Raw genomic sequence first — 123,666 nt, 5'->3', positions numbered from 1 at the left:
ACATGAGGACCCATTCCAAATGTGAATCAGAGGTAATTTGCATTCAGCATTTCAGCAACTACATTTAGTCCCCGTAAGCTCAATTAAGGCAGACAGCAGCTCATCTCCAATCATGGCCAGTGCATCACCAGGCTCTCATGACACACTGTGTAAGCTGGCAGAACGGCTTTAGAGGGAGCTATGGGATGTGATGAGCCTGCCCGGGCCCAGCTGTGCTCTCCCGGCGCCACATGTCTGTGTGCCCGGCCTCTGGGAGGGCTCCGGAGGGCTCCTTCTGACCTGTGACTTAGAAACTGAGGGTGCAGCATCACTCTCCTTGCTACAGGATCCCAGAGCAGCCTTGGGGACCCTCTGCTGTCATCACCCCCACCCCCCAACCCTCACTTTCCATTGAGGAAGATACTGAGTCCAGAGATGAAGAATGACTCATTCAAGGTCAGAGGGCCACAGAGAGCCACGCCGAGCCACTACTCACAACACAGCCGGCTTCTGCTAGACAGACACTCTGCATGAAGCCTCTCCCCGAAGCCAGGCGGGTTCTGGGCTCCAGTCACCCACCAGCCCCAGCATGACTGTGCGCCTGCCTTGGCTTCCTCAACCACACAGTCAGCATCCAGGGCACACAGTCCTTTATTTATTAATTTTTTTATCTTTTTTTTTGAGACGGAGTTTTGCTCTGTCACCCAGGATGGAGTGCAGTGGCACAATCTTGGCTCACTGCAACCTCTGCCTCCTGGGTTCAAGTGATTCTCCTGCCTCAGCCTCCCAAGTAGCTGGGATTACAGGTGTGCATCACCACACCCAGCTAATTTTTGTATTTTCAGTAGAAATGGGGTTTCTCACCATGTTGGTCAGGCCGGTCTCAAACTCCTGACCTTGTGATCCACCCACCTCAGCCTCCCAAAGTGCCGGGATTACAGGCATGAGCCACTGCGCCCGGCTTCAGTCCTTTATTTTAAGCCTTGAAGGAGGAGGCCCATGAGGCAGCATCCTTATGATCACTGTCATATCCCACAAATCACAGGAGCCCTCAGAAGGAAGGAACCAAGTTCCTTCATGAGGATATCAGCTTGGCTTTGTCATGCCTGCTGGGACAGGCATTTCAGAGCGCCGCAGGGCAGGAGGAAAGTCCGGCCGGGGCAGAGGGAAGTGAGGGGGGAGCAGTGAGGAGGCTCAGCCCCAGGTGTCTGGGTCCCATGTGATCCTTATGGTCACAGAAGCTACAGCAGATGTCACGACTCCAGTCAGGGGGCCCCAAGGCAGCTTCTCCCTGGATGGTTCCTTTGCTTCCTTATGCAGCAAAGGGGTCCTTGGGACTCCTTAGGAAGGGACAGTCCCCAACTTCAGGCACACCCACCACTGAGTTTGCTGGGGGGGCCCTGAAGGCAGGCCTCTGTGTTCCTCCCGTCTGTTGGTAATGGGGTGCTGGGGTGCCCCTTTTCCAGGAGGCTGCTCATTACTAGCCCAGAGGTAGGAAGGGCCCGCACCCCTCTTTACTTCCCCATGAGTGGGCTTCAGCGGCAGAGTGAAGACACCCAGACGCTCAGGGGCTGTTCCCAGGGCCACCTGGAAGGAGTGTCTTAGTGTGTCTGTGTTGCTATAAAAGAACACCTGAGGCTGAGTGACTTAGAGAGAAAAGAGGCTTATGTGGCTCACGGTTCCGCAGGCTGTACCCAAAGCATGGAGCCAGCATCGGCTTCTGGTGAGGCCTCAGGCTGCTCGCTCTCATGGAGAAAGGCGAAAGGAGGCTAGTGTGTGCAGAGCTCACAGGGCGACAGTGAGAGCGAGGGAGTGGGGAGGTGGGGCTGGAGAGGGAGCGAGGGAGCCGGGAGGTGGTGCGGGCTCCTTTTCACAGTCAGTTCTCACGGGAGCTAAGAGTGAGCATACACTCACTCCCTTGCAAAGGGCACTGAGCCACCCAGGAGGGATCCGCCCCCACCGTCCAGACACCTCCCACCAGACTCCACCTCCAACCCTGGGGATCACATTCCAACAGGAGATTTGGAGGGGACAAATATCCAAACAGTGTCACCGCCTCCCACCCGGATGAAGCTGTGCTCTAGACGGTACCTGAAACCTGCCATATTCTAAAACACAGAAAAGCAAATCATGGTTGATCTAGACAAAGACACTGCAGATGTAGCGTGCTGTCTTCAGGCGGATCAATGCACGCCCTCCACCTCAGCAAGTCCGATGTGCATGCACAGGGCGTCTCTCCTGCCGCCTCCAGCTCAGTTGTCTAATCGTGTTTCTCACCCTTGTTTGAATGACTCTATTATATCTGTGCCTTGCATTGTATGTGATCTCACATATTTTTCTTCTAAGTAGGAGAGATACAAATCATACATTTTATTTATAACTGTGCAGTTAAGATCAGAATCAGACAGTTCAAAATGGCCGAGGATTCTAGAGAAAAAACATTGCTGGTGAAGCAGGCTGATGTGTTCACCTTGCTTTTGCCCTCGTCTGGGTTTTGATAGTCTCATCACTCACACAAAGACAGATGCTCATTATGTAGTTCATTATTCAGCCGAGAGGCATTTATCGACTGTAATCTCCATGTGGCCAGCACATAAGTGGCATGTTTTTTTGGAGGACACAAATAGAAAATACTGGTCCCAAATGCTCACAGAGGGGAGAACACGGCTCCTTTCCGTCAAACACAAACACTCCGGCCCTAACTCATTAGTCCTTATAGCTGTAATCCCAGCACTTTGAGAGGCCAAAGCAGGCAGATCTCTTGAGCCCAGGAATTTGAGACCAGCCTGGAGAACATAGTGAGACCCTGTCTCTGAAAAAATAGTAACAACAAAAAATCCACCTCTGATCTTTAATGCATTTTTGGTGGCAGGTGTTGTCGCTACTTCACAGACGAAGAAATGGAGACTCAGGGAGATGAAACAGCATGCTGGAGATCCCACAGCAGTAAAAGGCAGCGCCGAGACCTCAGCGCTCTGTGGACCCCAAAGCAGCTGCCCAGGAGGGGAGCCGCAGGGGAGCCAGGCAGAGTCGTCCCACTTTAGATGACTAATCCCAAGCCTAAGTGGCCCCTAGGTTGCCCAGGACACAGTAGACTCTCCAGGACCCGCTCTCCCAGATGGCCATCTTGCTGCCTGAAAAAGGAATCCTGATCCAGACCGCAAGAAAGGGATCCTGGGTCTTGGGCAGGAAAGAATTCAAGGTGAGAATTCAGCGTGCGGTGAGAAGAGAGAATTTATTGAAAGCTGCTCAGATACAGAGTAAGGGGTCCTCAGAAAGCACAAGGAGGAATGTGCCATCTTGGTTTAAAATTCTTCTTACACAGGGGTCTTATCTATGAAAAAGCTAAGTTATGTCCATGTGCGGGTGGGCGGACAGCGTGAAAAAGTTTATTACTTTGTTGATTTAGATAAAGTTATCCTTGGCATTTTAGCGCATAAGTCCATCAAAGCATGACTATAACTATCTCAAAAACATATATTGTTGGTCTGGGCGTGGTGGCTTATGCCCAGCACTTTGGGAGGGCGAGGCAGGCAGATCACTTGAGGCCAAGAGTTCGAGACCAGCCTGGCCAACATGGCGAAATCTCGTCTCTACTAAAATACAAAAATTAGCCAGGTGTGATGGCGGGCACCTGCAATCCCAGGTACTCAGGAGGCTGAGGCATGAGAATCGCTTGAACCCGGGAGGCGGAGCTTGCAGTGAGCTGAGATCGTACAACTGCACTCTAGCCTGGGCGACAGAGCGAGACTCCATCTCAGGGGAAAAAAAAAAAGCATGTATTGTTATGTTTTATCTGTGCATGTGGGCATTTTGTTGTGACAGGAGTCTGTCCTTGCAGGCATTATTAAGCTGCTTCCTTAACCATAAACACTTCACAACCACGGGTCATGACTGACAAGGAATATGCCTTACCAGTTTTAAGATGCAGTTGATTTGTGGAGTGATGTCATCCTGGCTCTCAGATGCTCCTGTTTCCCTAACAACCTCCAACTCCTCCCTTCCCTCACGGCCAGCTGGTAACCTTTGGTCCTATGTCTCTGACAAAAGGGACAACCAGAAGGGACCGTTCTCCAGGCCCCATGGCATATGTCCCCTGCCAAGCAGCAACACGTACAGGCTCTGCTTCTCTCCCACTGACAGAGGCAAACCATCCAAGCTCCCTTTGAAAGACCCCCTTTTCTTTTCACTGGACGCCACCCCCTCTCCCCCATTCATGAAATTGTTCCTGTGCTTGCCTGCTCCACCCATCCTTTTTTTCCCTAAGGACACTGGTTCTTCATCTTGGCTACATGTCACAGCCATGGCAGGTTGTGTCAGGGGAGCTTTTAACAATACAGATGGAGGCCCTGTCTACAAAGATGCTCACTTCATTAGCCTGGAGTTCACCCAGGCTTTGGGAGACTTCAGACTTCCCAGGTGGTTCTGGTGGGCAGCCCCAGGCGGGAGGACCCCTCCTAGATCCTTCTCAGCAGCCGTGATGCCCTACATGCTTTCCTCTCTCACCCCCCAAAATTCCGTCCTGGCCCCCATCCCCCTCCAGGTACTGCCCCCTTTCTCTGTTCCCTTTACAACAACACTCTTACAAAGTGCTCTCTAGCCTTACAGTCTCTTGGGGGTTTTTTTCCTGATTTTTTTTTTAATGGAGTCTTGCTCTGTCACCCAGGTAGTAGTGCAGTGGCACAATCTCAGCTCACTGCAACCTCCACTGCCTGGGTTCAAGTGATTCTCCTGCCTCAGCCTCCAGAGTAGCTGGGATTACAGGTGCCCACCACCATGCCTGGCTAATTTTTTTTGTATTTTTAGGAGAGACAGGGTTTCATCATGTTGGCCAGTCTGCCAGGCTGGTCTCGAACTAATGGCCTCAAGTGAGCTGCCTGCTGTGGCCTCTCTGGTATTACAGGCGTGAGCCACCACGCCCAGCCTCCTGATTTTTCTCTAGCCCTCCTCCAATAGGACTTTCTTATCAATGCTCCATTGGAAGGCTCTGACCATCTTATCACTAAATCTGCTGGCTGGTCCTTGACCCTCATCCTACACGCCTCCCAGCACCTCCCAGCAGTGCCAGTGGTGTAGTCTCTCCCTCTTCCCTGAAGCCCTTTCTGCCCTCACTTCCTGATGCCGCGCTGTGCTTTTCCTTCTCCATCCCTGGCTCACCTGCTTGTTCCTCCTGACAGACCAGTGATGGTGGCTCCAGGGTCCATCCTGGGACCTCGTGTCACTCGCTTGGTGCACTCATCCCATCTTGTGGTTTCATAGATCACCTTGTCAGTGATGACTCCCAAGAGGTCCATGGACTAGATCCCTCCATGAACTCCAGACCCGAATCTCCAAATACCTCCTTGACCTCTCCCCTTGGGTGACTCATAAATCCGGACTGGAAGCCGGGTCTCCCACCACACCCCCAGCTGGTCCTACCCTCCACTTCCCCTCTCTCATGACCTTGCCAGCCTTTCGGGGACTCAGGCTGTGGCGGAGTTGCCCCGGTACATTCTTTCCTCATACCCACTTCATTCCTTCTTCATGCCCACTTCCAATCCATCACCAAACAGGTGGTCCTACCATCAAAGCACAGCCAGAGGCCACTTGTCACCACCCCACCTGTGCCAGCCTGGTCCAAACTGGATCATCTGTCAGGTGGCAACAGGTTTCTACTTCCACCCCCGCCCCTGCTGTGATCTATTCTCAAAGCAACAGAGTGATCTTCTGTCAGAAACCCTCTGAAGGCTTCTTGCTCACGTAAAAGCCGGTGTCCCCGCCATGCCCCACAAGGCCTTAAGGATCTGCCCTCCTCTCCTCTCTCAGCTTGTCTCCCCCAACTCAGCCCCTCCTTCCCTCCACTCCAGAAGCTGTCACTCCAACATGCCAGGCTCCCTCCTACCTCGGGGACTTTGCGCCGGATGGCCTCTCTGCCTGGAACGTCCTTTTTTCTAGACACTCAGATGACTCACCTTCTCCTTCCCTGCAGTTCTCCACTCACAGGTCTCTTCTCTGTGAACCCTTCCTGGACCCCTCTTTAAAATGGAAATCTCAGTGCTCCCTGTGGCCGCACATACACTACAATTGGAACAATACGGAGATGAGCACAGCCTCTGTGCAAGGATGACACACGGATTCGTGGTGTTCAAAAAATAGATGCGTAAATAACGGAAACCCCCTTTCCTGACACTCCCTACCTAGCCTTTGCTTATATTTCTCCTTGGCATGTGTCACCTTCTAACGCACTACCTACCTTACCTATATACCATGTCTACCGTCTGCTCCACACAAGGTTTTAAGCCCCATGAGGACAGAGACGTTTGTCTGTTTTGTTCAGGCTCCAGAACCCAGTACAGTTGCCTGGCACTTAGTGGGTGGTCAATCGATGTTGAGTGAGTGAATGAATGAATGAATGAATGAATGAATATGGCGCAGGCCAAGAGCTGTGGGGCATCATGGAGGAAGCCGGAAGGCATGTATTCCCCATTGAGAGTGCTTCACCAAGGAGGCTTGAGCTGAGCCTTGAAGGACGGGTAAGGTTCAGTGAAATCATAATAACGGTTGGGATAACTACTAGGGTGAGACTTGTGAAATCTTAGGCACTGCTTCCTCAGGTCTCCTCTCTCAGGGAGAGGAAGGGGCAAGCCCTGGAGAAGCCAAGTGCAAGGTGGGGTCAGGAAGTCGGCAGGTGAAACAGGACTCTTGGTGCACTAGGGTTTGAAATGGAGCTCCGGGGATGTCCAGGGAATACCGCAAATCATTAGGTGCTGTCATAAGCTGCCTTTAGCAACAAAATATCTTCCCTTGGCCCCAGTCAAGAAAAGAAAGTGATTCACATTGAGCGATAGGAATCATGTCGGCCTGAAGTGCCTTCTCGTGGCTATGCCTGTCTTCCAGGGAAATCTCTTGCAGGGGAAGAAAGGAAAAGTGTGCGGACCAATCGTCAATGATTGGGCAGTGACTCTCAATTCCAGTCAAGCCCTGGGAATTAGGCATTGCCATGACAACTGCTGCACTCCAGACGAAGCTGCTTTTAACTCCATCAGAGGCAGACGCACTCTGTGCACTTTTCAACCTCAGTCTGAAATGCTGAAACCACAAGCTTCGGTCTCAGGATCCCACGTAGAAAGCCAGAACTCCACCTTCAGGAAAGGGAGGGCTCGGGGGCACATTCCCACCCTGCTCAAAAACCCTCTCCAGAACACTGCTTCCGTGACTCCCGCGCTCCCACCCTCCTGCCTGCCATCGGTTCCCTCGCGCCCACACCCACCTCGCTTTTGCCAAATGTATGTGCTCATCCCTTTCTGAATGCACTGGGAAGGAGAGCAGTAGATAGACAAACTGAGGAACGAAACAGCACAGAATGTTCTGGAAATCGCAGCAAATCTGGCTTGGGTTGGAGCACATGGGGACGTCAGGGCACGTGCTGAAGAGGAAGGACATTGGGGTCCTGGGTTGACTCCAGCCCTCCCACTGGCCAGTGACGTGTGAAGCAAGTTCCTCAGCCACCTAAGCTCGAGTTCCTCACCTGTAAAATAGAGAAGATAATACCTCCTTGCAAATACGTGGCCAGAACTAAATGAGGCCAAGTGTGAGAAAGCGTCTAGCACAGAAGGAGACAGGAGGGGCTCTGGATGCTTCAGGGGGGTGAGGAGGGAAGTCCTGTCACTCCTCATCGAAGATCTGGGTTTTGTCAGGTGAGTGGTGGGGAGTCAGGGAAAGAGTTAAAGCTGGGGAATGGCTGTTGTTATTATTAATCCCATTTTACAGATGACAACACTGAGGCACAGAGAGGTTAAGTAACTTGCTCGTGGGTGGCAGAGCTGGATTTCACCCCAGCTCCTAACCACCATCATGGTTATTCTTCCTTCAGCTGAACAGAGAGGAAGAGGAAGGACTTGAAGACTAAAGAAATGTCAGGCATTGAGGTAGAAGAACTGATTGATATCCAGAGGAAAAAACTGAACTTGGCCGTGGTTCCAACCTAGTGGTTAAGCTGCCGGAAAAACAAGAAGAATTTACATAATCTGCATATTCATCAATGGAGCATCTTGAACCAAGATAGATCCGTGGAGCCAGTGGCAGATCAACCCCTGGCCAGACATTTCACACATGGGCCTATCTAAGCTCTGCTTATTCCCTAGGCCAACCACGAGGGCTTGTTGAGCTTGGAGAAGAATCTGAGTCAGCTGCCGTCGCCCGTCCTCCAGCATAGCAGACTCTGGAAGGAAGATGTCCCGGTGTCAGGATTCAGAAATGCTCACCTGCACGTATACAACAAAGAAATGTGTGCCAAGAAAAGGAAAGCCAGAGATTCGCGACAGGGGAGCTGCCACCATCACTGGTTACATAATCGGTGGGGCCCCTGCAAAACGAACATGCAGCGTCCCTTTGAAAATTATTAACAGTCGAAGACGACAGCAGAGCCTGGAACCAAGAGCAGGGCCTTTGACGATGTTCAGGGGTGATGACGCCCTCCCTTCCTCCCCCACTGTGCCTCTGACCCTGTATTTTTTGTTTTATTTTGAAACAACGTCAAGCTTATAGAAACGTTTCAAGTATTATGCAAATAACACTTTTTTCTTACTGAATTGTTTGATAGTAGATTCGAGGCTGAGACATCTGACTTTCCAGGAAACCTCAGTAATTTAGGGGGACAATAGGAGAGTCTGTCTGATGCGGAGGTTTTTTTTTCATTACATCTTAACAGCTGGGGCACAACTGTGATGTGTCGCATTTCTGATGTTCACATTGATGACGTGATGAGAGTGGTATCCAGACTTCACTCTTCCGTCCTTTGTAGTTAGTTTCCTTATCCCTATTCTGTAGAAGAGGCAATAAAGGCCTTTTGCATTTGTATTGGTGCCCAGATCATTAAGATTATTTGGAGAAAGATATTTATCCATACATGTGTATACGCATATGCATATTTACAAATAGATGTATAGGTCTATGTATGTTTGTATACATACACTTATATTCTATTATGTTATCTGGTTTCTAAAACAGATTTGCATCAGTTTAAGAAAAAATAACAGGACGGTTAAAAAATTGTGCAGTCATTTAAATACTTTTATTTTCTGCTGATGGGAGTGCCAATTAGTATAATGTTTCTGAAATTCATCTTATTATATCAAGAGTCTTAAAATGTTTAAATATTGGCCGGGCATGGGGCTCACACTCACTCTCACCCCACACACACTCACACACACACACATTCACACACACACACCCCCTCCCACACACACATCCCCTCCCACGCACACATATGGGATTGTCAGCTGAAGAACTTAGAATGCCTAGAAAAATAAAAAGAGATCAAACAGAAAAGAGAGCTTAGAGACAGAGCGGGTAGAATGAGCACTGCGGTAGGAGTTCCGGAGAGGAGACTGCCCTTTTCCTCACTTGTGCTGCTTGGAGTGTGTAGCCAAAAGCTGTATGCCCGAGATCTTCTCCAGAGTCATGTGCTCAGCCTGCGAGAGCTGCCCTGCTGAGAAATTATACTCCTCCACCTAGGGCACGGCTGGTGGACACAGGGATACACAAGCCCAGTCCTCGGTGGCTCACGCCTGTAATCCCAGCACTTTGGGAGGCCGAGGTGGGCGGATCACCAAAGGTCAGGAGTTCAAGACCAGCCAGGCCAATATGGTGAAACCCCGTCTCTACTAAAAATACAGAAACTACGCCGGCATGGTGGCACACACCTGTAATCCCAGCTACTTGGGAGGCTGAGGCAGGAGAATCACTTGAACCCAGGAGGTGGAGGTTGCAGTGAGCCGAGATCGTGCCATTGCACTCCAGCCTGGGCGACAGAGTGAGACTTGTCTCAAAATAAAATAAAATAAATAAATAAATAAATAAAAAATATTGCTTCAATGATGCCAGTTAGAGCAGAAATTCAGAGCACTTCAAGACGAATGCATTGGGTAGGCAGATGACAGATGATTACGAAGTCAAATGACCTAGTGATCAGGAGCAGAGTATTATTTCGTCAAACACACACATGCAAAAGGTCAATTGGAACTCCAGAATAAAAATCTATGAGAAACTTGTGATCTAATGAGAAGCAAACTTAAATGTAGAATGATTTGGAGCAATTAAAGGCATAAGAAGAGAGAATCCACTGGCGTCAGCTCTGGGCATAGCAGCAGCAGGCGTGTCTGTTCTCTCGCTGGTGGGTCCAGTGGTGCACCCTGGCTTTATTGCAGATACCTGGCATGGGGGATGGGATGGATGGAATGGCCCTCAGTGGGGGTCCACTGTCTTCTTACTGCGTCTCCCAGTTTTGCAGAGACTAAAAAGCAAAACCTACAGTTTCAGACTCCCTCCCAGTGGAGTTGCATTTGTGATTTATGTTTGGCCACCAGATGCGCTTCATGGAAGGCAGAAGTGGGGTGAATGTGTGCTTGTCTGCTCTCTTTTTGTCTGCTCCTTTTGCTAACAAGTGTGGTCACCAAGGTACTGGGTTGTCTGCTGTTTTTTCTGTGGCAGGGTTAACAGCACCATGATGCCTAGAGACAGGGCATCAGGCTTCTGTTTTCTTTCTGAGGTGGACGTTGCTCTTGCAGCATGGTTCAGGAGCCTATAGAAGCATGAGGGGCAGCTTCTTGACTCTTGTGTCACACTTGAACTGGCTTCCTGGAACCCAGAGCATGCCTCACTTCCCCACTTTCCTGTTGGGGCAGAGATGGTAGCTGCCCTGGCTGGACACTGTGGGAGTTGTTCCCTAAAGTCCTATCTAGAGCCTTTCCTGCCAGCCCTTTGAAAACATTTTAAAGCATCTAGTTCCTTCTAGTAAATCTCTTTTGGTTTAAAATAGCCACCATGGCTCCTATTAACTGCAACTGACCAGTAAAATTAGTTTTCAATATTTTAGAATTAAACTGTATAAAAATATTTTAAAGTTATAGAACAGGATATAGAAGCTATAAATCTTAACTGTAAGAGAATTAGTGAGGCTGAGGGACTCAGGAAGGTGAGCAGAGGTAGAGAGAAGTGGGAAGTGCTCAGTCCTGCAACTTAACTATCTAGTTCATGGATGAAGAATAGATGTTTTGGTTTCTTTTATATTTTTTAAATTATAGATGCAATTAATGGATGAGCCAAAAGCAAAAATATAATTTAAAAAACTTGGCAGAGGATGAGAAAGAGGAGGGAAGATAGATGAAACCTCATTTCTGGCAATAATACTGTCTAAAGTTAATTAATAGAAAAACAGGGTTAGCACACACTTATAGTTAGAATGTAACCACTGGTTTGTTGAAGATTTGCTGGTTTTAAGTGTGTGGTCTTATTTCTGGGTTCTCTGTTCTGTTCCATTGGTCTATGTGTCTGTTCTTGTGCCAGTACCATGCTGTTTTGGTTACTGTAGCCTTGTAATATAGTTTGAAGTTGGGTAGTATGATGCCTCCAGCTTTGTTCTTTTTGCTTAGAATTATCTTGGCTATTTGGGCTCTTTTTTGGTTCCATATGAATTTTAAAATAGTTTTTTTCTAATTCTGTGAAGAATGACAATTGTGGTTTAATGGGAACAGCATTGAATCTATAAATTGCTTTGGGCAGTATGGCCATTTTCACAATATAAATTCTTCTTATCCATGAGCATGGAATGTTTTTCCATTTGTTTGTGTCATCTCTGATTTCTTTCAGCAGTGGCTTGTAATTTCTTTTGAAGAGATCCTTCACTTTCCTTGTTAGCTGTATTCCTAGGTGTTTTATTCTATTTGTGGTAATTGTGGATGGGAGTTCATTCACGATTTGGCTCTCTGTTTGCCTGTTGTTGGTGTATAGAAATGCTAACAAACCCAGCAATCCCATTACTGGGTGTATGTTCAAAGGAATATAAGTCATTCTGTTATAAAGATACATGCATATGTATGTGCATTGCAGCACTATTTACAATAGCAAAGGCATGGAACCAACCTGAATGCCCTTCAGTGATAGACTGGATAAAGAAAATGTGGTACATATACACCATGGAGTACTATGCAGCCATAAAAAGGAATGAGATCATGTCCTTTGCAGGGACATGGATGGAGCTAGAAGCCATTATCCTGAGCAACCTAACACAGGAAGAGAAAACCAAATATCACATGTTCTTACCTGTAAGTGGGAGCTGAATGAAGAGAACACACGGACACACGGTGGAGGGGGAATGACACACACTGGGGCCTGTTGGAGGGCGGGGGCTGAGAGGAAGAAGATCATCGAGAAGAATAGCTAATGAATGTTGGGCTGAATACCTAGGTGACAGGATGGTTTGTGCAGCAAACCACCATGGCACACTTTTACCCATGTAACAAACCCGCGCAGCCTACATGTATACCCGTGAACTTAAAATACAAGTAGGAAAAATAAATGAAAGAAAGAAAAAAAAATTTTTTTAAGTAATCACTGGAAGAAGAGAAACAAAAGTTGTTAAAATGGGCTAACTCGGAGAGAGGGAGACTATCAATGTATTATAGGGAGAAAGATTTTTACTTTTCATTTTATACTTTACGTACAGTCAAAACTTCTATTACATGCACATAATTACTTATATAAAATACATTAAAATTATATAAATGTTCAGTTATAAACACAGTGATACCTGGAGATTTTGGCAGAGCACTTTTCCAGAGTAGATATTTATGAGTCCTCGTCGATCTGAGAGTGTCTTTCGGCTGCACTTGCAACTGAGTAACTTGGTTGGACGTAGATTACGGAAATCACAATCTGTTGACCTAAAATTCTGTAGCTGTTGCTCCACTTGGCATTTCATGTTGTAGAAAAGTCTAACGTATATCTAACTTTTTCCCTTTGTAGACAAGTTTTTTTTCATTATACATGTATTTTGTTTCCTTTATCCTTAACATTAAAAACTTTCACCAGGATAAGTCTAGATGAGATATCCTTTACTTTTTTTTTTTAAATCAGCACTTAGTGGTTCCTTTCTAGTTGAAGATAAAGTCTTCCTCCAGTTTAGGAAATATTCCTTCTATTTCTTTCTCTCATCTGGTGTCTCTTCCTTCTCCTCTGTTGCTTTTTTTTTTTTTTTTTTTGAGACGGAATCTGACTCTGTCACCCAGGCTGGACCTTGGCTCACTGCAACCTCCACCTCCCAGGTTCAAGCAATTCTCTTGCCTCAGCCTCCCAAGTAGCTGCGACTACAGGTGTCCATCATCATGCCCAGCCAATTTTTGTAGTTTTAGTAGAGACAATATTTCGCCATGATGGCCAGGCTGGTCTTGAACTCCTAACCTCAGGTGATCCACCCGCTTCAGCCTCCCAAAGTGCTGGGATTACAGGTGTGAGCTACCAAGCCCAGCCTTTTTTTCCTTAGAATTCTTATTGTGTAGCTGTCTATTAACTTCTCCTCTGAGACTCCACTTGCCTGGTTTCTCCATCTCTGATCTCAGCCTCCAGGCCCCTCACACAAGGATATCAGATTTGTCTTCCTAAGGCACAGCATTCCATGTTCTGCATGCTTGGTGCAACCTGGCTTCATACAGAGCCTTCATCCGAACCAAACCAGCATCCTTCCCTGAATTAAGCAAATCCATGGTAAAATAGTAATCAAATGTTATTTCCATAACATGATCAAAAACATACCCAACAGAGTCATTGAAGCAAGAGAGATATTCTCATTAATTTCTGGATAAATCAATAATCATAAGTATTAAAAAGGCGTCAAGATTTTCTATTTGGTAATATAATCACCTACCCGGTAAACAAATTAAAATCTACTGAAAAACTCTTATAACCAGTAAGGTAATTCTATACAGTGACTGGCTGGAAAATAAATACACAAAACTTTTGCTTTTTAAAACTGTAATAACAATAATCAGCCAGAAAGTTAAAGGGAAGAAATACGTGATTCACGAAATCAAGGCATAAGTGAGCAACATGCAGCTCCTAGATGTGGAAAATAACAAAAACTTCAGCTTGAGACTCGAAGAAAACTGGAATAAATGGAGGGGCAGTCACATTCTCGGGCGAGGAGACTTAAGGGTGTAAAGTCTCCATTCTTCCCAAAGTACTGTCTAAAGTGAACAGAAGTGAACCATATCACTCCCAGAGGACTCCTAAACTTTTGAATGTGTACCTTTAAAGTTTCTCCAGAAGGCTAAATATAAGAGAAAAGGCATTATGGCTTGGAGGAAGAGTGTGTAAGGAGAGGAGACTTTCTTTAGCAGGGCAACCAAATTACACAGTGGGGCCACGAAAAGATGTGAAGTGGGGAGTGGGAAGCATTGGGCCAAGAAAACCCTAAAGAACTGTGCAGCCGCGGCTTCACTGTGACATTTGAAATCATGACGATGTTCTGTATAATTTATAGAACTATCTAATAGTGTCCTTACAATTTAAAATTAGATGTATAATTTAGGCCAGGCATGTTGGCTTATGCCTGTAATCCTTGTACCTTGGGAGGCCGAGGCAGGCAAATTACTTGAGGTCAGGAGTTTGAGACCAGCCTGGCCACCATGGCAAAACCCTGTCTCTACTAAAAATACAAAAATTAGCCGGGCATGGTGGCACATGTCTGTAATCCCAACTACTTGGGAGACTGAGTCAAGAGAATCGCTTGAACCCGGGAGGTGGAGGCTGCAGTGAGCTGAGACTGTGCCACTGCACTCCAGCCTGGGTGTCAGAGTGAGACCCTTTCTCTAAATAAATAAATAAATAAATAAATAGTACTATATATATATATAAAATACTGTGGCTGAGAAGGTAACACTGGCTGCTGTCATTAAACAGCTTTCATAGGCTAACACTGTGTCCCCAATCCCTTCCAAAGTGGGACTGGGAGGGAAGGAGAGACTAGGAAATCTTGGGGGCCCAAAGAGATGAAATGGACTTCCTGGCAGGAATTCAGGCTCTTCTCTTCCATTAAAATGGATCTGCAGAAAGGATCCTGGGGGGTCATTATCAGCTCTGCGGGAACCACCATACTCCCTCCTAGAAGGGTTTGACTTTTCATAAGTCTTAACCTTCAAGGTGAAGAATTGGTGTCAAAGGAATAAAAGACACCTTTGGGGTGGGCCCTTTGCCCTGTGCTCCATGCTGTCCTTTTTGCTCAGCAGTAGTAGTTCAAAGACTGTCTTATGGGGGTATTCTCATGCCAAACACTACAAATGCTCCAACAGAGAGTATTTTAAGTCTGCAAAAGGCAACATTTTAAGAAATAATTTAAAATACACTTTTCTGGCCAGGTGCAGTGGCTCACACCTGTAATCCCAGCACTTTGAGAGGCCAAGGTAGGCAGATCACCTGAGGTCAGGGGTTTGAGACCAGCCTGGCCAACATAGAGAAACCCTTTCTGTACTTAAAAACACAAAAAATTTAGCCAGGTGTGGTGGTACACACCTGTAATCCCAGTTACTCAGGAGGCTGAGGCACAAGAATTGCTTGAACTTGGGAGACGGAGGTTGCAGTGAGCGGAGATCATGCCATTGCACTCCAGCCTGGGTGACAGAGGAAGACTCTGTCTCAAAAATAAAATAAAATAAAATACACATTTCCTGGACATTGACTCTAGTATTTCAGCTCTGCCCTTCAAACCTGCTGCTGTGGTTTGTCTATGGTTTGTCCCTGCCTAAAATTCATGTAGTTGCTGGTATTGACAGCTAGTAGGACCTTTAAGAGGGCATGTTCGTCATGAATAGATTAATGCTGTGTCTAGTGTCTTTGTGGAGTGAATTCTTGCTCTCACAGGACTGGATGAGTTACTCTGGGCATGGGATTTTTATGAAGTGAGGCTTGTCCTCATGTTTCATTGCTTTTGCACACATCCATTTGCCTTTCTGCTTTTCTGCCATGAGGTGGAGCAGTACCAGAAGCTGAGCAGACAGCAGCAGCATGCGTCTTGGACTTCCCAGCCTCCAGAATCGTGGGCCAAATAAATCTCTTCTTAAAAATAAATTACCTAACCTCAGGTATTCTGTTACAGCAACAGAAAATGAACAAATATTCCTGCCATGACAACTCTGAGTAATGAACTGCCATCATCTGGATATTTGTTGAGTACCTTGCCAATAGGAGATTTCTTGGCTCAATATTTAGAACTTTCAAAACTATGGCACTGGGTTCTTTTCTCTTTCAAAAATCATCGAATATCAAGCATTGGAAATTGGATTAGTAATAAAATGTAGAGCCACTTAACCTTGAAAAGCCCACAGAGATATGTGATATGGAGGTATATATCTAAATAACCCATTTGAAAAATGTTTTTAAAGTAGTTGCTCTTAGAAGGCGTTAGGAGCAAACAGCTTTTTGTTTATTTGTCTTAATAAGAAGTCTCTGTCCAATGTTCGTCTCTTCAATTTGACTTTTCAACCAACTTGACTATTTTGTGCAATTATGATAAAAAATAAAAACTAGGCCAGGCACAGTGGCTCATGCCTATAATCCCAACACTTTGGGAGGCCAAGGCAGGTGGATCCTTTGAGGTCAGGAGTTCAAGACCAGCCTGGCCAACATGGTGAAACCCTGTATCTCCTAAACATACAAAAATTAGCTGTGCAATAGTGGCATGCACCAGTAATCCCAGCTACTCGGGAGGCTGAGGCAGGAGAATCGCTTATCCCTGGGAGGCAGAGGTTGCAGTGAGCTGAGATTGTGTCACTGCACTCCAGTCTGGGTGACAGAGTGACACCCTGTCTCAAAATAAATAAATAAATAAATTAGTTAATTAACTAAATAAAACAAAAAACCCACAGTGCATCATTTTCCCACTTCTGGCCTTCTACCTCCCAGTTTTCAGTTGCCTTGTGGTCACACTCACCAACAGACAGCAGTTCCTGGCCCTTTGCTCTGCTGTCCTGAATTGCCTTCTAATCACAGTGTTGTAGGGACTGCAGGTTGAAGGAAGAGCACCAGGCTGTTTAGCCCAGGATGGAAGACTGTGTGTTGGCTATTCTGAGGTCAGAAAGGAAACTGTATTTCCTTACTAAAATGATGAGTAAAACTGTTAAAAAGAATCAAACCTTTGAAGAATTCTAAGCTGGAGTTAGGCACTAGCCACATAAGTAGGTGAGGATGTTGTTGTTCTTTTTAAAGCTAGGTATTCTCCAAGTTCTTAAAAATTAATCACATAGGCAGTTAGGGCCCTATCCCTCAACCTAGACATTGTATGCAAGGATTGGGCTACTGGAAACCTCCACTCTCTTATTTTCTTGTCTCAAATTCAGCCAGTAAGAGTCACATGGGCATGAAGACTGACATCAGCAAATCGATGTCAAAACCTAAACTCCGATGCAGAAAAATTCAAGTTTAACCTTATACTGGGCCAACTAATCCCCATAATATTTGGAAAGTCATCACAAGGCAGGGTGAAACCCAGCACTGATTGTGCTTTATAGATGCCTTTACCCACCCCTCTAAGTTAATAGAATAAAGTGGAATTAATTAGGTTAATAAAAATCAGTATGCCTGTATCCATCAGGGTTCTCTTGAGAGACAGACCCAATAGGACCTAGAGATAGATAGATAGATAGATAGATAGATAGATAGATAGATAGATAGATGTGATATCTATCTACTCAATCTGTATATCTCGAGTTAATAGAAGATTTTTATTTTCAGATTGAGAAAAAACAAAGTTTTTACTTAATCATTTCTATATTCCACTTGTATCTTCTTTCCCCCACACTGAGAATCCTACTTCTCAAAGATATGTGGGATAATAGAATTAAAATATCCCATAATTATACATTTGCTTTATGCCACATACTGTATTCTCAGAACAATACTAATACTACCACATTATCATTATTAAAACACTTAAAATGTTGTTTATATATGTTATCTCCATTCTTTGTCATAATTATCAGATTATACAGGTATCACATTTTACAATCTCTTCTTTTAAATCCTCACTCATGTTGGTTTTACAAGTAACTACATACTTCTCATCACCAGTCCTTCTATTGATATTTGCAGAAATTTAGTTGTCTGAAACTTATTCTTTAGTAGATTCCTTCAAAAGAAGTCAAAGGAACAATATTTTCTGAGTTCTTCCATGCTGATAATGATACTTAAAAAGGTTTTGGCTTGATATAAAATCTTAGGTTCTGTATTAGTCCATTTACTCAGTCTTGGGTGTGTTTTTATAGCAGCGTGAAAACTCCTATAAATTAATAAAGAAAAGAGGTTTAATTAACTCACAGTTCCACATGGCTGAAAGGCCTCAGGAAACTTACAATCCTGGTGGAAGGGAAAGAGGCACATCTTATATGGTGGCAGGTGAGAGAGAGTAAGCAAGAGCAGGGAAAACTGCCTTATAAAACCCTCAGATCTCGTGAGAACTCACTCACTATCACGAGAACAGCATGGGGGAAACTGCCCCCATGATCCAATCACCTCCCACCTGGTTCCTCCCTCATCACATGAGGATTATGGGGATTACAACTCAAGATGAGATTTGGGTGGGGACACAGAGCCAAACTATATCAGGTTCCCATCTTCTTTCTTTGAATAACTCAAATTTGTTACTTTTGCAGCATAAAGTATTGCTGTTGAAAAGCCTTACGGTAGGTAACCTGGTATTCTTTGGAAGTCCGTTTCTCTCTTTGATCTAGATACTCAAAGTTTATTTTTTCTTTTTCTTTAAAGTCCTGTAATTTTCCTAGAATATATTTTGGTGTTGATTTGTGTGGGTCAATATTTTCAGGTGTTCTCTTTCAATATACAGTTTTCAATCTTTGTTATTTCAGAAATGCTTTCTTTAGTTTTCTTTAGTTTTTTGAATTACAGTTTTTAGTATTTGTTCAGACCTCTCGGTTTGGTTTTCTTCTTCAGGGACTCTTGTTATTCATGAGTTGGGTCTTCTTTGTCTATCTTCACTATTTGTCACACTCTTGAATCTTCTTACTATTTGTCCTTTTTGGATTTTTAAATTTCCCTTCTATTGTCCTTATTATTGGTTGCATTTTTCTTGTGTTTCTCCTAGTTTAATCTTCATTTCTAAGATGGTTCTTTCTAGTTCTTTTTTGTATGTGTCAACTCACTTTCTAATTGTAATTTATGTTGTTCTTTTGCATCTATGTCATTTTCTTAATGCTTTTAGCCTTTTTCAGTACATTCTAATAAGCCCCCACCTGTGTACATGCCATGCATAATTCCTTTCCCTTGAGCATGGGCAGGACCTATTGACTATGAAGGGGTATTACTGTCAGAATTAGGTTACATTATATGGCAAACATGAGGGGACTTTGCAGATGTAATTAAGACTTTTAATCAGCTGTCTTTAAGTTAATCAAGATAGTCAGAGGGAGCCTGACCTAATCATATGACTCCTTTTAATGAGAGCCTATCGGTCAGAGACAGAGAAGTCAGAGAGATTCAAAGCAGCAGAGATACTCTCCTGTTGGCCTTGAAGAAGTAAACTGCCGGGCCATGAAGGGGCTATGTGGCAGGGACTAGTGGGCAGCCTCCAGAAGCTAAAAGTCTTAGTTCTATAATCACAACAAACTGAATCCTTCCAATAACCAGTGAGCTTGGAAAACGCCCTGAGCCCCAGTGAAATTGCAGCCTCAGCCTTGTGAGACCCTGAGCAGAGGACCCAGCTAAACTGTGCCTGGGCTCCTGACCCACAGAAACTGCACAATAATAAATGTGTGTTTTAAATTTGTGGCAATTTGTTATGCAGCAGTGGAGATGCAGCATTACACCTTTGATCGGCCCAGTGAGCATGTCACTCCAGTGCACCCTCACGGTTTGTAAGGATGTTATTCTACTCTTGTTCTTTTTCTAAATAGTACCTTTATATGGGATTTAATCTTGATATTTTTCTGCTGCTACTTTTTATATGAAGTTGGTTTTCCTGACTTTTATAAGAAGGCTTGGTTCGAATAGCTTCTTCTTTCTTTTTAACTTAACAGAGATCCTTCTGTGGTTTTCATGTAGCAGCTTGCTTGCCTGGGTTTACTGGCGTGGTTTCCCTGCTTTTATCTGGACGTTCTCTTTTCTTCACTTCTGTTCTCCCTCTTCCGCTCAATCTTGATTTTACTCCAAGACATTTCTCCTTAGTGTGGGGCCCTATCCAGGCAGGGGCCCTTGTGGGACAGTTTCAAGAGTTTAGAAGGTTGGACCGATCCTGCCCTCGAAGGTTTTGCAGCAGAACCCTCATATTCTCTATTGGAATAGACAAAGCACCTCCCAGTTTCAGTCACCCTCCTAAGTCTTCAAACCAACCAGCCCAGCTCAGCCAGGTGCTGCCTATTGTTCGGTTAGATGCCCCATTCCTCCCCTGCATTCTCCCACGCAGGTGCTAACGTTGTTCAGGTCTTATGGCTTTAGTGATTGGTCCCACCCGCATGTATTTGGGGGTTGATGAGGACACTTGACATCTAATTATTTTGTAAATGCCGTGCATGGGTGTTTGCTTTTTCCTATTTAGTTGTTCTGTATGTTTTTAATTGGAGATTTGAGTAAAACCAAAGACTCTGCTGCTACCACCTCTGTGCATCTCCCAGAATTCCCCCCGGCGTCTCTTTTTAGGCCTTGAGAAAGCTTAATTCCCAGAGAGGTGAACTAATGTCAGTCACACAGCTAGTGAGTGGGGAAATCAGCATTTGGACCTGGTTCTAATTTCAGAGCCCTTGGTTTTGTTTTGTTGTTGTTTTTTTTTTAACTACATTTTGTTAAATAACTGCATTTGCTCTAGCAATTCCAAGCTTTAAAACTTAAATCAGTTTCCCATGAATAAAACCAATCAATCATTTTAAAGATCTTCGGCATTCAACACTTCACGCTGCCTGTCGAGCCTCATTTCTGCTACTCCCTCAAACATACCCCTGCTGTGGTCCCGAAAAGCCATCCTCATTTATTCCCTGATGGCCTGTACTCATGTTTTACCTCTTCTTCAAAGTTGGAATCAGCTGGTCCAATGGTGTTATTGGAACTTGTTAACATTAGTGTCACTAAAATTGGTATATAGCCCCCCCACTGCTAAATTTGGCCTTAAAAAACAAAGCCCAAATCTACTGTCTCTCTGCTAACCAACTAACTAGTAACTTCAGTAATTTTTGGTTTTTTCTTCATGATTTGTGGAGTGAGGGGAAATATTTTGAGGCATAATCTGTGCTTTTCAATACCTGTCTACATTAGTTTCCCTGCAGGGCCGTGCTCCCTCTGAAGCCTGCAGGAAATTCTTCCTGGCTCCTGGTGGTTGCTGCAACCCCTGGTGTTCCTCAGCCTTAGATGCATCGCTCCAATCCTCCATCTTCACATGGGGATCCCCCGTGTGTCTGATCACGGCTCACTGCAGCCTCAATCTCCAGGGCTTAAGGGATCCTGCCTCAGCCTCCCCAGTAGCTGGGACTACAGGTGTGCGCCACCATGCCCAGCCAATTTTTTGTTTTCAGTAGAGATGAGTCTGATGATGTTGTTCAGGCTGGTCTCAAACTCCTAAAAGAAAGAGATCTTCCTGCCTCGGCCTCTCAAAGCACTGGGATTGCAGGCGTGAGTCACTGTGCTCAGCCAGGCCATCTTCTTATAAGGACACTGGTCCCAATGCATCAGGGGCTCACCTACTCCAGGTTGACCTCATCTTAACTAATTGCACCTGCAATGGTCCTGCTTCCAAATAAGGTCACATTCTGAGGTCCTGGGGATTCAGACTGCAGTATATTAGTATCTTTTGGGGAGGACCCACAGCACTTGTTCCCACTTTCCTTTCTCCCACTTAAGCAGGAAATCTCTTTTTTTTTTTTTTTTTTTTTTTTTTTTTTTGAGATGGAGTCTCACTTTGTCACCAGGCTAGAGTGCAGGGGTACAATCTCAGCTCACCGCAACCTCCGACTCCCTGCCTCAGCCTCCCAAGTAGCTGGGATTACAGGCACGTGCCACCATGCCCAGCTAATTTTTGTATTTTTAGTAGAGATGGGGTTTCACCATGTTGGCCAGGCTGGTCTCAATCTCCTGACCTTGTGATCCGCCCGCCTCAGCCTCCCAAAGTGCTGGGATTACAGGCTTGAGCCACCGCACCTGGCCAATCTCTCTTTTCACTTTTTGCTTCGGGGAGGGATGGGAGAGCCAGTAAGCCCCTGTGGCTTTTGTGTTTTTTAGAAACCTAAGGACAATTGGGACGGGGACTAGCGCCTTGGCCAGAAGCAGAGAACACATAGGGGCTTCCCTCCAGATTTGAAAAATCCCCCACAGCGTGGCTAGGGTGGGTTGCAAGATCCTGACAGTCCCGAAGGCCTATTTTTCTGCCGCAAGGCTTTGAGGAATACCCAGGTAAGCCCTGGACTTACCAGGGGACAAGGGCCCCCCCAGGGCTGAAGGCCCATTATGGTTGCTTTAGCTTCCTCTTCTCACAGTGGATTTAGTGAAACAGATATCTTAGGTGACAATGCACTGGGGAATAAAGTCCACCCTATTATTCCACGTGTCTGAGACATTTCACCAACATCTCGTTTAGTTTTGCAACATCTCTGTGTAGTAAAGCAAGGGCAAGTTTCACTCTACAGGCATCAAGAAGTCAGATGACCTTTAGAAAAATCCCCTAAGTCAGCAGCAAACCTGGGAATAAATCCAGGGTTTTCTGATTCAACTTTTGTATCTGCGTGTGAATGTTTGCTCTAGACCTTGCTACCTTAGTAAAATAGAACAAAGTACTGTGTAAACAGCCAGCACCTTGTAAATTCTAGATAATGACCCTGCTCAGCCTAGAAGAGATGGTCTGTTCACAACGGAAGTATTCTTTTGGGGTTCTACACCCATTCCCAGTGCTGGTGGAGAAGGTGTGGCTGGACTGCTTGGGCACAGCTAGCCCCAGGCATGGCAGGAACGCCCTTGGCTGTGCACAGCTGCTGGGGTTTTATTGCATTTGTTTGGGAGACTCTTAGACAAAGCACTACTTCTTGAAGTCAAGTTCCGGGGAAAGCGCAGTGTAAGGAAATAGTTTTTGTCCTTTTCCTCAAATGGAACTGCATATTCAAGGGGTAAACCCAGATCCACAGCCTCTGTTCACAACAGGCTCTGAGGCTTGTTCACTGGTGAATAAATAAATAATTGAGGACCTTCTGTCTAACAGAGCCCAGGCCCTGGACTAGCGGGTGCACATGCTGCAGGGAACACAGCTGAGCCTCTGTCTTCAAGAAGCATTCCAGAAGCAGGAGTGAGACTCACTTAAGCAAACACACGCAGAGCCCGTCAGACAGGGATAGGGCTACAGAGGTGATGTGTGGAAGCGTGGAGCAGAGGGGCTGCTCTAGCTGTGGCCGACTGGAAGAGCCTCTCAGAAAAGACCGGAGAGACAAGAACAGAGCCAGCAACCGCCTGGGGAAGCATTGGAAGCAGAACAAACACCCACAGGGCCTCCTGTGAAAACATGAAATGAGACGTCTGATGTGCCGGCATGGCAAGGGTTTAGTGAACCACAGCTGCCTTCGGCTCTTCCCGCCCTCTGAGCCTCAGTTTCCTAATCTGTCCAATGGAGATAACAGAGTCATACCATAAAATGCTGCTTGTGGGTTCAAAAGAAAACAATAGATGTGAAAATAACCTGTAAATTGTAAAGTACGATAAAGCTGGGCATAGCCGCGTGCACCTACGGTCCCAGCTACTCAGGAAGCTGAGGAAGGAGGATTACTTGACCCCAAAGGTTGAGGCTGCATTGAGCTATGCTGGGGCCACTCAGCCTGGGTGACAGAGCGAGATGCTGTCTCTAAAATTAAAAAATAAATAAATAAAAGTGTGAAGAGAATAGCGGTTACTGTCCAAAGAGGTGCTGGATGAATGTTCGCCACCGGGACGCATTGGCAGCACTTCTTCAGGACCTTTTTTTTTTTTTTTTGAGACAGAGCCTTGCTCTGTCACCCAGGCTGGAGTACAGTGGCATGATCTCGGCTCACCGCAAGCTCTGCCTCCTGGATTCAAGCGATTCTCCTGCCTTAGCCTCCAAAGTAGCTGAAATTATAGGCACGCACCACCATGGCTGGCTAATTTTTGTATTTTTAGTAGAGATGAGGTTTCACTATGTTGACCATGCTGGTCTTGAACTCCTGACCTCAGGCAATCTGTCTGCCTCAGCCTCCCAAAGTGCTGGGATTACAGGCATGAGCCACAGCGCCCGGCCTCAGAAGTTTATTTAAATAGGAGAGCTGCACTTTGTCTCTCATCCCGCAATGGGACAGGAGTGTGGTCTCCCACACGGGCCCTCAGAACCAGCTTAACCCCGGGCAAGAGTCAGCGGGAAGGCCAGGCTGGTAGTGGGGAGAGCAGGAAGTAGCAGCACAGGGCCGCTGCCCTTTGGCAAGTACCTTTCACCTCTGGGTCAGGAGAGGCACACTCCAATTTCCTCCACAGAACAGCCACCCCAGCAGCTGCATGCGGGACGCCCTGTATGTGAGGAGTCCAAGCAGAAGCTGGGACACAGGAAGTTGTCCAGGTGAGAGACGATGGTCCAGGCCAGGGCTGATGGGGACCCGCACTGAGGTTCTAAGTGGCTGGGCACGGTGACTCACCCCTGTAATCCCAGCACTTTGGGAGGCCAAGGCAAGTGAACCATTCAAGTCCAGGAGTTCAAGACCAGCCTGGACAACATGTTGAAACCCCGTCACTACAAAAAACAACTAAATTAGCTGGCGGTGATGGCATGCATCTGTAGTTCCAGCTACTTGAAAGGCTGGGGGGAAGGATCCCTTGAGCCTGGGAGGTCAAGACTTCAGTGAGCTGTGATTGGGGGACTATACTCCAGCCTGGGCGACACAGCTAGACCCTATCTCAAAGAACGAAAGAAAAGAAAAAAAGAAAAGAAAGATGATAGAGGTAAAGTACAAGAGAACATGATGAGTTTTGCCTGAGAAATTGCATAGGTTTTATTTACTGAGCAGGGAGAAGGCTTGCAGGGGGCAGATTTAGGGGCATTCAGGAGTTCTCCTTGGGCCACGGTAAGTTTGAGGCACCTTTTGATATCCAAAGGATGATGCTGAGCAAATGGTTTGTAGTCCTGTCTGGAACTCAGATACAAGGAAAGCGGTGAAGTTATGTATTTTCAGTATCATCAGTGCAGAGATGGTAGAAGTCAAAGGATTACTGTGTTGGTTTCTTGTGACTGTCATAACAGAGTGCACAAACTGGGGGATGCACAAACTGCTTATGCTGTCAAAATCCTGGAGGCTGGAAGTCCAGGATTGGGTCTCAGCAGGCGCACGTCCTCTCCAAAAGCTCTAGAAGAGAATCTTTCCCGGCCTCTTCCAACTTCTGGTCCATCTTTTACATCATTGGAAGTTCTCAGCCTGCAGTTGCGTCCCTCCTCTCTGCCTCTGTCATCAGATGGCCTTTTCCCCTGTATGTATGTCCAAATCTCCCTCCTGTATAAAGACACCAGTCACTGGATGAGGGTCCACCCAGCTCCAGAATGACCTCATCTTAACCTGCTTACATGTGCAAAGACCCTATTTTCAAATCAGGTTCTGGTGGACAGGAATGCTGGAAGGACACTCTTCATTTCTGAACAGTTAGCTAGGGATGGGGTATAGACAGAGATGAAACCCAAGTACAGGACACTGAGGTCCCAATGTGTAGACAGAGATGAAACCCAAGTACAGGACGTTGAGGTCCCAATGTGCAGAGGACAGAGAGAGAAGGAGCTCCCTGGTGACATAGGCAGGATGTCGGTGGGACTGAGGTCCAGAAGATGGCAAGCCCTTTTTTTTTTTTTGAGATGGAGTCTGGCTTTGTTACCCAGGCTGGAGTGCAGTGGCGCAATCTCCGCTCACTGAAGCCTCCGCCACCCAGGTTCAAGCAATTCTGCTGCCTCAGTCTGCCAAGCAGCTGGGACTACTGATGCAAGCCACCACACCCAGCTAATTTTTGTATGTTTTGTAGAGATGGGGTTTCACCATGTTGGCCAGGCTGGTCTTGAACTCTGACCTCCAGTGACCCGCCCCCCTCAGCCTCCCAAAGTGTTGAGACTACAGATGTGAGCCACTGCGCCCAGCCTGATAGCACATATTTTATCTGTCAGCTTTGGTGAGGTCATCAACTGAGAGCTGGGAAGTGCAGCTGGGTCAAGCACCCATTCGAAACTGATTTGGAAGTTTCTCCAGCCACGTCCAGCAACTAATGTAGCGTGAGAAATGGCTGGGCTTGATCATCATTGAGGCTATATGTCAGGGGGAGAAACGAGCAAGGGAGGTTAGGGGATTCGTGAAGCAGCAGTCAGAGTGAAACTGGGGCTTGACGAGGCAGGAGGTGATAGCGGGAATGCTGAGGAGTGGGAAGACATGGGCTGGGGAGGGGAGCCTCATCTGGGTTGGGGGGATGGTTGACGTGGGAGTGCAGAGCCAGTGAGTTGGGAGGACAGAAGGCGATGGCAGCGGATGCTGGGAATTGAGGTTTCAGAGGTGGTACAGGGCTTGGTTGTGACAAAATCTAGTGTCAGCGGTGTGAACAGGTGGCTGAGGCTGGTGGAACTGAAGAATAGGAATCGTAAGGCTGAGGCGGCACACAGAACTCCGGGGGGAAACTGCTCTCCTGCAAGAAAACATGTGGCTTACTTGACTTCCACCCCCAGCTCCAAATGGGAGGAAATAAAAGGCAAAGGAAAGAAAGTCAACTTTCATTGCCAGGACTTCAGGGCCAAGATCCCTGAGGCAAGGGAAGCTGGCCTGTTGTCTGTCCACCGTCCAGGCCCCCAGGCATTGGCTAAGTCCTTCCTGCACACAATGGTGAGAGGCCAAGAAACCAAGAAGAGGGAAGCTGCAAAGAGGCCACACAGAGCTTCCGGCAGCCTCGTAGAGCCAGGAGGACCAGAGCCTGGAATTCTGGACCTGCCCGGGAGGAGGCGCCCAGGAAACACCTAAACTTACTTTCAGGAAGGGCCGACTGGAAATAGACCATCCCTCAGAGAGTCTGAAATTCAACTTGAAATGGGAATGAAGGAGCTAGACACTAACAGAAAGAAAAGTTTAACAGAAATAGGGACTGAGTCCGGGAGGTCAAGGCTGCAGTGAGCCGAGATTGCGCCACTGCACTCTAGTCTGGGCAACTGGAGTGACGCCCTGTCTCCAAAAATAAAAAATAAATAAAAATAAAAGAAACAGAGGTTCCAATAATTTACTAATTGTTATCACAGAAGCAGTGAAAATTGGTGAGGCCCCGCCAACTCTTCCTCTTAAGCAGTTTCACTTGTTTTATTATGATTATTCAGCTTGAAATAGAAAATCCTGTCACTGGATAAGATTTCCTCAGGTGCATCAAGACTTCTCCAAGAATTTGTTAAATATTGAACAATCAAAAATCTGTAGGAATTCGGCCAGGCGCAGTGGCTCACACCTGTAATGTAATCCCTGTAATCCCAACAATTTGGGAGGCAGAGGTGGGCAGATCATGAGGTCAGGAATGCGAGATCAGCCTGGCCAACATGGTGAAACCTTGTTTCTAATAAAAATACAAAACTTAGCCGGGTGTGGTGGCAGGTGCCTATAGTCCCAGCTACTCAAAAGGCTGAGGCCGGAGAATCGCTTGAACCAAGGAGGCGGAGGCTGCAGTGAGCAGAGATCATGCCACTGCACTCCAGCCTGGGCAACAATGCAAGACTCTGTCTCAGAAAAAAAAAAAAAAAAAAAAAGAATCTGCAGGAATTCGAGGTGAATCTGACACGTGCATTTGTCTTGGTTCTGGAAGTCTTTGGTCACAGTTCCAGCTCCCTGTCTCCTGCTGGTGCCTCTGCCCTTTGGTCTCTCTCCATTGTAATCTTGCACTTTTCTTAATAGAGCACTTAGCTTGACCTTCTTTTCTGGTATTTTTCCCTTTTCTATCTCAACACAATTGCCCAACATATTCTTGGGTAATAATGCTACTGAAAAAGGGAAGAGAATAATAGCGACAGAGCTGTGAGGATTAGAAACACGGGGCTAAACCTGTAAGAACCCGTGCCCCTGTTATGCAAAGAGGGAACTGAGATATTAGGGAACATGCTCTGAAAACCTGGGAAGTATAGGAGCAAAGCCCGACCTCTTTCCCTTGCAGCCTGTTGCCTCAACACCAAGCTGGGGTGGCACATTCTGGCACTTTCATTGGCACCCTGGGGTGTACATCAAAGATGAGAGAAATTCACACCCCTGGGCCAGGATCCAGCCTTCACCTGCTGTCTTGTTATTCGTTCATTTTCTTATGTTCCGCAAATATTTCTTAAGTGCCTATTCTGTGCCAGGCATTGTTAGGAGCTGGGCTACAGAGACAAAGGAACTCAAGGGCAAGACAGTCTAGAAGGAGGCAGACAGACAGCAGACAATTACAATGCCAAGTGGCAAGTCTGTGGGGAAAGGGAGGACGTGGTGTTCTACAGCAGACCATTACCAAACCTGAAGACGTCAGGGTGAAACTTGGAAATGACCCAACTGCTAAATAAGAGAACGGCTCATTGTCATGACCCCATGGAAGAATGTTAATCAGCCATTTAATTTCTGGAGACATGAAAAAGGTGTTCCCAATATGATGCTCTGTGAACATGGCTGGCTGGGAAACAGAATCTAAATCTGAGACCCCTTAGGTTTTTTATAAACCAAAATTCTGCTGAAGGTCGTTAGATGTGCTAAATACCTTCTGTCTGCAGATGCATGAGCTGCCTCAACGGGCACCTTGACCTCTGGGTTCTGGTGGGCTTGGATGGGTGGACGGCACCCCTGGGCCACTGACCCGAGGGAGGAGGAAGATGGAAGTTGGGAATGTGTTCTCCCCGTTCCCTCCCTGCGGTGGCCTCAGTGCTGCTGGGTCCCCTGGCCACTGCTGGCGGGTCCTACAGGCTCTGGGAGCTGCTCCCTTCACCTCTTCAGGCCGGGGGAGACGAAGTGCCTTGCTGTCACCAGCTCCAGGACTCTGCACCATCCTCTGGGGCTCCCTACACTCATAAACAATCCCTTTATTAATCTCTCCTCAAATTACTAAATTATGGGTGCCAACTATTTCCTCCTGGACCCCTGGTGAACAGACACCTGGTTTGTGCGATTGTGGGTAATTTTTGTTGTTCCCTCATGTGTGTGGCCAGCTTTGTATAACGGTCACCTTTTGGGGGTATGTGGCCAACTCATGACCCCTCATCTTCTCTGAGAACTGTCCCCCAAATCACAAGGGTGGGCCCAGCACGCATGTTTGCACCAACTGCCTATAACCGATTGGGCTGGAGTAGAGATCAAAGGTCAACGAGGCCAGCCAGCTGCCCTCTCCTAGGGGCCCGGTCAAGACTGGAGAAAGCCCAGCCAGTCTCGGTGGATGGACGTCCTGTGAACAAAGAAAGAGGAAAAGCCGGTCTGCAGAGGGATTAAAGGGATGGCCTTGGACTTTTGGACCGTTGTTTTGTGAGAGGCACATTTACAAGTTTTTCTAATCCAAATTAAGATAATAGCATACATATTGTTCTGCCATCAATTTTACAACTTGTTATAGTGAGAACAGTCTTATCATGAAATAGGCTTTTTCAACGTGATTTTTAATGACTGCGAGATTTTTGTTGTATGGTTATTATCATGATTTATATCTAGAAACTTGTCCAGGATTAAAATCAATTGTATTGGTCTATATTTTGTTGAAACACCTGCCTCTTTTGGAGCTCAGGACCACAGTTGCTTGTCTTTAGTTTTCCTGCACTTTTGCTGTTTTCCAGCATTCTTTATTTTATTTTATTTTATTTTATTTTATTTTATTTTGAGACAGAGTCTTGCTCTGTTGCCCAGGCTGGAAGCGCAGTGGCACAATCTTGGCTCAACACAACCTCCGCCTACCTCCAGGGTTCAAGCAGTTCTCATGCCTCAGCCTCCCAAGTAGCTGGGACTATAAGGTGTGCACCACCATGCTCAGCTAATTATTGTATTTTCAGTAGAGACAGGTTTCACCATGTTGGCCAGGCTAGTCTCAAACTCCTGACTTCAAGTGATCCACCTGCCTTGGCCTCCCAAAGTGCTGGGATTACAGGCATGAGCCACCACACCCAGCCTCCTGCATTCTTTAAAGCACATCATACATCCATCAATGTCTTCTGTATATATTACTTCCTTCACCCTCTGAAATCAAATTTGTTCAAATCAGATGGTCACATGACCTCCTCAATAAAAATGAACATTGGTTGAGTGTAGCTCTGTGCTGGGTCTGAGCTATCTCATTAACTGTCACAACATCGTCTTGTTTAACCTTCAGATGGCCTGTGTGCTTGTTTTTATTTTCTCCTGTTAGCCCCGGAAACCATCTTGGAGGACGAGTGTGGGCTTCCTGCATTAAAGCAGCTGGCCAGGCAGAGCTGAGCAAACCCCAGGACTTCTGACTCAGAGTCTATGCATAACACAGCCTCCCTCGGACTGATGTTTGCTCTGCCCTTCATGGTTTGAAGATAATGATCCTTGATAGAATAGAAGCCAAATAAGAGTTCGGCAGCTCTGTTTTTTCATCTGTTAAATTTCACCATCTGTCCCAAGCAGGGAGCCTCTTCTTTCTTGTTCCTGTTTTTCTGAGCATAACTAAAATCTATTTTAAATGTTGACTCAGCGTGACTCGCAAGCCCTGGTTCAGGATGGCTCTTAGCTTTTGTGACGCGGTTTAGCCTCTGCCCCTCTTTTCTGTGTGTCCTGGGTTATGATCAGTTTAGCAGCAGGGAACAATCTGGGTTTGAAGTTTGGCTGACCTGAATTTGAATCGTGAATCTTGGCAATAGACCAGTCAGCAGCTACGTGAACTCAAGTGACTCCATCTTCCTGAGCCTCTGCCTCCTTGGGTCACCACCACCCCTGCTGTGCTCCACATCCCTGTGCGGCTCCTCCCACTCTGCAGCTGGGCTGGCCCTGTGCCTCACTTTGCCAACACAAAGTGGCAGAATGATGCTGTGCCACTCCCAGTCTAGGCCATAAGAAAACCTGGTGGCCTCTATTTTTGTACTTTGGGAAGCTCTGCACCATTGAGGAAGAAGCCTGTCTGCCCTGCTTCTCCACCTCCAGGTAAAAACGCTACATGGAGAGGTGTGTAGAAGAGGGAGAGGCCCAGCCATCCCCAAATCCCAGCACAGCCTGGCCTTCCACCTGTCCCTGCCAGGGCCCCAGACCCAAGTGAGCAGTGCAGGACAGTCCCCAGGTGGCCGCAGCCTCAGTGGACACCACGTGGGACAGAAGAATGTCCCACTGAATCTAGTCAACCTTCAGAATCCTGGGGCGAACTGAATGGCTCTTTTCAGCCACTGAGATTTGGGACGGTGTGTACACAGCAATAGGTACCCAAACACTGTTAAATGGGAGGATAAACCAAGACTTACAGTGCTCAGCGTGGTGCCTGGCACACGACAAGATGGGAGTTACTCTTATTTGACTTTGTCAAAACTGTGCTGGGTTGAATGCTCCTTTGAGACTAATTCCTTGAACACGTACTTTGTTTTTTGAGTTGTTTTGTTTTGTTTTGTTTTGGTTTTGGTTTGGTTTGGTTTTTTTTGAGATGGTGGCTCACTCTGTCACCCAGGCTGGAGTGCAGTGGCGCAATCTTGACTCACTGCAACCTCCACCTCCCCGGTTCAAGCGATTCTCCTGCCTCAGCCTCCCAAGTAGCTGAGTAGCTGGGATTACAGGTACCTGTCACAGCGCCTGGTTAATTTTTATATTTTTAGTAGAGATGAGATGGGGTTTCACCATGTTGGCCAGGCTGGCCTTGAACCCTCGACCTCATGTGATCCGCCCGCCTTGGCCTCCCAAAATGCTGGGATTACAGGCGAGAGCCACCGTGCCTGGCCCTTGAACACACACTTTGAACAGGAAAGTCTTGAGTAATCTCAGAATCATCACTGTATCTCCGCTTGGCACCATGGCCAGAGGGGAATTGCTCTCCATTCATTCTCCACTTTAAGATATTACACTGGCAGTCAGGGAGGTACAAGGTAGATCAAGGCCTGAACCCACTGACCTAACAGTGTCTTTCTTTTGACATCTCTGTTGCTTTCTAAATCAGTGCTAGGGTTTCCACAGCTCCATGACCTATAACAGGGAGTTTCTTGTCAGCTGTGAGCCCCTAGGAAGATGACCCTCTTTGGTGAGACCAGCTTCCTTCCCCACTACTTGCCTTGCCCGTGCAAGAAGGAATGACACAGAGGGTCTACAGGCTCCACCTGCCCCTTTGCTTCACAGAGCACTTCCACCTGTATTCGTGAAGTCCACTGCTCCATCACCTAAGGTCTGCATAAGGAGAAGCTGGAGCTGGGACCCCAGTCTGGTTTGGCCAGGGCTCCTCCAGAAGTAGTGGCAGGCACAGAGGCTCACCCAGGAAGGTGCTGGGGCACTGCTGTCCATCCAGTGACACTGGATAAGATTTGATTCTGAGCCCGTGGAACTGTCCCCTGACATGCATGAGTCACGATAAACCATACTGTAGTCATGTTAAATTATTTGATAATTATAAAGATAAAACTCTTCTTTTGCAGTCATAGTTTGCAATTCACAGCTATTTTCATAGTTAAAATCACTTTCTTAAATGATTAACACATGCTGAGACTTTGACGCACTGTGTTGGACTGACGGTCTGTTTTACCTTTCACGAGCTAATGAGAGAAGAGCAGCGTAACGTGTACATAAAGGTTTGCAGCAAGTAAAGTCCAATGATATTAACGTCACTGAGCAAACGCAGGTTTCCCAGCAGTTTGGATACTTTAATGTGAAGACAAAGTGAAAACGACAGTAAGAAAGCCCAAGTTATGGTCAGACCATGCTTGGAATTGAACAAATGCATCATTTCCAGCGTTCGTTGCTTTCCTTCCACAGCCTATGCTGAACTGAGACTTTTTTTTTCTTTCTGCCAGGATTAATAACCAATTTTAATTTCTATTCCTGAGCCTGGCAGTATTAAACTAGATATTTTTTAGTGTAGACAACAACATCACCCTATTGCTAACTTTATGTGAGCAATGGTTTTACAGTGTGTAATGATATCTCACTTAAATTGACATTTCAGGTTGCCTGGTAGCAGAATCTGGTTAAATGCAAGGGGTGATGAATCTAAACCAGCTAACAAAGCCCTTACGTTAATCATGACATTTTGCACAATATACTGATATGAAAAGACATTATCTATATTATTACTAAAGCTAAAAATACTAAAGCAGATTAAATATTAAACCAGACCTATGACTGCATTATTTTTTCCCTATTAAAACAAACTTTAGAGATTGTGTTTCAGCCAAAGAGGATCATCCCCCACATTAAATTATTCCGCTCTACAGGATTTGAGGTTTTGTTTGTACATATGTTTCCCTGGTTAACTACAAGGAGTTCAACCTTTCACATACTTAAAGTACTTTGCATTTGCGTATTTAAAGTACTATTGCCATAAAAATAAGTAAATCTACACCAGAGGTGCATTTCTGAGCTGGGGCAATGTGGTCATCTATAGGAGGGGTGGGGCGTGGAGGGAAATAGCAGAGGGGAGGGATGATATCGCCACCTGCCACCTGCCACCCCACACCTCCTTGCAGCTCCCAGGAAGCTTCAAGGACTGCCAGGGAGAGCGTTTGTGCTACCCGGGGGCCCCATCAGGTGGAGGGAGGTGTTTGGACGCTGGGATCTCAGGGATCTTCTGGACAGGGACTAAAACACAAGGAACAGTGCTTAGTTTTTGTTTTTGTTTTTTAAGACGGAGTCTCACTCTGTCACCCAGGCTGGAGTGCAGTGGTACCATCTCGGCTCACTGCAACTTCCGCCTCCTGGGTTCAAGCGATTCTCCCGCCTCAGCCTCCAGAGTAGTTGGGATCACAGGCTCGAACCACCACAGCTGGTTGATTTTTGTATTTTTAGCGGAGGCGGGGTTTCACCGTGTTGGCCAGGCTGATCTCAAACTCCTGACCTCAAGTGATCCGCCTACCTCAGTCTCCCAAAGTGCAGGGATTACAGGCAGGAGCCACCACACTCAGCCAGGACTGGTGTTTTTATCCCTGTCATCATCACCCACACTTCCCGGAGTGACCTTCCTTGGGCTGGCCCTGGAGGTTGGGGCGAGGGTGTTGGACGAGGGGATTCAAATGAGGAAACGCCACTGGCCCTAGGCCCAAAACAGTTCTTCCTCCCGAAGATCTAATACGGGACTAGACAACGGGAACCGTGTCATCCCTTCTACTTCCCGTCTTTCCGAACTACCAGGAATATCGCACACATGGAATACTCAAATACAAAGGCACTGTTTTCTCAGGTTCTGGTGAAAATACCCGCCCTGTTCTCATTCATTCACTCAGCAACATTTGTCGTTGTTGTTTTGTTTTTTGTTTTTTGAGATGGAGTCTTGCTCTGTCACCCAGGCTGGAGGGCAGTGGCGCGATCTCGGCTCACTGCAACCTCCGCCTCCCAGGTTCAAGTGATTCTCCTGCCTCAGCCTCCCAACTAGCTGGAATGATAGGCGTGTGCCACCACGCCTGGCTAATGTTTGTGTTTTTAGTATAGACGGGGTTTCACCATCTTGGCCAGGCTGATCTCGAACTCCTGACCTCATGATCTGCCTGCCTTGGCCTCCCAAAGTGCTGGGATTACAGGCATGAGCCAATGCGCCCAACCTCAGCAACATTTTGTTTTAGGAGTACGCTGTCAGCCCCATGTGCTCCCGAGGTGTGGGGACACAGGTGCCTCCTGGAGGAGCCACAGTCCACTAGGGCCCAGACACGGAACACGGACACCAGCCCAGGTAACGGGGGACTGCGGGGAACACCCGGCAGGACACAGAGGACGTCCAACTGTGGACACTGGGGCGGTGTTTCCAAGAAGAGGCCTCCGAACTAAATCTGGGATAGGAGGACAAGAGGCACTGCAGGCAGAAAGGCACCCAGCCGGGGACGCGAGCCACCACATGTGGGACAAGGGAGCAGGTGGCACAGGGGCCATGGGAGAAGTACAGTAAGTGACCCAGCAGCGGGCCGAGGGTGGCAACAGAGGACTTCAGGCAGGCAAATGAGTCTCTACTTCGATGATGAGATCATAACCCTGGCAACAAAAGTAGAGGAGGGAAGAAACAGGGAGAAGGCAGTTTGGCAGCTGCTGGAATAGGTGGACGCGGAAGTGATGCAGGCTGGACCAGGGTGGCTCCATACGAGCCCATTTCTGAGGTCACACCTAGGGCTCCATGACTCAGTGGGTTGGGAGGAAAAGATGGAAAAAGATAAGAATGATGTAAGGTTTTACCTTTAAAGGTTTTGACCTTTAAAAACCAGGTGAGTGCTGGCATAATGGGGGAAGAGAGAAAAGGGGGAAGGTTCTGAGTAGGAAGAGAAAGGGAAGAAAGTTCAGTTTGTACCTGTGAAGTTCAAGACGCCTAATAGCAAGACTAGATGGAGTGGAATAGATGGGTAAGGAGGTGAGAGAGGGAAAGATGCTGGGATGTAGGCTTGAATCATTGGCATGAACATGAAAAGTGATGTCATGGGAATGAGGGCAATTATCAAGGGAAACGTAGAACAAAGATGGCAAGTGTATAGTGCATGTGGCCCCACTCCTGCTCTCCATGCCCATGGCAGGCATTGTCAATCGATCACAGCACTCTTCTCGCACAGCCAAGGGCTGCAGACATCACAGGAAAAGGATTGCTGGAAGCAGGAATGGTCCGCAGCATCAGATGCCGCAGTTAGCTCAAACAGGATGACGTCTGAAACAGGCTGGGGGGGTCAACATCTGGGAAGGCATTGATCTTTACTTACCTCTCTCACAGAAACTATTCTTTGTTGTTGTTTTAATATTATGTTTATATTTTCTTTTATGAAAGTAACCTTCTAAAATTTGAAAGTACTGAATCACACAAAGAAACGGTGAAATTATAGGTGATAATGTCCAGTCTGTTTTGTGTGTGTCTCTATAGCTATACATAGTTGCAGTCATACTATATACACAATTTGTGTCCTGATTTTTCACTGGATATTATAGCATTTCCAATTATTTATTTACCTTTTCTCTTCACTGTTGAGCATATGGGCAGTTTCCATATTTTGTTGTTAAAATGATGTTTGTAATAAACTATTTTAAAACATAGTTTCATTTGACTTTTAATATTTACTTAGAATAGATTTCTAGAAGTGGCCAAAATAAACATTTTAAGACTCTTGATATAACAAAATGCATTTCAGAAATGTTATGCTGATTGGCACTCCCACCAGCAGAGAATAAAAGTATTTAAATGACTGCATGATTTTTAACTGTCTTGTTGTTTTTTTCTTAAACTTATGCAAATCCCTTTTACAAACTGGAATATAGTATAATAAACATACACACACCTAACATGTATTTATACATGTGTTATTTGTATACAATATATGTTTGTATATTTGTATACACATATATACATAGAAATATCTTTCTCCAAATAATTGTAGTGACTGGGGCACCAATATGAATCACCATCTCTTCTACAGGACAGTAATCACGAAACGAATTCCTTTCTCCCTTGTTTAGGGGAAAGGAAAAACAAACTAACATTTATGGAGCAAATTCTTTTTTTTTTTTTTTTGAGACGGAGTCTCGCTCTGTCACCCAGGCTGGAGTGCAGCGGTGCGATCTCAGTTCACTGCAAGCTCTGCCTCCCGGGTTCATGCCATTCTCCTGCCTCAGTCTCCCGAGTGGCTGGGACTACAGGTGCCCGCCACCATGCCCGGCTAATTTTTTGTATTTTTTTTTTTAGTAGAGACAGGGTTTCACCATGTTAGCCAGGATGGTCTCGATCTCCTGACCTCGTGATCCGCCCGCCTTGGCCTCCCGAAGTGCTGGCAGTCTAGGCGTGAGGGGAGCAAATTCTTGATCTGGTATACCGTCATTTCTTAAAAATGAATCCGGGAATGTGCCACTCTACTAGTGCCCATTTCACTCTTAGAGCAACTTGCACATGATGTAAGTAATATTTTCCCAGTTTTACAAAGAAAGGAAATAAACTTAATGAGGCTAATTCGCTTCCCCAAGGGCATGCAATTAGTAGGTGGTGAAATCAGAATTTACACACACCCCTGTCTTCGTTGAAACGCAGTGCTTAGTTTCCTGTGAGCTACGTTGGAGAGAGCTCCATCCTTGAAAGGCAATATTTTCTTGGTTCTTTCAAAGATGACATTACAGGGGTGGTGCCTGCTATTTTCTAAGACTCACTTCTGGTTTCTGGTTGATTAGGTCTTTAGGAGAAGGCTCCCAATCCTCAATAGGAAGCCCAGCCTCCAAAGGTGGCCAGAACACAGTCCCCTCTCTTTGGGCATTAGCCCGGATAAAAGCCAGCTCTGAGGTCATGTTTATTATATGATTGTGCAATAAAAGCTCTTTACTGGTGAATTGGCCGCTGGCAGCCTTTTTCTGAGAATTCTAGAGAATCAAATGTACAGAATAGCAAGAAAAACAGTGCGTTAGGAAGTGTCCCAAAGGAGTGGGGGGAGCACCCGCCATAGGTGCCAGGGACACCCGGGGGTCGCGCCTGTTTGCCTGCACTCTCAACTCCCTTCCTCTAGCTGCTGGGTGTTACTTACTCTGCCAACAATTTGTTACATTGTGTATTTTAAAACACTGTTCAGGCAGGGTGGGGTGGCTCACACCTGTAATTCCAGGACTTTGGGAGGCTCAGGCGGGCGGATCACAAGTTCAAGAAATCGACACTGTCCTGGCTAACATGGTGAAACCCCTTCTCTACTAAAAATACAAAAAATATCCAGGTGTGGTGGCGCGCGCCTGTAATCCCAGCTACTCAGGAGGCTGAGGCAGGAGAATCTCTTGAACCCGCGAGGCGGAGGTTGCACTGAGCCCAGATTGCGCCACTGCACTCCAGCCTGGCGACAGAGCGAGACTCTGTCTCAAACAAAACAAAACGAGAAAAAACAACACGGTTCAGATTGTCACTGTGCCCTGTGATGTGTCCTCTTTACCATAAGGAGTTGTTCTGTAGGTTTGGGAACATGGGGTAGGAGCATTGCCTCTGGTGCCAGAGGGCCGTGGGAGTGTCCGATGACACCTGGTTTCCGTAGCACTCCTGCCAAGCCCTAGGAGGCTGTTCTCGTTACACATAATTATTCTACATCTCCCTCTTGTGGATCATCTATGAAATAAAATACACCAATCTTTTTTTTTTTTTTTTTTTTTTTTTTTAAACAGAGTCTTGCTCTGTTGCCCAGGCTGGAGTGCAGTGGTATGATCTCGGCTCACTGCAATCTCTGCCTCCTGGTTTCAAGAGATTCTCCCTCCTCAGCCTCCGGAGTAGCTGGGATTACAGGTGCCCGCCATCACGCCCTGCTAATTTTTGTATTTTCAGTAGAGACAGGGTTTTACCATGTTGGTCAGGCTGGTCTCAAACTCCTGACTTAAGGTCATCCCACTTGCCTTGGCCTCCCAAAGTGCTGGGATTACAGGTGTGAGCCACGGCCCCCCCGCCAAAACCAATCATTTTTAATAGCTACAATGAAGAATATTACAGGTTATAAGGAATTAATTTATGTGAGTACTATGAGTTTCAACGTGTAAGACCTTTAGTTGTTTTTATTATGGAATATTACAGACTTTTTAAATGTATATGGAGAATAATGTAAAAATACCCATGCACCCACAAACCAGCTTTATCAGATCTTAACATTTTGTCCCACATTTACTTCAGATCCTTTAAAAAAGTAAAATAGATACAGTCGAGGGTCCCTAAATATATCCTCTCCCTAAAGTAATCATGGTTCTGAATGTATCTGTATTACTCCCATATATATGTTTATACTTCTCTACATGTATGTGTGCCGATACAATCCACACTGCTGTTTTATGTGTTTGAAACTTAATAAGAGGTTACTATCACCCTGCATGTGTTATTCTGCAATCGGTTTCTTTCCCTCAATATTATACTTCTGAAGTTTTTCCTTGTGTTTCTGTTTCATTCATTTTCCTCTTCTGTATGCTATTGGTTGTATAAATATCACAGTATATTTACTAGTTCTCTTATTCTGGGACATTTAGGTTATTTCCATTTTTCCTCGTAACAAACAATGCTGTAATGAACATGCTTGGTCTTGCCTCCTTGTCTCTCCATGGGAACTTTTCTAAATATCCTGAAAGTGGAGTGCGAGCTCATTACGTTTGGCTTCTTCAGCTTTACTGCTCATAGAGGATGGTACTATGTTACCTTCCGACCATCAGCAGAGCTCTTTCCTTTCCTGTCTTCTGTCCTCCTAGTGGGCAGCCAGGTGGAAGGAGCAGTAGCCACCATCAATCGAGACTTCGCCATGTGCCAAGCAGCAGGTTACATGAATTGCATGAATTTTCTTGTTTTAAAATGACAACAATCTTATGGGGGCAGCATTAGCAAGCCCGGTTTACAGGAAATCAGAGAGGTCCTGGACTCTAACCAAGGCCACACAGATGACGAACTGCAGAGCAAAAGTGAAACTGACGCAGCCTCACCTGTCTGCCCCCAGAGCTGCTATTTGACCACTGGGCTATAAAGATGGTGAAAGACTCACCTGCAGAATGCTGGGATGGAGGAGGACACATCTTCCTAGTGAAGCCTCTAAGCCAGGTTGCTGAGAGCTGAGAACGAAAATTAGAAGGAAGAGGCTGGGTGCGGTGGCTCATGCCTGTAATCCCAGCACTTTGGGAGCCGAGGCAGGCAGATCACCTGAGGTCAGGAGTTCGAGACCAGCCTGGCCAACATGGCAAAACCCCATCTCTACTAAAAATACAAAAATTAGCTGGACACGGTGGCACATGCCTGTAATCCAGCTACTTGGGACGCTGAGGCACGAGAATCGCTTGAACCTGGGATGCAGAGGTTGTGGGGAGCAAAGATCGCACCCCTGCACTCCAGCCTGGGCAACAGAGCAAGACTCCATCTCAAAATAAATAAATAAATAAAAATAATTCCAAGAAAGAAGGAATAAGCCATTTAAAGTTTTTAATTATGAAAGTCATTATTCAAAAGAGTATATTTAATGTTAATGTATAAATAAGGAAAAACAATAAAATGAAGGGAGTGAGAGAAATGGAAATTCAAGGTATCTAGATACCTAAGAAAAATAGACTTCAGTGTGAGAAAATAGCAGTGGAGGTTTTGATAGCGTTCATTCATTTTCCTTGCAATTACTAAGGCTCAGCGAGTGTTTTTCGACAGTGCAGGAGTCTAAAGCTGCTTTGCCGTGTGCTCAGAACAGCTGACCTAAATCTGGCATGACAGAGGAGTGGGGACCATCACATCAACGAGAAAAGGTGGAGTGTGCACCTGCCTGGAAACAAAGCAGAAATGGAAATAAGGGCCGGGTGGAAGACAAGAAGAGGGAAAAGGAAGTGGATTCTCCAGCTGGTCTCTCTGCTCAGCCCTGCAGGAGCTGGGGATTTCCCCTGAGCTCCCTGGGCAGCTGTCTGTCTTGCCCTGGTTTGACCAGAGCCTGACTTGACCTGGGCACTTGGCTTTTATTTCTCCCTGTTGTGTGTGTGTGTGTGTGTGTGTGTGTGTGTGTGTGTGTGTGTTTGTTTTTGAGATGGAGTCTTGCTCTGTCTACCAGGCTGGAGTTCAGTGACACGATCTCGGCTCACTGCAACTTCTGCTTCCCAGGTTCAAGCAATTCTCATGCCTCAGCATCCCAAGTAGCTGGATTACAGGCATGTGCCACCATGTGCAGCTAATTTTTGTATTTTTAGCAGAGATGGGGTTTTACCATGTCGGCCAGTCTGATCTCGAACTCCTGACCTCAAGTGATCCACCCACCTTAGCCTCCCAAAGTGCTGGGATTATAGGTGTGAGCCACTGGCCCCAGCTTCTCTCTCTCCTTTTATTCTTAAGAGAGGGAGCTAAGTAATGCAAAAATCAATGGGCCTAGTCTGCCATCTAGTAGTGAACATCTAGTTGAATTAGAGAAGAAAAGTGCTAGGGTGTTTGTATTGTTTTGACTAAGATACAGAGGTATAAGTTGTATTTTAGAGTTGTTCATGTTTACTTTACTTGAAAACGAAACGGCTTCCAAAATAGGGAGTCAAAGCAAACCAGAAGTGAAAGTTAGCAAGTATTACAGGAAGTCGAGAAGAAGCAAGTGTGTTGATATGAAAGGGAAACTGCTTTTTAAACAGCGCATCAAGAGCAGAGTGGGCAAAGCAGGTAGTTTTCTTGGCATGAGTAAAGGATATAGGTTGTCTTATGTGCTCTTACACAAGAAAAGTATAACTGATGCCTTGATCTTAACTTTGTTAAACTGTGAAAAGAGAAAGACATTGGTAATGTTAAGATACCTCGATATCTTTAGCTTCAGCAAAAATGGGTCACGTGCCTTGACCCTGACTTACTCATTTTTCCGACCTCTACGCCTATCATTTCCCCGCTTAGAATGCTTTTATGCTATTCACATTTCCCATCAGAATTTCAACCATCCTGTTAAGGACTTTGAAAACTTGACTTAATTGTTTGTTTTTGTTTTTGTTTTTGAGGCAGTCTCATTCTGTCACCCAGGCTGGAGGGCAGTGGTATGATCTCGGCTCACTGCAACCTCTGCCTCCCAGGTTCAAGCGATTCTCCTGCCTCAGCCTCCCAAGCAGCTGGGATTAGAGGTGCACACCACCGTGCCTGGCTAATTTTTGTGTTGTTAGTAGAGATGGAGTTTCACCATGCTGGCCAGGCTGGTCTTGAACTCCTGACCTCAAGTGATCCACCCGCCTCGGCCTCTCAAAGTGCTGGGATTACAGGCGCGAGCCACCATGCCTGGCCAAGAACGTTTTCTTTGCACTCACAATTTGGTAACTGTTTGGCTCAAGTCGCCTAGCTTGGGGCCTATGTCAGCTTTCAATATGCCTTCCTCACTTAGCTTAATTACTTCTACCTTTTGATTTAAAGTCAGAGGCCTGCGACTCTCCTTTTCACTTGAACACTTACAGGCCATTGCAGGGTTATTAATTGTCCGTGTGACTCACTTTATTGCAGTATTTGCCTTACTGCAGTAGTCTGGGCTGAACCACAGTGTGTCTGGCGTATCCCTGTAGACAGAGGACAGAATGGTAGAACACACTTGGAATATCCAACGCTGACAAGGGATGAGTGCCTAGAAAATTCAAGGAACTCCTGCAAATCAAGAAGAAAAAGACAGAAATTGGAAAAAGGGATAAGATAAAGTTCTTCTGATTAGTTGCTTTTTGCAACCAATCAGATGTTTGAAGAAGAGAGCAACTTTGTAACTTCACTTCAGCCTCTGATTGGTTGCGGGCCACCTCTTCATTGACATGGGGTGAGCATGAATGTGGCCAATGGGAAAGCTCTAAGGGGTATTTAGATACGTAATTCATAGAAGAAGACATGCCAGAGACCACCAAACAAGAAGAGAAGCTTAGCTTCATCTGAAATCAGAGAATGCAGGTGAAAACCACGTTCCTTTGCATCCATTCATGGCTGGGTCCCTGCCAGAGCAGCCTGGACCAAATACTGGAGCTGGACTCAGGACAGCCCATGGATGAGGCTGCCAGCAACAGAGGAGTTGTCTCGTCTGACTCAGAAAGACTTTTTTATTGGGAATCTGTTTGACAAATTGAAAATTAGATTAGTGAGTTTGAAGGGAAGAAAGATAAGAGGTAGAGCCAGAGCAAGAGGGCCCAGGAGGGTGCAGGGCAGTGTGTGGGGTGGCTGGGCATGGGCACATGCTGGAGCATCCAGTGGGGGCTGCGGGAGGTGAAAGCCAGGGGCCCAGAGAGGACAGTCAGAGATGCTGGGAGAGTGGCCGCCAGTCCTGGGCCACTTCAGTGTTTCTCAGCTCTGCTCTTGGATTTTTAATACAATTTTGTTACTGGTGGAGGGTGTCCAGGTTCTTGGCATTTTGAACAAAGAATTGGACAAAACGTACAAACAAAGCAAGGAAAGAATGAATCAACAAAAGCAGAGATTTATTGAAAAGGAAAGTACACTCCACAGGAGGGGAGTGGGTCGGAGCAGTGGCTCAAGGGCTCTGGATACAGAAACTACTCAGGTCTAAATACCCCTTAGAGCTTTCCCATTGGCCACATTCATGCTCACCCCATGTCAATGAAGAGGTGGCCCACAACCAATCGGAGGCTGAAGTGAAGTTACAAAGTTGCTCTCTTCTTCAAACATCTGATTGGTTGCAAAAAGCAACTAATCAGAAGTACTTTCAATTTCCCATCTGTGGGGCACAAAAAAGGTGGGGGTTTGCAAAGGGAGTAGCCCCTGGTCCTTTTGTTACTTAGGCATGGAAAGTTAGGGTTTTCCTTTCAGTCTAGTTCCAAGAAGTCAGCGTGAAATGGCCTAGGTTCCCTGCCTCTAGACCCTATTCTCCTGCCTCAATTTTCCTGGCTATCTTCAGGAACCCTCCTACCTCCCCATCCCATGCAGATATGCCCCTTTATTTGAATTAGCTTAGTGGGTACCTTTTCCTTGCACCCCAAAAGAGACAAGAATCAAAGGGCCAGGGATCCCAGAACACAGGACTGGGTCTGAAGCAGTGGAGGGAAGAACTTGCAGTTATTGGAGCAAGGCCCTCAAATACTGAATAAAAATCAGTCAAAGACTTTTACACCTAGGCAGTCAATGATGTTTTAGGACTTATAATACCTAAAATATCTTACCTCCTGTTCCATAGGGAGGGCCGTAAGTGCAAAGCATCCCTAAAATGCAGAAGGAGCCAAGAAACCAAAGGAGCGGGCAGACAAATCCAGTTTGTCAGTTTGGGGTGATTTATTAGGGGAACTAACAGACAGAAGCCTGGTCATGGGCAGTGCAAAACGGGTAGATCTCCGCATTGCAACCCCCCAGAGCCAGGGCAAAAGTAGACCTCGGGGGAAATGTAGGTGCTTCGGGCATCACGGTGTATGATTTCTACAACGAAACCAAGAGTTGTTTTGAAGGAAACTTAACAATGAATGGATGTTCTTACATAAAGAGTAACACAACAGCCAAACGTATTATCTCACACCTGTAATTCCAGCACTTTGGGAGGCTGAGGTGGGCACATCACCTGAAGTCAGGAGTTCGAGACCAGCTTGGCCAACATAGTGAAACCCCGTCTCTACTAAAAATACAAAAATTAGCCAGGTGTGGTGGTACACACCTGTAATCCTAGCTACTTGGGAGGCTGAGGCAGGAGAATTGCTTGAATCTGGCAGGCGGATGTTGCAGTGAGCCGAGATCGTGCCACGGCACTCCAGCCTGGGTGGCAGAGCCAGACTCTGTCTCAGGAAAAAAAAATAAAAAATAAAAAATAACACGTCAACTCGACACTTTGTAGCCATTCTCAGATTTGGGGTTTGCCAGGTGGTAAAATAAGGTCACTCTTGCACCCATACCTCCCATCCCCGTTTCTTAGAAAAATTCTGGAGTAGATGCTGCACTGAAACAAATGAGTAAACTTAAAAGGTAGAAGTCAAGATACAGGGAATAGAAAGTACAATGCACACATGCACACACACACGCAAACGTGCAAAAGGAAGTACAACACAGGAGCAAGGCAAGGGGGCGATGGAGAAGGAAGATTCTGTAGTGACACCGGGGCAACCTGTCTAGACTGGGTTCTAGATGGAATGTTTATGAAAAGAGAAAAAGGAAGGGAGAGAAAGAAAAGGAGAAAGGGGGAAGAAGGAGAGGAGGAGGGAAAAAGGAGGATCATGTTATTCGATAGCCCCTGTGCTAGCTGCTTCTATTAATTTTTTTTTTTTTTTTTGAGACAGAGTTTCGCTCTTGTCACCCAGGCTGGAGTGCAATGGCACAATCTCAGCTCACTGCAACCTCCACCTCCCAGGTTCAAACGATTCTCCTGCCTCAGCCTCCCAAGTAACTGGGATTACAGGTGTGCACCACCATGCCCAGCTAATTTTTGTGTTTTTAGTAGAAATGGGGTTTCACCATGTTGGCCAGGCTGATCTCGAACTCCTGACCTCATGATCCACCCGCCTCGGCCTCCCAAAGTGCTGGGATTACAGGTGTGAGCCACCAGGCTCGGCCTGTTCTTAACCTGTTTTGTTCATTTAACTCAAGGCATGACTTTCCCGGAGGCAATCAGTTTGTCAAAGGGATTGGTTGGGCCTGGGAAGACAGTCAGTGTTGTTCTGAGATATTCTCGCTGGCAATGTAGTTAATTTTTAAGATTTGATAATTCGATAATTAGGAATATCTGAATTACTGACCAGGGGGATTCAATTACTGATCACGGTCCCCAACGAATCTTCCAGCTTGGATGTTGTATTACTTTAAGGGAAAGCTAGAGAAGATTCAAGAAAATATGACAATGTGATTCTTTTAGAAGAATGTCCGTGGAGGATGGAGAGTCATCCCAGCTTCCATGGAGATTTCATTAAAGCAGACAAAAGCAACACAATAGTCAAACATAAAGAAGACCTCTTGGGTTCATTGGAATTCTATTTGGCCACATCCCACCAGACCAGCTCCCAGTAACTGAGATCCTGTTTGCTTTAAATACATTTCATTTTGAGAACGGTCCTCAAGAATGTACATATCGCTTTCATCCACTTTACTTCATTTGTCTGATTTCTCACAGTGTTGCCTGAAAAGATGATTATTTGGCACATGAACAAAGCTATCAACATCAAAAGTTTCCAAATGGACTACTTCTCGTTAAATTCTTCATATTTTCAATAACTTACCTGGGGTCCTAGGGTTTTTCTAACTTTCATCTTTAGAGTATCTTCATTCAGCGGATGTTCTTTCCATCCCATAACCAGAGTTTGCTAGTTTGTAATTAACTGCAGACAAAACTGATCATTCACTCAAGAGACCACTGATTAACATCTACCAAGAAAAGCCCCACAATTTTTGTATGAATTATCTAGGGAAACCGACCTCTTTTGATCAAATCCATCCATGGGAACTGAACCAAAGAATTTGCCTTGAAAAAACGTCTCTTGCCCTTTTGAAGATGTAGGCAGCTCTAGAAGAGGACTGTGGACTCTCTTCCCGTGTCCCTGGCATAGCCTAGCACAGGGCTCGGTACATAGAGCCATTAGCTAGTGCAACCAGGTATCACACAGGAGGTACTTAAAGATGAAAACAGCATCTTCCCCCTTCCTCAAAAGATTTGCATTATGCTTTTTCTGGTTTGGAATAGAAGCAATCAGCATGCGGTCTATCAAATAAGATGATCTTCCCCGGATATTAGCCAAGGGAAGTCCTCTGCCTGACACTTAGGATAGATCCCCCTCCTCCCCAGTCCCACATCCCCAGCCCCGGGCCCACACTTTGAGATGGTAAGCCCTTAATTTCTAACGAAAGCCTCTGCAATTACAGCCCAGTTGGTGAGTTTCCTGAGATAACGGCCCACCTCCATGGAGAAAGTGTACTACACAGTTATTGGGGAAAATATTGCTTGTACCCTGAGATGATCAGATCCCACATGATGGATGGCAATGGATTACTGGAATGGCTGCGTACCCAGAGTGGGTGAGAACTGGATTCTTCCGAATGGTTTTTAAGACAAAAAAGAACATGGGTTGGGAAGGTTGACGACTACAGAGGAACTTGGAGGTCAGAAGAAACTTGGAAGTCAGAAGAGTGTTTTGGGAACAGAAGAAGGTCTGCAGGCCTTTCCCGCTAGAGCAGAATCAGACAGAATGCACTGGAATCTTTGCATAGATGCGCCCATAGTGGTTGGAGGGAGTCAGAACTAAGAGTAAGGCCACTTTAGTAACTTTTAATTCCCTTTTTTCCCTCTTCCCCACTTTGATTTTTCCTTTTTCCCCTATAGATAGTCATATTTGGCATTGTTTACCAATTCTATTGTCTTGTTCTAAGCATTATAATTATTTGAGAATGTGTCTAGCGAGTGCCTGTTAGCACCTGTCATATGCCAGGAGCGTGTCATAGAACATGTCTTAAAACAACAGAAATGGATCCTCTCTCAGTTGCAGAAGCCAGGAGTTGAGACCAAGGTGTCAGCAGGGCTATGCTTCTCTGAGACTCTGGGTGGAAAATCCTTTCTCACCGCTTCCAGCTCCTGGTGTTGCCAGCCGCGCGTGGTGCTCTGCGGCTTGTAGGCGCACTGCTCCAGCCTCTGCTCATCACCATGGGGGTTCTCCTTGTGCGCCTCACTTCACGTGGGAAGACAAGAGACAGACAAGCCTGGGGTTCTGCCCTCCAAGAGCTAACAACTCTCAAAAATGGGTGGAATGGTTTGCAAAAACTGGCAAATTTTATTCCTAAGTGTTTTTTCCTGCTTGCTTTCTCTTTCTCCGTCCCTTCCTTCCTTTCCTCTTTTTTTTTTTTTTTTTTTTTTTTTTTTTGACAGGGTCTCGCTCTGTCGCCCAGGCAGGAGCGCAGAGGTGCAATCACACAGCTCACTGCAGCCTAGATCTCCCAGGTTCAAGCCATCCTCCCATCTCAGCCTCCTGAGTAGCTGGGACTACAGGTGCACACCACCATGCCTGGCTACTTGTTTTTATTTTGTGTAGGGACAGGATCTCGCTATGTTGCCCAGATTGGCCTGGAACTTTGCCTGCTTTCTGTTAGCTTGCATCCCCTTTTCCGCTTCTCTGCCCTTCGTTAAAAGTGTTGCTTTTCTTCCTCAGGAGACACAAGACCAGAGACGGCTTTCCTGGCTCACAGGTTGAAGTTTGATCTGTTTCCTTTTCCTTCTCAATCTGAAAAGAAGCTCCTGGGTGCTTTGTTTCTCTCCATCATTGTTAAGTTAGAACTGGCTAGGATGGAGCTTGCCTACTAATTGGAGAGAAAATGTACAGGGTCTTCTTCCTAATCCTCTTTTAGCTACAAGGAAATTTCCAGGCTTTGTGGTCACTACTGCCAAACTGACCTCCATGGTTCACTTGCACCTACTCTCTCCCACCTTCCCTGCCCTCCATAACTTTTATCTTTCTCTTCCCAACTTCCTCCCTTCAGCTCCCGCCAGCTACCTGCTTTGGGTCATGACTTTATGCTATGCCTTTTTTTAACATTATCCTTTCCGCTTATGAATTGATTCTGGCAACTACATCCCCTGACATTGGCCCAGTTTTCTTTCCTCGACACCAGGCTGCAGCAACTCAAGTCTGTACCATGTAATTCAGCACTTTTAATCTTGTGTCTTCCCCTAATTCCTTCACATGGTTATTCTAGCTTCCCAGTAACCCTTAAGCAATTCCTGGGCAGCATCCACATCTCATACGTCCTTCATATCACAGAAAAATATTGACCATCTAGCTTGTTCTCGGTGTTGAATTGTTTATTTCACTTTACACCATTCACTTCTTTTTCATTTTTATCCTTTTCTTTCATGTCTCTTGTATTTGGAGTAGGCTGAAGCCCTTTTCAAGAGTATCTGAAATATAGTGAAGCAACTAGATAAGACTCTATTTCTTGCTCACTTAGCTATCCAGGGTGGATATTCCAGGTTGCTCCACATGGTCATTCAGGAACCAGGCCGATGGTGGCTCTGCCATCTGGAACACGTGGTTTCTGATGCTGTGTTGATTGTCATCGTCCCAGGCAGAGCATGGGCGGAAGCTCCGGGGAGGCTTTCGGGTCAGGCCTGGCAGTGGTGCAGGGCACTTCTGCCTGCCTGCCATGGAAGAGATAGCAGTCATGGTCACCACCAGCTGAAACAGGGGACCTATGCCCAGCTTGTAGGAGAGAAGAGGAGACTAGGGTAGGAGGAACAACCAGCATTCTCTTCCACAGCCCTGATCCTCCCCATCTCATCATGTTGTTCCTTGTATTCTACAAAAGGATCATTCTTGAATGCAGCTCTGTTGAGCAGCCGCATGTGAGAAGACATGTTTCTGCAACAGAGAGGTGCATCAGGCAGCCCCGGCTGCCGTAATAAAGACCTCAGACGGGGGCTTAAACAGCAGAAACTTAGCCTCTCACAGCTCTGGAGGCTGCAGATCCAACATCAAGGCCTCCGTGGGTTCAGCTTCTTCTGATGCCTGTCTCCATGGCTGGTAGACGCCATCTTCTCTCTGTGTGCGTCTGTGTCCTGATCTCTGCTTATAAGGACACCAATCATGCTGTTCCTCCATATTGATGTCACGTCAATTAGAGCTGGTGCCACAGCAAGACACTCAGGAAGACACATGTGCACCATTTGGGAGATACACCCTATGAAGATTCAGGAGCTTTGACACTGAAGCTTTTAGAGGTCCTATAGTCTGTGGCATGCCAAGATATCGATTCTAAGATAAAGGACAAGTTGTTGCCCTTTGCGGCTCCTACCAAGAAAAAGACACAGCGTAGAGTGAACCTCTGTGGATTTTGTAGGTAGCACAGACTTCACATAGGAGTACAGATCCAACCCATTCTGGGGGTAACTTGAAAAGCTGCCAATTTCAGGTAGGCTCAGAGAAGGAGAAAGCTCCACAACAGGTCCAGGCTACAGGTTGCCCTCCCACTCCGGCTACATGACCCAGCAAATGGGATGGTGCTGGAGGGACCTGTGATGAAGAAGGACACTGTTGCGGGGTGGCGGGTGGTTCCTGGCAAGACCCATAGGAGAGCTATTCTGCAGACTTACTAGAGTTTGAGAGCATGGATATGCCTCTCTAAAAACAGCTCCTGGCTTGAACCCTGATAGAGACTGAGCTTCTGACCATTAGATATCAAGTGGCTATGTGACTAGAGCTGCCCACTGCAAGGTGGGTTTTACCAGAGTCACTGAGTGTTAAGGTCAGGTGGGCAGAGCAACAATCCACCAAATGATAGGAAATGTTATACACCTGAGAGGGAGAGTTGGCCTGAAGTACAAGGACACCTGGAGCCTTAGTAAGAAATGTCTTGGGATTGGAAAGAGTATGATGGAAAGGCCGGAGGCAAAGAAGTCTGAGGATGGACCCATGCTGGTGGCACAAATGGAGCACACCATAGTGCCTCGAGTTAATGCTCATCAGAGAATGTACACCTGAGCCTCTCCTTGGTCACCAGTGCTGGTGCAATGCTCCTGCAACAAATGACACAAGTAGAGACCATTCATGAACTCAACAACATGGTCTCCCTCTCACCAAGGCCAATTCGGTTACTATCGCTGCCGGATATCCAGCCTGTCTATAGCTAAAATTAAAAAGACCGACAACGCCAAATGGGAGCACACATGGCACTACCACTTTAGTAGAAGGTCTGACCACTTCTCAAAAGACTTAACACTCCTGGGTGTTTACTCAGAGAACCAAAAACATCGGTCCATAAAAAGGTGAACGGGAATTTCAGAACAGCTTGATTCGTAAAAGCTCCAAACTGGAAACAGTGTGGTGCTATCAACTGAACTGCATCCCCCCAAATTCATATATTGAAATCCTGACCCTTGGTACCTTAGAATGGTACTGACTGTGTTTGAAGATAGGGCCTTTAAAGAGGCAATTAAGTTAAAATGAGGTTGTTAGAGTGAGCCTTAAATGCAATCTGATTGGTGCCCTTTTAAGAAGAGGAAATTACAAACACCCAGAGAGAGAACCTCATGGGTGTGTGCACACCTAATAAAGAGCATGTGAGGACACAGCAAGAAGGTGGCCAACTGCAACCAAGGAGAGAGTCCTCAGAGGAATCCAACCCCACTGGCAGCTTAATCTTGGACTTACAGCTTCTAGAACTATGAGAAATTAATTTCAGGCCAGGTGCGATGGCTCACGCCTGTAATCCCAGCACTTTGGGAGGCCAAGGTGGGCGGATCATAAGGTCAAGAGTTCAAGACCAGCCTGGTCAACATGGGGAAACCCCATCTCTACTAAAAATACAAAGATTGCCCACGTCTATAATCCCAGCTGCTCGGGAGGATGAAGCAGGAGAATTGCCTGAACCCAGAAGGCAGAGTGCAGTGAGCTGAGATCGCGCCATTGCACTCCAGTCCGGGTGACAGAACGAGAGACTGTCTCAAAAAAAAAAAAAGAAAAGAAAAGAAAAGAAATTAATTTTGGTTGTTAAACCACCAAGCCTGTAGTACTTTGTTATGGCAGCCTGAGCAAACTAAAATACCCAGGTATTCATGAACAAAATAATGAAGAAACAAATGGTATGATTTTAATGATAAAAATCTACTCATCAATAAAAAGTAAACTACTGATACATGAAACAGTAAGTCTCAAAAATATTACGCTGAATGAAAGCAACCTTACGCAAGGTTTCCTACCACATATCATATCCTTTCGGTTACATGAAATTCTACAGCAGGTAAAACTAATGTATGGTAAATAAAATTAGAATAGTGTTTGCTTCTGGGGCCAGATTGTAATGAGCACTGACAGGGAAGGAGCGTGCAGGAACTTTCCAGGTACTGGATTTTTAAAAAGGGTTCAGTTACACAGGAGTATGGGCTTGTTAACCTGAGAAACAGAACCAGCAAGAGATACATATGAAGAAATGTATTGCCAGGAGTTGGTTGGTACACAACAGTAGAGGCTGGCAAGGCAAGTCTGAAATCGGTAGGGCAAGCCCTAAGGAAGGGCTGTTTGTGACTCGTTTTCCTCTTGGAAATAAAAATTCTATGGTGCAGCTGCTTTATAAAACAGCCTGGCAATTACTCAAAAAATTAAACATAGAGTTACCACATGCAATTCTACTCCTATGTGTCTACTCAAGAGAACTGAAAACTTATGTCCACACAAAAACGTGTACAGGAATATTCATAGCAGTACTATTTATAACACCCCCGAAGTGGAAACCAGCTAAATGTTCACCAGTTGATGAACAGATATATAAAATGTGGTATTTTCAAGCAATGGCTCGTTATTCCGCCATAAAAGGGAATGAAATACTAACAAATGCCACAACATGGATGAAAGATGAATTGAGCGATATGTAATATCTCAATTAAAAAATAAAGTTCCAGGCCGGGTGAGGTGGCTTATGCCTGTAATCTTAGCACTGAGGCTGAGGGGAGTGGATCACAAGGTCAGGAGTTCGAGACCAGCCTGGCCAACATAGTGAAACACCATCTCTACTAAATATACAAAAATTAGCTGAGCACAGTGGCGTGCACCTGTAGTCCCAGCTACTCAGGAGGCTGAGGCAGGAGAATTGCTTGAACCCAGAGGTGGGGTTTGCAGTGAGCCGAGATCTTGCCATTGCACTCCAGCCTGGGCAACAGAGCGAGACTCCGTCTCAAAAAAAAAATGTTCAGGCACAGTGGATCATGCCTGTAATTGCAACACATTGGGAGGCCAAAGCAAGCCTCTGTCTCAAATAAATAAACACGAATATAAATAAACGCAATTTGAACTATTGTCCTTGAACATGGTAGATGTGCACCTTTCTCAGAAAGGAAGATTTTACTTTATTACAGCAACCAAACCATGTTAATGGTTGCAAAATTCCCGCAATAAAATATTTGTCCAAAAGTTGTGTTGACTCACTTTTTTTCCTTTGTGTTTTAAGGATATGACATACATGCAGTGAAGTATATACACTTTCAGTGACCAGCCCAATGCACGTTTGTACAAGTAGGCTCCAGGAAGCCTTCACTCCCCCAGATCAAGAAGACACAGAACATTCTGGCACTCTAAAAGCCTCTCTCTTGCCCCCTCTCAGTAACCAGCAACCCTGTTCTGGCCCCTAAACAGAGCTACTGATTACTGAGAGACAGATAAACTGCTCTATCACTTTAGAGTGGCTTTGCCTTTTCTTGCTCCCTTCCACATGCTGTGAGAATTTGGGCTGTGACATCAGCAAGCTCTTGTTCTGCAGAAACTTCACAGAAATAGAATCGTGCTCTCCCATGGGCTGCTTCGGTCTCACGCCATGTCTGCGAGAGGCATCCATGTTGTATGCAGCTGCAGTCTGGTCTTTTCCACTGCTGGTTTGCATTGCATTCTGTGAATATGCCACAGTGGGTCCATTCTACTGCAGATGGATATTTGGGTTGTTTCCAGTTTGAGGCTATTATGAATAAAAGCTTACTTTAATATTAATATTATTAATGGGCAAGAAGGACCTTCCCATTGAGCCTGCAGAAAGAAGGCTCATGAGTTTGGCTGGGAAGTCACTGATGCCCATCTGTCTGCCCCAGGAGGTCATTATGGCCCATCATGTTGTTACTGAGCAAAAGAGGTCACTGACCTGTGCGCTAGAAGCCAATACTAAGACACTGGGTTTTAGAGAAAAGAAAAGCTTTTCACTGCAAGTTGACCAACAAGGAGACCGGAGTCCCGCTCAAATCTGTCTCGCTGTGCTGTCTTTAAGGAAATAATTTTGTTAGAAAATGGTTAGAGGGATTATGTCCACACAAAAACGCGTACAGGAATATTCATAGCAGTACTATTTATAACACCCCCAAAGTGGAAACCAGCTAAATGTTCACCAGTTGATGAACAGATAAATAAAATGTGGTATTTTCAAGCAATAGCTCGTTATTCAGCCATAAAAGGGAATGAAATACTGACAAATGCCACAACATGGATGAAAGGTGAATTGTATGATATGTAGTATCTCAATTAAAAAACAAAGTTCCAGGCTGGGTGAGGTGGCTCATGCCTGTAATCTCAGTACTGAGGCTGAGCGGAGTGGATAACAAGGTCAGGAGTTGCTGGGACTAGCAAGAGATTGGTGGAAGTAAAGAGGAGGTCTGGCAAGTCCTCAGACATGTGCAGTTATCTCTTCCTGCCTCCTCGTGGGTGCTGTATGCAAATTAAATTCTGGGGCAGTTAATAAGAAACATGTGTGGAAATTCAGGCTGTGATATCAGCAAGCTTTTTCTATAGAAACTCCAGTTGGCCATTTTGGGTCCAACTGATTTCTGCCAGTTTTGTTATCACTTGACGTAGTTTCAGTATCTACCCCAGGAGGTCACTATTACCCATTGTGTCTGCCCCAGGAGAGGTTGCAAGAGGTCCCCACCCATCTCCCTTCCACTCACAGACCCTGAAGCAGAGCTTGTCTGGTTTCAGGCAAAACAGAGTCAGCATCCTCAAGCCAGGAGGGTCAAGTCCCCTGGGATTTGTTCAGAAGAAATTTCACAAGCGTTTGGCTGAACTTGTGTTCTAAATGTTACGTACTGTAAAAAACTTTAGAAATATTTGTGTTCTAAATGTCTTAATGTACTGACATCTAAATGCTGAGTAATGTAAAGAATTAAAAGGCAATTTAATAACCCTTTGGCTCATCTGTAAGTTTCTTCATGTTTTCTGAAAACTTGTTCTTTTTCTTAAGTTTGTTTCAAAAATGCTAAAAAATTCGCCAGGCGTGGTGGCTCACGCCTGTAATCCCAGCACTTTGGGAGGCCAAGGCGGGCCAATCACGAGGTCGGGAGATCGAGATCATCCTGGCTAACACGGTGAAACCCCATCTCTACTAAAAATACAAAAAATTGGCTGGGCGTGGTGGCGGGCGCCTGTAGTCCCAGCTACTCGGGAGGCTGAGGCAGGAGAATGGCATGAACCCGGGAGGCGAAGTTTGCAATGAGCAGAGATTGTGCCACTGCACTCCAACCTGGGTGACAGAGTGAGACTCCATCTCAAAACAACAACAACAACAACAACAAAGCTAAAAATTAGGCCTTGCCTAAAGAAAAGAGTCACCCTGGATTCTAACCTCACCTAATATGAGGCTTTCCCTATATTCTCAGCTAAGGGGTAAGGACCTTGGACCTTGGCCCTTGGAACTCCTGGATTCCACCTGCTGGTTGGAGCTGACAGGCAGGGGCCCCTGGGGGGCTGTGACGCCCTGTGTGATGTCATCAGGCTTTGTGAGGTGGCTGTACTGCCCTTTGAGTACTAATGTGTGACCCAGCAACCCAGCACAACCAGGCATCTGCTTGGAACCCAGCCACCATAAAGCCTGCTAACTAAAAAAAATTTTACGTCTCTCAGTTCATTCAGCACAGACCTCTGCCTCATTCACCTATGACTCTGCTTGGAAAATACATCAGTTGCAAAGCAGTCAATGCAATTCTCTCAAGGGTAGGTGAAGTGAGCTCCATGTGCTAGAAGTGGGAACAAAGATGGGGGGAATGTCTTTCACTTTGAATCAGCGGAAGCAGTACATCAAATCCCTGCGTCTTGAAGGAGATCATAGCTCTGGGGATTAGGATTAAGAAGATTTATTTTTTAAAGGAGGAGTAGCCTCCAAGCTGGTTACACCACCCTAAACGTGGACTGGGTGTTGTAATGGCTTTAGTTCATGAAAAATAGGGAAAGTTTTCATTATATGCGTCTTTATGCTGTTAATGTTTATACAGTGAACGTATTACTTATTTGGAAAAAAAAAAAGGGAGAAAAGGTTCTTAGCAGTGTCATAAAGTCCTAGATCTTATATGGAGATCAGTATTAAGATGGTCCTAGGAAAACCAGGGGTTTAAAAATGCTGATTATAAACTGGGCATGGCGGCTGGCATCTGTAATCCCAGCTCCTGGGAGGCTAAGGTGGGAGGACTGTGTAAATCCAAGAGTCCAAGATCAGCTTGGAGGAAAGAGTGAGACTCTGTCTCGAGGGAAAAAAAAAAAAAAGAAAAAGGTGTTGATTGTTTACAGAAAAATAAGTTGTGATATTATCTAAAGCATTTTCATGTTTTCCTGACTCAACAGATTCATATTTTTTTTAAAACTTGGCCAGGCACGGCGGCTCACGCCTGTAATCCCAGCACTTTGGGGGCCATGGCAGAACGATCACTTGAGCTCAAGAGTTTGAGACCAGCCTGGGCAACATAGCAAGACCTCATCTCTATTAAAAAAAAAAAAAAACAAATTAGGCATGGTGGCACTCACCTCTAGTACCAGTTGGAGGCTGAAATGAGGATCATTTGAGCCTGGGAGGTTGAGGCTACAGTGAGCTGTAATTGAGCCACTGCACTCCAACCTGGGCAACTGAGCAAAACGCTGTCTCAAAAAAAAAAGAGAAAAAAATAAAGAAACTCAATGATTGTAAATGCATATTTAGGCTAGGGTTTTGGGGTGTGGCAGGGGCGTGTTGGTGACTACTAGCTGCATCCTTTTCTCTACAGGATTTTTTAAATCATCTGCTAAGTCTCTTTAATGCACTTAAAATTTTATTTGCTGTACATATGAATCCTCATTGAAATATATTTTACAAATTCTGTGCTTTTCTAGCATTGAATTCAGCATCTTTTACTGAAGAAGATAACTAAACATGGTTGTCTTCTGAAGACACAAAGTCCAAAGGCCAATCACACACTTCTTACATCGATCTCTCGGTAGGAGGGGTTTTCTGTGTTTTGTGGGAGTGTAGGGGGTAGGTTGGGAGGTGAGGTGCTTGTCCCAGAGAAAATATAATATAAGAACTCATATTAGTAAAATAAGAAAATTAAGGAGGTTGGGGATATGTTCATAAGTGTTCACATCTAAATAGAATTCCCCCCAAGTTTTCCTGATATATTAGAATCTTTCTAGAGAATAATTTATTTTTCAGTAATAATCCTATTGACACAGGATTCTTTCAGTGCCACTTTGCCTGCCGGAAATTTCCCAGCTGGCAGCACCCCTCCTGGGCCTTGCTTGGCTCTGGGCTCACCTCTGGGCTCACTCTGCCCACTCGACCCAGCAGGCTGTGCTCGGCTGGCACTACCGACCGAGATTCCGCACACGCAACTGCTCTGTGCTTAGTCCATGGCTGGTCTGGGTGTGCCACAACCGTCTTCCACCTTGGGCACCAGCATCTGGATGAGGCGGAACGTGGTGGTGCCTGAAAACTCAGAGATGCCAACAACCACAGAGCCCCAAGGGGTGTTATGGCTCTCACTTGGGGAGTCCCAAGGTCTGAGCCCCCAAGGACTGTTACAGCTCTCTCTCTCCTTCCTGCCACCTGCAGCATGGTGAATGGGGTCAGGGAGGGGGGTGTGTTATGGCTCGTTTTGTTGTGGTGAACAGTGCAAGGGGTGTGTTGCAGTTCATCTGTGCTACAGCTCATTCTGTCCCACCTGCTCCAGTCCACTGCTCCTGGGCTGTCCCAGCCCCACCACCACTTCCCATCATGTGGGGTGGCCACCTGGCACTGATGGAAGGTGGGAAGGCTATAGTGTTCCAGCTCCTTTTGCACCTGCCATTTGGTGGGTCCCAGGTCCTTGTCCTGTGTCCAAGAAGAATGAGGTTACACAGACACTGGAGAGTGAGCAAGGCAGAGGAGGGTTTTATCGAGCAACAGAACAGCTCTTGACATAAGAAGGGATCTGAAGTGGGTAGCCCTCTGTGTGAGAGGGGGCTCAAAGGTGGGTAGTCCCAACATGTGGCTGAGTCTGGGGTTTTCATGGGCTCAGAATGGGGAAGTGTGTGCTGGAAAGAGCACCAGTCCTTCCAGGTGGGCCTGGAAATAACACCATTTGATTGGCTAAAAGGCATTGAGAAAGTTCTCACTCCGGTTGTGGACTCTGGCAACTCAGTTGTGGTAAAGTAAATTAAAACAGTTTTATTCCCTTTTCAGGTGTCCTAATCCACCATTTTCCCTACTTTGCCTTCTTCTCTTCATATATTTGATACTTTTAATTGGCATAATCAAATATTTCATTCCTAAAGTGCTACTTATTCAGTCAATGAATCTCTATTTTGCACCCAGGATCTTGGCCAGAGTGTCCTGGGGGAGTATTTCTGTTGTAATAAATGCTCCCAAATCCAACTTTACATTCCCCCTCCCTTATTCCGTATCCTCTGGACTCAGTCCCATATGTGTGCCCTGGGTGCCTGCTGGTTCAAGATGGCTAATTCTGCAGCTCCTTTGGGAACACTCTCCTTCTTCTCTTAGCAGGGTAGGACTTTCCCACACAGGCTAAGTTGTAATGTGACCCTACTTATTGATCTGGTGGCCAGGAGGGTACTGGGGGGAAGGTCCTGAGGGAGGGCATGTGTTGCCTTGCAAAGCAGAGAAGGAGAGCTAGTCTTCTTGGGGAGCAGCGGGCCATTTCTGTAGGTTCAGAGGATTCCTGTGGACCTGGGCCTTCCTGGTCTCCGGCGTGTCTCTACCCAGATATCCCCATCCCAAATGTCAGAGCCTGCCTCCTTCCCTGGATAGCAGACCAGGCAGGCTTGAGAATTCAACCTGCCCTGGAGCTCTGCTGCCCTGATAATCAGGCCCTGAACATGACCCTCAGCTCTACCCGCCCTTAGGTTGTAGGAAATGAGATCCTTCATATGCTAACAAGGGCCTCTGACTCTGATACTTTGCTTTCAATTGGTGATTACCACCCTCAGCCTTCCTTGCCTTTTTCAAATGCAACCATAGCATCCGACAATAGCCGTCTATCCTGTAATATTTATAATTACTCCTCCCTGTTCCTCAGTCAAGTGCATGAACCAGAACATTCCTTTCCACCTGTATTTCATCCTGATTCACAGCCAGTGAGATTTTAACAAGCACATATCAGCCACAGCATGCCAGGGGCTTTCAGAACACCACCTTTCCACCAGCGATGGGATGCTCAGGGCCAGCCACCTGGAGGGTGGTCTAGCCCTAAAATCCTCTTTACAGCCCATTTTCCTGGACCATTAGCAACCGTCATACTAGGTCAAGTTCCCCAGGAAAAAGACTCTTAGACGAACATTTGCATGGAAAAGTTTATCAGGAGCGGATCTGGGGACAAACACTGCAAGGCAGGGAGACAAGTAGGTTCAATCAGAGGAAGAGGCTAGATGGTGATGCAATTTCCAGAAGAGACTCTGCCCACCCCACAGGCAGCTCGCACTGAGGGCTCTCCAGAGTCCCCCCAGATAGACAAGGGAGCTGTACCCATTGACCAGTCGTTGAATGTGAGATCCCCAGGGCGGGGGACGCTTGGACAAAGCGGCTTGACTAGGTCATGAGCTGTGAGCCTATGGCAGCTACTTCTCGTGGCAGCTGGAAGAAGGAGTGTGTCTGCCCTGAAGGCGGTGTCTGGGTGGCGCAGCACAGCATCCCATGCATAAGACATTTTGTGCAGGTGTGTTCAAGTCTCTTTGAGGGGACAATGTCCTGTTCTGGTGGTTTGATGCCATGGAATTGTTCTGGATACCAGGTTCTGTCAAGCAGCGTGGGTTTCCTACTGAAGCTACAATGTATATGCAAGCCAGTTCCTGGGACATGCCTAAGGTCAAAACTGTAGAAGCCAAAGCCAAGCACGGGGGCAGGCATGTGCCTACAGCTCCAGCACTTTGGGAGGTCAAAGACAGAGGATCACTTGAAGCCAGGAGTTCAAGGCTGCAGTGAGCAATGATCATGCCAGCTGCACTCAAGCCTGGGTGACAGAGTGAGATACCAACTCACAAACAAAACAAGGCCATGCACAGTGGCTCATGCCTGTAATCCCAGCACTTTGGGATTAATCGCTTGAGAGGCCAAGGCAGGCAGATTGCTTGAGTTTGGGAGTTCGAAACCAGCCTGGGTAACATGGCAAAATGCCATCTCTACAAAAAAAAAAAAAAAAAAATACAAAAACTAGTTGGGTGTGGTGGTGGGCGCCTGTAGTCCCAATTACTTGGGAGGCTGAGGTGGGAGGATCGCTTGAGCCAGTGAGCTAGGTCAAGGCTGCAGTGAGCCACGATCACACCACTGTACTCCAACCTGGGTGACAGAGCTAGACCCTTTCTCAAAACTGTAGAAACCAAATTATGTTCTCAAGTCAGAGAGAGGACAAAAATGGGAGACAATACTAAATGTTCAAAGGTCAAGAAGACACTTGAGCAAACCAGAGTGTGAGACGAAGGAGGACAGAAGCTGAGGGTCCTAGAGCTTGGACTGACCTGCAGGGCCTAAGGCTCATTTCAGCGACTACCTTTTCCAGGTGCCGGGATGACATGTGATGGAAAGGGGCAGGGTCCAGGGGACAAGTGGCCGATGTATTCTTGTGTTTACCAGTATCCATGCTGTTTGATATGGTTTGTTTGCATTTCTAATCTGTTTAGACAATCTTTATTTTAAAAATATCTTTCAGTGTAATGCATACATATAAAAAATAAAATAAAAACAAAAAATTATAAAGAAAATCAGCAGGTCCCTGCCCAGTTCCTGTCCAGCCCCCAGTTCAACTCCCTCTTACAACCACTTTTGACTCTTCAATCTATTTCTTATGACAGTTACCCTCTTTTTTTTTTTTTTTTTTTTTTGAGACAGAGTCTCGCTCTGTCACCCAGGCTGGAGTGCAGTGGTGCGATCTTGGCTTACTGCAACCTCCAACTCCTGAGTTCAAGCAATTCTCCTGCCTCAGCTTCCTGAGTAGCTGGGATTACAGGCACACGCCACCACGCCCGGCTAATTTTTGTACTTTCAGTAGAGACAGGGTTTCATCATATTGGTCAGGCTGGTCTTGAACTTCTGACCTTGTGATCCACCCACCTCGGCCTCCCAAAGTGCTGGGATTACAGACGTGAGCCACAGAGCCCGACCCACCTTCATATTTTAAAAGGGGGTTGTTAGAGTTCTATTTTTTGATTAATTTCATACATCAACTTCATTTGTATTATATGACCTCCATTTCTTCTAGTTTATTTTTCCTAAAAAAAAAGTCTGTGTGTGTGTGTGTTTTTTTTTTTTTTTTTTGTGGTTAATGTAGTAATCAGTGTTTGCATTTTACCACTCTGTAAATATTGTTCCTTAATTTTTTTTTTTTTTTTTTTTTTTTGAGACAGAGGCTCACTCTGTCGCCCAGGCTGGAGTGCAGTGACACAATCTTGGCTCTCTACAAGCTTCGCCTCCCACATTCACGCCATTCTCCTGCCTCAGCCTCCAAAGTAGCTGGGACTGTAGGCGTGGGCCACCTTGCCCAGCTAATTTTTTGTATTTTTAGTAGAGATGGGGTTTCGCCGTGTTAGCCAGGATGGTCTCGATCTCCTGACCTCGTGATCTGTCCGCCACAGCCTCCCAAAATGCTGGGATTACAGGCGTGAGCCACTTAATTTTTACCATCAACTGTGTCATCCACCTAAACTTCTCCATCCCACATACTCTTCCTCTCAACGGGGTTGCATTCACCGTCCTGGGTCCATGTCTGGGTTTTTGTTTGTTTGTTTGTTTGTTTAATAGACAGTCTTGCTCTGTCTCCTAGACTGGAGTGCAGTGGCATGATCTCAGCTCACTGCAACCTCCACCTCCCGGGTTCAAATGATTCTCTTCCCTCAGCCTCCCAAGTAGCTCGGATTATAGGAGCCAAACATCATTCCCAGATAATTTTTGTATTTTTAGTAGAGACAGGGTTTCACCATGTTGGCCAGGCTGGTCTCAAACTCCTGACCTCAAGTGATCCACCCACCTCGGCCTCCCAAAAGTGTTGGAATTCCAGGCATGAGCCACTGCGCCCAGCCCATGTCTTTATTTACTTTTTCCTTTATTGCCATTTGCAATCCCCAGGTAGTTTCCCAAAAAAGAATACATGGAGAGTAATTTTTCTGAGCCCCTTTATATACCTGAAAATATTTTTATTCCACTCCCAAGTTTGATTAAATTTTGACTAGATTGAGAATTCTAGGTTGAATATCATTTAACATAAAATTTTCAAGCTGTTTATCTATAGTTTCAGAATCCAGTGTTGCTGTTGAGAAGTTTGATGTCATTTTGATACTCTTTCTTGTCTCATTCATTATATGGGGCATTCTGTGGGTCCCTTTCATTCTGGAAATGTTTGCATGATTGCGTTGACCATTTCCTCTCCACTTTTCTCTCATCACCTTGTGGAACTCATTACTGGGCAGATGTTCTTTCTACCTTCTAGAATGAAACACCACAGGTCTCAACTTTCTTTTAGGCTTCCCTCTGCCATTTTCTTGTGCATTTCAAAATATTCCTTTCTCACCATTTTTCTAATTATTTTTATCATGTATTTCTTTATTTTGAGACAGAGTCTCACTGTGTTGCCCAGGATGAAGTGCAGTGGTGCGATCTAGGCTCACTGCAACCTCGGCCTCCCGGGTTCAAGCCATTCTTATGCCTCAGCCTCCTGAGTAGTAGGGATTATAGACGTGGGCAATCATGCCCAGCTAATCTTTGTATTTTTAGTAGAGATGGGGTTTCACCATGTTGGCCAGGCTGGTTTCCAACTCCTGACCTCAAGGGATCCGCCCACCTCGGCCTCTGAAAGTGCTGGGATTACAGGCGTGAACCACCGCGCCTGGCCATTTATTCTGATTTTTAAATGTGAACAATCATGTTTTAAATTTCAGTTTCCCCTTTTTATTCTCTCAATGCTCCTTTTTCATAGCCTGTTCCTCTGGTTGTATGAGTGTAGCATCTTCTTTGATCTCTCTGAGCAACCAACATTATGTTTTGATATTTTCAAAGTTCTCATTTCTTTCTTCCCCTTTCTGGTTCTATTTGCATTTTCTTTCTTTCTGGAGGCTTTCCTTAAAAGTCTCGGGCAATCCTTGGCAGCTGTAGGAGTCAGCTCCGGCTGCCATAACCAAGTCCACAGACTGGGAGGCTTGGCCAACAGACACTGATTTTCCCACAGTTCTGGAGGGCAGACTCGGCATCCAGCTGCCAGCAGGCTTGGTTTCCCCGAGGCCTGTCTTCAGGGCTTGCAGGCGGTTGCCTTTCCGCCCTGACCTCACAGGCCTTTTCTCTGTGCAAGCACCTGCCTGGGGACTCTTCCTCTTCCCATAAGGACGCTGGTCCTATTGGATTAGGGCCCACCCTGTGACCTCATATAACCATAATCACCTCTTTAAAAGCTCTGTCTCCAAATACAGTCGCATCGGGGCTTGGTGTTTCCACGTGTGAGTTGCGGGGGAACACGGTTCCGTTCATAACAGCATTCGATTCTGATATGGTTTGGCTGTGTTCCCACCCAAATCTCATCTTGAATTCCCACGTGCTGTGGGAGGAACCCAGGGGGTAGGTCATTGAATCATGGGGGCGGGTCTTTCCCATGTTGTTCTCGTGAGAGTGAGTAAGTCTCACGAGATCTGATGGTTCTATGGGTGGAATTTCCCTGCACAAACTCTCTCTGCCTGCTGCCATCCATGAAGGTGTGGCTTGCTCCTCCTTGCCTTACACCCTGATTGTGAGTTCTCCGCAGCCACGTGGAACTGTAAGTCCATTAAACCCTTTTTCCTGTATAAATTACCCAGCATTGGGTATCTTTATCAGCATGGTGAAAACAGATTAACACCGATTCCAATCCCAAAGTGAGACGCCAACCAGCTGAATGGAATCGCTGAGTGTTGGGTCGACCTTGGCCACAGGTGTGCTGTCTTCAGGGGGACGGCCCAGGGAGCCGGCTGCTTTATTGGAAGCTCTTACATTTCAGCATATGGAGGTCTTTTCTCTGGGCCCTGTCTTCTCATCCCAGAACGATTCTCCTATCAATCCCACCTCAGACGTAGCAACCTGGCTGCCAGGATCCTGTGTGGGAGGAGGGAAAGAAGACAGATAGACCCAGACACTCCACATCCACACATTCTAAGTGACACTCTTGCTTTTAGCCGCAAGCTTTCCTTTGTAGAGGCTCAGCCTCTCCCAGTCTACTTCTTCAAAGAAACCACTCTGACTCCTGCCTGGATTTTGCTGTGCAGGGCTGGGCGAAGAGAGCTGACTATTCTGAATACTAACGTGGCTTTCCCCAAGCCCGCAGCCATGAGTCCACTGACTCACCAGGGGCCTCCAAGCCTCAAGCTTCTCCAGGGTTAGCAGCCTTCTTTCCTCATCAGAGTCCTCTGTCTTTTCACATTGTTCTCATCCGTCCAATAACGTTCTCTCCTCCAGACGTGTTAAAATCTCACGTGCGTTGCTGTTCCCTCTACCACTCTCTTTTCCCATGAGAGTTTTTAGCTTTATTCTTATTCACAGTTGAGTCAAGAGAGAGAGAAGACACACACATTCAATCGATCATCTTTAAAGGAAACCTCTCAAGACTTTCTTTTTAAAATAAATTACAATTTCAGACAAGGAAAATATAGAGAAAAATATGAGCACTCTGAGTTCTCATTTATCAAGCTCAATCAAATCACATCATTTTGCCACATTTTCTTCAGAGCTTTTTTAAAAAGTCAGCATTAACAGTAGGAGGCTGGACATGGTGGCTCACACCTGTAATCCCCACACTTTGTGAGGCTAAGGCAGCAGAATTGCTTGAGTCCAGGAGTTCGAGGCCAGCCTGGGCAACACAGTGGGACCTTGTCTATATCAAAAAATAATAATAATAATAATAATAATGATAATTAGCCACACATGGTGGCATGTGCCTGTGGTCTCAGCTATTCAGGAAGCTGTGGTAGGAGGATCCCTTGGGCTCAGAAGGTCGAGGCTGCAGTGAGCCATGTTTGTGCCACTGCACTCTAGCCTGGGTGAGGGGAGTGAGACCCTGTCTCAAAAACAAAAAGGATACAGTAGGAGTTCTTTATTCTCCTCCCCTCCACCGTGAAGGTAATCACTGTTATGTAAATTCACTATTTTATATATATATATATAAAATCACTATTATGTAAATTTGTGTACATCATTCACATGCATTTTTTTTTAACCATGCATTTGCTACATATTGGTGTACCATAAATAATAGCACTCTTTTTCATGTTTTCCAGATTTATATCCCACTGTACTTGCTTTTCGCACATGACGTTTTTAGACTTTACAGCACCAGTGCACATAGCTTCAGCAGATTCATTTCCATCATTGAAAGAGTAGCCTCGCTTTATTAGTTCATTTCCATCATTGAAAGAATAGCCTCGCTTTATTAGTTCTCCTGTTGAGGGAAACTTCAGCTGTGTCTAATTTTCTTTTTTTCTTTCTTTCTTTCTTTTTTTTTTTTTGAGACGGGGTTTCACTCTTGTTGCCCAGGCTAGAGTGCAGTGGTGTGATCTTGGCTCACTGCAACCTCTGCTTCCCAGGTTTAAGCGATGTTCCTGCCTCAGCCTCCCGAGTAGCTGGGATTACAGGTGCCGTCCACAATGCCCGGCTAATTTTCTGTATTTTTACTAGAGACAGGGTTTCACCATATTGGCTAAGCTGGTCTCGAACTCCTGACTTCAGGTGATCCACCTGCCTTGGCCTCCCAAAGTACTGGGATTACAGGCGTGGGCCACCACGCCCGGCCAGTATCTAGTTTTCACTATGACAAACATACTTCAATAAACATTCTTGTACCTGTCTCATGATACATCTCTTTAGATGAGAGCTGCAACTTATGAGTCTCTTTTTTTGTTTGAGACGGAGTCTTGCTCTGCTCTGTCGCCCAGGCTGGAGTGCAGTGGTGTGATATCGGCTTACTGCAAGTTCCCCCTCCCGGGTTCAGCCATTCTCCTGCCTCAGCCTCCCAAGTAGCTGGGACTATAGGCGCCGGCCACCTCGCCTGGCTAGTTTTTTGTATTTTTTAGTAGAGACGGGGTTTCACCATATTAGCCAGGATGGTCTCAATCTCCTGACCTCGTGATGCACCCGCCTCGGCCTCCCAAAGTGCTGGGATTACAGGCGTGAGCCAATGCGCCTGGCCAACTTACGAGTCTGTTTAGGATATATCCCTAAGGATGGAACTGCTTCATCATATCATATACATATCTTCAATGTGACTAGATAACGCCAAAACGATTGTACCATTGTGCCATCCATCAGCAGTGGGCCATGGTACTCATTGCTCCCTTCATTTCCAGCATGTGATATTGTGTGTTTTTACTTTTTTTTTTTTTTTTTTGAGACGGAGTCTCGCTCTGTCGCCCAGGCTGGAGTGCAGTGGCTGGATCTCAGCTCACTGCAAGCTCCGCCTCCTGGGTTTACGCCATTCTCCTGCCTCAGCCTCCCAAGTAGCTGGGACTACAGGCCCTCGCCACCTCGCCCTGCTAGTTTTTTGTATTTTTTAGTAGAGACGGGGTTTCACCGGGTTAGCCAGGATGGTCTTAATCTCCTGACCTCGTGATCCGCCCGTCTCGGCCTCCCAAAGTGCTGGGATTACAGGCTTGAGCCACCGCGCCCGGCTGTGTTTTTACCTTTTTAACAAGCTGCTTGATGTCAAATCAGATTTTTTAGAGATCCATACTATCACTCCGAGGTGGACTGGATATGGATAAGGGATGAGAAAGCCTTCTTTGATGGTATTTCCTATATGTACAGGAGTATGGGCCGATGTCTTGAAATGACACTGTATGTTTTATTAGCATGTTATACATTTTGATGTCAAGTAATCTTAGGAATATCAGTTTTAGGAATTTGTGCTAATAGAAATAAGGACACACTTTATGTATATGATAAGGACAATCAACGTGGTTGTTTTTAAAACACTGAAAATGGAATTTAAGCCAAGTAGGTGATTTACAAACCATTGGAATATCTAATACTGCTTCTCTTAAATCATTCAGATTTAGGAAATTGAAAAATGGACCTTTGAAAATGCTAGGTTTACAATGAGAAACGCCATAATTCGATGTTTATTCTATGGGTCCTTGACATTTGGGATCTGGACAGCTCTGTTATTCATATATTTGCACCATAATCATGTGAGCAACTGGCAGAAGAAAAGCCATGAGCCTCTGTCAGCTTGGTCTCCTGGAAAAAAAGTGCATCAGCAAATTATCTATGGCTCAGACCAAACACCAAAACCACACGTAATAGTCAAAAGGACTGATGAAGATAAAGCAGAGTCTACGCTAGGTAAGTATTTGGATTTTTTTCCATGAGCCATTTGAAGGGAAAAATACACCATAATATTTAATATTTGGAAGAGTATGAGAATATCCTTTTTAAAGCAATTTACTTTTTAAGTTATAAATTATTTTATATACCTGTATATGTCTATACATAGAAAATAATAAAACAAGTATGCATGTATTTACCACTTAAATTTATCATTTTAAATATAGTTTTGCTATATTTGCTTCAGATAGCTTTCTGTTTTTCCAAGAAATAAGTTGTAATAGTACCGTAAAAACCCTACCTCCCTCCCGTCCCCACGCTGCCCTCAGAGGTTGTCTGGCCTGAAGTGATGGGTGTCTTTCTCCTGCATGTCCTTCCACTTCCTCTGCATATTATCCCTAAGCAAAATATTGTGTTCTATGTTTTTAATACATTTTTAGATATTCTGATATACGTATCATTTTGGAACTTGCTTTTTTCCCTCATCACTATGTTTGTAAGATTATTTTCCCATGTTCCCACACATGAAGATCTGATTTTGCCAGGCACGGTGGCTCACACATGTAATCTCGACAATTTGGGAGGCAGAGGCAGGAGGATCACTTGAGGCCAGGAGTTCAAGACCTGCCTGGGGAACATAGCAAGACCCCAACTCAACAAAAATAATAATAATAACTAGCCAGGTGTGGTGGTGCATGCCTATAGTCCCAGCTACTTGGAGAGCTGAGGTGGAAGGATCGCTTGAGCCCAGGAATTCAAAGTTACGACGAGCTATGATTGGGCCACTGCACTCCAGCCTGGGCAACAGAGTTAGATGCTGTCTCAAAAAAATAAAAAATAAATAAAATACAAATATGAAGACCCAGTTGAACAAAATAAACCCAAGGAAAGATGAAGAAAATAAGAGTAGAAATTAAAGCCTTAACACACAGGCCTACTATTTCTGTGGATCCCTGCTCTGAATGGCCCTCCCACTAGATGGCCAGGTAGGTGTGGGCCTGAAACCCTACCCTAAGCACTACTCCAGCGTGTGACACACAACAGCCCCTTGGCAGGTCTCCTGCTCATTGCCCCGAGGTCACACTCTAATTCTGGCTCTCAGTCTTACCTATCGGATGGTGACAGGAAGGAGAGAAACAGCAAACCAAGGATGAGTGCCAGGGGACAGTGTTGCTTTCTGGGATGTGAGTAGAACCTGATTCACTGCCAAGTGAAACAAGTATTGGGATGGCCAAACTGTTTCCCAAAGTAGCTGGGCCACTTTATATGAGTGTGCGAGAATCCCATGTTCTCTGGATCTTTGCTAACACTTGACATGGTCCAGTTTTTAAATTTTAGTTATTCTAATGGGTGAGTAAGACCATCACTTTGGTCTTAATTTGTATTTCCCTGATGACTAATGATTTTGAGCACCTTTTCATGTGCTTGATAACCACTCATATACCTTCTTTTGTAAAGTATCTTTTGGAGTCTTTTGTCTATTTTTAAATGGGATGTTTTTCTTCTTAATTTTTAAGACTTCTTTATATATTCTAAATTCAAGTTTCTTGATATGTGGGTTTCAAATGTTTTGGACAAATCTGTAGCTTGTCTTTTTATTCTCTTTAATGGCATTATTCAAAAAGCACAATTTTACATTTTAAAATTTGGGGGTTTTTATTTCATAAGTCCCCAAAATGCCTCACAATGTTACATTTTGATGCTTTTCTTTTATGATTTATGGTTTTTATGTTTCATCTGAGAAACCTTTGCTTACCTCAAGTTCACAAAGATTTCATTCTGTTTTCTTTTGGAAATGAATTTAAAGTTTTAGGTTTCACATTAGGGCCATGATCTATTTCGAGTTAATTGTTGTGATGATGTAGGGTAAGAATAAATGCTCACTTTTTCCACATGGATATTGTGAGAAACAAACTCACCCATCCAAACCCAAAGAATGGACTCAGAGACCCAGAGAATAGTGGAAGTGAGACTTTTAATGGCAGTGATGCAAGACCGGGTGTCTGGCACGCAGACACACCCAGCACAGTTTCAACAAGCAATTTATCCCCTAGTGCGCAGATCCCTCCCCCTTCCTCATAGACTTGAGTACTGTGGGGTCATGATCTTCCCGGACGTTGCCTATTGGTTGTTAGGCAGGGGCTTCAAGTATGTTCTTTAGGGTCTTTGTGCTGCATTTTATTGCAGCCCACAATGCACTGCAACTCTCTCAGGACCCTTCAAACATTTGATTTATGGCCCTAGTGGCGGCACTTAGCTGATAAGAAAGGATACAATTACGTATGTTGCAAGCTAACCAAAACTAAATTTTTTGTTTTGTTTTGTTTTGTTTTTGAGACGGAGTCTCGCTCTGTCGCCCAGGCTGGAGTGCAGTGGCGCGCTATTGGCTCCGCTTCCTGGGTTCACGCCATTCTCCTGCCTCAGCCTCCTAAGTAGCTGGGACTACAGGTGCCTGCCACCTGTAATTTTTTGTATTTTTTGTATTTCTTTATTTTTATTTTTATTTTTTTGTTTGTTTGTTTGTTCAGTAGAGAGGGGGTTTCACCATGTTAGCCAGGATGGTCCCGATCTCCTCACCTCCTGATCTGCCCACCTCGGCCTCCCAAAGTGCTGGGATTACAGGCATGAGCCACCGCGCCGGGCTCCAAAACTAAATTCTTTGGTGGGTGGGGAGGGGGTAGTTGAGGGGGCCCCGACCAATAGACGCCTGGCTACTGGGTGAAAGGGAGAGCAGGAAGGGGCGGGGGACGGGGGTGGCTCAGTACATTCTGCTTTTTTATCTCTCTATTTCCATGTAGCCTGCTTAAACCTATACTAGGGCACTTAGAATTGAAAATGGACCATCACATACAGGTTATTTTCTACAGATACCCAGTTGATCCAACACCATTTGTTGATAAACTCCCCTTTCCCCACTGATATAATCAGAATATTTATCCCTCCATGTCTCATGTTGAAATTTGGCCCACAGTGTTTAATATGGAGCCTGGCAGGATGTGTTTGGGTTACATGGGCAGATCACTCGTGAATGGCTTGGTTCCTGCCTACGGTAATGAGCTCTCCTTCTATTAGCTCATGGGAAAGCTGGTCGTTTCAAAAGCCTGGCATCTCCCGGTCCTTGCTCCCACTCTCACCGTGTGAGTTGCCTGTTTCCTCTTTACCTCCTGCCAAGACTGGAAGCTTCCTGAGGCCCCCACCAGACGCAGATGCCGGCCCAATGCTTCTTGCACAGCCTGCAGAACTGTGAGCCAAATACATCTCTTTTCTTTATAAATTACCCAGCCTCAGGTATTCCTTTATAGCAATGCAAAACGTACTGAAACACTCGCCTTTGCCAAGAATTATTTGACCATTTTTGCACAGATCGATTTCTGAATTCTATTCTGGTTCTTTTAAAAAATTATTTTGGTTATCCAAGATCTTTCCTTTCCTGCGTCACTGCTAGTAAGCCTTTACGTATATGACTCTAATTACTTTTTCTTGCAGGTATGGATTTTAACCATACAAACCCAGAACTTCATAACGAACTTTTAAAATACGGATTTAATGTGATTATCAGTAGAAGCTTGGGCATCGAAAGAGAAGTGCCAGATACCAGGAATAAAATGTATGTTCTCTCTTTCTCTCATTCTCTAGATAGATAGGTAGGTAGGTAGGTAGGTAGGTAGGTAGGTAGGTAGATAGATAGATAGATAGATAGATAGATAGATAGATAGATAGATAGATTAAAAAGTTACCAACCAGATTTTAATTTTAGCATACTAGAAATGTCATAGATTCCTATTTTTAGGACGTGAAGTCAGATAATGTCAAGATTCTATTTCAAGATTCTAATGCTTATAATGTAGAGAGTATCTTCTTCATGGGCACAAAATGTGTTCTAGAGGTTTCCAAGAATTGAGTTAGCCACAGATCTTTTTATTAAATCACCAATAAGGGCTTCTGGCCAAAGGGGAATTCATTCCTGATAGAAAATGCTCTGGACAGCTACCTTTTTTTCCCCCAAATTTTACTTTTTTCAAAAAAATTGTTCCTTCAATTGTTGTATTAATAATTATTATGTTAATGATTAACATAATCATTAATTATGTTATATAAAATAAACATAACATAAAATTTGCCATTTTAATCCTTTTAAAATATACAATACAGACATTCACATCGTGCAGCCATCGATACCATCCATCTCCAGAACTCTCTCACCATCCCAAACTGAAATTCTGTACCTGATATGGTTTGGGTCTATGTCCCCACCCAAATCTTATCTTGAGTTGTAATCCCAGGTGTCAAGGGAGGGACCTGGTAGAAGGTGATTGGATCATGGGGGTGGTTTCCCTCATGCTGTTCTCTTGATAGTGAGGGAGTTCTCATGAGATCTGATGATTTTAAAAGTAGTAATTTCCCCTGCATTCTCTCTCTCTCTCTCTCTCTCTCTCCTGCCACCATGTAAGACATGCCTTGCTTTCACTTTGCCTCCTACCATGATTGTAAGTTTCCTGAGGCTTCCCAGCCATGTGGAACTGAGTCAATTAAACCTCTTTTGTTTAGCAATTACCCAGTCTCAGGTAGCATCTTTATAGCAGTGTGAAAATGGATTAATACAGAAAATTGGTACCAGGAGTGGGGCACTGCTATAAAGATACCTAAAAATGTGGAAGCAACTTGGGAACAGGGTAACAGGCAGTGGTTGGAATAGACTGGAGGTCTCAGAAGAAAAGGGGAAGATGTGGGAAAGTTTGGAATTTCCTAGAGACTTGTTGAATGGCTTTGGTCAAAATGTTGATAGTGATAAGGACAATGAAGTCCAGGCTGAGGTGGTCTCAGATGGAGATGAGGAACTTGTTGATAAATGGAGTAAAGGTGACTCTTGTTATGCTTTAGCAAAGAGACTGGTGGCATTTTGCCCCTACTCTGGAGATCTATGGAACTTTGAACTTGAGGTTTGGAAAATTTGCAGCTGACCATATAGTAGAAAAGAAAAACCCACTTTCTGGGGAGAAATTCAAGCCCAATCCAGCTGTGAAAATTTGCATAAGTAATGAGTTATGAATGTTAATAGCCAAGACAATGGGGAAAATGTCTCCAGGGCATTTCAGAGATCTTCATGGCAACTCCTCCCATCACAGGCCCAGAGGCCTAGAAGGAAAAACAATTTTGTTGGCCAGGCCCAGGGCCCTGCTGTTCTGTACAGCGTTGGGTCAAGGTGCCCTGTGTCCTAGCCACTCCAGCTCCAGCCACAGCCAAAAGGGGCCAAAGTATAACTAAGGCTGTGGTTTCAGAGATTGCAAGTTCCAAGCCTTGGTGGCTTCCATGTTGTATTGGGCCTGTGGTGCACAGAAGACAAGAGTTGAGCTTTGGGAGCCTCCACCTAGAATTCAGAGGATATATGGAAATACCTGGATATCCAGGCAGAAGCCTGCTGCAGGGGCAGAGGCCTCGTGGAGAACCTCTACTAGGGTAATGCAGGGGGGAAATGTGGGGATGGAGACACCAAACATAGTCCCCACTGGGGCAATGCCTACTGGAGCTGTGAGAAGAGGATCACCTTCCTCCAGACCCCAGAATCGTAGATCCACCGATAGCTTGCACCATGCACTTGGAAAAGACACAGGCACTCAACACCAGCCCTTGAAAGCAGCTGTGGGGGATGTAGCCTGCACAGCCACAGGAGCAGAACTGCCCAAGCCCTTGGGAGCCCACCCCTTGCATCAGTGTGTGAGACTTGGAGTCAAAGGAGATCATTTCAGAGCTTTAAGATTAAGGGGCCAGGCACTGTGGCTCTTGCCTATAATCCCAGCACTTCGGGAGGCTGAGGCAGGCAGATCATGAGGTCAGGAGTTCAAGACCAGCCTGGCCAGCATGGTGAAACCCCATCTCTACTAAAAATACAAAAAGAAATTAGCCAGGCATGGTGGTGCATGCCTGTAGTCCCAGCTACTCAGGAGGCTGAGGCAGGAGAATTGCTTCAACCCAGCCAGCAGAGGTTGCAGTAGGCTGAGTTCACACCACTGCACTCCAGCCTGGGTGACAGAGCGAGTTCTGTCACACACACACACACGCAAAGATTTAATGTCTGCCCCACTGGGTTTCAGACTTGCATGGGGCCTGTGGTCCCTTTGTTTTGACCAATTTCTCCCATTTGGAATGGGAATATTTATCCAATGCCTGTACCCCCATTGTATCTTGAAAATAACTAACTTGATTTTTATTTTACAGGCTCATAGGAGGAAGGGACTTGTCTTGTCTCAGATGAGACTTTGGACTTGGATTTTTAGGTTAATCCTGGAATGAGTTAATACTTTGGGTGACTGTTAGGAAAGCATGATTGGTTTTGAAATGTGAAATGATATTTGGGAGGGGTCAGGGGCAGAATGATATGGTTTGGCTCTTTGTCCCCACCCAAATCTCATGTTGAATTGTAATCCTCAGGTGTTGAGGGAGGGAGCAGGTGGGAGGTGATTGGATCATGGGGGTGGTTTCCCCCATGCTGTTCTCATGATAGTGAGAGACTTCTCATGAGACCTGATGGTTTTTAAAGTGGTAGCTTCCCCCATGCTCGCTCGCTCTCCTGCTGCCATGTAAAATGTACCTTGCTTCCCCCTCACCTTCTGCCATGATTGTAAGTTTCCCAAGGCCTCCCCAACCATATGGAACTGTGAGTCAATTAAACCTCTTTTGTTTAGAAATTACCCAGTCTCAGGTGGTATCTTTATAGCAATGTGAAAACGAAGTAATATAGTACCCAGTAAACAACAACTCTCCATTTCCCAACCCCAACACTTCCTGGCAATCACCATTCTACTTTGTGCGTCTATGAATTTGATTACTTTAAGTACCTCATATAAGTGGAATCATACAGTATTTGTCTTTTTTTGTGACTGGCTTATTTTGCTTAGCACGATGCCCTCAAGGTTCATCTATGTTGTAGTGTGTATGTGCTAATGCGTTTTTAGTTTGTTTTAAGTTCTGATGGTTTCCAGAGAAAAAGGGCCAATATTCTCCTTTAACTAAATGAGAAATACTTACATTAAGGAATATCCATGAAACAGGAGAAAGCAGGGCCACTTTGCCTTGTTGCAACCTGTGTGCAACACAAACATTTGAAGCCACAGATATCACTTATTTTTTTTTTTTTTTTTTGAGACGGAGTCTAGCTCTGTTGCCCAGGCTGGAGTGCAGTGGCCGGATCTCAGCTCACTGCAAGCCCCGCCTCCCGGGTTCACGCCATTCTCCTGCCTCAGCCTCCCGAGTAGCTGGGAGTACAGGCGCCCGCCACCTCGCCCGGCTAATTTTTTTTGTATTTTAGTAGAGACGGGGTTTCACCGTGTTAGCCAGGATGGTCTCGATCTCCTGACCTCGTGATCCGCCCGTCTCGGCCTCCCAAAGTGCTGGGATTACAGGCTTGAGCCACCGCGCCCGGCCCACAGATATCACTTATGATGTGGTACACTCAAGAGATGTGGAGTTTGTACATGATTACACAATGTATCTGGGTCATGATAAAATAAAGAACTTAAATTTACTCAAACCATAGAACATGGTATTAATATGGAGAACAATATTTCACTGAACTGAATATTTACTACAAAGGTCAACATTTTAAAATATCTTTTATGTTATGAATTTCTCTCTGTATCATCATTTGTTCTTCCTAAATCTCACCTTCTAAAATAGTGTGATTGTTTTTGCTTCCCTTCCCCCATCACATGATTACTGTTCAGAAAAACAAAGTTTAGAGAGATTCATCCAAAAAGAAAAGTGGACTTGGCAGTTTTAATATTTAAACTATAACTTTATTTAATAGGAAATTCAATTCTGTACAAAGAACCCACTACTATGTTTAAAAATTAACTTCTAAGAGTAGCTACCACTATCTGGAGTCCAACCAGGTTTTTAGCCATTATTGTAATAGCCATATTATGTCATTAAATGGAATTTTCATTTTAGCTTTGCCTTACTTTTCAAAAAAATATAATTTGATCTCATAAAATGAGTTTGGAAGTGTTTCTTCCTCAATTTTTTGGAAGCATTTGAAAAGAATTGGTATTTATTCTTTAAATAAATTCAGCAGTGAACCCATTAGGTCCTGGGGTTTTCTTTGGTAAGAAATTTTTATACCTGTTGAATGCCCTTACCCATTTTCGGTCTGTTCAGATTTTCAGTTTCTTCTTGATTCAGTCTTGATATGTTATATGTTTCTGGGAATTTATTCATTTCTCCTAGGTTATCCAATTTGTTGGCATATACTTTTTCATAGCGGTCTTTTATGATTCTCTGTATTTCTGTGATATCAATTAGGTCTCCTCTTTCACTTCTGGTCTTATTTTTTTGAGTCTTGTTTTTTCTTAATTAGTCTAGCTAAAGGTTTGTCAAATTTGCTTAACCTTTTAAAAACCCAACTCTTTGTTTGGTTTGTCTTTTCTATTGTTTTCCTAATCTCTATTTCATTTATTTCTGCACTTTGTCATTTTCTTTCTTTTACTAAATTTGGGCTTAGTCTGCTCATCTTTTTCTTGTTCCTTCAGGTATAACATTAGGTTGTGTATTTGGAAACTTTCTTTTGCTTTGATATAGGTATTTATTCCTATAATCCCCAAACTTAGTACTGCTTTTGCTGCATCCCATATGTTTTGGTATGTTTTTTCATTTCCATTTGTCAAGATATTTTTAATTTCCATTTTAATGTCTTTTTAAAAATTTCTTCTTGGCCGGGCGCGGTGGCTCAAGCCTGTAATCCCAGCACTTTGGGAGGCCGAGACGGGCGGATCACGAGGTCAGGAGATCGAGACCATCCTGGCTAACACGGTGAAACCCCGTCTCTACTAAAAAATACAAAAAACTAGCCGGGCAAAGTGGCGGGCGCCTGTAGTCCCAGCTACTTGGGAGGCTGAGGCAGGAGAATGGCATGTACCCAGGAGGCGGAGCTTGCAGTGAACTGAGATCCAGCCACTGCACTCCAGCCTGGGCGACAGAGCATGACTCCGTCTCAAAAAAAAAAAAAAAAAAATTTCTTCTTTGGCCCATTGGTTGTTTAGGAATATGTTGTTTAATTTCCATATATTTGTGAGTTTTCTGAAATTTGTCTCATTATTGATTTCTAGTTTTCATACCATTGTGATCAGAAAAGATACTTGATGTGATTTCAATCTTAAATTGTTAAGACTTGTTCTGTGGCCTAATATTTGATCAATCCTGGAGGATATTCCACGTGCACCAAAGAAGAAATATATGCTCTTCAGCTGTTGAATAAAATGCTCATATGTGTCTGTTAGTTTCATTTGATCTAAAGTGTAGTTGAAGCCCAGTATTTCCTTATTGATTTTCTGTCTGGATGATCTGTACATAGTTGTAAGTGGGGTATTGAAGTCCCCTACTATTATTTTATTGCAGTCTATTGCTCACTTCAGATTATTAATATTTGCTTTATGTATTTAGGTTCTGTGATGTTGGGTGCAGACATATTTACAATATGTCTTCTTGATGTTATATCTTGGTATTATATTACCAACTGGCAATATAATATTGTTATATCTTCTTGATGAAATGGGCCCCTTATCACTGTAAAATGACCTGTTTTATCTCTTTTTAAAGTTTTTGACTTACTATTTTACTTCAGTATAAGTATACTCTGCTCTCTTTTGGTTTCCATTTGCATGAAATATCTTTTTCCGTCTCATCACTTTTAATCCTGGTATATCCTTAAAGGGGAAGTGAGTTTCTCGTAGGCAGCATAAGTTAGGTCTTGTTTTTTTAATCATGTTATTTGAATTGAGATTTATGTATGTATTTTCAGAAGTCTGCAAATTCTTAATGAGATTCTCCATGAGAATTCTAAAATTCCATCTTCCCACTTACATATGTATATTTTTTGAGATGGAGTTTTGCTGTGTCGCCCAGGCTGGAGAGCGATGGCACAATCTCGGCTCACTGCAACCTCTGCCTCCAGGTTCAAGTGATTCTCCTGCCTCTGCCTTCTGAGTAGCTGGGATTACAGGTATGCGCCATCACACCTGGCTAATTTTTGTATTTTTAGTAGCGATGAGATTTCTCCACGTTGGTCAGGCTGGTCTCGAACTCCTGACCTCAGGTGATCCAACCACCTTGGCCTCCCAAAGTGCTGGGATTGCAGGCATGAGCCACCGTACCCAGCCTATTATTTTTAATTAATATATACTTATACAGGAGGACAGCCTGTTACTATTGTCACTGAATTTCAGTAGGTAATGAGAAAAGTATTAGTAAACTTAATAGGTACATTATACAAATGATGTCAAACAGAGGCAGACCAAATGCCTAAATTATATGTTATGAGAAGTTACTTTACAGTATGGCCAATAGAATTTTTTAAAACAGTATTTCAAATACAAAAATAGGACTGAGAGATTTAAGCAAACACACACTACATAGTAGGAAAATCTAGTCAAATTAAGAAATAAACTTTCCTATAACAAGTAGAAAATAAGTTATAAGTGGTGATGTCATTTCAGCAAAATCCAACCTGAAATTAAAATAATTTATTAATTTGATTTTAACTCTTCTAGCCATATTTCATTATTTTTAACTGTTTTATTTATAGCCGTGTACAAACTTATGAGCACAAGGAGATTCTGAGCTCATAAGTTCACATATTTAAGAAACATTAAAGTAACAATTCATCTCTGGAGGTTAAGAACTTATTTTCTCTCCAAAAAAAGTCTATGCATGATTCAAGTTTTTAAAATCCTGATTTATGTTTTTCTTTTTTGTGTTGTCTTCATCAGATTTTGATATCAGACTTATACTGGCTTTATAAAATGAATTTGAAAGTTTTTGACTCTCTAAAATAGTTGGGATAATATGATAATTACCTACTATGCTGAAATAGCACTTGCTTGGTAATTATGAATCACCAGTGCATTTTTTAGTGGTAGACATTGATAAACTTGCAGATTACTCTAAGGTTATTGTTCTACTCAAGTTTTCTATTTCTAGAGGCTTTTTAGGACACTATTGTAATAAAACTTTTTTCCACCTATTTTTCAAATTTATTGGCAAAAAGTTGTGTAGCTTATTTCCCTAATTATTATTATCTGCACTGGTACCATACCTTCTTTCTCATTTTTTTATTGTATATTTTCCCACTCTCTTTTTAAGCTTGATGTGCATTGTTTTGTCTTTCAAAAAACCAACTTTTGATTATGCTTACCAATTTTACTTTTTTGTCTTCCAGTTCATTAATTCCTAGTTATCTTTACTGGTTCATTTTTATTTCATTTGCTTTATCCTGTTTTTCTTGCTAGTTTATAAGGTTAGTTTAATTATTTGACCTCTTTGTGGTATAATAATACATTTCTAAATATTCATTTTATTCTGATTTAAATTTTAGCCATATCTCTTAGATTTTAACATGATAGGCTTTCATTTTTAATTTCTATATAATTTACAATTTGTAACTTCCTCTCATCCAAAAATTATTTAGAAAAATCCATTTTTTTAAATAGGATTTGAACAAATGAATAGCCATTTACAAATCAGTTTATCAGTCATCTGTCACCATGTTTTTCTAATGTACTCGAAAGATTGTCATTGTAATAGTGCCTGTGCCCGCTAGAGTATTTCTACTCAAAATACGGCCTGAAAACCACCAGCACGGACAGCCCCTGGGAGCTTGCTAGCCATGCAGAATCTCAGGCCCCAGCCCGGATCTCCTTAATCAGAATCTGCAGTCAGCAAGAACCCCAGCTGAGACCGATGCATGGTAAAATTTGGTATCCAAATATTGGTTTGGTAGGGCTGCTATAAGAAAGTACCATCAGCTGGGTAGCTTAGACAACAAAAATTATTCTCTCTCAGTTTTGGAGGCCAGAAGTCTGAAATCAAGGTGTTGGCAGGATTGGTTGCTTCTGAGAGCTGTAAAGAAAGGCTCTGTTCCAGACGTCTCTCCTTGGCTTGTAGATGGCCGTCTTCTCCCTATAACTCTTAATGCCATCTTCCCTTTGTATATGTCTGCCTCTGTGTTCAAATTTCCCTTTTTGTAAGAACGTGACTCATATTGGATTAGGGCCTACCTTAATGAGCTAACCTTACTAATTATCTCTACAACAGTTCTTTTTCCAAATAGGATCACATTCTGAGGTCCTGGGGACTAGCACTTCACCATATGAATTTTGGAGGACACAATTCAGCCTAAAACAGTGCTGCTTTGTACTGAACTATTATTAATGTATAAGGTCAGCAATGTATAAGGTTAGCAAATTTATAAGATCAGCTCACTGAAGACAACCAAAGGCCATCCAAATTTCTTTAGTCTTTTTTATTATTATTATTATTTTGAGATGGAGTCTTGCTCTGTTGCCCAGGCTGGAGTGCAGTGGTGCCATCTCGGCTCACTGCAAGCTCCACCCCCTGGGTTCACGCCATTCTCCTGTCCCAGCCTCCTGAGTAGCTGGGACTACAGGTGCCCACCACCACACCCAGCTAATTTTTTTTTTTTTTTTTTTTAAAGTAGAGACAGCATTTCACCATGTTAGCCTCCTGGATGGTCTCAATCTCCTGACATCGTGATCTGCCCGCCTCAGCCTCAGGCATCCCACCACGCCTGGCCTCCTTTTACTCTTAAAAATAGCTTACTTAGGTCAGGAAAGATTTTTTTTGGCGGGGAGGGGGGCAGAATTTTGCTCTTGTTACCCAAGGTAGAGTGCAATGGCATGATCTCTGCTCACTGCAACCTCCGCCTCCCAGGTTCAAGAGATTCTCCTGCCTCAGCCTCCCGAGTAGCTGGGATTACAGGCGCCCGCCACCACACCTGGCTAATTTTTTGTATTTTTAGTAGAAATGGGGTTTCACCATGTTAGCCAGGCTGGTCTTGAACTCCTGACCTCAGGTGATCCACCCATCTTGGCCTCCCAAAGTGTTGGGATTACAGGCATGAGCCACTGCACCTGGCCAGGAAAGTATAGACATACCACAGCAACATTTATTGATCTGTTTTTGAGAAACCCACACACACAGGTTCTCTTGGGGTTCTAAAGGGTCCTCATGTGAGCTTCAGGCTCCTCCACCAACATCAGACTGAAGGGATGCAGTTTATTTCCAGTTTTCTTAAAGTGATACACCTGGGACTGACTGTAACATCAGAGATGTGATTTTAGCAGCACAAGTCATCCTGGACCACCACTTCTCTTATTCATGGTATTGGTCTTCCATTAATTCAGTCTAGCATCATATTTTCTCTTTCTCTCCTACTTTCTGTCTCACAACTCAACGATCTTACTGGAATATTTTTTTGAGACAGAGTCTCAATCTGTCGTCCAGGCTGGAGTACAGTGGCACGATCTCGGCTCACTGCAACCTCCGCCTTCTGGGTTCAAGCGATTCTCCTGCCTCAGCCTCCTGAGAAGCTGGGATTACAGGGGCGCACCACCATGCCCAGCTCATTTTTGTATTTTTAGTAGAGAAGGGGTTTCGCCATGTTGGCCAGGCTGGTCTCGAACCCCTGACCTCAGGTGATCTGCCCGCCTTGGCCTCCCAAAGTGCTAGGATGACAAGCATGAGCCATTTAAGCCTTTTAATTATTTTTCCACATGTTTCTGCACAGCTGCATTTTCCCATTCACCGTTCCAGACCCAAGTGCAGTTGGTGCAGGTGCCCTCATTCCCATCTGTTCTGGTGCTTCCTTGGCCCTGTCCCTCAGACTCTCCATTCCCTTGAATCTGATGTCAGTTCCACTCAGTGGACATGACTTCTCTGTCTTCATCTTGCCTTGGATGAAAATGAACACCAGGATAAGGCCCTCTCCTTCCCTGGTGACTTCATTTTGTGAGTACCCTGAGGGGATGCCTGTAGGATTGCCTGCCCAGCACTCCTTTCCCACTGTTTTTCCCCCTTTCCCCGTGATTGCAGTGGTAACAATGATTTTTTTTATTTCGACTCAATTTTCTGGCCCCAGTTGATTAACCCAGGGATGGGCACCTATGGCAGGCTGGGCCAATGAATCTTTTCTGGTCAATATTTGATCTTGGAAAAGGTAAAGTCCCATCAGTTTCTCCTTGGGTACTTGCCTATGAGATATGAGATATGCCGATGTCAATCACATTTCCCACTGAAGAAGTGGAAACAAGCCCAGTTGCAAAGGAAGATGATAATCATGTCATGAGCCTTCTATCTGAATACTTACTGCATGCCAGGCACTTCTCTAAGTGTTGTAGACATGTTAATTCATTGCATCTTCACAGCCCTTGGAAGTAGGTTGTTATTGCTACTATTATTTTTCCCAGATGTAAACACAAAAGCAGAGATGGAGAGTGTCCAGACGTCATTCAAGCCTCTAGTTCTAATCATTCCTTAAGGCTCCAGCTGCTGCAGTTGCTAGGTCCTATGAGACATTTGGGTCAGCTCACAATACATCTCTCCCTTCCCTTCCCTTCCCTCCCCTCCCCTCCCCTCCCCCTCCCCTCCCCTCCCCTCCCTCCCCTCCCTTCCCTTCCCTTCCCTTCCCTCTCCTCCCCCCCCCTCCCCTCCCTCCCTTCCCTTCCCTCCCCTCCCTCCCTTCCCTTCCCTCCCTCCCTTCCCTTCCCTTCCCCTCCCTTCCCCTCCCCTCCCCTCCCTTCCCCTCCCTTCCCCTCCCTTCCCCTCCCTTCCCCTCCCTTCCCCTCCCTTCCCCTCCCCTCCCCTCCCTTCCCCTCCCCTCCCCTCCCCTCCCCTCCCCTCCCCCCCCCCTCCCCCCTCCCCCCTCCCCCCCCCCCCTCCCCCCCCCCCTCCCCCCCCCCCCCCCCCTCCCCCTCCCCCCCCTTCCCCTCCCCTTCCGCTTCCCTCTCTCTCTTTCTCTTTCTGTCTCTCTCTCTTTTTTTTTTTCTTTGGAGGCAGTGGTATGATCTTGGCTCTCTACAACTTACCTCTCCCAGGTTCAAGAAATTCTCTGCCTTAGCCTCCTAAGTAGCTGGAACTACAAGTGCATGCCACCACATCTGGCTAATTTTTGTATTTTTAGTAAAGACGGAATTTTGCCATGTTGTCCAGGCTGGTCTCGAACTGTGACCTCAGGTAATCCACCTACCTCAGCCTCCCAAAGTGCCAGGATTACAGGCATGAGCCACTGTGCCAGCCACACCTCCCTTTCTTTTGCTAAAGTTAGCTCTTTAATTTCTTTAATTTATAACCAAATATATTTCAGAATACAACCAAATAATATATCAATCTAATAATTAATAACTAATATTACTAGAATTCCAGAATTCAGCTTCTGTATTTCTCTCATGTGCACACACAAAAAATAAATAAAGCGGCCGGGCGCGGTGGCTCAAGCCTGTAATCCCAGCACTTTGGGAGGCCGAGACGGGCGGATCACGAGGTCAGGAGATCGAAACCATCCTGGCTAACACGGTGAAACCCCGTCTCTATTAAGAAATACAAAAAACTAGCCGGGCGAGGTGGCGGGCGCCTGTAGTCCCAGCTACTCGGGAGGCTGAGGCCGGAGAATGGCGTGAACCCGGGAGGCGGCGCTTGCAGTGAGCTGAGATCCGGCCACTGCACTCCAGCCTGGGCGACAGAGCGAGACTCCATCTCTCAAAAAAAAAAAAAAAATAAATAAATAAATAAATAAATAAATAAAGCGTTTTTGGGCCAGGCACATTGGCTCATGCCTATAATCCCAACACTTTGGGAGGCTGAGGTGGGTGGATCACCTCAGGTCAGGAGTTCAAAACCAGCCTGGCCAACATGGTGAAACATTGTCTCTACTAAAAACACAAAAAATTGGCCAGGCGTGGTGGCGTGCGCCTGTAATCCCAGCTACTTGGGAGGCTGAGGCAGGACAATCACTTGAACCCAGGAGGCAGAGGTTGCCGTGAGCCAAGATGGCACCATTACACTCCAGCCTGGGCAACAAGAGTGAAACTCCATCTCAAAAAATAATAATAATAAAAATAAAAATAAATGAAATAAAGCATTTTGTCAAATATTCAGAAGAAATCCAATTAGACCATATCTGCTACACTTTTTTCTTGTGATGGACTCCACAAATACAAGAATAAAGTTGGAGTTTTCTCTGAAGACAGCACAATAAAGTTAATGTATACCTTTTAATGTGCGAGCTTAGTAATTCATTTTTATCTGTTCTGCTGTGGTGACAGCAAAAAAAGATAAAACTAATTCATTTTTATAACAGAAGCTAATATATGAATATAATTTGTGTTTATACTATGTTTAAAATAGAACTAAGATTACCAACACAGTCTCAGGAAAGAGTAATTATTACTGACATTAAGAAGGAGGAAATGATTCAGAAAATACTAGAACAACATAAGAAGTTAAATACATTTTTGTAATTTTAGATATACTGTCACCTACTACCATAATGATCAATTGGAGGAAAGAGTAAAAAAGATGCAAATAAGAAGAGGTGTTTGAATGAGATGACAAAATATCCAAGGCATTTAGATGGATTGTTTTCTTCATGTTACTTCTGCCTGCAGGTGTCTTCAAAAACATTACCCAGCCCGCCTCCCGACTGCCAGCATTGTCATTTGCTTCCATAATGAAGAATTTCATGCCTTGTTTCGGACCGTGTCCAGTGTCATGAACCTCACGCCACACTATTTTCTTGAAGAAATTATTTTGGTAGATGACATGAGCGAAGTTGGTAAGATAGAACACTCATTATCTAATCTACTTTGTTGTTGTTGTTGTTGTTGTTGTTGTTGTTATGGAGTTTCACTCTGTCACCCAGGCTGGAGCGCAGTGGTACTATCTCAGCTCACTGCAACCTCTGCCTCCTGGGTTCAAGTGATTCTCTTGCCTCAGCCTCCTGTGCAGCTGGAATTACAGATGCGCGCCACCATGCCCGGCTAATTCTTGTATTTTTAGTAGAGACAGGGTTTCACCATGTTGGCCAGGCTGGGTCTGGAACTCATGACCTCAAGTGATCTGTCCGCCTCAGCCTCCCAAAGTGCTGGGATTACAGGTGTAAGCGACTGTGCCCGTCCATCTAATCTACTCTGAAGGTAGTGCTCTCCCTGATGGCACTTGAGTATTTTGTACAAAGAATCTGTTTGGTGGGTGTTGGGGCAGGCACTGCACTAGGGGACAAAGAATCTTTTTGGTGGGTATTGGAGCAGGCACTGCACGAGGGGCTCTTGGTGCATGGTGGACATGTGAGACCTGGGCCCTGTACTTGGGCTCATGGCAGAGGGGTGGAGGGGCGGTGCTTCCACAAGCTAAACATAGGGGCACTGGCCACATCCTTGGAGATAACTTCAGGAAGAAGTGACATGTCAACTGAGGTCTGAATGATGAGTTGTAATGCTCCAGGTGGAGAGGAAGGAAAAGGTGTTTTAAGTAGCTTAAGCAGCACTGCAAAGGCCCACAGGCAAGAGAAGACATAGTGAGCTTGAAATACATGCTACCATATTTTATGTAGTTTATATATCAGTATAGAGTTGCAGGAGGAAGGTGGGCAAAACCAAAGTTATTAAAAGGGAACTCCCAGCCCAGCCTGGTGGCTCACACCTGTAATCCCAGCACTTCGGGGGGCCAAGGTGGGCAGATCCCTTGAGCTCAGGAGCTCCAGAGCAGCCTGGCAACATGGCAAACCCCATCACTTTAAAAAAGGCGGGGCAGGGGGATAACTGCTCATAAAGGGCATTATTTGAATTTTATCTTGAAGCTGTGAGGAGCTATTAAGGGCTTAATGCAGGAAAATGAGATGATCTAGGAATTCCATGAAAGAAGTGGAATCAGACCAACCACTGTTAAGAGCATATTCTTTCATGCTTATGGGTTTTAAAGAATTGTGATACTAGCACTAGTTAGCTACACTTAGAATTTGAAATCACTCATCTAATTTACAATGGAGTATAAACCTTAGGCAAGCTAGGAGTACCAAAGCAATGATGTCAATATTAAGTAAGTTTCAGGCTGAAAGTCAACCCAATCCACTGTAAATGTGACCCACTATGAGCTCAGAAACAAAAAGATGAGGAGAAGCAGTAGGAAGAACAGGCAGAGAAAGAAGCCATCCCATGAGGTTCACCCTGCGGGAAAGTGACTCTAGGTGACTCCTGAATGTGACTCAAGTCACTGGCAGTTGTGTGGTGGAAATGTAGATGTTGGCCAGGCACCTATCATAAATAACACTGTTTCTAAGGGGGTCACCAATGTCTGAGGGCACAGGACTGTCTATTTCTAGCCTCGTGCATGGGAAGAGTGTGGAGTGAGGGCCTGGCTTCCCTGCTGCCCCTGTGACCCACGCTGCCTCATCTGTTCAAAAGAAGGAGCAGCATGTTTGGCAACTTGCTGGGCAAGAAGTCACCGGGAAAGCCACCAGCAGGGGACAGGTTGGGATAACCTGACAGATTGTGGAATTCTAACTTTTCTCCCAGAAGTACAAGGATGCTGCCATGGGGACACAGTACCAGGAATGACCAGGGGATGGATACCTCCCCCAGCCTTTCAGAAGCACACCATGAATTTAGAGACATATCTGGTGTCTTAGTCAGCTTCGCTGCTGTAACAAAACACCACAAATGGGGTGGCTTAAACAACAAACATTTATTTCTCAGAGTCCTGGAGGTTGGAAGTCCGAGGCGAGGGTGCCAGCACGGTTGAGTTCTTAGAGAGGGCCCTCTTCCTGGGTGCTAGACAGCCATCTTTTTGCTATGTCCTCATGTTGTCAAGCTAGCTCCATGACCCAATTATGCCCCTGCAAGGCCGCACCTGCAAATACCATCATACTGAGGGGCACTTTGAATTTTGGTGGGGACACAAACATACAGGCCATAAGATCTGTCAACCTTCTTATACATTCATCATACATTGTGGTCCCCTTTATAAGAGACTAGGGGGTCGCTACTGCTAACATGCGGTTGTACTGCCCAACCAGACACCTCTGCTTCTCCTCCTTGATCTGAGCCTTTGACCCACGCAGAGCCTCAAACGCAGGATTAGGGTGTTCTAGGCTCTGCTGGAGATCAGGTTGACACCTTCCTCCTTTAATTCACAGTGACTTCATCATGGGTTTAAGGACAATTTCTTCAACAAAACCCTGTCTTCCCCAGCTGACACTCATAGGTAAGGCCGATAGACTCCTCAGCTTGGGGGAGCAGGGCCAGGGGCCCAGGGAACTGCCCCCACTGAGTTACACAAATGGCCTGTCCATGACCTGCTGCCATCCACTTTTCCTGTAGTCCTGGTCCCTCTACGCTGCAAGCCAACAGCATGACCATCTTCTGAAAACCCCACACCCTCCACTTCATGTCAGTGACTGCTGCTGCCCCAATTGCCTTTATCTCCTCCAGGGCCTGGCTCATGGCGTCCCACTTCTCCTTCCTCCTACTGCCTCCTACATCCTGGATGTGAGTGAGGTGTCTGCAGACCTTTGAGCTGAGATGCTGCCCAGGCCTGCAAGCACAGCTGTACAGCTTGTATCCCTGCCTCTTTTTAAAAACAAGGAAGGAGATCCCTCCTTCTGCTGAGATTACCATGAACCTGTTCCCATTGAACTTGCTCCTGACCCGGATTGCTGGGACTTAGGAATTTAGATCTCTGAGGCACCTGCATCCATCTCACCTGGTCCCAGCCTCCTTTATCATCATCATATTAACCTCCAAATATTAAGTGACTGTTGGGTGCCAGGCTCTGTGCTGGGTGATATATTTCTTCTTCCTCATACTAGAGTACTGCCAGGAACACGATAGTCATCCCTTCTCTGAGCTAACGAAACTAAGACTCTAGTGGTTCGATAACTTTCCAAAGAGCTACTACAAAATTAGAAGCACAGATAGTAGCAAACCCAGATGGCGCCAAAGCTCTATAATGCATGCTTTTTCTATTAAAATGTTAATAGTCATTTACTAAAATAGAGATATTTCACTAGAACCATAGAATATTATTTACAGGGCCTGACATGGTGGCTTACAACTATAATCCCAGAACTTTGGGAGACCGAGGTGGGAGGATCCCTTGAGGCCAGGAGTTCAAGACCAGCCTGGGCAATATAGCAAGACTCTATCACTACAAAAAATTTAAAAATTAGCCAGGTGTGGTGATGCACACCTGTAGTCCCAGCTACTTAGGATGTTGAGGCACGAGGATTGCTTGATCCCAGGAGGTCAAGGCTGCAGTGAGCTATGATCATGCCACTGCACTCCAACGTTGGTAACAGAATGAGGCCCTGTCTCAACAAAAACGAAACAGAAAAATACTTACAGTTGATTTTTATAATGAATCACTTTTGTTTCTCTCCCTTAAATAGGATAAAAATTCTATCTTCTTTTTTTTTTGAGATGGAGTTTCGCTCTTGTTGCCCAGGCTGGAGTGCAGTGGCGCCATCTTGGCTCACTGCAACCTCTGCCTCCCGGGTTCAAGCGATTCTCTTGCCTCAGCCTCCCGAGTTCCTGGGATTACAGGCACCCACCACTACGCCTGGCTAATTTTTATATTTTTAGTAGAGAGGGGGTTTCACCATGTTGGCCAGGCTGGTCTCGAACCCCTGACCTCAAGTGATCTGCCTGCCTCAGCCTCCCAAAGTGCTGGGATTACAGGCATGAGACACCACACCTGGCTCCAAAATTCTCTTTTAAAGTTAGAACTTCTGTGAAATAGCATGGATTTTAGGAATAAGTCATAATGATGATACACCGTTTCAATTTCTATAGTTGCGGTTTATACATTCTCATGTGTTGAATATTTTTCCAGATGATTTGAAAGAAAAGCTAGACTATCACCTGGAAACTTTTCGGGGAAAGATTAAAATAATAAGAAACAAAAAGAGAGAGGGACTGATCCGAGCAAGGCTGATTGGAGCTTCTCATGCTTCAGGTAGGAATATTCCTGGGGACAAGAGCCAGTGACGGCGCCACAGAGATCTTCCCTTCTGAGCTGGACTCCTCCGGAGGGAGACCTTCTGTGTCTCTGTCTGCTTCAACAGAAGATTGGAAATCTATTCCAGCCATACGAGCCTTTAATCTTCTTTTGCCTCTGAAAGCGTCTTGCTTTAAAATGTCCATTTGCTATTTTGGGTTGAAGATATTCTTTCGCAGGGACCTTAATGTCAGCCCTTCTCACAGGCTGAGTTCCCCAGGACAAAGTCTGAGATGGAGTTTCAACCACAGGGGGTCCACTGGGAGCCACAGGAGTGAGGAGAGCAAGACTGGGGGTGGGGCGGTCGGGAGGGAGCTGCAGCGCTCATCCACGGGGAGCTCTGAAGCCAGGACCCCACAATGAAACGACAAGAGAAGGAGTTTATGGGGCAAGAGATAGGAGAACAGAAGAAAAAGTGTGAGCTGATGCTTCTGGCCTGACACACGTGGAGGAGGAGAGAGAAGGAAGGAGGTTTACTTTGAAGAGCTTCAGACAAGGTGCGGGTCTCAGAAAGGCTCAGTGGGTTAGCGGGAGCCCCATTGCAAAAGTCGCGTGTTAGGGAGACCTGCAATGGGACCAGGTGGTGCATCTCCATTTCCTCCCCACCACCACCCACACACTGTGCTTAGTCATTGGGTGGGAGCACCCTGGGAACGGCATGACCTTGGCATGAGCTTCAGTAGATCCAAAAGCTTTGGCAGGGGGAAGCATTCAGATCCATCCCCCGCAGCAGGTTCTTGTGAAGGGACATCTGAGCAGCACACTCCCAGAGCTGCCCCAAGAGCCATTCAAAGGGATCCCAGTTCCAGGTAAGGAGACCAGGCATGGACCAGTCATTGGATAGGAACACCACCCTCCCTTGGGAGCAGGTATGACCTTGGACATGGTAGCCATGGCTGGCCAAGGACAGCCCCTGGGGAGGGACTCTGTTGTGAGCCATTGGCTATCAACGCTGCTGGGCGGCTGAGTCCCAGGAGCATCTGAGCAGCTTGCGGGGCCCATGCCTCCTACGATCATGCCTCCGGCCACATGTAGGTTAATGTTGGCAGAACACTGAGCTGGAGCCACAGGAGGTGAGTCATTTGTAAGGGCATTCCTCAGGCTGCACTGCGAGCTGATGAAATGTCCCTGCTCCTTAGCAGGAAACACCTCCTTCAGGAATGGAAGGCCGAGCAAAATGGGATTCTCTTTTTCCATGTTGGCCTGATCGGTGGACACATTCTCTTATTTAACTGCAAAGATAATACATGTTCATTGTCCAAAACCCAAGAGAAACCAAACACAATATGGAGTGCGTCTTTTCAGACCCTTGTTTTTATGCATTTATATATATATATATATATATACACACACACACACATATATGCACACGTACATACACAGGGTTAAGGATTTTTATTTATTTTACTTTCTTTTTTTTTTTGAGACAGTTTCCCTCTGTCACCCAGGCTGGAGTGCAATGGCGCAATCTCTATAATCTCTAACCTCCTCCTTTTGGGTTCAAGCAATTCTCCTGCCTCAGCCTCTCAAGTAGCTGGGATTCCAGGTGCCTGCCACCATGCCGGCTAATTTTTGTACTTTTAGTAGAGATGGGGTTTTGCCATGTTGGCCAGGTTGCTCTTTAACTCCTGGCCTCAAGTGATCTGCCCACCTCAGCCTCGCAAAGTGCTGGGATTACTGGCATGAGCCACCACGCCTGGCCTGGGATATTTATTTATTTATTTATTTATTTTTGAGATGGAGTCTCACTCTGTCGCCCAGGCTGGAGTGCAGTGGCGCAATCTTGGCTCACTGCAAACTCCGCCCCCTGGGTTCATGCCATTCTCCTGCCTCAGCCTCCCGAGTAGCTGGGACTACAGGCGCCTGCCACCACGCCCAGCTAGTTTTTTTGTATTTTTAGTAGAGACGGAGTTTTACCGTGTTGGCCAGGATGGTCTCAATCTCCTGACCTCGTGATCCGCCTGTCTTGGCCTCCCAAAGTGCTGGGATTACAGGCGTGAGCCACTGTGCCCGGCCGAGGGATTTTTAAATATATGGAATCATACTATCTGTACTGTCCTGAGACTTACTCTTTTATTTTTAATTTTTGGAACTTTTCCCATGACAGTACTTAAGACTTACTTCAGTTTTGAATTGCTGTGTTTTATGATATTTCTTACGGATTTTCTTTTTTCTTTTTTTTTTTTTTAGATGGAGTCTCGCTCTGTCTCCCAGGCTGGAGTGCAGTGGTGTGATCTCAGCTCACTACAACCTCTGTCTGGCAGGTTCAAGCGATTCTCCTGCCTCAGCCTCCCCCAAGAGCTGGGATTATAGGTGGGCGCCACCACGCCCAGCTCATTTTTTTGTATTTTTAGTAGAGACGGGGTTTCGCCATGTTGGCCAAAGTGGTCTCTAACTCCTAACCTCAAATGATCCGCCCGCCTCGGCCTCCCAAAGTGTTGAGATTACAAGTGTGAGCCCATATGGATTTTATAATTGATTGTCATAACTTCTTTAGCCATTTCTGAATAGGTTATTTTTCTTTTTTACTATTACCTAAAAAATGCAGCAGTTACAATTCGTGCACATATATCTTTGTGTGATTGATTGTGCCTATAAGATAAATTCCTAAAAGTGGAATTGCTGGGAAAAAGGGAATTTTTATTTTAAATTTTGAAAGATAATGCCAAATTGTCCTTGAAAAGTTTCACCGATTAACAGTCTCATCACACAGACAAAGTGTCCCTTCCCTGCAGCCAGAGCTGAATGCGACCCATGACCCGTCTTTCTAATGTTGGCCACAGCTGGCCAAAAAATAGGCTACGTTTTCTTGTCTTGGTATTACTGGCCATCGACTTTTTTCCTATTTTCATAGATTGCTTACAGATCATTTTTCTGTCGATTTATCTGTTCATATCCTTTGCCACTTTTTCTAATGTGGTGTTTGTCATTTTGTTATTGATTCACACATGTCCTTATAACAGAAATTCTACATGATGAATACTGAGAATATCGGTCCTCAGGCTACAGCCTATCTTTTCTTCTTCTCTGGGGGTGTCTTATGTTCAGCAAAATTGTATTTATTTATTTTGAGACAGGGTCTCACTCTGTTGCCCAGGCTGGAGTGCAGTGGCACAATCTTGGCTCACTGCAACCTCCACCTCCCAGGTTCAAGTGATTTTTGTGCATCAGCCTCCTAAGTAGCTGGGATTACAGGTGCCTACCACCTCAACCAGCTAATATTTTGTATTTTTAGTAGAGACGGGGTTTCACCATACTGGCCAGGCTGATCTCGAACTCTTGACCTCAAGTGGTCTGCCTGCCTCGGCCTCCCAAAGTGCTGGGATTACAGGCATGAGTCACTGTTCCTGGCCAGAAATTTTCAAGTATTTAAGTTCACCAAAAAGCCCATTTCCCTGGCTAACACGGTGAAACCCCGTCTCCACTAAAAATACAAAAAATTAGCCGGGCGTGGCGATGGGCGCCTGTAGTCCCAGCTACTTGGGAGACTAAGGTAGGAGAATGGTGTGAACCTGGGAGGCGGAGCTTGCAGTGAGCCGAGATTGCACCACTGCACTCCAGCCTGGGTGACAGAGCGAGATTCCGTCTCCAAAAAAAAAAAAAAAAAAAAAAGCCTACCTCCTCTTGCTGGGCACTAGACTGAACTTCCTAGCCTCTCTTCAATAGGAATAGCCTTGTGACTAAGTTTTAACCATGGGAAGTGAGTGCAAGTAACATGTACCATTTCCCGACCAAGGCTCTTAGGAAACTGGTCTGTCCCCTCCACACTCATTTCCTGTTCTGGCTGACTGGGGCAGAGATGACTAAGTGACTTCGGGTGCTCTGGATTGAAGAGCCTCTGCCAGCCTGCATCCCTGAATGACCACATGGAGGGCTTCCCCCAGTCAGGAGCACCCGCCTTGGATGGCTAAATGCGTAGAAATAAACTTCTATTGCATTTGAGCCATTATCATTTTGGAATCTTACTATTATAATAGTAGCTAGCTTTAACATAATAAAACAAAAAAACATATCGCTATTTTTTCTTTATGTTTTTTGGGTTTTGTCTCCTGTTCAAGAACTTTTTCCTTACCCTGAGATCATGATGATACTGTCTTTTCTGGTTTGTTTTTGTTGTTGTTGTTGTTGAGATGGAGTCTCGCTCTATCAGCCAGGCTAGAGTGCGATGGCGTGCTCTTGGCTCACTGCAATCTCCGCCTCCCAGGTTCAAGTGATTATCCTGCCTCAGCCTCCTGAGTAGTTGGGATTACAGGCACCCACCACCACATCCGGCTAATTTTTGTATTTTTAGCAGAGACGGGGTTTTGCCATGTTAGTCAGGCTGGTCTGGCTGGTCTCAAACTCCTGACCTCAGGTGATCCGCCTGCCTCAGCCTCAAAGTGCTGAGATTACAGGTATGAGCCACTGCGCACGGCCCGATACTCTTCTCTAGTTTCTTCCTCATGTTAAAAAAAAAAAAAAAAAAAAAAAAAAAAAAATCAGTTTTTACATTAAACTTTGAGTCTACCTGGAACTGTTTGTTCTGGGAATGGTGTACGTTAAGAATGTAATGTAACTTTTTCAGAATGAATAGCCAATTTTCCCTACACCATTCATTGAATAGTCCACCGTTTCTTCATTGGTTGCAATGCTGTTTTTATCATTTTATCAAATATCTGTGTATTCCTGGGTCTATTTCCAGCATCTCTCTTCTGCTCTATGATGGTATTTTTGTATTTCTAGGCTAATCACGCTATCTCTTGATTAGTACAGGTTGATAAGAAGTTTTTATATCTTCTTATTTTCTTGATAAGAAGATTTGTGGGACAAATCTTTCCACTTCATTCTGCAAAATGTCTTAACTAGGATTGTCTTATCAAGTTCCAGGAAAAACGTGTTGAGATTTTCACTGGAATTGTATAGAGATGATAGATTAAAATGGGAAAGAATTTACATCTTTTTGATGATAAATGTCCCCACCTATGGGCATTTATTCAGATCTGCTTTTACATTCTTTTGGTGTTTTGTCATTTGCTCTGTAGATATTATGTACGAAGATTTATTTCTGTTTATCTTGATTTTTTGGTTGTTTTAAAAATTGTGATTTGGGACCTTCTTGTTATATTTTTTAATTATTACTGGTACATAGGAATGAGATCTTTTGGTATATTTCATCTCGTAAATAGAAACCTCAGTAAACTCTTAATTGTTAGTGGTTGGTGGGTAGAGTTGCTTGCATTTTCTATCAGCTGAAGATAATTTTCCTTCTACCTCGCTAATGTTGATTAGAAATGGCAGTAGCAGGCATCCTTTCTGCTTTTGACTTTCATGGGAATAATTCTGACTTATCATTTAGTTACTATGTTGATGTGTATTCGTTTCCTAGGACTGCTGTAATGAAGTAGCACAAACCAAGGGGCTTGAAATAACAGAAATTCATATTTTCCCAGTTTTGGAGGTCAGAGGTCCAAAATCAAGGTGTGAGCAGGACCTTACTCCTTCTGAGACCTGAAGGGGAGGCTCCTTCCCCGTCTCTTCAGCTTCTGGCGGTGGCTGCCGGCTCCGCCTCTCTGTTCACCGGTGTCCTCCCTGTGTGTCTGTGTCTGTGTCTCCCCCAACCCAATCTCAGAACACCAGTCACATCGAATGAAGGGCTCCCTCTACCCCGGTATGACCTCATTGCATCTGCAAAGACCTTGTTTCCAGATCAAGACACATTTTGAAGTTCCTGGGACTTGAAAATATCGTTTTGGGGAGCACAGTTCACCCCATAACACTATGGTTTAGATTGGTTTTGTTTTTTTATTTCAAAAATTTTCAAACCCACATAATACCCATAGAAACGCTCCCCTAGAGTCGCTAGATGTAGACGTAAATATCTCCCAACACCCACTCACACGCATGCTCTCCACCCCTTCTCACCCCGCGCACACGCATCACATCTGTGTTCAAAAGTAAGATGTGGATCAGACACAATGGTTCATGCCTAGAATCCCAGCACTTTGAGAGGCTGAGGGGGGTGGATCACCTGAGGTCGGGAGTTCAAGACCCACCTGACCAACATGGAGAAACCCCGTCTCCACTGAAAATACAAAAATTAGCCGGGCGTGGTGGTGCATGCCTGTAATCCTAGCTACTCAGGAGGCTGAGGCAGAAGAATCGCTTCAACCCAGGAGATGGAGGCTGCAGTAAGCCAAGATCATGCCACTGCACTCCAGCCTAGGCAACAGAGCGAGACCCTGTCTCAAAAAAAAAAAAAGTAAGATGTGTTTATGATTTTCTTTGTACCGTATTCCTATACTTTTCAGTTTACCAGACTCATAGAACAAATCGTACGGTTTTTCCTTTTTTCTAAAACTTTACATAAGACAGAGATTAACTGTGTTTGGGAACTTGCAGAGAACTGGCCTATAAACTTCCCAGGCACTGGTGTCTTTTTTGGTTTCTTCTTTAATCCAGATTGGTTTTTTTTAGGAGTGATTTTGAAAGTTTCCAAACAATTTTAAGAGATTTTTAAAATTATTTTTTGTTTCTTACTACTTAACTGTATTGTGGTCAGAAATTTGAAATTTCTGTTGTGTCTTAAGCTGGGTCAATTTTTCACAATGTCTATGTGTATTTTATACCTTTTTTCTTTTTGAGACACGATCTCTCTCTGTCACCCAGGCTGGAGTGCAGTGGAGTAACTGAAGCTCACTGCAGCCTCGAACTCCTGGGGTCAAGCGATCCTCCCACCTTAGCCTCTCAAATGTTGGAACTGCAAGCATGAGCCACCACACCTGGCCTATTTTCTTAACTTTTGGTAGAGATGGGGTCTCACTATGCTGCCCAGGCTGGTCTCAAGCAATATCCTCCCACCTTAACCTCTCAAAGTGCTGGGATTACAGGCATGAGCCACCACACATGGCCCTTCTATGTGTATTTTCAAAGAATGTATATTTTTTCTTTTTGATTGTAGGTTGTGTGTGTGTATAATTTTGTTCATATCTTTGATATTCTTACTGATGGAATTCGACTTTATTTCTAAGTTTCTTAGAGTTGTCCTGAAACCTTCAGCTGTGACTGTGGATGTGTGCACCTGCCTCTCCTGGCCCTTTGCCAGCGCTTGCTATCTGTCAGCCTGTTTGTTCCCCACACCCCCAAGTGATGTAGGTGGCTGCCTGAGCCAGGCATGCTCCTGAGTCACAAGTGTGGGATCCTGTTGTGTGGGCAGGTGAGGCAGCAGCCGGCGGCCCTGCCTTCACATATGCAAGTATTCACTCATCCCTCCAGGATTTATCTCTTGCCGACTGTGTGCTACCCATGCACGTTTACTCTTTTTTATCAACTGTTTTGAGATGCAAACTGTACCTACTGAGGCTAGAGACAGGTTTTCACATGATGTTCGTGTGTGCACACTGCTTTGGAGCCAGGTCGTCTTCCTGGGAGCTATTTGCATTATTACGAAGCAACACTGTCTCTCCAGTAGGGTGCGCCGTGGTGTGTTCCCTGCTTTCCCTGACCTTTCTCTTCCTGCCTCCCTCACCCACCACACAGCCGCATGGGCCTTCCTGCTTCTCTCCCAGCCTGCCAAGCCTCATCCTATCTCAGAGCCTCTGCACGTGATTGGCTTCCCCTGGAATGTTCTTCTCCCAGGCATCTGCATGACCTGTTATCTCACTTTGTTCAGTTATCTGATCAAATGCCACTTTATCACAGTGGTCTTTCAAACCACCCCATATTAAATAGCAGAATCCTATCCCTCTCTATCACCCTTACCCCCAATTTTTTTTTTTTTTAGACGGAGTCTGGCTATGTCGCCCAGGCTGGAGTGCAGTGGCGCGATCTCAGCTCACTGCAAGCTCCGCCTCCCGGGTTCACGCCATTCTCCTGCCTCAGCCTCCCGGCACCCGCCACCACGCCTGGCTAATTTTTTGTATTTTTAGTAGAGACGGGGTTTCACTGTGTTAGCCAGGATGGTCTCAATCTCCTGACCTCGTGATCCGCCCGCCTCAGCCTCCCAAAGTGCTGGGATTACAGGCGTGAGCCACCGTGCCCAGCCTCCCTCCATTTCTTTCTCTTCATAATTCTCATCACTATCTGTCCATTTCTTTGGGCCAGTGGTGCTGTCCACGTGGCTGTTGAAGCCGCCCACAGATTGCAGGAGCTGAGGTGGACAGCCTGCGGTGAACGCTGTGCTGTACCTGCAGGGCATGAAGGAAACCGCCTGAGATGCAGGCGGATAGATAACCCCACGGAGGAGAATGAGAAGGCAGGGGTTTTGCAAAGCGAAGAAGAAAGAGAATGTTACAACCAGATGGCTTCAATCTAAATAAATCTACAATCAGTTGGCATGATTTTTTTTCCCCCATGGGAGCAGAAGTGTCATGGTTTGGAGGCAAACATGCAAACATGAGTGATGATTAAACCATGGGTAATGATGAAATGCTAGTGATGCGGGGTTCATGCAGTTTGGGAGAAGGAGTTTTTTTTTTTCTATCAGTAACATTGCAGGGAAGCAGTATCTTCCAGGGAGAGTTAGACAAGCCACTCTTCTGAGCCTCAGCCTCCTAATCCAAAATATGGGAATGATGCTATCGAACTAACGTGGCTGTTACAATGATCAGATAAGGATATTACCTACATTTTTTTTTTTGCAGTATATACTAAATGCTTATTATACAGCAATTAGTACAAATAAATAATTAAAACATAAACATTGAATTTTATGCTTCAAAATGATAAAATACATAAAATTAAAAGGGTACAAATAATAAAATACAAAATATTAATGGTGGAAAGGCTCTCAGAGGTTTTAGAACTCATCAGCCTTTTATCCCAGTTAAAGAAGCTAAGCTCCTGAAAGATTAGAGACTGGCTCTAGGTCACGTCACTCCAGGCTCAAACCCAGGAATTCTGATGCCATCTCAGTTGACAGCATCATCCCACCACCAGATTATGAGGATGTAGCGTACAAACAAAATTTAGAATGTTTAATAGTATCGTTGCTTTGATTTCTTTTTACAAAATCCAAATGGCTAGGTTTAACAGATTTATAGTGAGTTAAATAGAAATGCTTATGTGTTTTACAAAAACTGGTTATATGCTTAAGCACAGATTCTCTGTAAATCCCCTGACATAGATTTTGCACACCACATGCTTAAACACCAATACCAAAACATTGGAAAGACAGAGCAATAACAGGCTGGGTGCGGTGGCTCACGCCTGTAATCCCAGTGCTTTGGGAGGCTGAGGAGGGAGGATTGCTTGAGGCCGGGAGTTTGAGACCAGCCTGGGAAACATGAGAAGACCTCATTTCTACAGAAATAAATAAATAAGTAAAAATTAGCCAGGTGTGGTGGCCCGTGCCTGTAATCCTATCTATTTGAGAGGGTGAGGGAGGAGGATCACTCGAGCCCAGGAGCTCAAGGTTACAGTGAGCTATGACTATGCCACTGCACTCTAGACAGAGCCACACATCACAACCCCATCTCAAAAAACAAATAAGAAAAAGATATAGCAATAACATAATGTGTAGGTAAAAAAAAAAACTTTTTTTAAGACTTTAAAAATGCTTGGTTGTAGAGACCAAACTGAGAATTTTAATGTTATGTAAAATAAATTATATATAATGAGTTATGTTTAAAGGTAAAAATATGGACACTAACCAAAGAACAAAAATAAATACAAAATAGAGAAAAACAGGAAATACTGTGAAACTGATACATACGATATTTGTTGCTTTTCAAAAAACAAGTTAACAAACCTTGCAATCCACAATCCCTAGAGAAACGGTGCAAATAGACTACTACAGGAGAGCAGAAAAGAAGCTTCTACACAGGGTAAGATGGAGAACGTAGCTCCCAACTCCAGACTTTAGGGAGCAGTGGAACTGTTTAGAATATTTCCACACACACTCTCTGGAAGCAAGTAGGGGAAAAATCTCTCTATCAGGCAGGCTTGACCTCATTCCCTTTACTCATCGCAGGCCCGAAAGAGAATCTGATGAATGTGTGATAGGTCATCTAGCACATGAATGATAGGCTCTCTCTAAAAACGGTAAATAGCACAGTCCTTTCCAAAACTCTCAAGGGCGGCAGAAGTAGAGCAACTGTCATTTCCTAGCAAGAAACTTCAGATTCCCACAAAATATTCCTGTGAAGGAGAGAAATCAGCTGAAGAGGGACCTCACCACTACTTTGCTCTCCTTATATGATGTAAGTTTCCCCCGTTAAATACTTTATGATGAGTGAAAATAAAATCTCATTGAAATGTAGGTGCTAGGTGGCCTGTTCCCACATATTTTTAACTTAAATCAGCATTCAGGAATACCTGAATAAAGGTATAAATAAAGTATATTTTAAATTATTCTGCAATTTTTAATATTGCATTTATGGTCTTTCTGGGTCATTAGAATCCTCAAAGTTGCAAATATTTAAATTTTTCATATTAAGGGTACAAGTGTACACCATATACATTAAAGAGATACTACAAATCTGTATGGAAAAAGACTTTTAAAATGTTTTTGTTGTATTTGTTGTTTAATGCTGCTTAAACAGCCATTTGAGAAAATTCTAGGTCTTCATTTCATACCATAACACAAATAAATAATAACTGGATTAATGTTAATTTTATTTTAAAAAATCAAACCGTGGTCAGGTGTGGTGGCTCATGCTTGTAATTCCAGCGCTTTAGGAGGCGAAGGCAAGAGGATTGCTTGAGGCCAGGAGTTCTAAGACCAGCCTGACAACACGGTGAGACACCATCTCTATAAAAATTTTTGTTAAAAAATTAGGCGAGTGTGTTGGTGCACACCTGCAGTCCGAGCTACTCAGGAGGCAGAGGCAAGAGGATTGCTTGAGTCCAGGAGCTGGAGGTTATAGTGAGCTATAATAGCGACACTCTACTCCAGCCTGGGCAACAGAGTGAGACTGTCTCTTTAAAAACATCACCATCATAAACTTCTTAAAGGAGAATTACAAAATATAAAAACATAGATTAATACTTGTCTGTTCTATGAAAAAAGAAGAAATTTCAAAGCTTAAAGCCAATGGAAAAGGCAGCTGAAAAACGTCTTTTTTTTAATCAAAAAAATGTAAAATTGCTGCAAAAGAAAAATAATAAAATTGAATAACAATAGGCTAGGGGAAATATAACAAGACAAAAAGTTAATATTCTTAGTATGTAAAATGTACATTTAAAATCCATTAAAAATATGACTCCAAGCTGGGCATGGTGGCTCACGCCCATAATCCCAGCACTTTGGAAGGCCGAGGCAGGTGGATCATATGAAGTCAGAAGTTCGAGACTAGCCTGGCCAACATGGTGAAACCCCATCTCCACTAAAAATAAAAAAATTAGCTGGGCGCGGTGGCAGGCGCCTGTAATCCCAGCTACTTGGGAGGCTGAAGCAGGAGAATTGCTTGAAGCTGGGAGGTGGAGGTTGCAATGAGCCAAGATCATACCACTGCACTCCAGTCTGGGTGACAGAGCAAGGCTTTATCTCAAAAAACAAAAAAAAAACAACAAAACTACTCCAATAGGCAAAGGACATGAAAATTTCATTTACAAATGGCAAATCGTGGACAATTCAACCTCACCAGTAATTTAAAAGAAAATTTAACCAGATTTTTAAAATTGAGGTGAGATTAACATAAAACTAATCATTTTTAAATGAACAATTGAGTAGTATTTCACACCTTCACAATGTTGTATAGCCATGACCTCTAACTCCAAGACATTTTAATTACCTGAAAAGAAAATCTTACCCATTAAGCAGCTTCTTCCCTCCAGTCCTTGGCAACCACCAGTCTGTGTTCTATCTCTTTCTAGATATTTCATATCAACGGAATCATATAATATGTAACTTTTTGCATTGGGCTTCTTTCACTTAGCATGATATTTTTGAGGTTCATCCACACGGTGGATGTGTCAGTACTTCCTTCCTTTTTTATGGTTGAATAATATTCCATTCTGTGATATACCACAGTTTGTTTCTCCATTCATCCATTGATGGGCATTTGGGCTGTTTCCATCTTTTCGCTGTTGTCAATAGTACTGCTGTGACCATGCACATAAATACATTTGTTTGAATTCTTTTGGTATGTTCCTAGGAGTAGAATTGGTGGGTCTTACGGTAATTCCAGCTTTAATTTTTGGGGGAGCTGCCAAGCTCTTTTCTTCAGTGACTGCACCATTTACGCTCCCATCTGCAGTGTGTAAGAGTTCAAATTTCTCCATATCCTTGCCAAAACTTAGTTTTCATTTTTTAAGTTCTCACCATCCTAATGGAAGTGAAGTGGTCCTTCACTTTGGTTTTGATTTGTATTTTCCTAATGACTAATGATGTTGCCCATCTGTTCGTGTGCTTGCTAGCCATTTGTACATCTTCTTAGGAGAACCAGATGTTATTTTTCACCTATCAAATTAGTAGACATGATTTTAAAATGCTAATCATGTTATGTAATATTATAGAAGCTATTTTAGGTGAAAAATGTGAAGTATAAAACTGTGTGTGTGCCGCCAATAGTATGAAAACTTTTATGTGTTAAAAATGGGACTCTTCTTAGCTCAGTTTTGGTTGAGGCATGAAAATCAAAGCTGTAATATTCCAAAGTGAGTTGTTAGACTGACCACGATAAAGACATTTCAAAATAGAGATGTGAGAACCAGTGAGATGGCTCAGCCACATTGAGTCATATTGTCAGAGATTAAAGGAGATTTTTGGAGAAAGCTACTGCTCAAAGCCTGGTGAGAGAGACTTGATATGAATTCAGCACATTCTCAGACATCGATACAATAAAATTGGAAATATATTGGGATTGAGGAGAAGTGAACTAATGTTAGTTTTTTGCCTGAAAATCAAAAGGATAAAAGGACCGTGACCAGCTGAAGAACAAAGGACACTTGCTTTTAGGTTAGTAGCTGTATTTATGGCAAGGTTTGCTTTGGCAGTGTTGGAGAGAGAGAGCCATAGGGATCATCTTAGATGGTGTCTGGTAGGACTATCTAGAAGAATGGACAGGTCTCAGCAGAGAAGCTGGAGGCAGAACGCAGGAGCTTAAGGAGCTGAGAAGACAGACTGAGTCACCAGAATAGAATGCACTTGCCCAGTTTGTGAGAACTGCCAACAAGAGACCACCAGGGATGGGAAGGGAGGTCCTCAAAATTACTATGCCAGCCACACCCTCAGAGAACTCAGCCCAGAGAGTGCCAAGTCCAGGCAAGAAAGAACTTTCCTGCTCCCTGTACTCCTCCCCTCTCACCCATCATTCCCAACAGCATTGGACAAGTGTTTCAATTTCTCTACGACCTCCCCAACACTTGCTATTGTCTGTCTTTTTCATTCTTGCCATCCTAGTGGATGTAAAGGGATACCTTGTTGTGATTTTTATTAACATTTTTCTGATGACTAATGATGTTGAACATCTTTTCACATGCTTATCAGTCATTTATATATCTTCTTTGAAAAAATGTCTATTCAAATCTCTTGCACATTTTAAATCAAGTTATTTGTCTTTTTATTACTAACTTGTAAGAATTCTTTATACTCATACAAGTCCTTTATTAGATGTATGATTTGAAAATACTTTCCCCCATTTTGTGGATTCTCTCTCTCTCTCTCTCTCTCTCTCTCTCTCTCTCTCTCCCCCCCTCTTTCTTTTTTTGACAGAGTCTTGCTCTGTCGCCCAGGCTGGAGTGCAGTGGCATGATCTTGGCTCGCTGCAACCTCCGCCTCCTGGTGTCAAGAGATTCTCCTGCCTTAGCCTCCTAAGTAGCTGGGATTATAGGCACCCGCCACCACACCCTGCTAAATTTTTTTGTATTTTTAATAGAGACAGGGTTTCACTACGTTAGCCAGGCTGGTCTTGAGCTCCTGACCTCAGGTGATCCACGCGCCTCAGCCTCCCAACGTGCGGGGATTACAGGCATAAGCCACCGTACCAGCCATTTTTTTCATTTTCTTGATTGTGTCTTTTAAGCACAAAAGTTTTTGCTTTTGATAAATTCCAACATATCTATTTTTTCTTATGTCCCCTGTATTTTTGGTGTCATATCTAAGAAACCATTGCCTCATCTAAGGTCATGAATGTATGCCTATGTTTCCTTCTGAGTTTTATAATTTTAGCTCTTACCTTAGGTCTATGACCCATTTGATTTGATTTTTAGTATGATATGAGTTAGGGGTCTAACTTCATTCTTTTGCATGTGGATATTCCACTGCCTCAGCACCATTTATTGAAAAGACTATACTTTCTCCATTGAATTGTCCTGGCCCTTGTCAAAAATCAATTGACCATAGACACATGGTTTATTTCTGGTTTCTGTGTCTATCCTTATGCCAATGACACATTGTTTTGATTATTATCACTTTGTAGTAAGCCTTGAAATCAGAAAGCCCTTCAACCTTATTTTTTTCAAAATTATTTTGGCTAATCTAGGTCCCTTGCCTTTTCGTGTGACTTTTAGGATCAATTTCTTTAAAAAGAGCCAGCTGGGATTGCAGTAGGGATTGCACTGAATCTGTAGATTAGTATGGGGATTATTGCCATATTAAGTCTTGATCGAAACATGGGACTTTTTTATACCTTTCTAATGATTTTACATCGGCTACAAGAAAAAGTCTAAACTCTGCTACTTGAAGTTTGGGGTTCCTTCTACATTAGGCCCCTAGTGTACTTCAATAATATACCTTCTTTACTTTATGCCAATTATTCCCATGTCCTCTAAGCAAAATAGGTCCCCACTAAAGCTTGAACTCAAAGGCTGAGGTGGGCAGATCACCTGAGGTCAGGAGTTCAAGACCAGCCTGGCCAACATGGTGAAACCCTGTCTCTACCAAAAATACAAAAATTAGCTGGGCATGGTGGCAGGCACCTGTAATCCCAGCTACTTGGGAGGCTGAGGCAGGAGAATTGCTTGAATCCGGGAGGCAGAGGTTGCAGTGAGCCAAGATTACGCCACTGCACTCCAGCCTCGGCAATAGAACAAGACTCCATCTCAAAAAAAAAAAAAAGCTTGAACTCAAGAGCAAAAGTCGTAATGCATGTCTGCATCCCATGCACCAAACTCAATGCCTAAGATGATGTCCTCTCAGTAAAAATTTGCTAATTTTAAGCTGATCAGTCAATACCAAGTTAAAATCATTTTTTAAAATGGAAGTCCAGTTCAGTTCCACCTGCTCCTTTAGAATTCTCCCCGAAACCACTCTCTAACCCACAATTACTGGCTTCCTGTGAACATCTATAGCACATGATGTCACATATTTTTGCACATAATAATGTATTTCTTGTTTCCTCCCAATGAAACTGAAAGCGCTGTAAGAGTCAAACACACAGTAAATGCTCAAGAAATATTCATTGCATTGAACTTTGATTCGGATTGCCATATTTTTCAGCTATGTGGACTAACATTGCCCTGTTCTTGCCTCCCCAGGGGATGTTCTGGTGTTCCTGGACAGCCACTGCGAGGTGAACAGAGTATGGCTGGAGCCCCTGCTGCATGCCATTGCCAAGGACCCCAAAATGGTGGTGTGCCCTCTGATAGATGTCATTGATGATAGAACTCTGGAGTATAAGCCCTCTCCTGTTGTAAGGGGAGCTTTTGACTGGAACCTACAATTTAAATGGGATAATGTTTTCTCTTATGAGATGGATGGACCAGAAGGACCTACTAAACCAATCCGGTGAGATTTCTTCTGGTTTTGGAAAAATATAGCATATGTGTACTGAGACCTAGGGGGAAAATACCTCCAGAGATTATTCTTTCAAGTTCTTGGGCTTAATGAAAATGTTCTGTTACTTGTTTCTAGAAGTCTTTAATACAGTAATGCAATTATTGTCAGTAGAATCACGTAGTACTCAATATGTAATGTGATATGACATTTATCTTCACATGATCTTTAACTCTTTGATTTGCTGGTACTGAACACAATCCTATATGGATTCAATCATGACTCTGAGGAGCAATATTTAATTTTGACTAAAAGCTCAAGTCAAAGAGACCTAGTTTGCAGGAGGGACTCCATCATTTGTTAGCGGTTTAGGGCTGCCATGTACAGTTCTACCAGCTGTGCACTGCACATATCCAGGAGATACTGTTCACATAAAGACCATAAGGTCAATAGCATGTCTGGAATTGTACATAAAGACAGCCCTCAGTTGGCACAGTTACCTCTCTCAGCTTCAATGTCCTCATCTGTAAAACAGTGACAGTAATAATTAACACATGTCTCTTAGGATTGTCGGGGGGATTAAATGAGCCAATACATGTAAAACACATAGCCGAAGACTTGACACAGAGGAAGTGAACTGATCAATATCAACATTAGATAGGGTATTGTCACAGACTTCAGAACAAGGGTGTACTTTATTTTAATAAAATGTAATAGGTAGAAATCTCAATAAAAATAAAACACAGCATTAATCTTTTAAGTTATCTCAAAATGATTTTAAATAAAGTTACTTTGAGTAAAAAAATAGCTATGGTGTTCCAATTACACAAATTTGGTTTATAATTTTTGTAATATTTCCATCTCACATATAAAACATGTTTAGGCTCTAATGTAAAAATAACTGATATTCAACATGGAAACTGTATTTCTAATATTTATTTGCTAAATGGTAAAATGTTTAGAATCCTAATACACGGCTCATGTGTATATACATCGGTTCATCCTTTTTGAAAACAATTTGGCAATGCAAATTAAGAATCTTATAAATATCCTTATTCTTTGATGCAGTAATCCACTTGATTTTATTTGAAAAGAGTCAGAAATAAGCAAGGAGATGTATATAGTGTGTCAATATTTATATTAATAAAAAGCTGAAAACAACATAAATATTCAATACTATTGAGATGGGTAAAAAAGTATCTTCATTTTTATGGACTATCACATAACCATTAAAAGTAAAGTTTTCAAGGGCTAATTAACTAGGAAGAAAACTTCTCACATGTTAAATTTAAAAATCAAACCATAAAAAATGTTCTGTTAGTATGATACTTTTGTGTGATTATATATGTACATATTATATGTAATATATGTTATACATATTACATATAATCATATGTTACACTAAAATATATAATAATATGTATAAGAAAAAAGAAGTTATTTTTTAAAGGTTAAAAGAAAAAATAAATTTTATTTTATTATTTTATTGTTTTATTATTTGTATAAATATAAGGCGTACAAGGGCAATTTTGTTACATGGTTATATTCCCTAGTGGTGAAGTCTGGACTTTTCAAGTATCCACCACTCAAACATTGTACACCATACCCATTAAGTCACTTCTTGTCATCCACTGCCCTCTTGTCCCCACGCTTCTGTCTCCAGTGCCTGTCAGTCCACACTCTATGTCGATGTATACACATTATTTAACTCCCACTTATAAATGAGAGCATGTGTATTTCTCCTGTTTCTGAATTGTTTCACTTAAGATAATGGCCTCCAGTTCCATCCATGTTGCAGCCAAAGACATAATTTCATTCTTTTTTATGGTTGAATAGTATTCCATTGTGTACATATACCATATTTTCTTTATCCAATCATCCACTGAGGGACACTCAGGTTGATCCCATGACTTTACAATTGTGAATAATGCGTGATAAACATACAATGGCAGGTATCTTTTTGATATAAATGATTTCTTTCCTTTTGGGAAGATACCCAATAGTGGGAATGCTGGATCGAATGGTAGTGCTACTTTTAATTCTTTGAGAAATCTCTGTACTGTTTTCCATAGATGTGCTAATTTACATTCCTACCAACAGTGTGCAAGCGTTCCCTTTTCTGCTTATCCTCGCCAGCATCTGTTACATATTAATCATAGTATTAATTAGCATTCGTATCTGAAGATACATTTTTCCCATAGTTCTAATGATGACCAAATAAGCTAGGTGCAATGAGTTTTGGAAAACTTACAAAAAAAAAAAAAAGAAAAAAATCATGCCTAGGGCTCATGCCAATGATAACTCAAGACCTCCCCAACTCCCTGACATGCAGGCATCACCATGACCAAGGATCATGTCCTTTCCCCTGGGCCCCCTGCCCTTTTTTAAGGGCAGAGCAAAGCCCTTTCACTTTCTCCCTGCTGTCTCAGACTACAGCCTTTACTAACCACTACCCGACCTTTCTCCTGCTGAGACAGACACACACATACATGCACATGCGTGCCGGCACACACACACACACACACAGTGACTTCAAGATTTTTAGAGTGAACACTTTCTCCCCTGAAAGGAAGATATAACTTGAATCCTTTGAGCCACACATCTTTTCACCCTATTTTCAATGGTACAAAACGGCATAACTTTAAAAAAAAAACTGTTTTGTGAAATTACTTAATTTGTAAATTTAATGAGTATTTATTGATGACCTATCATGTGGCAGGCATTGTATTGATAGGAAACACGATCCCAGTCCTCAAATGTGTATAGTCTAGAGGGGAGGTCAGGCAGGTAAAAACAGACGATCAGGACAGTGCTATGGCAGGGGAGTGAGCATTTCCTTCCAGGCTTTCTGGGCTGCCTGGAATCACAGTCTCCTTCTAGTGTACCAGTGCCAGATAGAACGCATGTTACCCAGCACACCAGACAGGATATACAGCACCTACTGCACCAGACGTGACGCACATTGCCCAGTGCACCCGGTAGGAACATTCCTGTCAGAATACAGTTATCCTGTTATCTCTGCCAATTGCAACATCAAAACCACCTTATTTTGACCCTACTTCCTGTCAGTTACATCCTCTTTTCTCTCTTTCGTATTAAAGCCTTAGAAAGATTTGTCCATCACTATCTCCAATTCCCTTAAACTCACTTCCATCAGGCTTCGCCCCCTGCCATTCACAGTTAAGACTTGTTCATGACCTTCTCTGGTTCAGCCCAGTGCTCAGTTCCAGTCCTTATCTCGCTGATCCAGCCACCATGTAGGATGCTGCTGGCCACGCCCTTCTCTTGGACACCCATGTCTCCCTAGGCCTCCAGGGAACCAGAGTTTCCTGGTCCTTCTCCTCCATCCCTGGTTGCTCCTTCCTATCTCCTTTGCCAGTTCCTCTCCTCCTCTCAACTGTCAATGTTGAAGCACCCAGGGCTCAGGGCTGGTCCACTATGCTTCTCCACTCACTCACACAGTGATTCTCATCCACCTCATCCATGACTCCCTGAGGATGTCTCCAGCCCTGACCTCTCTCAGAACTCCACACTCATGTATCCAACTGCATCCAACTACCTACTTCATAGCCCCACTTGAATGCCAAATAGACATCTCAAACACACCCCGAAGAGAATCTTCCTGCCAAAAACCTGCTCCACCCATAGTGTTTCTCATCTCAGTGCACGGCAATTCCGTCCATCTGGTGTGCAGGCCAAAAACACTGGAGTCAGCCTTGACTCTTCTCTTCCTCCAACACCCACACCCCACCCATAAGCAAATCTGTTAGCTCTGTCTCCAAAATATACCAGGAATTCAACCGCATCTTACCATCTCCATTGCTGCATTCTTATCCAGGATCCCATTATTTTTCTCTGGGACCACTGTTGCCCCTCTAATTGGTCTCCCTACCCTTTCCCCTACACATGGGTCTTGCTTTGTGTGTTGAGTGACTCATATCCCTAAAACATAGGTGCTCAGTATATGCTTTTTTAGACAGATTCTCACTCTCTCGCCCAGGCTGGAGTGCAGTGGCATGATCTCAGCTCACTGCAGCCTCTGCCTCCCAGGTTCAGGTGATTCTCATGCCTCAGCATCCCAGGTAGCTGGGATTTACAGGTGAAGGCAACCACATCTGGCTAATTTTTGTATTTTTAGTAGAGATGGAGTTTCCCCATGTTGGGCAGGCTGGTCTTGAACTCCTGACCTAAAGCAATCCTCCTACGTCGACCTCCCAAGTGTTGGGATTACACGTGTGAGCCACCGCACCCAGCTGTGACTATTTTCAAATGACTTAGTTTGGTATTATTTGGCCCTACTATTGGTGGACAAAACAAGATGCTTTTTAATATTATGGTTTGTCCAGAAGTAAATATTACAATTCACCTAATATCTTTAGAAAGGGAGAGCTCTGAACCCTGCTACCCAGTTCAATTGTCATCCTCATGGGAAACTCATATTCCAAATGTCATTTTCCTTCTCATTATGAAAACATTTAGAATATATCGCATACATATTTTGGTGAGAGCTAAGTAAAAGTTACTGCCTACTTTTGTTAGTTGTGGTTTTTGGTAATTTTATATACTTAAATGTATAATAAGATAATTTTAGTATTGTTTTCTCTCTCTCTTTTTTTTTTTTTTTTTTGAGACAGAGTCTCGCTCTGTCATCCCAGGCTGGAGTGCAGTGGCACGATCTCAGCTCAGTGCAACCTCCACCTCCCAGGTACAAGCATTTCTCCTGCCTCAGCCTCCCAAGTAGCTGGGACTACAGGCGCGTGCCACCTCACCTGGCTAATTCTTTGTATTTTTAGTAGAGATGGGGTTTCACCATGTTAGCCAGGATGGTCTCGATCTCCTGAACTCGTAATCCACCCGCCTCGGCCTCCCAAAGTGCTGGGATTACAGGCATGAGCCTCCACACCTGGCCTGTTTTCTCATTTTAAACTATAAGTTATTACTAATTCAATATAATTTTGAGGAGAATACAGAATGACTTTCTCTGTGAAATTAATTTCATATTTATGTCCCCTTTCTAGGTCACCTGCAATGTCTGGAGGAATTTTTGCTATACGTCGGCATTATTTTAATGAAATTGGACAGTATGACAAGGATATGGATTTTTGGGGAGGAGAAAATTTGGAACTTTCACTAAGGGTAATTCAGATTTTATTTTTAAAATAACTATAGAGAGTGAAACCTAACTTTGTCACATACAATGCTGTGGTAATTATGCTAAATTTTCCTACATGAACATCCCATACCATTCCAGTGGCACATGCAATAAACAATTTATGGGGCTTCTTGTAAAAATGGAAAACATTTAATATTAGATTATTGGCCTGGTGTGGTGGCTCATACCTGTAATCCCAGCACTTTGGGACGCTGAGGCAGATGGATTATTTGAAGCCAGAAGTTCAAGACCAGCCTCGGAAACATAGCAAGACCCCCATCTCTCCTTTTTTTTTTTTTTTTTTAAAGGAGATGGGGTCTCGCTATGTTGCCCAGGTTGGTCTTGAACTCCTGGGCTCAAGTAATCCTCCCATCCTGGCCTCCCAAAGCACTGGGATTATAGGTGTGAGCTACTGTGCCTAGCCTCTACTTCTTAAAATAAATATATTTAATTTAAAAATATTAGGTTCTTATACCATATGTTTTGTTATTTCTGATGTATGGTATATCAAATTAATATAATATTTTAAATCTATTATTTTTACTGTCTCAGTAGTTGTTTTTTCCAATTTTTTCTGTTTTGGATTTTCTCTCTCTTTTCCTTCCTTCTTTTGGCCAGTTATTTGTTCACTTTTAAGGTTCCCAAGCAGACTTCTTTCATAATGCTTCAGATACTTGATTATGCATATAAAAATATCTAGAACAATATCGTTTCCTCCAAGCCTCTATTTGATGGTCCCTCTTAAGCTTGTTGGTTTTTTTTTTTTTTTGCTTTGTTTTTTTCATTCTCAAGTTCCCTTTGGACCAGGGCATTATTTCATAACGCCCATGCCTTTGGCACATTTTATTCTGTTTGGTTGATTATTCCTTGTTTTATTATATTGCACTCTAAGAAAATGGCTCAAGGAGTTTCCCTCCTTTCATGATCTAATAACGTGATCAGTTTTGTGTATTATACAGGCAGAGGTGGAGAGTCAGTATATTCCTTCTTCTGGCCCTACATTCCCTATACATAGCAAATGACAACTATTATTTGAACATCAATTATTCCTACTCCAATATTTCAATGGCACCTTTCCTGATGGCCCGTCGTATCTTTTAAGTATACTTGGGTGTCTTTTTATAAAGAAATATGTAAATTAATAAGTAGCTGAAATAGTCTCTTGACACCGGCAGCTGTCACTAACCACGACAAGTAACCTTGTCTTTCCTGAGGAGGAACGATCTCCGCACCTGCATACACCTCTTCATTTCTCGTTTACTCCTCATTCCAGTAAATCGACATCCTAGAAGGCCCTCAGCTTTCTGTGACATCGTTCCAGGAACTGCCACCAGTTTCACGTTGATGTCCTTAATGGATGGCTTTTGATCTTCCATCTGTCTGAGGTCATTGCAGCATCTGACACTATAAACCGTCTTTTCCAGAAGTTTTCTTGGATGTTAGAACAGTATTCCTGGATTGCTTTCCACGCTCAGTTGTTCTCAGTTTCCTTTGCAGGAATTTCTGCTGCTGCTCATCAGTTAGACACAGGTGTCCCCAAAGTTTCCATCCTTGTCAGACTTTGCTTCTTACACCATGTGCTCTTCAGGGCTCAGGGCCAGCATCCAGGTCCTCTGCACCTGTGAAGCCATGCTGGTTGTTAACATAACGCAGTCTTTCTGCATCTGGTGTGAAAAACCCTCTACTCAGAGCCAGCCAAATACCTTCCACTTGTAGCCCAACCATAGGTCCAGGCTCTCTGGACCTTCCCATGTTCCAGTAACTAAGGGAATAGCACTTGGCAGGGCACATCTACTCTGATTGCCGAGGGTCTGTGCTACACCCTTGTTAATATTTTTAGTAGGATACTTGCATCAATCCCCATGGCTGTAACTAATACCTGCATCATGATAATATCCAACTCTATAGTTTCGGTTTAGGACTATCTCTTGAGAGTAATATTTAAGCTCAATCTAGCCCTCATTTAAGGAGCACCTCGTTTGAGTCAAACTGTGCTGTATGCTGATCATTGAGAAGAAGACACAGTCTTCATTAATTCATCCATGCAACAATATGTATTGAGTACTGATATGTATGAAGCACTGTGCTGGGTGCTAAAATACAGCGGCACACAATACAAAAGTGGCTTTTTTTTTTTTTTGAGTCTTGCTCTGTTGCCAGGCTGGAGTGCAGTAGTGTGATCTTGGCTCACTGCAATCTCCGCTGCCCAGGTTCAAGCGATTCCCTTGCCTCAGCCTCCCGAGTAGTTGGTACTACAGAAGCACACCACCACGCCTGGCTACTTGTTTGTCTTTTAGTAGAGATGGGGTTTCACTATGTTGGCCAGGATGGTCTTGATCTTCTGACCTCGTGGTCTGCCCACCTCAGCCTCCCAAAGTGCTGGGATTACAGGCGGGAGCCACCGGGTCCGGCCAAAAATGGCTTCTAATGTCATGAACCTTCTATCTATTGAGTAGGGTGAAATTATCAGATATTTAATTTTGTTTTTGGCCCAGGTGCAGTGGCTCACGCCTATAATCCCAACAATCTGGAAGGCCGAGGTAGACGGATCACCTGAGGTCAGGAGTCCGAGACCAGCCTGGCTAACATGGTGAAACCCTGTCTCTTCTAAAAATACAAAAACTAGCTGGGCATGATGGTGCATGTCTGTAATCCCAGCTACTCAGGAGGCTGAGGCACGAGAATCGCTTGAACCTGGGAGGTGGAGGTTGCAGTGAGCCAAGATCATGCCACTGCATTCCAACCTGGGAGATAGAGCGAGACTCCGACTCAAAAAGCAAAAAAATTATTTTTGATAAGTGCAATAGAGAAATACAGAGTATTATGGGACCCTCTAAAAGGAGAACCTAGCCTTCTCTTGGGGGATGTATGTGTCTTAGATGACTTCCCTAAAGAACTCACATTTAAGATACATGTAAAGGATAAAATGTATTTTAACAAGTTCTTATATCTGACATGCACTGCTCTAAAATCTTATAGATATTAACCCATTTAATCCTCCTAACAAACCTGTAAGGTAAGTACCACCATTATCTCCGACTTGTAGTGAAGAAACTGAACCACAGAGAGGTTGAGTAACTTGCCCAAATTCACGGAACTTGTAAGCACTCTGCTCCTAACCTGTCGTTTCCTGCCTCATGCTGTCTGCTCAGCTTCAGGTCTTGAGACCCCACCAGCTCAGTTCTACCCTCTTTCTAAGTCACTTCCATCTGAGGCTGGCAATGGATTGGAAGCCTCCAATGCTCTGAATTTTTTTTTAGTTGCCCTGAACTCGGTGCTACTCTTGCTCGTGGAAAGTGATGGTTCGTGGATGCCCACAAAGCTACAGGTTCACTTCTAGTCTCTGAATGGTTCTCCTAACTGAGCTTCAACATGGCATTTCAATTTTCCTGGCAAAGCAGAGGCTGGCCTCAAACAGTCCCAACAATCTGCAGTCTTGGTTCACCCGATCTCCCCCACACCTGCAGTCTATCCTGCCATCCCCAGATGCTGGCAAGCTGTGCTGCTCCAGGAACTGGGGCCTCGCCCTGCACTTGAAAGATTATCCCTAGAGAAACCCTTTTCTCTGCCTCTCCCCCATGCTGAACCTCTTAGATATCAGTGCCAGTTTAGATTCCACCCAAGGTTGCTAACTCTCCTTGATGCTGTGGTGTGAAAACAAACCATGTGTTCTGTAGTAGAGAAATAGTCAAGCAAATTCGCAAACACCTGCATGAGGGAGAATTAGGAAAGGCACTCAACACTCTTCTCCCTCTCTGCCTGGAACACTCCAGTACCTCAGTGGGTTACCCTTGGCCCATCTGCTCAGAATTTCTATTCCCAAGAGTTTTAGGAATCAGACAGTTACTGTCACAGCAGTAGTCAGCTATTGCCACCATGATGTTAGGTAATAAACTACCTCAAAACTGAGTGGTTGGGAGCAATAAGCGTTTACTTTTTCTTTCATCTGTCCATGGTTGGCCAAAGTGGCTCTGCCTCAGAACAGAGGTTGTTGGGCTGGCTCTAGTCTCTGAATGGGATCCAGATCTGATTATCATTCTAGGAGTAGCAGCGACTCACAGCATATTCTTCTCACGCTGAATGGCAGGAATTCAAAAGTCAAGCCAAACCACACAGCACATTTACACCTCTGCACGCGTGACGTGTGCTCACAATCCATTGGCCAAATGTGTCAAACAGAGAAGCCCAAATTCAGTCGGTCAGGGAAACGCACTGTGCCCCAAGGTGAGGGACGAGGAATGAGCTGTTTATTGAACAAGGTTTCAATCTATCACACCAAGTTTCTGGAATGACCAACTAAGTGGGCAGAGGTCTTATTTACTTGAGTAAATAAAACTGGTGTTAGCCAGTCAGGATGGCGATTATTAAAAAGTCAAAAAAATAACAGATGCTGGCGAGGCTGTGAAGAGAAGGGAATGTTTATATCCTGCTGTGGGAGTGTAAATTAGTTCAAACATTGTGGAAAACAGTTGGGAGATTTCTCAAAGAATTTAAAACAGAACTAGCATTTGACCCAGCAATCCCATTACTGGGTATATACCCAAAGGAATATACATTGTTCTACCATAAAGACACATGCATACATATGGTCACTGCAGCACTTTCCATAATAATGAAGACATGGAATCAACTTAGATGCCCATCAACAGTGGACTGGGGCCAGGCACGGTGACTCATGCCTCTAATTCCAGCACTTTGGGAGGCCAAGGTGGGCAGATCACTTGAGGTCAGGAGTTCAAGACCAGCCTGACCAACATGGTGAAACCCCGTCTCCACCAAAAATACAAAAATTAGCCAGGTGTGGCAGTGTGTGCCTGTAATCCGAGCTACTCAGGAGGCTTAGGCACAAGAATTGCTTGAACCTGGATGGTGGGGCATCCAGGCTGGATGACAGAGCAAGACTCAGTCTCAAAAAAACAAAAACAAAAACAAAAGTCAGTGGATTGGATAAAGAAAATGTGTTACGGATATACCATGGAATGTTACACAGCCATTGAAAAATAATAAAATCATGTCCTTTGCAGCAAAATGGATGGAGCTGGAGGTCATTATCCTAAGCAAATTAACACAGGAACAGAAAACCAAATACTGCATGTTCTCATTTATAAGTGACAGCTAAACATTATACACGGACACAAAGCAGGGAACGACAGATACTGGGGCCTTCCTGAGGGTGGATTGTGGGATGAGGGTGAGGATAAAAAATTACCTAGTGAGTATAATGCTCATTACCAGGGTGATGAAATAATCTGTGCTCTAAACCCGCAGACATGCATTTTACCCACGTAACACACATACACATGTACCCTTGAACTGAAAATGTAAGTTGGAAAGAAAAAAAAAACAAAACTGGTGTTAGGAGGAAAATGCTCCTTCATGGATCAGCTAGCTTTTGCTGTATAACAAACCATTCCAAAACACAGTGCCTTAAAACAACAAGCAATAGTTATTTCTCATAATCCATTGTATCGCTAAAGTGGTTCTTCTAGGCTTAGCCAGAATGGCTGAGTTGTGCTGGTGTGAGAACTACTCATGGAGTGGTTAGAGTAATTAAAAGAGTTATGGCAAGTGTACTGTAAGATGAGAAATCAGGTGCAAAAGATTTATATCATAAGCATGTTCTTTGGGGTATTATTTTTAATAATAAAAATCAGAAGCTACCAAAATGTCCAAACAACTTAAGACTTCGAAAATAATTTCATACACCATCAAATGAAAAAAAAGCAAGTTATCTTAATGTTGTTGTGTCTACATGAGTTTACCTATGTATCTGGGTTAATATTGACTTACTCAGAATGTTAGGACAAGAAGTGAATTATGTTTTCTTCTGTGTGCTTTCCTGTATTTGCCAAGTTTTCAATGGCTATATTTTACTTTTGTGTAGTAAAATTAATAGTGATTAAAAGTGAGCAACATAAGGAGTTTTAGGTATTAAAAAAGATGAATAATTGAATTCAGTCATGATTAGCATTTCTCTTGTTTCTTGCCTACATCCAGCAATTCCTGTAGGTAATTATGAGAGAGGCAGAACCCCTTTGTCTTCATTGCTGGCTCTCAGTCAGGCTTTCTAAATTTGAACCTTGCACTCTGCTGTGAAACTTCTGTGTCATTGGGCAAACTTGTTAACCAATGTGTTAGTTTCCTCATCTGTAAAATGGGAATAATCACAGAATCTGAATTATAAGGCTGTTGTAATAATTAGCCATTTTTATGGGTGGTGGTGGTGGTTGTTTTTTTTTGTTTGTTTTTGAGATGGAGTCTCGCTGTGTTGCCCAGGCTGGAGTACAGTGGCACGATCTCGGCTCACGACCTCTGCCTCCCAGGTTCAAGTGATTCTCCTGCCTCAGCCTCCCAAGTAGCTGGGATTACAGGCACCTGCCACCACGCCCAGCTAATTTTTGTATTTTTAGTAGAGACAGGGTTTCACCATGTTGGCCAGGCTGGTCTTAAACTTAACTCCCTTCCTCAGGTGATCTGCCTGCCTCAGCCTCCCAAAGGGCTGGGATTACAGGCATGAGCCACCACACCTGGCCGTTATATTTGTTTAAAAGCAGTTGCCTATTACCAGTAATAATGCATTCATATGTTTTTTATTCTTCTTATGCCTAGATCTGGATGTGTGGAGGCCAACTCTTTATAATCCCCTGCTCTCGAGTAGGACATATCAGTAAGAAACAGACTAGAAAAACTTCTGCAATCATCAGTGCCACGATACATAACTACCTAAGACTGGTGCACGTTTGGCTGGATGAATATAAGGTGGGGAACACATCCTTGACTTGGAAAATGCATGTGAGGCTGGAGCAGGACTTGTTCTGAGGAAGCCTGCTGCTGCCTTTCCAGATCCAGCGTTTGTTCTGGAGGTCATTATCCTAAGCAAATGAACACAGGAACAGAAAACCAAATACTGCATGTTCTCATTTATAAGTGAGAGCTAAACATTGTACATGGACACAAAGCATGGAACAACAGATACTGGGGCCTTCTTGAGGGTGGACTGTGGGAGGAGGATGAGGGTAAAAAACTACCTATTGATAGTTATTGATAGTTGTTCTTTTCTCTGTTTTTCTTGAATACAGCACCCCTCTAACCCCTCATCAATCCATCCCCAACCCTATTCTCAGTTCATCCTAAGCTGCTACTCTTACACCTCATTATTTTTGTTTTAATTTCTGGGAAAACTCAAGTCTCTCAGAAGTAAATCAACCAACATGAGCAGTCATTTTATGGAGGTGCTGATCTATTCCCTCCGTTCCCACCTCCAGGGAATTGTCCCACACCTGAAGCAAACAGCTTCTCCTTGCCCTGTCCCCATGTGCAACTCTTTTTTTTTTTTTTTTTTTTTTGAGATGGGGTCTTGCTCTGTTGCCCAGGCTGGAGTGCAGTGGTGCCATCTCACCTCACTGCAACCTCCGCCTCCCGGGTTCAAGTGATCCTCCTTCCTCAGCCTCCTGAGTGGCTGGGACTACAGGCACGTACCACCATGCCTGGCTAATTTTTATATTTTTAGTAGAGATGGGATTTCACTATGTTGGCCAGGCTGGTCTCAGTCTCTTGACTTCATGACCCGCTCACCTTGGCCTCGCAGAGTGCTGGGATTTACAAGCCTGAACCACCGCACCTGGCCCATGTACAACTCTTGAGATTCTTTTTCTTCCCCGCTGATTTCCCAAGCGATGTGGATGCTGCTGGTCATGGGACTGTGTGAGAACTTCCACTACCACTTTTCGACCAGCAGCCAAAGATTTCCATATCAAAGCTATACCCTATTATCTGTGCATTTCCCCAGGAATTAAGTACCTTGCCAGGACTTACAAGGGTGCATGTCCATCCAGAAGCTATGTGTAAATAAATACAAAATCCCCAGCAAAATCTCATTTCAGACAAAGAAATGGAAATATGTAAGAATCTCTCTGACAGTGTATGTCCTGGTCTTCATCTTATGTTTCTCTAATTGAAAAAACACACTTTAATTATGAAGGTAATAATGCTCCATTTCTTTTGTAATTAGAGAAATGTGAATTAAAACTTCAAAGAGCTATTTCAACATCGCCGCTTAGATTGGCAGAATTTTAAAAGTCTGACAGGCCTGGCTGGACACAGTGGCTCATGTCTGTAATCCCAGCACTTGGGAGGCCAAGGCAGGCAGATCACCTGAGGTCGGGAGTTCAAGACCAGCCTGGCCAATATGGAGAAACTCCGTCTCTACTAAAAATACAAAATTAGCCGGGTGTCGTGGCACACTCCCATAGTCCCATCTACTCAGGAGGCTGAGGCAGGAGAATCTCTTGAACCTGGGAGGAGGAAGTTGCAGTGAGCCAAGATCATACCATTGCACTCCAGCCTAGGCAACAAGAGCAAAACTCTGTCTCAAAAAAAACAAAAAAACAAAAAAACAAAAAAAAAACCTTATAGGCCCAAGTGTCGGTGAGCAATAGGATCTCTCAGCTTTTGCTTTATGGGAGTGTTGACTTTTACAAAATTGCATCTGAAAACAGCATGGCAGCATCTACTAAAGTAAAAGATCTGAATACCTTGTGATTCAGCAGTTCTGCTCATGCATATGCTACAGAAGTGCTTTTGTGCACCAGGATGCATGAACAAGAAAACTTCTACACAGCATTATTTCTTTTAGCCAAAACTTAATACAATACAAATACTCATCAAGAGTAGAGTGGACTGGCCGGGCACGGTGGCTCAAGCCTGTAATCCCAGCACTTTGGGAGGCCGAGACGGGCGGATCATGAGGTCAGGAGATCGAGACCATCCTGGCTAACCCGGTGAAACTCCGTCTCTACTAAAAACTACAAAAAACTAGCCGGGCGAGGTGGCGGGCGCCTGTAGTCCCAGCTACTCGGGAGGCTGAGGCAGGACAATGGCGTGAACCCGGGAGGCGGAGCTTGCAGTGAGCTGAGATCCGGCCACTGCACTCCAGCCTGGGCGACAGAGCGAGACTCCGTCTCAAAAAAAAAAAAAAAAGAGTAGAGTGGACAAATGTGATATATTTAGTTGCTATAATCCTACACAGCAATGAAAATTAACTGGGCAGGGTGCGGTGGTTCACGCTTGTAATCTCAGCACTTTGGGAGGCCGAGGCGGGTGGATCACCTGAGGCCAGGAGTTCGAGACCAGCCTGGCCAACAAGGTGAAACCCCATCTCTACTAAAAAGACAAAAAAAAATTTATCCGGGCATGGTGGTGAGCATCTGTAATTGCAGCTATTCGGGAGGCTGAAGCTGGAGAATTGCTTGAACCCAGGAGGTAGAGGTTGCAGTGAGCTGAGATCACAACACTGCACTCCAGCCTGGGTGACAAGGGTAAAGCTCCATCTCAAAGGAAAAAAAAAAGAAAGAAAATTAACCAACTATAGTGTATAGTCATGTCTCACTTTACGACGGGAATATATTATGAGAAATCATCATGAGGTGATTTCATTGTTGTGGGACTGTACCTACACAAACTGGGATGGAGATGGTATAGCCCATTACACACCTTGGCTCTATGGTATGGCCCATTGCTCCCAGGCTACAAACCTGTATGGCATGTGACTCTACTGAACACTGTAGGCAGTTGTAACCCAGTGGTAAGTATTTGTGTATCCAAACATATCTAAACAAACGGCACAGTAAAAATATGGTATTGTAATCTTATGGGACTACCATTATGAACGCAGTCAGGTGTTGACTGAAACATCATCACATAGTGCGTGACTGTACCACAAGAGCATAGGTAAATTTCAGAGATGTGATGGTGAATGAAAGCAGCCAAACACAACAGAACTTATACTGTATTATTTCCTTCCTGTAAAGTTCAAATGGGTAAAATTAAACCATATTAATTTGTGCATGAATAATCAGATATCAAAGCTAGAATGAAAAGAAATGAATTTGTAATCAAGATAGCATTTAAAACAAAGGAAAAGGGTTATGATCAGGAAAGAAAAGGCAGGGGGATTTCAAGTTGTCCTTCAAAATTAGAACATATAAACACATCTTATTCTTTTAAATAGTTCCTTTAACTGGATCTACCAAAATCGATCCCATTAATAAATAGTACCAGTTGATAAGCATTCTGATTTCCCCGGCTTTTTGCTATTTTCTTCACAATCCTCAAACGAGAATTCTTTTGTTTTTTCTTTCTTTTGAAACAGAGTCTTGCTCTGTCACCCAGGCTGGAGTGCAGTGGCACAATCTCGGCTCACTGCAACTTCCGCCTCCCAGGTTCAGTGATTCTCCTGCTCAGCCTCCCGAATAGCTGGGACTACAGGCGCGTGCCACCATGCCCAGCTAATTTTTTATATTTTTAATAGAGATGGGGTTTCACCATATTGACCAGGCTGGTCTTGAACTCCTGACCTCATGATCTGCCTGCCTTGGTCTTCCAAAGTGCTGGGATTGCAGGCATAAGCCATTACGCCTGGCCTTGAAATGAGAATTATTGACATACTTTTTTGTGTATATTTTTGCAAATACATCTTTGGAATAAATTAAAGACATGAACTTGCTGGGGCAAGAGTTAGTGTATTTTAAATCCTGATGGGATAACATCCAAATGATCTTCACTGTGTGTCTCGTCATCTGTGCTGCCATCAAATGTATATGAAAGTGGCTGTCTCCTCATATTGGTTATAATCGAACTGTTTGTTTTAATCAGGTAGGTTAAAAACATCTCATTGTTTAAAATTGTATTTCATTACAACAAATCTTGAGCTTATTTTCATGTTTGTTGATTTTTTTTTTTCTGTGAACGCTGGTCATGGATCTAGATGGTTGAATTGAATATAGCTATTTCTGCATGGTTTACTGAATTTCACAAAGCATATAGTGCCAAAAAGTTAACTTAAAGGCATATGATGTTAAGTATAAAAACCAATGGATTGCATAATACAGCACAATGGGAAATTTAGTGACTGATTGGGACAAGAGAGGGCTTTGGACAGGAAGATGTGCCTAAGGTCATCCATGCTGTCTTGTCTCCAAAATGATGGCACCCTCCCCCATCTGCAGGCTCGTCCCCTGCACCAATCCACCCTGGGGACCTAGGGGTGGCAGAATGTGATGGTAAAGACCTACGGTGGTCATGGATCCCCAGGGAGAATCCAACATGGCATGCCCATAATACATTAATTTGGATGAGCAAACTCCTTCTGTCATTCAACACTGTCACTATTCCCAGGTCTGCCAGGCCTGGGAAAACACAGATGAAAAGATAAGCGTTCTGTTCGCAAAGGGCTTCAGTCTACTTAGAATACCTTTTTTCAACAGGGGGCCAGCAGAGTCCATTAGACATTCATTCTTGGGGCTTCCTCAAGTCAGAGCACACAAAAAACTAACCAAGTGTGGTGATAATAATGACCATCTCAGACATGACGGTTAGTATGTGCCAGCCATGCTCGCCCAGGGGCTTTGCATGTCCCTATTAGACTGTTCAACCCTCACAACCACTTTGCAAGGGGAGGACTTGCCTAAGGTCACGCAGATCCTGAATGTCAGAGCCAGACTTTGAACCCAGGTTGTACTCCTGCAGGATCTATTCTCCCTTTACTACATCATCCCGCATTTCTGGAAAGACAAACATACGGTCAGGACCAGGGAGTAAGGGGGTTTGTCCTTGGGTATTGTTGAAAAAACAGGAGAAAGGGGATACCACAATAGGTGGCTGTGATTCTTTGGCTGAGAAGCAGGACCCAGTCTTCCTGGATCCCGCTATGCCACTTAGGGTGTCGTGGCACGTGCTGTGAACATGTGCATGGTGGGTAAATCCGAGGTCCCATAGTATGTCTCTGCCTTCATTCCTTGGACAGAAAAAAATTGGGATCTTGAGGGCTTTTTTAGTTCACATGATGAAAATACATGTGTCTATGTTAGATATAATCATTTGATCACCGAAGATTTGTTTGGCTGAACATAATGGCTGACTCTGTATTTTCATGTAGGAGCAGTTTTTTCTTCGAAAGCCTGGTCTGAAATATGTTACCTATGGAAACATTCACGAGCGTGTTCAGTTAAGGAAACGACTGGGTTGCAAGTCATTTCAGTGGTATTTGGATAATGTCTTCCCAGAGTTGGAGGCATCTGTGAACAGATCATGAAAGGAAAACAAATCACTTTGATTAATAAAGAGTTAAAAGTCTCCTAATCATTCAACATAGTGGCACAAGAATGTAAGATTGGAACATCATGGAATTATGTGAAATGCAATTAAAAAAATATGACCAGAATGGTCTATGATGTGGGTGCCTTTATTTCCCCTTTAATGAAAATTCTTAATACTTTGTTACTCATCTGCTACTGAATTTCTGAGGTGACAAGACCTTGAACATTAGAAATGTCCTAAGTGGTCACACAGTTACGACTCTATCATACAGCTGACTGAGTTTAAGTAAAGCGCATTTGTTTACCACACCCACCTGGCCCTGGTGGACTGTAGGGACTGCTTTCCCTTTGCCAACCCGGCTTCTGCCCCAGACAATCTGTTGCGATTGCCTTCTTAGGGAGCCATGTTCTCATGACTTTGGCTGAGCTGCAGCAAGCTCCTTTCTTCCTGCCAGGGTAGATTCTGGTAATGACACCTTGCTCAGCTGCATACCTGAACGTCTGGTGTCCAGTCCACCTGCCTGGGTGTCTGGTCAGCTCTCCAGGCCAGCTTCCCCATGTGTCCCTGCCAGCCCTTCTGTCATCTGAAGATACTCCCTCTTCCAGGAGTCTCACTCTGTCACCAGGCTGGAGCATAGTGGTGTAATCTGGGCTCACTGCAACCTCTGCCTCCCGGGTTCAAGCAATTCTCCTGCCTCAGCCTCCCAAGTAGCTGGGATTACAGGTGCGTGCCACCACACCCAGCTAACTTTTGTATTTTAGTACAGACGGGGTTTCGCTATATTGGCCAGGATGGTCTTGATCTCTTGACCTCGTGATCCGCCTGCCTCGGCCTCCCAAAGTGCTGGGATTACAGGCATGAGCCACTGTGCCCAGCCGATTTTGCCTTTTTCATGTCTGTCCCCTCCTATGGCTCTGGCCTCCAGCTCTCCAGACACTTCTTGACTCTTGGTAAACGGTTTAGCTGGGATCAGGGAAGCAGCAGCTGGGTGCCTTGTCTGTCCTGTGTAAACACATTCCCAGATGTCCAAAGTACTTCTTTGGCATCTTTGGGGTTAGACAGATCACTGTTGGTTTCACGCTGATGATGGTGGCTAAGAGGTGAAAGACACTGAATTCAGAAAGAGACAGCTAATGAGAGAAAAAAACACATTGAAAGGGGCCAAAAAAAAAAAAAAAAAAAAAAAATGGAAGAGAATAGTCTATGCTGGAAAGAAGGTAAGTTAGTTTTTACAGCAGAAAAACAATTTGAATCATCTATTGAGCTCATTCAATCAACAATGAGTGCTTGCTTGAAGCCAGGTATTCTTCTAGTTGCTGGTATACAGCAAGGAATGAAGTTTTTTGTTTTGTGTGTTTGTTTGTTTTTGGAGACGGAGTTTCACTCTTGTCGTCCGGGCCGGAGTGCAGTAGCCTGATCTCGGCTCACTGCAACCTCCACTTCCCAGGTTCAAGTGATTCTCATACCTCAGCCTCCTGAGTAGCTGGGATTACAGACACCCACCACCACGCCCAACTAATTTTTGTATTTTTAGTAGAGATGTGGTTTTGAGAGGTGGCAACATGCTAGCAGCCCTCCCTCTCGGTGCCGCCTGGGCCTCAACGTCCACTCTGGTGGCTCTTGAGGAGCCCTTCAGCCCGCCACGGCACTGTGGGAGCCCCTCTCTGGGCTGGCCGAGGCCCGAGCTGGCTCCCTCTGCTTGCCGGGAGGTGTGGAGGCAGAAGCACAGCTAGGCGTTCGCGGGCCAGTGTGAGTTCCGGGTGGGTGTGGGCTCGGCGGGCCCCGCACTTGGAGCCGCTGACCGACACTGCCGGCCCCAGGCAGTGAGGGGCTTAGCACCCAGGCCAGCAGCTGCAGAGGGTATGCCCGGTCCCCCTGCAGTGCTGGCCCACTGGTGCTGTGCTCGAATTCTCGCTGGGCCTCAGCTGCCTCCCCACGGGGCAGGGCTTGGGACCTACAGTTGCCATGCCTGACCCTCCTCCTGCCACCTCCCCCAACCAGGGCTCCTGCCCGGCTGGATCCTCCCGGATGAGCACCGCCCCCTGCGCGGTGGCGTGGGTCCCATCAACCGGCCAAGGGCTGAGGAGTACGGGTGCAAGGCACGGGACTGGCAGGCAGCTCAGCCTGCCGCCCCAGTGCGGGATCCACTGGGTGAAGCCAGCTGGGCTCCTGAGTCTAGTGGGGACTTGGAGAACCTTCATGTCTAGCTAAGGCATTGTAAATACACCAATCAGCACCCTGTGTCTAGCTCAAGGTTTGTAAATACACCAATCAGTACTCTGTATGTAGCTAACCTAGTGGGGATTTGGATAACTTTTCTGTCTAGCACTCTATGTCTAGCTAGAGGATTGTAAATGCACCAATCAACACTCTGTGTCTAGCTCAGGGATTGTAAACACACCAATCAGCACTGTCAAAATGGACCAATCAGCTCTCCGTAAAATAGACCAATCAGCTCTCTGTAAAATGGACCAATCATCAGGATGTGGGTGGGGTCAGATAAGGGAATAAAAGCAGGCTACCCAAGCTAGTCAACAGCAGCCTGCTCAGTCACCTTACACAGTGTGTAGCGACTTTGTTCTTTTGCTGTCTGCAATAACTCCTGCTGTTGCTCATTGTTTGAGTCCATGCCATCTTTATGAGCTGTAACACTCCTTGCGAAGGTCTGCAGCTTCACTCCTGAGGTTAGCGACACAACGAACCCACTGGGAGGAATGAACAACTCCAGACGCCCCACCTTAAGAGCTCTAACATTCACTGCAAAGGTCTGAAGCTTCATTCCAAAAGCCAGTGAGACCACTAACCCACCACAAGGAAAAAACTGCAGATACATCTGAACACCTGAAGGAATGATACTCTAGACTGCCATCTTTATGAGCTGTAACACTCACCACGAGGGTCCACAGCTTCATTCTTGAAGTCAGCGAGACCAAGAACCCAGCAATTCTGGATACAGTTTCATCATGTTGGCCAGGGTAGTCTTGAACGGCTGACCTTCCAAAGTTTGGCATTACAGGTGTGAGCTACCGTGCCCAACTGCTGCAAATAACATCTTTATACCTGTCTATTTAGGAAAATACTGTATAAAATCTATTGCTAGACAGACATGGGGTGATCTATTACAGCCCCTTGATTCATCCTTTAAAAGGTTGATTGGGCAGCACGAAACAGGTGCCACGCTGTGATTGTATTCTTGGCCCATATATTATACTTTTCCTGTTTGTAGAAAGTCATTTAAAAATTAATCATAATAAACCCATGCGTCTACTAAAATTATGATAAAATGCAAAACAGGCCAGGCGTGGTGGCTCACGTTTGCAATCCCAGCACTTTGGTAGGCTGAGGTGGGCGGATCACGAGGTCAGGAGTTCGAGATCAGCCTGGTGAATGTGGTGAAACCCGGTCTCTACTGAAAATACAAAAACATTAGCCGGGTGCGGTGGCGTGTGCCTGTAATCCTAGCTACTCGAGTCTAAGGCAAGAGAAGTGCTTGAACCCAGGAGGCAGAGGTTGCAGTGAGGTGAGATCACACCACTGCACTCCAGCCTGGGCGACAGAGTGAGACTCCGTCAGGGAAAAAAAAAAAAACAAAACAGAACACGGGCTCAGTGGCACATGCCTGTAATCCCAGCTACTCGGGAGGCTGAGGCACAAGAATCGCTTGAACATGGGAGGCGGAGGTTGCAGT

At 44.5% G+C, this 123,666-nt stretch overlaps 1 protein-coding gene and 1 non-coding gene across 3 annotated transcripts; both read left to right on the top strand.

The window, feature by feature from the left end:
- The first annotated feature begins 6,012 nt into the window (after positions 1-6,012).
- Positions 6,013-6,116, top strand: LOC126951793 (U6 spliceosomal RNA). The gene has a single exon (XR_007724653.1). It is a non-coding gene; the product is annotated as a U6 spliceosomal RNA (small nuclear RNA).
- A 48,366-nt stretch (positions 6,117-54,482) lies between these two features.
- On the top strand, positions 54,483-120,099 carry GALNTL5 (polypeptide N-acetylgalactosaminyltransferase like 5). 2 transcript variants are annotated; one of them, XM_050785894.1, is made up of 10 exons: positions 54,483-54,692; positions 55,839-55,942; positions 65,991-66,282; positions 69,751-69,871; positions 82,716-82,882; positions 86,935-87,057; positions 102,493-102,742; positions 107,749-107,866; positions 114,492-114,641; positions 119,818-120,099. In XM_050785894.1, exons 3-10 carry the CDS (start codon positions 66,036-66,038, stop codon positions 119,971-119,973), a joined length of 1,332 nt encoding a protein of 443 aa, XP_050641851.1. In that variant the 5' UTR covers positions 54,483-54,692; positions 55,839-55,942; positions 65,991-66,035; the 3' UTR covers positions 119,974-120,099. The 2 variants fall into 2 exon arrangements, with proteins under 2 accessions (XP_050641851.1, XP_050641850.1); XM_050785893.1 differs by lacking the exon at positions 55,839-55,942 and having other exon boundaries at positions 54,511-54,692.
- The last annotated feature ends 3,567 nt before the right edge of the window (positions 120,100-123,666 follow it).

Source organism: Macaca thibetana, chromosome 3 (assembly GCF_024542745.1).
Source record: "Macaca thibetana thibetana isolate TM-01 chromosome 3, ASM2454274v1, whole genome shotgun sequence".
In the NCBI taxonomy this organism is placed as follows: Eukaryota; Metazoa; Chordata; class Mammalia; order Primates; family Cercopithecidae; genus Macaca; species Macaca thibetana.
This window is presented reverse-complemented; position numbering and strand designations above follow the sequence as displayed.

Bases quoted from the DNA above. Each gene is read 5' to 3' on its own strand.
- GALNTL5 (XM_050785894.1), top strand. From the start codon at position 66,036: ATGAGAAACGCCATAATTCGATGTTTATTCTATGGGTCCTTGACATTT. The intron at 102,743-107,748 runs GTGAGATTTCTT...TCCCCTTTCTAG, and splicing joins GGACCTACTAAACCAATCCG to GTCACCTGCAATGTCTGGAG. The intron at 107,867-114,491 runs GTAATTCAGATT...TCTTATGCCTAG, and splicing joins ATTTGGAACTTTCACTAAGG to ATCTGGATGTGTGGAGGCCA.